This window comes from Ctenopharyngodon idella, chromosome 20 (assembly GCF_019924925.1).
Source record: "Ctenopharyngodon idella isolate HZGC_01 chromosome 20, HZGC01, whole genome shotgun sequence".
Lineage (NCBI taxonomy): Eukaryota > Metazoa > Chordata > Actinopteri > Cypriniformes > Xenocyprididae > Ctenopharyngodon > Ctenopharyngodon idella.
This window is the reverse complement of record NC_067239.1, coordinates 23,618,458-23,762,636: the sequence shown is the minus strand read 5'-3', so window position 1 is coordinate 23,762,636 and position 144,179 is coordinate 23,618,458. Positions and strand designations below refer to the sequence as shown.

General features: G+C 35.8%; 3 protein-coding genes across 6 annotated transcripts; 1 reads left to right on the top strand and 2 right to left on the bottom strand.

Annotated features, from left to right (window-relative positions):
* Positions 1-6,998: 6,998 nt before the first annotated feature.
* opn5 (opsin 5) lies at positions 6,999-23,068 on the bottom strand. 2 transcript variants are annotated; one of them, XM_051876338.1, is made up of 7 exons: positions 22,688-23,068; positions 20,082-20,236; positions 14,777-14,896; positions 12,546-12,716; positions 11,043-11,296; positions 10,656-10,882; positions 6,999-10,189 (listed from the first exon to the last, which is right to left on the bottom strand). In XM_051876338.1, exons 2-7 carry the CDS (start codon positions 20,203-20,205, stop codon positions 10,126-10,128), a joined length of 960 nt encoding a protein of 319 aa, XP_051732298.1. In that variant the 5' UTR covers positions 20,206-20,236; positions 22,688-23,068; the 3' UTR covers positions 6,999-10,125. The 2 variants fall into 2 exon arrangements, with proteins under 2 accessions (XP_051732298.1, XP_051732297.1); XM_051876337.1 differs by having other exon boundaries at positions 10,962-11,296; positions 22,688-23,063.
* A 13,216-nt stretch (positions 23,069-36,284) lies between these two features.
* On the bottom strand, positions 36,285-90,005 carry cd2ap (CD2-associated protein). Of its 3 annotated transcripts, none has more exons than XM_051874843.1 (19): positions 89,740-90,005; positions 75,522-75,682; positions 72,084-72,282; positions 70,165-70,265; positions 69,103-69,223; positions 67,811-67,980; positions 62,538-62,631; positions 61,926-62,020; positions 60,991-61,089; positions 60,720-60,773; positions 54,707-54,743; positions 51,930-51,992; positions 48,419-48,572; positions 47,392-47,498; positions 45,436-45,548; positions 44,621-44,707; positions 41,977-42,155; positions 41,422-41,485; positions 36,285-37,906 (listed from the first exon to the last, which is right to left on the bottom strand). In XM_051874843.1, the coding sequence occupies exons 1-19, from the start codon at positions 89,741-89,743 to the stop codon at positions 37,865-37,867; spliced, it is 1,944 nt and encodes a 647-aa protein (XP_051730803.1). In that variant the 5' UTR covers positions 89,744-90,005; the 3' UTR covers positions 36,285-37,864. The 3 variants fall into 3 exon arrangements, with proteins under 3 accessions (XP_051730803.1, XP_051730804.1, XP_051730805.1); XM_051874844.1 differs by lacking the exon at positions 60,991-61,089 and adding an exon at positions 60,881-60,947 and having other exon boundaries at positions 60,720-60,775; XM_051874845.1 differs by lacking the exons at positions 75,522-75,682; positions 89,740-90,005 and adding an exon at positions 75,068-75,170.
* A 5,430-nt stretch (positions 90,006-95,435) lies between these two features.
* Positions 95,436-118,966, top strand: tnfrsf21 (tumor necrosis factor receptor superfamily, member 21). Its single transcript, XM_051875487.1, has 6 exons — positions 95,436-95,832; positions 101,494-102,130; positions 102,721-103,233; positions 110,435-110,700; positions 116,339-116,552; positions 117,628-118,966. The coding sequence occupies exons 1-6, from the start codon at positions 95,752-95,754 to the stop codon at positions 117,855-117,857; spliced, it is 1,941 nt and encodes a 646-aa protein (XP_051731447.1). The 5' UTR covers positions 95,436-95,751; the 3' UTR covers positions 117,858-118,966.
* Positions 118,967-144,179: the final 25,213 nt, after the last annotated feature.

Here is a 144,179-nt window from a genome sequence, read left to right as displayed (position 1 = left end):
ATGTGAGTTATTTTATAATGTTTAATGTTTATTCAAAAGCGAAACTAAGTGAAAAACTATTACAGGAAATGGCTAATATATGAGCAAATAAATGCTACTCTGCCGCCACCTGCTGGTTAAAGTGGTAATTAATGTCTTTTTTATTTTTAAATAAGTGTTTTCTATCAAATGTTGGATTTCCTACATTTTGAAACGTTCGGTTTTAGAAATGTTGACAATCTCAAAAGGATGAACAAATAATGTTTGTGTTCATCACATTAAAAATAACATTTGAAGTGCTGGAAAAAAAAATGTGTGTGCGTGTCAAATTACAGACATGGCATTTCTTAAACGTCTCAATAGCTTCGTCTTTATTGCAATCAATAAAACTGGTTTATTGGCAAATTAGGTAAATGTGATAACTGCATTAAATATGAATACAACATTAAAAAGTCAACAGTACAGAATGAGTACAGAATGATCAGCTAACAGTTCACTGGAAATGGCCAAGCTGGCTTAACAACAACCAGGAAGTAACCGTGCATATAGTCAATTACTTTACCTACTCTATATAGGCCTGCTTACTGATTGAATTTCCTGAGCACCAAATCAGCATATTAGAATGATTTCTGAAGGATCATGTGACACTGACTGGAGTAGGCTAATGATGCTGAAAATTCAACTTTGCCATCACAGACATAATTACATTTTAAAATATATTTAAAAAGAAAACAGTTATTTTAAATTGTGGTAATATTTCACATTATTACTGTTCATGTACTGTTCATGTTTTTATGTATCTTTGATTAGGGTTGCAACAACTAATCGATAAAATCGATTATTATCGATTTAAAATAATCGACAACGAATTTGATAATCGATTAGTCATGTCTGCGCGCTGTGCTCGGGAAACCATCAGCCAGTCACGTAGCTTTACAGTAGGGAATAACTCATTTCTATGGACAAAACGCATATGGAAAATAGCGGAGGATACAGAGTGAGCTGCTGCGGGAAAGGTACGTGATCCAAGTTGTCCGAATAATGAGAATGCTTTATATATATATAAGCGTTTCAAACAAAAGCAAGCGTTTACAGCGTCTTTCCCTGTCGTGCTTTGACTGATGCGTGTGCTGTTTACTGCTTCTGACACGTGTTTTCCTCAGAGCATAACTTTACATATTATGGTTATATCATTATCTGTAAATGTTAAAAAGTATTCTACAAAAAACTCTTACTGACCACAAACTTTTGAACTGTAGTGTATATACATAGAAATTATTAAACATCTATGATATAATGAAATATTTGAAATTGATATTTGCATGTTGCTTACAAATATATTTCGTCATAAAACATGGCTGTTTTTGAAGGGCTGTCAATAGAGAAAGATTTTTTTTGGCAATAGTGTAGTTGGTTTAGCTAACCGTCCAAACTTTAACCTGTTGATTTTACTCTAGGCTAAATACCCAAAACTTGAATTCTTTGTCAATACTTTTCTTTGACATTACACTTCATCTAGAAGTGGTACATTCACAATGCCTGTTGATTTTCTACATTTTAAACAACTGCATTGCATTTGACAGACGCTGATAAGGATAAGATTAACAGTAGTCAGTACCAGTAGGAAACAATTTTCCTGGGGGTCCCATCAGAGCTGCTTTGTCTGCAGCTCCCCTGTATGATGTGGGTTTGATTGATAGGGTAAATCCAGGGATAAAGTATAACACGTGCTAAGAGACTTAAAAGTGCAGACTGACAGGTTGATCTTCTCTCTCCATCCCTGAGGGACTTGTCCACAGAGACATGTCTCCAAACCTTTCTTCTATGTTCATGGACTTTGTACAAGCCTTGCCTTAGGGAGGTGCATTTAGCGTTTATCTCTAAACTAGGATTTGGAAAGTTAAAGCTGCAGTCCGAAACTTTTTTTGGTTAAAAATTATCATCTGCAATAATTAAACTTATAATTTTGATGGTGGATTGTAATCCAGAAAGGTCCAAATGACAATCATCAGTGACAACTCGAGATTCACCCGTAGTCAAAAGCAAAAGACGTAGGAGTGGCTACAGGAAATGAAATCTACAGGTAGTGCTAATATAGTCACGCAATGCTGACGTTGTTAGCATTAACAATTTGAGAACAAAGTATAACAATAATAATAATTTGCACGATTTGACGTGATCCGAGCTAAGCGATCGTTAGATTTAATCATCATTGGCAGCATGATTTATTGTAATGCTTTTTTTCTAAGTTGGTCCGAACAAAAGTGGCAGACATGTTACTTGTTCAGATGACATTTTCCAGTGAAAATTCTTATTTTGGTCATACTTTCAAGACGGTGAATCTGTGATTCTGAAGTACAGTATCCACACTGGTGTTTTGGGCAAGCTACTCAAAAAAATTAGCTGGCAAAGCTACAAGCTATGTATTTTCAAAATGGAAAGATATACTTTGATCAACATTTATTTAAAAGAATTTTAGTAAATGAAATTTAGTAGCCTGTAAGTTTCGCTATACCTTGAATTCATTATTGCACTGTATATAAGCTGTTATGCAAAAAATTGAATGTCTATTATTTATGAACATGCCATTATTCTAAGATTGAATAGGAAATGATTGCAACTGTAAAAAGAGTTTTATGCTAAATTGCTAATTGTGATTCCCATCAGGTCGTGAGAACGGTCCATTTGATTGTCGCAGGGAGGTGGGAATGTGCTCGCGCGTGGGTAAGCAGCTGTGATCTCATCAGCTCAGCATGTCTATTGTGTTGAGCTGAATCTCCCGGTTCTGAACCCATTCTCTGCCCGCTCTGGAATCAAAAATTCACTGTGTGTGTGGAGTTTATCTCACGCACATCATATTGCTGCCCCTGCTGAGATCATACTGTTTATTTCAAGAGCAGGGTCCTACCAAGAATTCACAGATACAAAGAATTGAATGATGAATGTGTTGTTAGTTACACACAACTGAAAACATCAGTGCCCTAAAATGTAGCCTATGTATTACATTAGGCCTATAAGCTTCTTGATTATGTTTGCCATCACTTACATCATAGATTTCCAGATTTAAATTTTAAATTAACCAATGAGCTAATTTAAAAAAAAAAAATGTCTATTTTATATTATCTCAGTTGGCGAAGACCTTTTGAGTTCTTCTTAGCATTGCTTGAAATATGGCTTAATGTTGGTCAACCAGCTAACATTGGTAGTCAACCAGCCTAACTTCTAAGCAATTGACTAGAAATATTGACAATATTTCAGTCACGTGACTGGCGTAGAGACCTGGAGGGCAAAACATTCAAAGAACTGCAGCACAGGCTGTTAATTTTTCCGTTTCAAGATATAATCAGCTATAATCAGCTCTCAAAAGAAGAAAAACAAAAAAATATGTGAATGAAATGCAAGTTTTGGGCTCTTGTAAATCATATACAGCACCTGCTGCTGCTCACTAAAAACAGTGTGGCATTCTGAAACACTTAACGTGAAAAACACTTTATGGCATGGTTTCACAGACAGGGCTTAGATTAAGCCAGGATTAGACCTTAGTTGAGTTAGGACATTTAAGTAGCTTTAAACATACCTTAGAAAATAAACATTACTGGTGTGCATGTTGAGACAAAACAATGACACTGACATATTATAAGATATGTCAGTGCAAGTTGCTTTCAGTTAAAACAGCTCAAACATACATTTTAGTCTGGTACTATAGGCTTAAGCCTTGTCTGTGAAACTGGGGGAAAATGTCTTAAAGTAGGGTAGACTGGGTACAGTTGGAACAGAGGGACAGGTGAAATGTTAAATAACTTGCATCACACCTGATCCATGATCGATTTAGAGAAATGTGTGGTGTGGTCAGTGAGGCAAGGATGAAACACTCTGTATCAACTGTACCTGCTGTAGAAACCTGTTGTTTTGGGTGATGTCAGGGACTTTTGGGATGAACAACTGCATCTGACACCACAATGACTGAATAAGGCCGTTTAAACTTGGTATTAAGATGCATTTTGGTCGACCGGAGCACAAGTGGACAACACTAAATACAGGTGTAAACAGGGTCTAAAAAACTTTGAGCTTGTCCACTTTCGACCATTTCCAGAGGTAGTCGAAAATGTATTCGACTGGACTGCTTTCATAGTGTAGATGCTTATGTGGTCGAATGTGTTCGAACAGCACAAAAGACCCCCTACGTTGAATGTTCGCCTCCTTCTTCTTTGAACTTGAGCTTTGTTACAGCTATGTTTGATCGCTTAAATTCACTTTATTTTATTTCATTCTAATGAAACAGCTGCAAGTGCTGACTACTCATACAGGTCACTCTATCCGACGAATTAAAATTATGAGGTAACGCAGTGCTGTTTTACTTGCTCAAAACAATCATACTAAAAATGCATTTGAGTGTGTTGAAAGTTATGTTGAAAGTAATGTAAAAACCATAGACACTTGTTCAGTGGTTTGCCACTGGGGGGCAGTCTCATTGAATGCGCATGATTCATGAGTTCGCAGAGATTGCCCTCCAGCGGTGAACCATTGGAATTTTGAATCGTTTCAAAACAGTTATGATGTAACAAAGACTCGTTTAATAAAATCACATGAATTTGGCAGTTTGATACACGCTCCGAACCACTGATTAAAAACAAAAGATTCATAAAAGTTTCGAAGCTTCTCGAAGCAGTGTTTCGAAAGTGCCCATCACTAGGTTAAAATATCTGATTTCTCTGGATTTAAACATTGTTGGAAACATTTGGGATAATGTAAGTAAACAAGTCAGCAAAATATACAACATTGTTTTAGTGGTTTTTGGACATTTTTAAATCCAAAAATCTTACATATTGTGCCTTTAATATTAAATGTCCAGTGATTTACTGATGAACTGTGGGCTATTTGTAGTAGAGTAGGGTAGGCAATTTCAGACAGGCTAGCAAAAGCAAGCTAGCTTTGAAAGCATAAGATCACACAATCCCTTCAGAGCTCTCTACAAAGCCATGCCTCCTCCAAAACGCATGGGGTAAGTTTTCACAACCAGAGCAGATTCTGCAAAGCATCACAAGCAACAGTGTTAAATCTCAAAGCACATAACATTACAATAATAATGAACGTAAACAGCTTAGAGAGCTCTTATTGTACCACCGGACTGCTGCAGATTCATTTCAGCGTTGATAGTGTTGACATAGAAACGCAAAAATCCGAGTCTAAGGATATGAACAGCTCCAGATAGAGCGTCACGGGTTGCCATCTCAGAATTACGGTGGCTTGAAGGCAGCATAAGCTCGTTGTTTTGGTTCTGTCAGGACCACTATCGTCAAATATGATTGATAATTGCATAGAGTTTGTATTGGCGGTATGGTTCTGTTCTGGGCAAGAACTCCCTGCGCATCCATGCAGCCTAGCGTGGATAAGAGCAGGGAGAGCAGCAATAACCCTCCTAGGGTAAACAGAACAGAACCAACATATGCAGATATAATTAATGTCAATAATTTAATATGTACACATATTTCAAGAATTAGTCTGATTCAGGGGAGTCATAAGGCCAATCCTGACTGAAGAAAGGAGGAGCTGGGGATGGAGGAGGGTAATTAGCTCCTGAGAAATGCAACAGCTGCTGATAATACTGAGGAGCTTATATATGGATGCTGTGATAGGCTTCGTATTCCAATAGGTAGACGTGAGTCACCTGGGAGTCAGCTGATGCAAGCTTGACTGACGTGACCTGCCAGAACTGACGCTAACGCTGGATTTCAGGAGGAATTGTAAAAGGTGGCTGCTGTTTAAAAAAAAAAAACCTTGAGAAACCAGGATCAGCTGGGGGGCCAGTTCTCCTAACGAATGAGCATGGTGTGCTTATGATTCAGGCTGCATCACAAGTCAGAAATCAGATTGTGAATCGGTATAGCATTCAAATATTCCATCCAGTTCCTTTCGTTTGAAGATTGGATTAAAGATCAGATTCATCATGAATGGGTCCAGATGGGCACAGAATATGAACACAATGCACTTAGTGGTTTCCTTCATAATGGTTTCTGTGGAAAACTGCTTACCTGTACATAGTAGCCTATGCATCATCAATAAGGTGTATAGTGAATTTGGTCTTTTAATATCACTTACTACATTAGTACTTAGTACAAACCTGGTAGAAATGGGCATAACTGGCAGGCAATAAAAGAAAAGCCTCAATTGCTTCTGCCCTGTGGGTGGTCGTTCCTATAATGGTGTGACAGCACATGAAAACCTGGGTGAGACCTGGGCTGGGCGATATGACCAAAATCTTATATCACGATAATGATATATATCACGATATAGTTATTTTTGCTTTAAATAAGATTTTTATGATATCAAAATTTTCCATATCATTGAAATTTCATAATTATCATCAATTGATGAAAATTAATACTAGCCTAAAAAACTCTCAAGCTTACTGAAGACAAATAAACTGTGATAAGGAAAGAGCAAAGAAAACATACTACAATAGAACAAAGACAGACGAAATAGACCTACATGAAAAAACTTAAAGCACTAGAAAATGTATAAAGTAATCAAAGATATAAAAAACAATGCATAGTCTTTACTGTGTAAATTAAATATACATTTATTCTTATTAAAGTTACAAAAGCAAGCAGTGAGAGATTTTCTCTTTTTTGTTGTTTGATTAGCATTAATAATGACAGCAGGTAAATTTGACTGCACCGATCCATTAACTCGAGCTTGTCTTTCTCAACTGCACCTTCACTTAAGACATAAATAGCTCTGTTTACTTGCAAATACGTGGTCACTTTGGCATATAGGTATGTGTATTTACCCGTTCAAGCCCAATTAGGCATCAAAAAGTACTCCGTTCAGCCCTTAAGTGCTCACATGCATGAATTCATGCATTTCATCACTGTGAAGTGTGAATAGTGCAATATATTTACATACTACAATATATACGATATAGCAAAATCTCTAACGATAGACATTTTATCTCATGGTAACGATATATATCGTCATATCGCACAGCCCTAAGAATCAGTATGTAGAACACATCAGTCTTTTTCACTGTTTGCTTGCAACATCAACTACTTTATTCAGTGTTTTTTGATCATTGTTGTAAATGACATAATGACATTACATTTTTACACTGATACAGAGAATACACAAATTAATTCATACAGTAAATGCAGCCAATAATTACTACTTTGTAAACTGTTTAAATTTAATTTTATGGCAGTTGTAAACTTAAAGGATAGCTAAAAATTAAAATTCTGTAAACATTTACTCACCTTCATATCCTTGAAAACCTATATGAATTTCAGTCTTGAGGTTTAGAATGGCAAGAGGGTGAGTAAATAATGACATCATTTTAATTTTTGGTTATATTGGCTTTAAGTTATATATAAAAAATTATAGTGTCAACACACAATGAAAACATTCGATGAGCACGATATGCAAATTTCAAACCAATTTAATTTGGTAACATGTAATAGTCAATAAATGACATCCATTTAGGTTTTACAGTAAAATGCGAAATCAACGTAGTAACAGAGAAACATTCCAACCCATGGAAATGAAATATAAAAACCCTGTTTACCATATTACTAATGATCTTTAGAGTAAAAATATTTTCTGATGAGAAAATAATATAATATGGAAGGAAAACAAAATAATATGGAAGAGAACAAAATCTAAAAAAATGATTAGCATGTATTATCTACTACTATGATTTTTTTCAGTCTACATGGAATATTTGTCATAAGAAAGTTAACGGTTATTTTCTTAATTTCTTGCAGTATATACTTGGTTGTTTTATGTAATCAAAGTGCAGTTTTTAACTAATTTAACAAAGACATCTGCGACAAAAATGCTGATATCCTCAGAGTCTGAATCAATGCGTTTTATCAGCTGACTAATGCAATGGCATTTTGAAGCTGAATGCATCAGAACAATAATAACGAAGCCCTAAAAATAGTATGGAAAATATACTGTATGGACATATTGTGTCTTTAGCCGTCTCATTTCACATCAGTTCACATGGCAAGGCATTTTCTGGTTGTTTCTAGGTGCTTTCTGGGACCATTAGTGAAAAGAATTTTCTTAGGTTTGAGAAGTAAAGCAAAATGTTTTTTTTATAGTAGAATAGTGTATTCCTTCATTTAATGGTGATTTCAAGAATTAGTTTCTTTAAAAGCTATTTTGTTAAGTTTAATCAATCCTATTCATTGACAAGCCTGTCAGATATGATTAAGAATGATAGTGTACCCCTTTCTGCCTAAACAAAACATGATTGGCTTACCTTTGGTTTCATTACTTTTCACTTCAGGTTCAATGTGCTAATTATTCATACCATATTCTGTACATTATTACATCATTCATCAAGCTGATTAAAGCATGTGAAGCAAATGAAAAGGCATTCATTTCAAGTATAAATTTTGTTAGAAAAACAAATCATTTAAACAGACCGTGAGAGGTGTGCTTTTAAAGCTATCATTGGAAAACGAAGGGTCTTTTAGTGTATTGTCTGGTGAGAGACAAGGTTGTTATTCTGGCTCCTGTGTGCTGTAAACTGCATTATGACAAGGACAACAGAAGGCAGGCAGTCAGGCATCCAGTGCATTCTCCACTTCCTGCAACTGGGGCATTGATTTGCAGGGGACGTCACCTTTCTGTCACAACGGCATCAAAGCATCAGAGAAAAGACGTGGGCATTATATCAAACTGCTGAAAAAAGGGATAAACTGCTGAGGGAAGTCCAACGCCATGAGGATCAGCTACCGACAGAGTGCAAGAATTTTTTTATACCATTTGTCAGAGACTCAGGAGATCAGAATGGGGAATTTCTGGTCATTCATTCGAAACCTAACCCTGAACCCAAGGAGATGCATTTGGAACTTTATTCTAGCTTTTGTTGATGAGATCTAGAACACCACAACGCCATTCATTAACGCCAAAGCTGAAGATAAGTAAGATTCATTTAGCCTACTCACCCAATTGTGGTTTAAAGCATTTTTTTTCTGGGGAAAACAAAAAAGATATTTAGCTAAATGTTTTTAGCACTTTATTTTATTTTATTTTTTGGGGGGAAAATCCACTTTCATTATATCATCATTCTGCTAAATGTTTTGCCTTCCAAGAAAAAAAAAAAACTATAATTACTATAGTGATAATGTGTCTATTGTACATTCAGGTTGCCATTCAGGTAAAATTGTGATCTCCATCAAAATAAGTGTAAACTATTCAATATATTCAATAATATTTAGCTTTCATTGTGCTAGCATTGTTTAGAGTATTAACATGCTTCTTTCGAGAAAAAGAAAAAGAAAACAAAAAAACAGTAGCATTGTACAGTATATTTTCATTTTTGGTCATCGGAGAGCTTTTTTTTTTTTTTTTGATGTACTGTAAGCTAGTAGTCTCAGTTATTTAAAAAGAAACACCTAACATTTTATAAACCCAGCTTGCTTTAGCATTATTTCTTAGAACTTCCATTACTGTCCAACTTCCACAAAACATCTAATATTTTTGGAAAACTTGTATGCACACTATAATCAAGTTATCTTTACCAACTGCGCACTTTCTTCTTTAACCTTTAGGAGTTCAGGGAATGTCTGCAGGCTGATAACATGCAAAAGGCTACTATATTAAATACATAAAGGTAAAATGACATTAAACGTCAAATGAGTACAAAAAAAAAAGACTGTAGACTGAAACTTTGGGAGACACCTTCAATGTAATGTCTAATTTATAATCATTGCACATGGCCCAAAACTATCATGCTACGTATTTTATAATTATGTAAAAAAAATTCAATAGTCTCAATTAGTGCATCAGTGTCTATTCAATTTAATAAAAAAATAACAATGTAGATGCACTCATGTTGTGTATATTTATCTATATATCCTTGTTTATCTGTGACTGTGACCATGCTGTTTCAATTAGATGTGTTTACTTACTGTACAAAAACTAAATGAGAAACAATAGACTTACAATAGATTTACCACTTAATTCTTTTATACACAGAAAGATCAAATTAAAAGGAGTTGTGTTTGCAGGGTTTGTGAAGTTGACGGCAGTAGTATACAACAGCAAAGTTAGGTGGTGTGAATTGTTGATGTCTAAATTGCACAATAATAAATTGCCCGGTGTCCTATCACAGGCCCATTGTGAGTTCCTGTCATTTGCTCATATCTCAATTGGAACTTCATTGGCTGGTCTCTTTTTCAGGGTGGCAGAGATGGAGTAGAACCTGGGAAAAACAAGACAGCTGCATTCAATAGTCTTCAGTCAATCAGTTGTTTTCCTGCAGAGTATGCTAACCAGCTAAAACCTGACCCCCTTGAACAGAGCAAAACGCATGCGTCTCGATACACATTTTAAAAGCGGTTTTTAACTGTCTTAAAAATAGGTGTCTTACAACTCTAATGGAATGAGAGACAGCGAGATGCGGCACAGCAGCAAAAAAACATCCACCCACAGTGGGATACGCATTTGCATACTGCATTTGATCTATAATATGATGATATAGCGCAGAGGAAGAAATTATGAGCATTTATAGACAATGTACTCAAGTATATCATAAACTGAACACACTTCTTCCTAATATATATATATATATATATATATGTGTGTGTGTGTGTGTGTGTGTGTGAGAGAAAGAGAGATCAGAAGCCAGTTAATCCCTTATTCCTCCAGATTTTGAAGGGTGCACATACCTTGAAGTCTTGTAATGTTTCTTTTTACTCCAAGAAGCACAGTTCTTCTTACAGTCAATGACTTGATATATGATTGGATTGTACATGGCAGAGGACTTGGCCAGCAAAGTTGGCACAACAGAGACTGGGATAGGCACTGAATCAGGCTCTCCAAAAGCAGACACCACTGATACCACAGCATAAGGGATCCAAGCTATTAAAAACCCTGCGCAGATCAACATCGCCACCTGGAGAATGCAAACAGAACCACATGAAATATGACATGGCATTTCCACATAGCATTTCTGATTAATGAAACACACAAACCTTAGTCAACTTCATCTCCAGGTTGTGCTTGTTCTTATTCTGTGTGTCGAAATGAGACACTTCTTTGGCTGAGGATTTTACCTTGAAGATGATCATGACATAGGAGAAGACGATGATGCCAGTGGGGAGGATGAGGCAGAAGAAGAGCATGCACATAACAAAGCTCTGGCCAGACACAGAGGCCTGGGCCAGCCACCAGTCCAGCGTGCAGGAGGTGCCAAATGGCTCAGGTGCGTAGTTGCCCCAGCCTACCACTGGCATGGTGGCCCAGAAGGCAGCATAGATCCACGTGAAAACCAAAGCGAGAAAGGCATGACGCCGTTTGAACCATGTACCTGATGGCCAAGTAAATTCATGTTAGTCAGAACGACGGATAGAACCAGAGATAGACAGACAGACGGATAGATAGATAGACAGATAGATAGAATGGCAGACAGACAGATAGATAGAACGCTAGACAGACAGATAGAATGACAGAGAGAACGCCAGACAGATGGATAGATAGAACAACAGAGAACGACAGACAGAGAGAACGCCAGACAGATGGATAGATAGAACAACAGAGACAGAATGACAGACAGATAGAAGGACAGACAGACGGGTAGATAGAATGACAGAGAGAACGCCAGACAGACGGATAGATAGAACAACAGAGACAGAATGACAGAGAGAACGCCAGACAGACGGATAGACAGAACAGCAGAGACAGAATGACAGACAGATAGAAGGACGGACAGGCGGATAGATAGAGTGACAGAGAGAAAGCCAGACAGACGGATAGATAGAACAGAGATTGAACGACAGACAGATAGAACGACAGACAGATGGATAGATAGAATGACAGAAAGAACGCCAGACAGACGGATAGATAGAATGACAGAGAGAACGCCAGACAGACGGATAGATAGAATGACAGGGAGAACGCCAGACAGATGGATAGATAGAACAGCAGAGACAGAATGACAGATAGAAGGACAGACAGGCGGATAGATAGAATGACAGAGAGAACGCCAGACAGACGGATAGATAGAACAACAGAGATTGAACGACAGACAGATAGAACGACAGACAGACGGATAGATAGAATGACAGAGAGAACGCCAGACACACGGATAGATAGAATGACAGAGAGAATGCCAGACAGACGGATAGAACAACAGAGACAGAACGACAGACAGATGGATAGATAGAATGACAGAGAGAACGCCAGACAGACGGATAGCTAGAATGATAGACAGACAGATATATAGAACGACAGAAACAGAACAACAGACAGATAGAACGACACAGAACGACAGACGGACAGATAGAATGACAGAGAGAACGCCAGACAGACGGATAGATAGAACAACAGAGACAGAACGACAGACAGACAGATAGAATGACAGACAGATAGATAGAACAACAGAGACAGAATGACAGACAGAACGACAGACAGACGGACAGATAGAACGACAGAGAGAATGACAGACAGACGAATAGATAGAACAACAGAGACAGAACGACAGACAGACAGAGAGATAGATAGATAGATATACAGACAGATAGATATACAAACAGATAGATAGATAGATTTTTAATTACCATATCTTAAATGACAGATTTTCAAGTAGCGGTCTAAGCTGACAATCGTCATGGTAATGAGACTTCCGCATCCGAAGAAAAATCCAGCCCAGCCGTAGTAGCAGCAGCCCTGCCAGCCAAACAGCCAGCGATGGGCAAAACTAGACACTATGAAGAATGGCTTTCCAGTGACTGACGAAACAAATAAAAAGAACCGTGTGTCAAACAAGCCTTTAGATGAAAGAACATGTTTATTTTACAGTGATCTCTCAGATGGCATTCCCAGAAACGTTCTCAGAAATTCAAAAGTAATGTTCCATTAATAAAGGTTAAATAGAGAAAGAATAACCCAATGCTTTTTCTAGCATTCACATAACCAAGGAAAAAAACTGACATTTTGAATATTCTGAGATCATTCAGAAATACATTTTTTATAACATAATGAGAACGTTAGCAAAACATCATTACAACATATTGTTAGTAGGGCTTTTATATGGAGAAACAGGAAGCAAACCAAAACTGCCTGAGAATCGGCAGTATCCATTTTTGCTATGATCTTAATAAACTTTGCATGTTATTAATAACAGAGGGTCAACAAAATGTCAGATCTACTAGAGATTCTTGAAAGCCTGTCTGCTAACTGCATATGAAACACTATGAGAAGCCAGAGGTGGAAAGCATACTCTGACCCCAAGTCTGCGTAAATGTGACGCACTAAAGCAGTCTGCCATGTGCATGACTCCTGATAAAACAAAAGCCTCATTATTCTAAAATACAGCGACGCCATCCTGGCTAATAGGCGACAAGACAGGAAAGGCAAAAAGGCAGTCTCATCCAAAGGCATTTTTGAAGGAATGAAATCAATTTGAACTCCTGATGGTACACTGAAAAGTGAAAACAAAATATAATTCATATCCAAAATGCTATGGATATGCTGAACTTACTGTAAACAACTCAACTGGGTGATTCTGAAGCATTTAAAATGATAAATCATATTTGATAAATTCTCTTGTCCCTGTTGTTCGATGTTAAATTACTTTATTTCTGGCAGTAGTTTAAGAATTACACACTCCACATTTAATTAGCTGGAATGAACTTGAACATGAGCTACATAGAAGGTCATTTGTTCTGTAAATCTTAAAAAGTGAGCTATTTCCGAGCGTAGGCTATAAAGATGATGATGACTAAACAGATTTTTATCAAATCTATTTAAATAAAAACTGGACTGTTTGCAGCAGTTCATTCTTTAAGATATGTAATAATCATCAAGGGTCTCAACGGTCACTGCTCTTCTGAGGCAGCCACACTAAGCATCCACTAGGTGGGGCTAGAGTACAAGTGTGAATACAAATTTGTTGAAAGAGAGTAAATCTTTGTTGGAAATCTGAGTCACGAGCCCCAGTGAAATACCGCTATACCCAGGCAGGCCTAAAATATTACTGATAAATCCTTGTCTGGGGATGGGGATTATTGTATACCGTCCTGAGAATAATTTTCCCTGCACATATTTCAGCAATCATGTGTGTTTTCTATTAGCTGCTAAAAATTAAACTAGCGATGCCAAATTCGCGAATAATCGGCAACTACAAGCTACCAGAGTTGATTTGTGTTAAAACTAACAACTTTTTCTTGTTATATGAAGGTCACATTAAACTCCCAGTCATCATTTTGTTCTTTCTAAATGTCTTTTAATCATAAATGTTATTGTTTTAATTATTGTCGTTGCATTTTAAAAACTATGATCTAAACAGAGTAATCATAATTGATTTACTGTATATATTTATTGTGTGGAAATTTTATTTTACACAAATTTCAATACATGTACTTGATTGTGTTCATGTTATGTGAGTCACTAAATTAAGAAAAAGATCACGTCCAAAGGAAGTTGAAGGAAAAGATAGTCTTTACAGTAGTCAATCATGGCAGGAATTTGATCTTTTGTTTACTTTTTGTAACTTCAGGGCTTAAAATGGTGTATGATTTATACAAGTGCTTTTCAATACAGCAAATAAATCATCCAGTCATAAAGTGCTGAATAACCTTGATTTACTGCCACATTGTTGACTCCAAACATAATGCTATACACACTATATACTGAAAGCTGTATATTTTCAACACACAACCAAATAAAATCTTACATAACAACAGAGAGATCCTTTCAGATATATAATACATAATTTAAGTTTTTGAAAAAGCACATCTGACAGATTAAGACATCATTAGCAGCATTATATCAAGTCATCTAAACTCACCTGATATGCCAAAGTCGAATACAGCTAGATTCAGTGTCATGAATTCTGGTGGTTTTAACTTGCTCTTGCGTTTGGCGGTGGTGTATATGACATAACCATTTCCAGTGGCTGACAAGATACCTGTAAAAACATAAGACAACCTGTAATACTGCGTGTTTAATCAGATGCTGTTTTTACCGCCGAGGTGTTTGAGGGTTGTGTATTTATTGAAATACAAAGACAGCACATTAAGACTCCTGTTGTAACATAGAGAACTAATAAGAGTCAAAGGTTACTGGTTTTTCCATTTCTCAGGGAAAGGGTGAAAAAAGGTCACCATAATGAAAGAGCAGTATGACAATTACTATTTTCTTATTAGAGCCACGTACATTCAAACAACACAATGATTCCACTCATGTTATTCATTTTTCCTCCCTTTATGACCTGGATTATATGCTGCAAGTATGTGCCTTCTATATTTATTAAACCAGAAAGGGCTTTGAAAGTGCAATAAAATTGAATTCAATAAAACATGAATTACTCATAAATCTTATGTTCAATTCCTAATGTGCATGAACACATGAACATTAGATTACAAAAACAGAGAATATTGTGTGCTCCACATAATTTCACATTTTGGCCTGTGATGTCAGCTGACTGATGCACCATATCAGAGAAGACAGTTTATTTCATGTGACTATTCAATGAACTCTTTCACTTTCCTCATATGATCATGAATCAATGTGAATGGATCACGCACATTAATATTATTAACGGAAACATTGTTTCTACAGTTTGTGTTCTTAAACAGATAGTCTATCCATAAATGAAAACACTGTTGTTGCCCAAAAGTTATCCACCAAATGTGAACTAAAAACTGAACGGAACATACTGTAACTGACATTTGTTGATTTGTATGTGTTTCGGACTAAATGTCTATGAAACACCTTCTGACTGTTCCCTTAACATGAGTGGAGGAGAACAGACTGTGAAATACAGTGCGGAAGAACTATTGATTCAATCTTTTGATTGAAACACACATCTTTCAGGTCAAATGAGACACAATGTCACAATAAAAGAGAGATGCAAGAACTGTGGAATAAATAATATTGTGCTGAACAAAAAATAATTATAAAATTATATGTTTCAAAAGTGTACTGCACAAAATACAGACATGGAGTTGGCAAAACCTGAATTATTTAAAAAAATAAAACACTATGCAGATTGGACATAGCTAACATTCTCTTGGAGAGGTCATGTCAGTATTATAGACAATTAAAAACTGGCCAAAATGTAAAAAATGTTTATTCAGGTTTGGAGGGAAATTTATAAAAAGAGTAAAAACAAAATACCTAGACACAATAAGGTATTTGCAATTCATAAAGGCAAAATGCAAAAATTAGTTTAGCAAAAACGGTAACACTTTACAATAAAGTCACATTTGTTAACATTTGTTAACATGAACTAACAATGAGCAATACATTTGTTACAGTATTTATTAATCGTTGTTAATGTTAGTTAATAATAATAATCCAGCTGTTCATTGTTTGTTCATGTTAGTTCATAGTGCATTAACTAATGTTAACAAATACAACATTTGATTTTAATAATGTATTATTAAATGTTGAAATAAACATTAACTAAGATTAATAAATGCTGAAGTATTGTTAATTCTTAGTTCATGTTAACTAAAGTAGTTAACTAATGTTAACTAATGAAACCTTATTGTAAAGTGTTACCACAAAAACTATAAGGTTTTGAGTCAAAAGTCCAAAAGAATATGTTGCCTTTTACATTTTTTGCTGTTTTATGATTTTTTTTTGTTGTTTTTTCACACTATTTGTATTTTCCTGAAAACCCTATAACAATGTGCCTGCTTATAATATGTCAAAACGCTTTTAATTAACTAAAACTCTATTTTTTTCTGCTGCGATAATGGTGCAAATGTTTAATAGATTATTCTGGTAACCAATACTTATATATGTGACTACAGAGAAACTGACCTCAAAAACATTCAGGGGTACCAATATATATTAGTTCTAAAATGCACTAGATGACACCGCTCAACACGAACTCCCCTACATGACAGACAGAGGATGACATTTCAATGACACCATGAGTGGATTGAACATGTCATCCTCAGTGACAACAGCAAGGCAATACGGTATCTGTCGGGTTTTAACAAATAAAGGGGAAAGCAGGTTTTTACGCAAGTCATTTTTTGGTTCTTGCTTATAAATTGAACACGTTTAGCCTTCTGCATCATTAACATTTCATTTAGAAGGAATTAAATACATGAAGGCAAATGAAACATTCATAACCACGGCTGTTGCTAGAGGGGAGAAAGGTGGTAATGATTCTCAGGGCCCCCAGCTGTCAACCAAGGGGTCCCACAACAACAACCTCCACCAGGGCCCTGGACACCCTAGCTACGGCCTGTTCATAACACTTTGGTAACGTTCACACTGTCAGTCCAAATCAGAATAAAAGAAGCGTATTTGGCGTGCTGTCTGAGGACAGGGCTCCGAGCTCAGTATTTTGGCCCGAACCCAGATTACTCCCCCTGTATCCCTGGCTGTGATAAGAACCAGCCAAGAGTGAGGAGTTGGGGTGGCAGAGGGATGCTGAAAAACTGTCGAACATAGGTGAGTCGGCTGCGTATATATATATATATATATATATATATGCCTCCTCTCGTGCTGATTGGATAGATCATTTGAACGTGTTCCTCCCGAACTTTGCTAATAAAACATCATATCACAACTGTTCAGATCCGATTTGTGTGTCCCATGCCGCTCTTTCATTTTCCAGAATATCTGCATTGGTTTCTATAGCAATGACGTTGTGTTGGTAGGTATACGCCGAAAACAACAACCGCAACATGGAGGGGTTGGCAATGCAGATGTTATCTTATTTACAGCATGCATATGCGGTGCTTTTTTTCCGTGTCCATGTTAACAGGTTAGAGTGTTCACACTGCACACCAATGCAATCCGGGCATGCATTCCAGGAGCGGTGCGTATGCAGCAGTGCAGCGATCGTAAAGTTGACAGTGCATTCTTAAAAAAACATGGATTCACGAGTTCACACTTACAAATAATCAGATATATTTGGTGTGCTGTCCGAGGAGAGGGCTCCGAGCTCAGTATTTTGGCTTGAACCCAGAGTACTCCCTCCGTATTTCTGGTTAGGAAAGTAACCAGGCGAGAGTGAGGAGACGGGGTGGTGGAGGGATGCTGAAAGCTGTCGAGAAACATAGATGAGTCAACTGCATATACATATATATGTATATATATATATATATATATATATATAGGTGTCCACTCATGCTGATTGGGTAGACATGTTGATTGCTGATTGCTGGCTGCTGGTTGGAATGACATGATTATTAGTTAAATCATTTGAACATGTTCCTCCCAAACTTTAAAAAAACATGATTTGACACGAAAATGTAGTAATTTCACCATAAATGCATATAATTTAAACTCTACTGTTTCACAGTCAACACATGGCTTTTTGTCCAGGGTAAAACTACACCTTACCGTTTTGTCAACTGTAAGTTTTAAATTAAAATGTTTGTGATTTTAATAAGACAAGTATATGTTTAAATGTTTTGCCACTTGCTTGAGCAACATAATATAATATCTAGAAGTAATTAATTGAATAATAGGCTTAGGTTGTTTAAATGTAGTGCATTTAAACGTGAATACATCTATGAAATATTGTATAACTACTGTGTACAAACAGAAAAAATAATTTTCAGTAACAAATGTTGGATTTTAAATAAAAATAATGAACAAATGTTGTGTTTGTGGTATACAGTCGCGGATCAGTTGCGAACTGCAAACGCGTCATATGTAAAAGCACATGAGCCCATGATGCTTCTGCACCGCATACCGCATACACACTGCAAACAGAATATGTGTGAACTTGGCGTGAGGCAGCGGCAGAAACATAGGAGGCTTGTATGTGCGGCTTTATTCCGTGCTGTCGTCTCCACCGGTTTCAGAACATATCTCTGTTATTTTGTCATTTTCTGCTCGTCCAGCACTTTGCAACAACACAACCTTGTTTCTACAGCGACTTTCAGCATGTTTCCTATAACAACGTCTGATGTTTATGTTTTACGTGGCATGGAAAAATTCACATAAATCACTCGAAATGCAATCAGAGCAGTCAGATTGAAAGAGATTTCCAGAAATGCGAGATTTCTAGAATTTTAAACCACATGTGAATGTAGCTTGAAATGGACTTGTGCATTTTATGTGATTTTTTTGCCGTTCGCACTTGCTAAATCTGATCAGATTTCAATCGGATATGCAAAAATCGGATTTGGGCTGACAGCCTGAACGAGGCTCTAGTATCCTTAACTGAAAAAGCTCTATCATGTGCTTATATATTTTATATGTACATATAGGCTAATATTGTTAATCAATACAAAACATCCTCAAACACTAGACATATGCTTTGAATATTGATAGTCTCAGAGCATATTAACACACCACAAACAAGACAAAAAATATGATATGGTAATATATGGAGTTTTAAATAAAAAGCCATTTTTAAAATGCACCATATTATCAGTGAAATAAATATGTATGCTAGGTGTGGATTCTTCCAATACACTGGACTTGCTGGACAATGATGAGGCAATAATGAATATTTGAGAGCCAAAGGTGCAAAAACTTACAAGGTTCTCATTAAATTATGCAATAATGAGAAGAAAAAAAAGTCTGGGTTTCTCTGTGAATGGTCAAATGAAATCCATCAATTTATAAAGCAGAATCTTTTCTTTTTGGCAATAGTGCACACCTATTTATAAAAACAGGCTCATTATATCCATGTTCAATTATGTTACAGTCTTCGTGCATCATTCATAATCAACCATCAGGGTTTGGACCCATTGCTTTAAAGATTATTAAGTCAGTGTGTCTACTCCCAATACTGTTCATTAGCTATATGTAGGCCTTACCGACCAACGCAAAGTTAAAATTGGTTCTTATGCAAGACTGTTATATGTTCAGGCAAGATTAAGTCAATAAATCTGATTGCAAAATCTCATTCTCAGACATCACTGAGAGTCAGTCAATCTGGTAGCTAAAATATCATAAAAATGTCATTATCATATCTTGTTATTTGAAGACATTTTACAAAAAAGTGAAACTTCTTCAAATAAACAAGAAATAAGTACAATCATACCCTCTAAAAATCTGCTATAACCTAATATAAAAATTTGAATTCAAGTTCATCACTGATCATATCAATCACAATTCACATGATGCTTGCAAAAAACTCTTCCACATGAACGTCCGCATTGTACACTTACCAATGATAAGGATGTAGAACGCCGCCACTATGTCTGCCTCCTTGGACAGCTTAGAGGCAAAGGGATCCCCTCGAAGAAGGTAATGTGGGACGTAGCCCGAGGGGATGGAGGTGTCATTCTCCATTAGGGCCTTACTAAGGAGTGTGATTAATTTCCTGCAGAATAAAAAAAATAAAAAAATAAAAATTAAAAGCTTAAACAGAAAAGTCTTTGAACTCAGTTTGAGACATAAGCTCGAGGGCAGCCATCTCCAACAGCTTTACGGTTCAAAAACCTCCTGCCAATGTTCTGACTCTCCAAATTAATCTCTACAAACCCTGTCATCTCTTATCGGCTGCTGGACTTGAAGACACTCCCTTCATATCAGAAATCAATACATGTTCGATCAAAATAAACACATAAATGATTATCCTTCACAAATTGGATGCCTTTGAGACAGTGGTGAAATAATGGCATAGAAATAAGACATGAGTCAGACCTGCTAGCATGTCATTTTATCAGCAGGTCCTCAGCAGGAACTAGAGCAATTTCCAAGGGTTAACGACAGGTCCTCTAACGATCTGCAATTTAGCGCCACATCAGACACGTCTCACTACCATAGATGAGTTCTACATACATTTACAGAGATATTACTGGGCAATGTTGATGCTTGTCCAAATGATTACCTTTAACAATTTAGGGAAAGCTTCTCTTTCCATTTTTCAAGTCATTTAATTGGACATAGTTCTGGGATAAATAAGTGTTTACCTACATCCATCTGTCCTACTTACACATTTTCAATAAGTTGTCACTGTAAATCACATCAGAATGCTAACAGCAGGGGTTTTCTTTACAGACATTCATTCATCAGTTCCAATGATAGTTGTAGATGGATCAAATTAATGCATGGATCAAATTAAATTATAAAAATGAATCAAGTAACATCCAGCAAAAGATGTTATTTTACAGATACATTATTTGGTTTGGCATTTTGAGGTTTTACTGTTATTATATTTTATTTAACATTGTAAAAAATCTTAATTTTGGAAATAAACAAATCAAAGACAAGTGTCAGAACATTTACATTTTCTTCGTAAGGGAATTTTGAAGATGTAAAGTACATCTGGGTTCTGATGTAACCTCAGTTCCCTTTCATCATTGAAAAATCTGCTACGTCAAGATTTATACAATCGCTTTTGTAGAGAAGGCATTTCCCACCAGGCATTTTAGGAGATATTAAAGTAGAACAGATTACTAGTACAAGTGACATAACTCACAATAACTGCTTCCCAGTGCAGTAAACATACACTTGATTTTGTAGCCTTGTCACATATTATTGAGTCTGGTACTTGCCTCCAATATATAGATTGTTTTTCCAAAAGGGTGAAGCCACATCAAAAGAATGCTATTACTTGACAGAGTGGCAAATAATACCTATCAAAGCCTTCAAAACAAACCTTTATACAGCTGAAGACAATGAATCATTCATCTAAATCCAATTGAAAACGAGCTCAAAAGGAAACAGTAAAGAACTGAGTTTCCTATCAACACACTGTTAACGCTTTCACTTTAACGCTTCTAGTGGATTTATAGATAACAAACAGTAGGCTCAACTTAATGAGCATTCACTATACTCTCTGGTGACACACAGCTTTTGAAATCATCTCCCGGGAGATCAGAGATGATGCTGCATCCTGCCAATTCAGAATTGTGAAAATGTGTGAGTTACTAAACCATGAATCTCCTCCCCCAGATAGGTTTTATGAAATAATGACATTTCTTAAAACAGACTTAAGTTCTAAGAGATGATCACTTGATGCATGCAATGATCATTTCAAAGCTGTAGTTAGTTTTTGAGATCCATTCCTAAAAAAAAAAGAAAAAAAAAAGAGTCCAATGTGCAATGAGGAACCTCTTAGACCTCTTAACAAGAGAAGTGTGACTTGCTATAAAAGCAGTGAAGGATAACCATTCCTTTGTTGCGGGAATCAGAGTGTGTTGCTATAGTGCACATCTGACTGATGTAATGGCTAGTCTGCCAGCACGTCAAACGTTTAATGCTTCTGTCAAAGTTGAAATAGAGAACATTTCAAGAACATTGAGACATTGTTAATAGATGATGTTCATTAATTTAATAACAATGTATTTCTGCTAAATCTATTTCAAACAAATTGTAATGCAATGTACTGTACTGACATCTTTAATCAGAGTGTCTGGGGATCCATCTATTACCAAACCAAAGCTGTCAGTCATCCAATCAGTTTTGTGTAATTCTCCTTCAGTAATAAACATGCACTATTTATTGGCCAATTCAGCTGAAATTACAACGAAAACCCAATATTAAACATGGCATTGTACAGGAGACTAATAGGAGCTAATTTATTAATAATAATAATAATTAAAAAAAAATCAAATTATTAAATTATTAAAGTTTAAACAACAATGCTAAGGATTTATGTGCAACTTCTGACAATTTTTAGGCATTTTGTGTCACAACATTATTTAGTCCTCACACATACACGATTGTAAACTAATAAAATCAGTAAAACAGACGCAACATGTGCACGCAACACAATAACAATCGCGCTCATGATGCCACTAATGTTTACTGAAAAACAAACGCTTACCTTGCTATGACTCTTTAACCATCCCGAGGGATTTAAGCACTTTTCTCCAGTCTGGAAATTATCTTAAAATTGAGTTGGTAACTTCTCCATAATCCACGTTTGTAAACCACACTGTACTGCGCCGGTGATGTTTCCGTCTGTTATTAAACGCTTCAGTTGAGGGGCTGTCGGTCTGGCTTCTTCTGCGCTCTCTCTCTCTCTCTCTCTCTCTCTCTCTCTCTCTCTCTCCCTCCCTCCCTCTGATGATGAAGATGATGATTGTGTCTCAGCCCGGTCTTCCAGAGTACTGTTAAACTTAACTGGGAAAAGCAATGAGCGATAATTTACAAGAATACCCCTCAGTTTATTAAGATATAGAGTGACTGGTCAATGTGTGGCGGCTCAGAAATCCATACGGTTTTCTTCATTATTGGCTGTGTAGCATAAGATTCGGTAAAGCTCCGCCCTCTTTATGTGATAGATCTGTCAATCAAGCAGTCATGTGGTAATAACACACGTAGATAAAACATACTATGGATGGATTAAAACAATGATATTAGATTAAAATAGTGTAACTTCTTACTAATAATTAGAAAGTTTTTTTATCAAATGAAAAATATAGGCTAGTAAAAAAAGAAAACTTTAAATCAACTTTGAAAGTTTGAGTTAACTTATCATTGTAAATAAATCGTACTTGCTACAGTGTTTTGAGTGAAATTATTCTTTATATAATTTATAAAGAATATCTATAATTTATTTTAAGGAAACATCTAAAAAATAAATATAGCAAGCAATTTCTTCTCTTTTAGACTGTGATTTTGTCAACTATGAGAATACACACTTTAAAAAAAAACATCTGAATATCTTGCAGTTAGCTGCTAGTTAGAAACAGCTAAAAACCAACATGCTAAATACACTTACATTTTTAACAGAAAAAGCAACCATTTGTAACACATAATGTAGAGCACAAACTATAGAAAACAGTTGGTTGATAGCAACATATACCACAGTATATTTTAATGCTATAGCCACAACCTAAACAACAAGCTCCAATGGTAACCTGCAAACTCCAACAACAGAAACTCATCTAATCCCCAACACAACAGAATAATAACCCCTAACAAGTCTCCTAACATTTTCACTTTTCTCAAAATAGCCTAAATGAAACAATTCTGACATTTACTCTCCCAATTCAGTCTCATGGAAACATGTTGGCAACTGGAAATCCCCTGACCAATTTTAGGCCTGAACAGAAATGAAATTGCATTTTGATTTGAAGCAAGTGGTTTTAGTTAAACCAACAAAAAATAATTTTAATATAAATGAAAAATTCTTTAATTTTAATCAATCCTTAAAGTCATGACAAACCCATATGCACCTTTTTGAATAAACTAAATTCAGCAAAAAGGAAATGTCCCTTTTTCAGTAAGCTGTATTTTAAAGATAATTATGTAAAATCCAAATAAGCTTTACATAATTGGAAAGGGTTTAAACAATGTTTTCATGCTTGTTCAATGAACCATAAACAGTTATTGCACATGCACCTGTGGAACATTCCTTAAGACACTAACAGTTAACATGCAGTAGACAACTAAAGTCACAGTTCCAATAACACTAAAGAGACCTTTCTACTGACTCTGAAAAACACCAGAAAGATGCCCACAGTCCCTGATCACCTGCGTGAACATGCCATAGACCTGCTGCAGGGAGGCACGAGGACTGCAGATGTGAACAGAGCAATAAACTGCAATGTCCTTAATGTAAGATGCCTAAGACAGTGCTACAGGCAGTGATCGTCCTTGCAGTGCCAAATCACTTGTAACCGTATGTCCTTCAAGATGTGTGCGAGAACTTGCAAGTGCCATAGTGGAAGAGTGCACTGTAAAACTCAATAAGTTCAGAATACTCAAAATATTTAAAGGAACACTCCACTTTTTTTTGAAAATAGGCTCATTTTCCAACTCCCCTAGAGTTAAACAGTTGAGTTTTACCGTTTCGAATCCATCCAGCCGATCTCCGGGTCTGGCGGTACCACTTTTAGCATAGCTTAGCATAGTTCATTGAATCTGATTAGACCGTTAGCATCTCGCTCAAAAATGACCAAAGAGTTTCGATATTTTTCCTATGTGGTCTTAAAAGTTTTGCAGCCCATCCTCAACCTCACCACAGGCTTCACCGCAATGGTTAACCTACAAAACATAACAGAACCCCCTGTAAATCCCAACATAACACAACATTAAACACTAACTTATGTCTCCCTATGTATATCTTGTGCAAAAACACACAACATAACACTTAATTTCAACATTTATTTATACACTCTGATGCAAAGCATGCTGGGAATTAGAAATCTGCTGCAACTCAATAATATTAAGTACAGCTTACTACAATGAATTTTTGAGTTCACACAACTTTTTTCTATTAAGTACAATGAACTTTCATTATTATTTAAGTGAAACAAACTCATTTCATTTAATTAATTTCACTGTTTGGTTTTCTCACAGCAAGAATTGGCAAATCTGCTGCAGTTCATGAAGATGAGATGCACTGTAGTACTTAAAGCAGCTGGTGTCACACCAGATACTGACCGCTACTTTTGATATCGACCCCCGCTCTCCTCTCATTATTGCATTTCTGTTTGTCAAGTTTATGTCTCAGTTGTTGAATCTTTTTATGTTCATAGAAATATTTACATGTTAAGAAATTTGCTGGAAAAAAAGCAGTTGAGAGGACGTTTTTTGCTGAGTATCCCTTTAATCATATTCTGCATCACTGAAACTGATGTCCATCCAGCTGCTGAAGAAACGGAAACAACACTTGGCTGCACACTGTGAAATTATGCATATTTCTGCACATGCTCAGGGGATGCAGGTCACAGATGCAGTGTCCTGTCATTTACGCAAGCACTGGTCAGTTTCTGCCTTTCCTATTTTTATATAGACTTACAAATTCACACAACCTTTGCTCTTTTTCCATGTTCAGCCAATAAAAACATGTTTTTCCCTGTTGAAAAGGACTGAAATGTTTTTTTTCAAGGAGAGCTTTTCCGCAGAGTATTTTAAAAAATTAAAATCTAAAAATGCAAATTAATGTTAACGCATGCATATTTTATAATAAATAATTATATACATAAGAAAAAACTCCACATATCCTACTCAAATACCCAACCTATTCACCCTTCTCATGCACTTTCATACTCTTTTTCATACTCATACTCAAAAAATAAATAAATCAGTTAATGTAATTTCATATAGGATTAAGGTAATAATGGCTTCACATGCAGTTATGTAAGTTGATTCAATGGCTACAGGCTGAGGGGATTTAAGAGGATTTGGTAAACATCTCTAGCACTTAGTGTGTTTGTGTCAGTGTCTCACATGCATATGTAAATGGAAGCAATATATGTCATTATATAAGTTATTTTGCATTATAATTGGCTGATGGTTTTATAAGGAAGGCAGTATTACATGAATAGCAATGTAAAAGGATGAAAATTGAGAGAAGATCAGAAAAACAGGATGCATGCATGCATACATGCATTATCTGAGAAAGATGTTGATATTCCCCACTTCAGAGGTCTGATGATCGGATGAATGACTGTTTTGATGATCTGGATGAAAATTCCTTGTCGCAGCTGGAATGCAAAAATACATTTAGCAGCTTACTGAGATCTGTTCCCTTACTTGGATGGGCCAAAACTTAACTTTAGCTGTCAGCATGCACAACCATGTAAAGACACAATGTAGATGCTATAGTTTAAAGGAAGAAGATGATTGAATTCATTTTTACCTCGCATGCAAATTTAAAGTGCCCCTATTATGCCTTTTTTAAGGTTCCTAATATTGTTTTGGGAGTCTCCTACAAGAGCAAGGCCAAAAAACACTTTTGTTTGTCATAATATACATTTAATTTCACCTGAGTTTTCAATGTTTTGTAAACAACTCGTTTGAAGCAGTTCAGAGAATCAGTCTCTCTAAACCCCTCCTTTCCGTGAGCCTACACTGCTCTGATTGGTCAGATCGCCCAATCCTTTGTGAACTGAATGACAGCTATCAATTCGCAAGACATTTTGTATACAATGTATGGACAGAAAAGATAGCATCTATTTTACCGTATCAATTCGAGCCCGAGTCTGAAGTAGTCGATCAACCAGAAACTGATTCGCAATTATGACTGGAGTACGACGTTTCTATATGGTAAGTGTCACCTTAGTTTGCTTTATTTATAAGACATGATAGCAGGTCACTGTTATACTTTATGTGGGTGCACCTGTGGGAACTGTATCAGAATGCCAAGTGAAGCTGAAAACCTCTAACATAAGATAAATATTTAGGCCCGGTAAGCAGGAGAGACACAGACCAAGGGTGTACGTTACACAACATAACATACAAAATTAAGAATTTTGAACGATCGCTAGAAGATATAAACATCATAAATTATTAATCATACTTACAGGTTGAGATTCAGAGGAGCAAGCTGGTCCAAAGAAACTGGGCATTGATCCATATTTTAAGACCAAGCATTAAACTCCCCAAGGTTTGAGATGCAGTCGTCAGTAAAATGACGGGAACACAACAAAAGATTGTACTGCTGTGGTATTGTTGAAAAAATGAATTTTCCCTGGCGTCTGCGCGCAAAATAAGTGGGCGGGCAATATGCTAATGTTTCGTTGTGACGTCACGACGAAACGGCTTAGGATTCGTTTTACAAACTTTCAGTTTTAAAACTTTGCAGGATGTTTTCATTCACTTAGAGCAATGTTACACACCACATGAAAGGTAATTTTTCAAAAATCCATAATAGGGGCACTTTAAAGGTGCAATATGTAATATTTTCTGTCCGCCAGAGGCCTATTCAAAACAAAGGCGTAGCTTGATGATGCCAAGTTTGAGCGTGGAATCTTGGGACATGTGGTCCTCACCTCACAGCCGGTGGAAAACAATTGGGATAAGACTCGGCAAGAAATCATGTTAATGGATGGGATTATTAACGTTACTGTAGTATGAAGCAGAGCAGGACAGAGTGTTGTGGGAGCTGAACGAGGCCGCTGGAGCAATTGCGCAACACACGCTTCACGAGCAGTGGAACTTTTATTATGCCATAGTCGCCGGCACTGCTTCCGCTTTTCCGGGCAAGCATATGAGGTAACATAGCTCTGTTTATTATATTAGATACATTTGAGTGTGTTGAAAATGATGTTATAACATTACTCTGTGCGTTCGCTCGGCAGCCGCTATGAGACACTTGTTACATACTGCAGTGAACTAGATCGATTTTAGAATATCATATTAAATGCTGGATGGCTTGTGTTAATTAATGGCATGCAATTCATTTTAAAACGTATTGTATGATGGAGAAAATTCTGTATTATTGTTACTAAAAATAAAGCTGCATCTGATTATGCTATGTTAGCTACTTCACAAAATAGTGTTTTTCTCTGAGGCATGGTAAAACATGGTACTCACAAAAAATCAAGAAAATTAGATTTAAACAAAAAGACTAACTGTGTTGAGCTATATAACAATAATTAGTTTTCTGTCTACAAATATATCAAAACAGTTGTTCCCTTAAAGCGTCTTTGGTGTTTCCATGGTTTCTACAAAATAAAACCAGAAACCGAGGGTACCGTGGGTATGACGCAATTAACAGGCGAGTCCTCACACGTCCCGGGGCCTTGGTTAAAATTCCAATTTTCTCACGATTTACAAATAGTTATAAACATTTGGGATATTGTTAGTACTCAAGTGAACAAAATATATAACACTGGTCTAGTGGTTTTTGGATATTTTACTGCAAAATTCTTACATATTGCACCTTTAAAACTAAAGGTAACCAAAGAGGAACACACTGTACTGCATATGTGAGTTCAAATGCAAATATAGATATAAATATAGATCTCCCTTCCACCCTGTCCTTTATACAAATACATCAACTCAGACCTGGTCATCAAGTCAAACTTAGATGCTTGATATCTCACCTTTGAAATGTGTGAATTTACACAAACTCTACTTCCTGCTTGTGGTGCTAGCCACATCTGGTGTATTAAATTGAAAAGCTGAGATGACAGGAAATACAAAAACATCTACAGCTGATACCTGAACATCTGAAATCAGCATCTATCTATATAACTCTCACCATGTTCAATTGCATTTTTGTAGCATGAGCATTAAAGCATTCAATCTGCAATGAGAAATATTCACTGGAGCAAAACACGTGACAAGTAGCCCCAGCCTCTTTACTGTATTATTTAAAAGCATACATTCGCTTCACAATTCATGTTCATTTATCCAACCACATTGTATGTTAGTGAAATGTAATTTAAAGTTTGGTGCAACTGATTTAAAAATGTCAGAGCCAGAGGACAGAGTGTTTTGTGTGGAACAAGGTCCATTTGCACCTTTAATAGTAGCTTGTGTAGAAAGCCAAAAAAAGTGTTGGCAGCACATCAGAGAAATGCATTAGCAGATTCACACATATATTTACAGTATTTGGAAGTGTAGGCTTGAAAATCAGCAAAAACTTTGTTCTAACTCTCTCTATTCCTCTATTTTGTCAAAGAAAGGATAAAATGAAACGTGACTGTTGCTCTCTCTTTTCTTTCCCTCTGGTTCCCTTTCTTTGGGACATGTTTTCCTTGCTTCCTCTTTTCTTTGTCTCTTCTTATTGGGAGGCTTTGCTCTGCCTATCTACCTGAGCTCTGCCTTCCACATACATGCTGGGTACAATTAACTGTGTTTTATAACAATGTTATACACATTATTTGTAACCAATTCAAGTGTAACCATAACCGAATACTGTTATTAAAGCTTCTCAATTATTATAACCTATGTGCTAACCAGTTTTGTTCAGTATTAACATTAATGTGCTACCTATTGCAATACAATATCATCACACTTTAGCAATGCTCTCCCACATATTTTGCTATTGTAACTTTGCTTATGTCTGTCATTGGTATAATTAGCAGTGGGTGGTAATATACAAGAAAAGTACAGTTTTATACCATCTTGCTAATAATGTTTCTGTAGTCATTCGGCAATCCTGCATCCTGAACCACTGTAGTGAATCCACCCTTATAGAAGTATTTGTAGGATGTGATATGTTATGACACATGAAAAGACAGAATAATGACAGCCATACATGCAGGCTAAATTTATAGGATCTGAAGCGTTTCTCCACAAAAGGAGAGAAAGACAAGTTGCCGTCTAATATAACACCCAAGTCTTTAAATGTAGAGGATGAAGTAATAGTAGATCCTTCTAGATGCAAATCGTATTCTAAGAGATTCTGTGTACAGGTTTTGGTCCAATAAGTAATACCTCAGTCTTATTCGAATTTAATAGAAGAAAAGTACTAGTTATCCAATATTTTATATCTTTAACACACTCTGTCAACTTGGATAATTTAGAGATTTCATCTGGTCGTGATGAAATATGTAACTGAGTATCATTGGCATAACTGTGGAAACTAAAATGGAAACTCCATGTTTTCTAATAATATTACCAAGAAGCAGCATGTATGTTGAAAATAGCAGAGGGCCTAACACAGACCCTTGTGGCACTCCATAATTTACTGACGTTAATTTGGAGAATTCCCTGTTTAAATACTTTGAATGTGGTAATTTCGTTGCTTTCAATAGAGGATAAAAAAACTCTTGGAAATAAAAATATCTTAATTTGTGCCTGCCATACATGCAGGCTAAATTTATAGGATCTGTAGCATTTCTCCACAAAAGGAGAGAAAGACAAGTTGCTGTCTAATATAACACCCAGGTCTTTAAATGTAGAGGATGAAGTACATCCCTATAGATGCAAATTGTATTCTAAGAGATTCTGTGTACAGGTTTTTGGTCCTATAAGTAATACCTCAGTCTTATTTGAATTTAATAGATGAAAAGTACTAGACATCCAATATTTTATATCTTTAACACACTCTGTCAACTTGGATAATTTAGAGATTTCATCTGGTCATGATGAAATATATAACTAAGTATCATTGGCATAACTGTGGAAACTCCATGATTTCTAATAATATTACCAAGAAGCAGCATGTATATTGAAAATAGCAGAGGGCCTAACACAGACCCTTGCGGCACTCCATAATTTACTGATGTTAATTTGGATAAATTGGATCTGTTTAAATAGACAAAATGGTAACAGTCTGATTGGTATGATCTAAACCATCTTAATGCCTGTCCCTAAGTACCAGTGTAATTTTGTAGTCAATCTAAGAGTATGCCATGATCTATAATGTCGAACGCAACGCTAAGATCAAATAAAACTAGTATTAAGATGCAGCCTTGGTCAGAAGCTAGAAGTAAGTCATTTGTATTTTTAACAAGCGCCGTTTCTGTGCTATGATGGTGAATCTGGACTGAAATTTATTAATATCATTTGAGGAATATTTGAATTAGGTGTGTAATTTGCCAATTCATTTGGATCTAGTTGTGATTTCTTAATGAGAGGCTTAATAACTGCCAGCTTGAATGGTCTTGGGACATGAGAGATACACAGAGATATGATTTCATATGTAGGCCTGAAACTGTAAATGATAGGACTAATGCACTCAGCTGTATTAAGGATGATTAAGGATATTTACTAAGATAATCTATGTTATTTAACAATTTGCCTTCTGTAACTATTAAAAATTAGCCTATTTTTGAAGCCACAAGTGTCCGGAATGACTCACAAAAACACATTCTTTGCAATGACATCCAAAAGTCTGATATTAGCCTGACATTCTGGGAACTTTTTTTCCATTTAAACCTTGAAATAAATAGAAATCAAAAAAATTAAAGATGTTTATGTTTGTTTTCCCAACAAAGTAAAATTATAGTTTGACAGGAAAAAATAGTTATGTGAATTCTTTTGTACAGTCGGTCAGATGTTCTTTCTTTCATTAAATTAAAAGTACAGTAGGACAAACCAAATACTAAAACATTATAAAACATTTTCAATTAAACATTTCACTTAATTGTTATGCTGATAATATAATTTGTATTAGAAAAACTGCATTAAATTAGAAAAGTCTAGTGGTCTCAGACCTTGGACTCTGTTGAATAGCCTTATCTACCAATTTAAAATGCATGTAATAAGGAATCCTCACCAAAATAATTAACTGATATGGATGAAACAGTCCCTGAAATTTAAGTTTCATAAATGAGAAATATGACATAAACAACCAGCCAATGAATAAGACAACCGTACAACAATCTGGGTGAAAAACAACAACAAGGCATTTTAGATATTACATATTGTAACTACCTGGCATCTTGTTATAAAATATAAACTGGCTATTGCTATGCCACCAAATGTTCATTTTAAAAGTCATTACAAATAACTGATTATTGTTCAAATCACCAGGCATGATGGCCAGCTTTGCATCATCTTACCCTGGAAATAGGTCAGTATAAGTTGATGCTTTGATTATACTGCATCTGTATCCTATGTGCTTGCTTTAAAGGTAGCGTTTTTTTCACTATTTAAAGACGGGTGAATAGAGATGAAAAAAGAAATGCAGCACAATAGTTTTCAAGGTCAGCATCATAGTCCATCTGGCCATACATTTGAGAGTGGATGAAAAACCTGTGCTTGCCATTTCATTTTTAACCCTGTGTGAGGGGTTAAAAAGCATGACCTAGAGTATACAGTATATACCTCATGAAAAAGAACCAGTGTGATGCTCTGTTGTAAACAGAAATGCAGTCACTTTTCAGGCACAGACAAATAATTTCTTTCAAACCTTCAATTTTATTCATTGACATGAACAGGCAGCAGACCATTAGACTGCAAGCCACGTTGGATTTCATTACCAGGTTATATAAGGGCCATTTCTGATGTGGTTTCTCTTAGTGACTACTGTGGATTAAGGGCTTCCAAAAATTTTCTTTTGATCAGATCACTGCATTTTTATTTATGTATAAGAAATAGTCAGCCAGTCATTATCATCAATTGTGACTGAAGCACCTTGAAGGGTGCAGTCATTTTGCAATAACGACTACAGATGACTATGCATTATTCCTTTTATTTCATGGCTACTCACCAAATAAAAAAAATAAGTAGACATGAAATTGACAGACTGATTGCTCTCCACTGGAATCTGTTACCCCCGTGTTTCTTATACAAGGAAGTTCTAATATTATTTACGTATCAAACTGGTTAAGATTGTGTAATAAGAACATTATTTTGCATTACCACACACTGTAAACCCGAATAAGTTGGGCTAACTGAAAAAATTTGGGGTAATCTGCTAACATGTTAACAATAGCATGGTATAGCACTTACTAAACAAGTACAGCAACTTAAAACGTGTAACTTACCTGCTCTCAAACTAAGCCACATGCACCACTTGTCACCATGATGGTAACTCTCCAAAAACCCACATTAACAGAAACTCTTCTAAATTAGCATAACAAAACAGTAATCACTACTAAATCTCCCTTACCGTTAATCATGCACCCTTACCATTAACACTTAATTTTAGCATTTACTCTCACTTTCGAGTGCCAGGGGCAAAGTATGCTGGGAAATAGAAATCCCAGCCCAGTTTCAGTTAAACTTAAGTTAGTCTAAATTAAAAGAAATGAGTTCATACAACTCAAAACAATGAAACAGTTCCATTTACTTAAAATATGTCAGTGCTGTGAACTCAAAAGAAAAAGAAAGTTCTAAATACTCATAGCAGTTAATTTAACTTAACTAATTTGTTCAATTTAAGTTTGTCCTACTCAAACCAATTAAGTATTTTGAGTATTCGGGTTTACAGTGCACATCCTAGACAAAAAAAAATGAATAAAAAATAATAAAAAAATAATCCATCACTATGGATGTGGCCACAACCATAGAATTTAAAAAGGGTTGTACATTACCACACAAATTAATGGACACCATTCATAGTCACGAGTTTGGTTGAAAAAGGCTTTCTAGGAAAGAGCACAAAACAACTCTATGAGGACAACAAGACTCAAGTTCAGGAGCTGTCAGCTGACTTACTAAATGAAGCTACCCTTTTTCTAAATGTTGTGGGCGCATCATTGTGGCAAATTCATTTCTTTACGTCATTCTCAGGACCTGTTAAAAAGCTGGTTAGGCTACAATACCATGCATGCAGAAACCTCTTCTAGTGAGTTTCAGCTACATCCACTGTAGACAAATCTTTGTTTTATGGCATGCAGCCACTTTTCTGAAAATTGAGAACTCCTTCCCATAAAGGAAGATATATACATACACTATACTATTCAAAAGTTTGGGGTCAGTAAGATTTTTAAAAAGTTTTTGAAAGGCATTTATTTGATCAGTAAAAACAGTAATATTGTGAAATATGGTTACAATTTAAAATAACTTTTTTCTATTTAAATACATTTTAAAATGTAATTTATTCAAGGAAACTTTAATTTTCAGCATCATTACTCCAGTCTTCAGTGTCACATGATCCTTCAGAAATCATTCTAATATGCTGATTTGCAGCTTAAGAAACATTTATTATCATTACTATTAATGTTGAATATGATATTTCTGTGGAAACTTTAATACGTTTTCAGGATTCTTTGATGAATAGAACGTTCAAAAGAACAGCATTTATTTGCTGTTATTGAAAAATAGATTTTTTGTTAAATCATTTTTTTGTATTCTTTTGACAATTTAATGCATCCATGGTGAATAATAATAATAAAACACTTACTGACTCCAAACTTCTGGTAGTGTATATTCTTATATCAGATTATAATATCATATTATTCATTAATTATAATGTTAATTTCTACATATACTTATATTTTAATACTCAAGTTCTATCAATTAAGTTAATTTTCCCAATCAAATTACAGCAACTCATGGAGCTTCACTGATCCATTGCCAAGGGGCTACATCATAAATAATATTCAAAACGTTGTTTCTTTAAGATGACAAATTTTTTTGTTGCTAAAAGTACAAAGTATGAAGTACTCAGTCATATTAAAATTTTGTGCATTACTGAGGTGGCAGTAGTTTTATTACTTTTTTCATAGAGTAAGTGCAAAGCCTATAGTCTCATATTAGTGCAAGTACAAGGGTTTGAATGGTTGCAGCTGAGTTCAGAAAGGGGCATATTGTAGACCTGACAAAGACACGTGATCCTGACATCTGTCTTGCTTTGTTACGTAAGATCAGTGATGGATGGATGGATCTGTGGTGAAAACACAGACTGGTTTTCTGGTAGGACACAGGCATTGCTCGCTGTCATGGTGCTGCAGAGATGTAAACTGGCTCTGACCAGCTCAGCAGATGGAAACGTGCGTCTCTGACAGCATGGCTCTGTGTATGGATCTGTCTAAATCCACCTCTGCTGATTGGAGAGTTTTCAAGTTTCCTGCCCTTTGTAGGGCCCTTTGTTTTGAGTGTATAATTATGAAACATCTCAAAATGCTCATTCTCTGATCAAATTAACACTTGTCAATAAGAGAGCTAAAAGGCTGTAAATATGACCTCCAGACATTAAGAATGGATTTGTAGATCTACTAAAGGGAAAGATTAATTGGAATCGACTGAGATTTTGATAATCTTTCTTTTAGTCATATTGAAAGAATCCTGAAAAAGAATTTATCATGATTTCCACAAAAATATTAAGCAAATAATGTTTCTTGAGCATCAAATCAGCATAAAAGAATGATTTCTGAAGGATCGTGTGACACTGAAGACTGGAGTACTGATGTTGAAAATTCAGCTTTACCATCATGAATAAATGACATTTTACAATATATTCAATTAGAAAACAGTTATTTTAAATTGTAATATTTCATAATATTACTATTTTACTGTATTATTTTTAATCAAATAAATCAGCCTTGGTAAGCATAAGAGACTTCTTTTGAAATCTTTAAAGGGTTAGTTCACCCAAAAATGAAAATTCTGTAATTTATTACTCACGCTCATGCCGTTCTACACCCGTAAGACCTTCGTTAATCTTCGGATCGCAAATTGAGATATTTTTGTTTAAATCCGATGACACAGTGAGGCCTGCATAGGGAGCAATGACATTTCCTCTCTCAAGATCCATAAAGGTACTAAAAACATATTTAAATCAGTTCATGTGAGTACAGTGGTTCAATATTAACATTATAAAGCGACGAGAATATTTTTGGTGCGCCAAAAAAAAAACAACAAAGTAACAAATTATTTAGTGATGGCCGATTTCAAAACACTGCTTCAGGAAGCTTCGGAGCGTAATGAATCAGCGTGTCGAATCCGCAGTTCGGAGTGCCAAAGTCACGTGACCTAAAATATTCTCGTCGCTTTATAATATTAATATTGAACCACTGTACTCACATGAACTGATTTAAATATGTTTTTAGTACCTTTATGGATCTTGAGAGAGGAAATGTCATTGCTCCCTATGTAGGCCTCACGGAGCCAACGAATTTAAACAAAAATAACTTAATTTGTGTTCCGAAGATCAACAAAGGTCTTATGGGTGTAAAACGGCACGAGGGTGAGTAATTAATGACAGAATTTTCATTTTTGGGTGAACTAACCCTTTAAAAAAAAAAGAAAACTATTCAGATTATTCTGTGTGTGTTGGGGGGGGGGGGGGGGGGGGGAGTAAAACAAATATATAATATAAAAATCTCGAAATAATCACAACAATCTCTGTAAATAAACATGATATTTATTTAGTTTGGAAAAAAATCTCAGCTCATGCAATTCAGTAAATCATGTAAACAAGATCATTTTGATAGATGTTGTATGTGCACAACAGATCTTAAGAAATAAAATAATAAAATGGAATGTGTTCTACCCAATTTCAGACGACAGAGAAATGGAAACCAAAAAGATTTGCCGGTTTATTGCTTTAGGGATCAACCTTTCATCCTACTGCATCAACAACTCCTATACACACTCTCACACAGAGACAAACCAACAATCCCAGGTCAGGAATGCTTTTAAAAATGGATTTTCAGCTTAAGGGTTAAGAGGCCTGAGGAACACTTCAGTGTACCTGAGAGTGTTTCATTCACTGCATGTTTCTAGGATCAGAACCAATTGACTAAAAGATCCATTTTGGTCAGCAGTACTTACTTCTACAGCACAGCCATTGATAACAATGTGGTGAGAAAAGTACTAAAGATACTCCTCAAAGAGCCACTACTTCCCTCTGTACCAACCACCAGTCTATAACCTGAGGTGTTCATTGCTCAACATCCATATTTCCTCATACCAGATGTATAAACTAGCCAACCAGTAATGTAGAAACAGTAGTCAGAGAGGGTTATACCAAAAAAGCCAAATGGATCTTTTCAATTTCAGCGTGATTTTTGCAAGGGGGCGTAACTGCAGAACAAAACAACCGGTACTCTATGCTATTAAAATGAAGCCTAAATTGCAAAATGGATTTCTGCCATTCGTATGGTGAAATGGCACTGCTTGTTGAAGCCAATTTTACTTTTCCTATGGGGGCGTGAATATTTTAAACCAAAACACAGGTACATAATCCCAGTACATTTTCTTTATGATGTCACAATCATTAGACCATAAAAATATATCATGCTGTAGATCTAAGTATACACATATATATTTATATATATATATATATATATTTATATAGTATGAGAGCTCCCAGTATTAACACTTGTAAAAATCTTAACAGGCACAATAGTGTTACCCTGGATAGGAATGTTAGAGAAAAACAAACAGAAATGTTCTCCCTTTTGAAACAACAACAGAATACATCATCACTAAGGAAACAAGAGTATGCCATACATTTGATAATCATCTAATGAGGCTAATATAGACAGAATATTGCTGAGATCATAATAGTTTTCTTTAAAAACTAACCCATGTCATAAAAAAACATAATCCCCCAACATTTATACAGACTCAGTAGTATTAAATGCATAATCTGCTGCACTTCTCATTAAGTGCACAGAATGCATATCCAGCACAGTAGTAAAGTAAGGCCTCAATCATTTTTTGTTGGCAAAAAAAAAAAAAAAAAAAAAAAAAAAGAAAAAAAGAAAAAAAGAGAGGAAAACAAACATATACATATGTCATAATTACACTTTTCTAAACCTAGAAAAAACCTCATGTGCAAATATGTGAATCTTACAATTTGTGGAGTAAGTCAGTGAGTGTAATGATGACGTGAATGATATCCGTCCCTCCATCTGGAGGTCACGTTCCACTCTTGACGCGACAGCGGAGCCATCAGTCCAGTTCAAGGTGCCAGATTTCATGTTGATTGTACAATCTTCTTCAGTTTATCTATCTCCATCTGGAAATAAGCACACAAACACTTTTTTTAACATTGCGAAGTGTTGTTCGCACTATAAACCCGTTTTAACTCTTTCTTCACCAGTGTTTTTTTTTTTTTTTTTTTTTTTTTTAAAGGTTGCCAGCCAGCACCAGCATTTTGATAATTTTCACAAAACTTTCATGGCCACCAAAATACTTTTTTCAACCTTTTATTCTAGCTTTACGCATTCTTTTTCTTAATCAAACTTGAATGTGGGAAAGTTTCATTAAAAAATGCAAGATTTTGAACAAAAACCTTACAAAATTGTGTTTTTAGGGATTGACAACCGCATTTACTTACAGGTGTGAATCTTGAAATGTCCCATTCACACAGCAGCTTCTCGAATACAACTGTCTGTATGAATGTGCAAGGAGAGTCAAGCCCGTATTCTCTTACTAGAAACCATAGCAACAGTGACCAGAGTAATATCAAAGATGGTGACGTCCATAAAACTGTAAAGTCTCATCACTTTTGACAGGACAGAGTCCAATTGATCCTTCGCAAAGACCCGACACTGACAACACGTCGACAGACAAGACAGAGCAGGTTACTTGTGATATGAAACAAAGTCCCAGCTTTCAAATTGTGTAATTTTCTAAGAAATTCTAACAATAAAAAACGTTTTGTGGCTCTTTAATGTGTCGTGACAGATTGCTGTAGCGCCTCAGTTCAAGCGGCTCGTGAACCAATCATCTCTTCCTGCTAGTTCATTTATAGCATCAAATGAACATGAATTAACATGAGAAGGAATGTTGTTTCAAACGCGGAGAGACGTCAGTACACACAATTTTTTTAAGTTCAAGTCCACCGAGGTTAATCTTCTAACTCCTGACTGCTTTGTCAGACAAAATGGCAGATTCGGCGTTATGACTGGTTAGATCACCTGTCAATCAAACTGCGAGTTCATCCATCAGATCTTCATTAACTGACAGCAGCTTTAATGTGAACATGCTCTCGCCGGACACATTTAAAGGGTTAGTTCACCCAAAAATGAAAATAATGTCATTTATTACTCACCCTCATGTCATTCTTCACCCGTAAGGCCTTCATTTATCTTCGGAACACAAATTAAGATATTTTAATTAAATCCGGTGGCTCAGTGAGGCCTGCATTCAAAGCAATGACACTTCCTCTCTCAAGATCCATAAAGGTACTAAAAACATATTTGAACAAGAATACTCATTGTGTGCCAAAAAACAAAACAAAATAATGACTTTTCAACAATATAGTGATGGGCCGATTTCAAAACACTGCTTCAGAGCTTTACGAATCGAATCAGTGACTCGTGGTGCCAAAGTCACGTGATTTCAGCAGTTTAGCCGTTTGCTAGGAGATCCGAGTCACTGATTCGATTCGTAAAGCTCCGAAGCAGTGTTTTGAAATCAGCCCATCACTATATTGTTGAAAAGTCATTATTTTGTTTTTTTGGCACACAATAAATATTCTTGTCACTTTATAATATTAAGGTAGAACCACTGAACTCACATGAACTGTTTTAAATACGTTTTTAGTACCTTTATGGATCTTGAGAGAGGAAGTGTCATTGCTTTGAATGCAGGCCTCACTGAGCCACCGGATTTAATTAAAATATCTTAATTTGTGTTCCGAAGATGAATGAAGGCCTTACAGGTGTAGAACGACATGAGGGTGAGTAATAAATGACATTATTTTCATTTTTGGGTGAACTAACCCTTTAACCGTTGTACTCGTGTCTCACGTCCTTTGCAGTTTCTCGCGCACGACACGGCATTTGAGTCACGCATAGAAACAAAACTGATGGGAGCAGCTATGGTGAGGAATAGTGACTGGATCTAAAACCTTCAGATGACACACAGCTCATATCTCCCTCGCTGTAAGTTACCGAAAGTGAAACCACACACAAAATCCCTTAGCATAGTGGCTCTCTCACACTGTATGATGTGACAGACAACTATAGTTATCCAGTCCTGTTCCGTTCACACAGCGCAAATTTTCCGAGAATGCGGTTGTGAGTCCTGAAAATTTACTAGGTGTGAGTTTGGTTATAGAATGCGGATGTCACTCCCGTAAAATAACCATACTGTGTGTGAACGTAACCGTATTAAGGACTCAAATACAGGACTGACAACCGTATTCTGTTGCTGTGTGAATGTGGCTAAAGACTTCATCTGGATCGGATTCAGAACAATGATCAAAACGTAGATGAATTAGATAGAGTCCATCAACACCCCCAAAGCTTCACAATCCAATATCTCTTTGTGGGTTTGACATTTTATTAAGTAACATTAGGCAGTTTTGATCTATATGCTGTTAATATTTGATGATCGCGTTAGCTTACATGTGCATAAACAATGCTTCACTTGTTTCTTCTTCTTTTTCGCCTTTGTTTTGATCTGGAAATTTTGCACTGTTTCAGAAGATGCATAATAGTGCTGCCTACCATATAAAAGTGAAAGCACGGATTGCTAAAAAAAGTCCCTCAATGGTGGGGAAGCGCTGTGTAATAAATGACGGAAAATTCCGTCAATGGTGGGGGAAAGAGTTAAAGTTTCATAGCAAGGTGAACATGAATGTAACCAAGTCCAACACAAAAATATCTATTAAAAAATGGAATTTACCAGCAGAAACGAAGTACAGATTCCTTCTTTTGTTGAATAATATTGTTGACTGATGTGTAAAACAAAGTAGGCTTCATTTTAAAGTTGTTAGCTTGTTCAAAGACTGTTTCAGTGAAAGTATCTTGGATAAAGTGTCATAGCCTCTATAGTAGATAACTTTATCAGAACTTTTTATAATTTATAAAATGTCTAACACTGCATATTAAGCAAACAGATTGCTACAGAAGTAACATTTTACAAAGCCCCTCTTACAATGATCTCAAAGCTCACTGAATTGCAAATGTCAATTAAAAAACTAAATTTTCTAAAGAAAATGATAAAAGCTCACCCATTTCTGTGGTTACTTCCAAATTGAATTGAATTTGTTTTCAGTAGTTTTCAAATTTTTCAGTAATTTTCGTTTACCAAGCAAAGGAAAAAAAAAAAACCCAAAAAAATATGTCTGATTGCTTAAAAAAAAAGTAATCACACAAACTGTGTGGGATACATTAGGTGGTTTAGAAAATACCACTGATTATTGTCAAAAGCTATTTAATTTCAAGTATAAAAAACATGTTACAAGAGGTATATAACATTTTAGATCATCGCAATCACCTCTTGCCACAATCGATTCGATACCTTGTTCTTATTTGATGCCGTGCCTCTTGGTGGCTAGTAGAGGTGGAATTTAGACACAGTATTGATAGTTTTGTGGTCAGTAAGTGGGGGAAACACTCAGCATGAGATTCAGAGCTGGGTCAGACCCCTTGTGTTCACCCTGCTGAGTGCGGAAGCAAACTCAAGGTATCCCGCCTGCATATCACTGCCCTCAGAAACAGCAATCTGACATCCGTTCACATCAAACTAACAGACTCTGACAAGCCGAAAAGTGAAATTCTGATTCAAAGATCGACTTACCTGCAGGGCCACCCGTTTGAGCCGCTCATCATCCAGCTCTTTTCTGAGTTCGTTGAGCTCTCTCCTGCAAAGTTACGAAAGAGGTTACAGAATTATAAAAGACAGTAGAGGTTCTAAAGATTAAGGTCACAGGAGATTTCTATGTACTTTATCTACACTGAGATGGAATGATCTTCCCAACCCTATGCGTACAGATGAATCCCTGACAATATTCAAACAGCTGAAAAAACTCATCTCTTCTGTAAGCACTTATCTGCTTACTTCAAGAAAAATCTTCTTCTATGTTTTCACTATTTCTTATATCCCTGCCTGCTTGTACTGTTATGGACAATGTTAGATACTTATTATTACCTCCTTAAGATGAATCACTTTTTGTATTCCTCATTTGTAAGTTGCTTTGGGTAAAAACATCTGCTAAATGAATAAATGTAAACGTAGATGAAATTTTAAATGTGAATGAAGCGCTTTTGTGCATTATAGTCATAACTCGACCAGTAGAGAATACCAGAAAACAAGCAGCATGAAACAAAACTAATACGCAGCATTGCTACTTACGACTGTTGTGTCTTTAGTAACTCTACAGACAGCACTAGCTCCTTCATCTGAGCCTTCAGGTCCTCCAGTTCAGATCCTTTCTCCTCTTCCTTGTCAGGTTTTGGTTTGGGCTCAGGCGTGATATGGGTAGCTGAAATTGCTTTAGGTGCTGTAGATGGTAAGGGCGATAAGACGGACGTCTGCAAGAAAAACAAAAAGTGTATCAATATTATGGAATCGCAAAATAATCCAATTTTTTTTAATTTTTTTTTTTATGAATGCTCACAAGTGTTTAGTGGTGTACGCATTTTCCTTTTCAAACATTACAACTGTTACACCCTTATATTGAAATACCCTTATATTTTATCTGTTATAAACTTCTGAACTAGTTCCCTGACAGTCTGATGAACAAAGTTGATTTCACTTGATTTGAGAATTTTACACAATGGCAGGTGACCTTGAACCAACAAGCTGAGGTGTTTCCAGCTGAGAGGCTGACATCATATTCATAATTGCTGGAAGATTAATCACTCCACTTTAAATGTAATAAAATGCATTGCTAAAAATTAGATATTAACAAGCCACAAGAAAAAGGTCACACAGAAGGTGGTCTGAGTTCATTTGTCCAAAGTTTGATTAGCTTATAATGGGCATTCTGAACTTTTTCACATTCCCATTAATCAAAACATTTTTGATTTGTGTTAATATATTTAAAGTAGTGCTGTCAATCAATAATAAAAAAAACAAAACAACTAATTGGATATTTTTCTGTTATTAATCGTGATTAATCGCACATAACGTTAACGTTTTTAATATATTTTTATATTGTAATAATTTCACATTTAATATCCAAATTAATTTAGAAACAACAAAGTTGGTATATTTTAAATATTTGTTTAAATGGCATCTTTTTATGAATGAAGGCCAGTATCACCGGTACCAATCCTGTTACTGATGTCCATTCAACATTAAAGTATAATCAAAAGCTATCAATTTTAACATTTAGCTGTGCCTCTAATATATCAGGGCTCAATGCTAAAAATTGTTCTCTTTGTCTTTTGTTCTATGATTAACATTAATTATACAGACAGCAGGAGGTTTATTAGGCTGCTGTCACTTTAAGACCTGTCGCACATGACGCAGATCTGAAACGCATCCCATTTTCTCATAACTCTTTACATTCATTTGAGACTTTATTTAACTCACTTAAGACTGTGCTTATAAGGATACTTGACAAAGCGGGCATTTTGGCATATTTTTGTGTTTTTGTCTGTTCAAGCACTAAAGAGAACTCAGTGCGGTTCTGGCACGCTGTCTGAAGCGGCTTTCTGTGGGCACAAGTTGTGTGTGTGTCACACAGAGAGGAGATTCACAGATAGTGTGTCAGTATGGATTTGTTTTACGATCTCTTTATGAACTTTTTGAAACGTCAAAGTGGTAGTTGCATGGACTGTCAATGGAGGGACAGAAATCTCTTCATTAAAAAAAAAAATCGTAATTTGCATTCTGAAGATTAACGAAAGTCTTACGGGCTTGGAACGACATGAGGGTGAGTAAATGATTACAGAATTTTCATTTTTGGGTGAACTACCCCATTATTGTTCATATTATTATTTAGAATAATTATTAGAATTTGAAAAAAAATATCAAGTTTGTAATAACTAATTATAATAAAAAAGTGTCCACTTTCAAGTCTGAATATGTGAATGTAAATATATGTAAATATATAGCATCTCTCAACTGCTCGATTACTTGTATCATTGCAAAATGTAAATTATATTTAATCACCCAGCTATAATTTGCTAAATGAGAATATAAGGCACGAAGATAATAAGATATTATAAACATTAACAATGATTTACAGATAATCATTTGAAACAATGTGCTATAAAAATAAATATAACTTGACTATTTTAAAACCTGTTGTCTTCAGTATTTAATGTTTAAAAAAATCTGTCATGAAAAGTTTTTATTACAGCAACCATTTAAATGTTTAAATTTTAGAGTATAAATATAATTGTCATTAAAATTGTGATAAAAATGCCTTGTGTGCAAGTTTTTATTTGAGAGTTGATTATTAAATAAGTTTGAAAAATATGTTTTTGTCCAATGTTTTTTTTTTTTTTTTCACTCCAAAAGCTATCAGACACCCAATCACAACTCCAGTGATACCGTACAATCAATAGTTGTCTTTTTCCTATAAAGAGATTTTGACTGAGTGACCTTGTTCAAGTCCAAATATGAGAAACATTTGTGTGAAACCAGACAGAGTGTTTCAGTCTACTTTACATAAGCTTAATGTAAAGAACACTACATACTAAAATACAAAGTCCTCAGGGCTGAAACCTCACTGAAAATGAAAAGCCAGACATTCAGTCGAGATCGTATCAGAGTTGTTGTTTGCTCACAAACCCTTGAGAACTTAATTTCATGGAATTTATTCTCAAGGAGCCACAGATCTTTTGGTTAGCTATTTAATTATTCGATTCAGATATTACAGTAAGGCGCATAAGATTCTTGCATTAAAGGGATAGTTCACCCAAAAATGAAAATTCTGTCATTGTTTATTTGCCCTCATGTCATTCTAAACATGTATATAATTTACAGAATCTTCTTTTTTGTGTGAATTGTGTACTACTATATTTGAGGTAAAAACCTTATTTACCTTAAACGAATTCTGTGCGGACGGCACAGGGTCAACTTCATCCACTTCCTCGATTTTCTCAGCTTTCTCGCTAATCTCCTTGCTCGGCTGTAAGACATTACAGAGCATGTTAGAAAAACATGTGAAGAGCAAAGTGCAAATAGCACTATACTTGACACGCGTCCCATCTGGGGATTCATTGGTAAAGCCTTTTTTGATCCCGACTGGAGAACTGCATGATCCCTCCACTATGCCGCCCTTCACATCACAAAAACTGTTTTTTCTTTCTCACTCAAAATAGATGTATAAATCTAAAAACAAATGTTAGTGCTTATGGTAGCATAAAGAGACTTAGCAGATATTGGTTTGCTCAACCTGCAAGTCTATGGGTTAAGCCATGTCTGTGATTTCACCCATGACATTTTGGGAACTCAAAAAAATACTAACACAAACTAGCACAACAATTCTGTGAACCAAGACCTTGAAAATGTGTTTATTGAAAATTATAATAACTGTTATTATGGATGTTGATTGGTTGATATAGATAATTATTTTGTGTTTTTCTTCTATTAAAAATGGCATTTAATGAATTTTCTTAATGAAATAAAACATTACACCAATTTTCATTAAAATGTTATCTCCAAGTGGAAGCATAGCAATTAATGAATGTGCTAAATAAAATAATGTATTGATGAAATGTTGTAATTGAAAAAGTTTTGCTAAAAAAAAAAAAAAAAAAAAAACATTTTGTGTCATTATCCATGACCTTGCATTAGTGTATTAGAATTAAACAGAGATCAGAGCTCAAGCTAAGCAAAAGTACATCTTCTACTCACAGAGTGGCCTCTGTGACCAGGCGGTCTTCTCCCAGGCATCTTTGGTCGCTGTGCGGTAGGGTGGGATAACTTCTCCGAGGTAGAGGAGACATCATCAAAACTCATGAGATTAACTATGGGAATAAGACACACAAAATATTTAGAACAAAAACGGGAACAGTCTTGAGTCACAAAGTCAAACACGATCCATCTAAGCTGAATTATAATTTAGAAGTTATATATGAGCCAAAAAATGAGTTTGGAGTTACACGAGCCCATTTAAAAGTCATATGAGGTAATAAAGTGAGTTTACACCCTGTCTAGATCAAAACCCAACAGAGCAGGAAATTACAATCATGACAGATTAATGGGTATATAAATACTGTGTCGATGTTTGAAAAAATTCCAATCAATCATCTTTGTATAGCTGTCAGTTTGATATCTTAAAATCTGGCACTTAAAATTCATCTGATGGATTTTCATATGCCCACCATTACCTACTCAACAATCCCATCAGCCAGCCTCTGAATGGTATTTCAGAGATTGCTGACACAATCCACTTGTTCTTGTAAATACTGAAAAAGTAACGAGTTAACGATTTTCTCTTTCTGAAGGTGGCTAAAAAAAAAAAAAAAAAACAGACCCCTTCTGCATTGACATGAGCTTGCTCGTGACCTTTCTTGATGATGCGATTATACCAACTTTGGTGCGACTTTGGTCAGCCTCTCAGAATGAAGCAGCTTTTGTCCACAGTGAATCTACTCAACCATCATTTCTTTTTGAAGGAATCATCTTTCCTATTGTTTCCTTTTCATCATTTGCCTACTTTGAAGCAAAGTTTACAAGCAAAATATGGTGCCTTAAAGTTAAACGTCTTTCAGTGTGATACTGCATTTAAAAGATTTTTTTTTATCTGTCTTAATCACAGTATTAATAAGTTATGCCAAAAAACTAATTTAACACAGCCAGCCAGACTTAATTGAAACTTGTTATCAGAATAAGCTTGAGCTGAGAGATTAGTTGCACTAAACAGCCAATTTAAAAAATTTTGATTACTCTGAAGTGATTATAATAGTTTATCAAATGTCTCAAATATGTACCTCAAACTAAGACTCCTAAATTATATCATCAAAAAATAAGCAATTTAATGATATGAAGTATTCTTTTTACAGCCAATATCTTTAAACAGCAGAAAAGACTATCATCTTGAGCTAAGGAAATGATTCAGAGTTAATTCATTTGCGATTTTCACAAAGCAGAGACTAAGCATTCCAAGATTCAAAACAAGGTAAACCTTTAGAAGTCTTTGGCAAGTTATTTCTCAAGATATCCTTAAAAAATCCCCAAAACAACAATGTAAAGATGGCACCCAAGGCAACTGAACATATATAATAAACAAGTCTCTTCCTTTCACAAGTAATTTTTAACATTAAAAAATATATTTTTTTCATAACTAACATCTAACAAAGTTGACTGTGGTATTAAGCAGAAGATGGGGCGACAAATGGATTGAAGTAAGCCATGGAATCGTGGGGATGACTGAGGCTTAAGAACATGACAGAAGGGCTCTTCCCATGCTCCTCTGAGGCTGAGCCACCTGCTCTACAGATCTGGACCATTATCTTCTATGCAGGAGGAATAAACCTGCTCCTAGCAAGGGATCCATGGTGCTAATCCACAAACAGAGCTCTGATTCACCCACACCACAGCAACAAATTGTGCATAAAAGAACCAAAACCATTCCAAATACCAACATTACGGCCTCTATACCAATGGTTCTCAACTGAAGGGTCAGACTTCAAAGTTATAATAGGAAAATAAATGATAACCTTTCTCATATGATCTGTTGTTGCATGTATAAGCAGTGTGATGCGTGCCTATTTTTGCTGCTAAATAATTCTAACCTACTTCGTTTTTTTATAGTTTTCTTGCCATGTTATGATCACTGAAAACCAAAACCAGCAAAGAACATCTTACCCGCTTCTGAATTCTTCTCACCGCTGTCCACAACAGGGGTTTTTGGTTTGATGGGTACAGGTTCGGTCTCTGGTTTTGTTCGTATGAGGGGAACTTCACCATTGTGCCTGTGGGATTTATGAGGCATCACAGTCACACTCTAAATGCAAAATTATGCTGCCTTATAGACCTTATGTGCCAGAGAAACAAGCACGCAGCCATCTTTAAAATTTTGAACTTCCATTTTTGCGGTTGCTCTGTGTATTTCTATGGCATCACTGTCGAAGAGTAATTACCTGGTGAAGTGGATTGTAGAGTTAATGAAATTTATCATGAGCATTGTATTGTTTTAATTGGATGTCATAACAAATGTCAGTAGACGGGAAGATTTTAAAATGAGTGATTCGTTCATAAATTCTTAAGATCTTACCTTCGTGCTGTGGAAATACAAACGGAAGACAGAACACAACAAGTGCAGCACTTAAAAGGGACGGGGCTACATAAGGTCTATAAGAAACCAGTCTTTACAATAAGGACGTAAAGTATCACAAACACTGTATCTTTGGCAGAAAAAAAAAAAAAAAAAAAATCCCACAATGCATTGCAACAACCTCAGTATATTTCCTCCAATATGGAAAAGAGAGCAATATACTGATATACTGGAAAATACCGATTTTTAAATATAAATATATGCATGCATGTAAAACACATTTATAAATATAAACAATCATTATAAAATATTATAATATTATATAATATTTGGCTTTTAATTCTTCGGAATATACTTGGGAAAAATATACTTTAATATTTTATATACTACAAATATTACTATAATAATTTAAATATTTTTTAACACTTGGGAATGCATCTATCTATCAGTATACATCAGAAAAATCTATATCTAGACAGACAGATAGATATTACCTCCAAGTATTAAAAATTATTAACATGAAATATTGAATTAGAAATCAAATATTATAATTCTGCAACAAATTGATTTTGCTTCTAAAATCTAAAAATGCATTAAGATAAAGTTTGTGACACTAACACTTGCTTGGCGGCTGGTGATGGAGTGAGAGGCAAGTCAGGTCGTTTTGTGTGGATGGAAGGACGCAGCAGTCCCTTGTTTGGAGGCACAGGTTTTTTCGGAGGTACGATGGGGCCAGCAGGTTTGGCGGGTTTCTCTGGCAAGGGCTTGACAACTTTAGAGAGAGACAAAGGACAAAAATATGTTTTGAGACAATAAAGGTCTACCCTAACATTATTCTAATTTGGATTATTAATTAATGTATATCTCTTATAAGGTTCTGATAGCTAAGAGAGTTAAAGGGATAGATCACCCAAAAATGGAAATTCTGTCATTAAACGGGAGGTGTAATGCCATTTCATGCATTCTGACTTATTTACACTGTTAAAGAGTTGCATTCTCATGCTAAACATGGCCAAAGTTTCAAAACACGAGTTGGACATATGACGGAGTATTTCGGTGCCAAATACACTACTTCTGGTTTCGGACCGGGTTTTTATCTAGGTAATTATCTAGATGCAGGATATTGCTATAAGGTTAATACAACAATATTATTAGACCCCCAAATGGTTTTAGCATTTCACATAACATGTTTGAAATATGCCAATTGTATCTCTGTTGATTCTTGGCTCACTATCTCAAAAATCAGCAGAAACCCATGAGAACAGAAGCCAATTTTTTATGCGGTGGTATAATGCACATAACGTACTGCACTTGTCCAAATAAAATGGGGAACTTTCACGAGTGCGCACACTGACAGACATGTCTGAAATTAGGTCAAGGGAGATTTTGGCAGGATGTTTGCACCACATCGATCTGCTTCTATCTCTTCAAATCAATGCATTTTTTTATGTGATCACACTTTCCGACAATCAGCATTAAATTTGTGACACTTGCTCAAAATAAGAGAGACTTATCTAAAAAAACACCACAGAGTTTATCAGATATATATGAATGTCACTAGAGTGACATTCATATGAATGGAAAATAATTGGCAGGAAGTCCTTGAGGCAAACACAACAGCAGATCCTCAGACATCCTGTTGGCCAGAGTGCATGACAGTTTTCCGACAAATTCAACACTTATACAAAGTACTTCATTAACAGTATTCAAAGTGCACACACTAGATGACTTTGATGACGCCCACCTACCTTGAGCTATATTATTAACTTCGTAAATAAGGATAGTATCGATACAGATTTCCTGCATCAATTTTATTCCATTTCATAAACCAGGGTTCCTACACATTTTCCCTTTCAAAATTTCATACTTTTCCAGACTTAAATTTCCAAATCTCTCTGTAGATTTTTCAGACCATACTTAATCGTGCAGCTCTAATTTGAAAGAATGCATTATGAAAATATTAATTTTGAAAATTAACAACAGGACCCAGACTATGTAGTTCAACTGCTAATTAATAAACATTAATAATCAATACAACCAAAAGCTGCTCTGTTGATACCAGCTGAAGTAAACTTTAAATTGCATTTCATGTGTCCAACTGTTATAACAATTATTACATTGCTGTTCAAAAGTTTGGGCTCGGTAAGATTTTTTGATAACACTTTACAATAAGGTTTCATTAGTTAATGTTAGTTAACTACTTTAGTTAACATGAACTAAGAATTAACAATACTTCTACAGCGTTTATTAATCTTAGTTAATTTCAACATTTACCAATACATCACTAAAATCAAATGTTGTACTTGTTAATATTAGTTAATGCACTGTGAACTAACATGAACAAACAATGAACAGCTGGATTTTTTTTATTAACTAACATTAACAAAGATTAATAAATACTGTAACATGTATTGCTCATTGTTAGTTCATGTTAGTTAATACATTACCTAATGTTAACAAATGAACCTTATTGTAAAGTGATTTTTTAATGTTTCTGAAAGAAGGCTCTTAAAGGGATAGTTCACCCAAAAATGAAAATTCTGTCATTAATTACTCACCCTAATGTCGTCCAAACCCTTAAGACCTTCATTCATCTTCGGAACACAAATTAAGATATTTTTGATGAAATCTGAGAGCTGTATGACTCCTCAATAGACATCAATTTAACAACCACTTTCAAGGTCCAGAAAGGTACTAAAGACATCATTAAAATGGTCAATGTGACTGCAGTGGTTCAACCTTAATTTTATGAAGCAATGAGAATACTTTTTGTGTGCAAAAACAAAACAAAAATAATGACTTTATTCAACAATATCTTCTGTTCTGTGTCATTCAGCTTCACTGTTTACATCCAGCGCTTCCAGTTTCAGTCAGTCAGAACGGTGACTCATTATTGGCTGGCTCCTGCGTCTGCATCACACGCATGCGTCGTGCTGCTCACGTGATTAGCTTCGGCCAATACTGAGCCGGTGGGACAGAACCTGGAAGTGCTGGACGTAAATTGCATAGCAGAATGACACAGAACAGAAGATATTTTGCGCACAAAAAGTATTCTCGTTGCATCATAAAATTAAGGTTGAACCACTGCAGTCACGTCGACCATTTTAACAATGTCTTTAGTACCTTTCTGGACCTTGAAAGTGGTTGTTAAATTGAGTTGTCATACAGCTATCGGATTTCATCAAAAATATCTTAATTTGTGTTCCAAAGATGAATGAAGGTTTTACGGGTGTGAAACGACATGAGGGGGAGTAATTAATGACAGAAATTTAATTTTTGGGTGAACTAACCCTTCAAGACCCGCTCACACCAAGGACGATAACCATAACGATACTGATATAATTTTAAAAAATCATTCTAAATATAATAACTGTAACAACAACCACACAGAGAAACAATATCTTTGGAATCACTTTCAGAAGGATTTTTTCCAGCTGATGAATGATAAAAACATTGACAGCCAATCAGAATCCTGCAAAATGATATGCTGGTGTGGACAATAATATAGTTATTGTTATAGTTTATCTTTACAGTTATCATTCTTGGTGTGAGCGGGCTGTTATGCTCACCCAGAATGATAAATAGAAAGTTTAAAAGAACAACAATTCTTTGAAATAGGATTTTTTTTTTTTTTTTTTTTAGAAATGACATTAGAAATGTCTTTACTGTCACTTTTGATCATCATTAATCTATTTAATTCAAATCAATTACCAAATCAACAAAGATGTCTACATTGTGAGTGTTGTGATGTGAGCCTCTTGCAGTGCACATACAGCTTATGCTTTTAGCAACCTAGTTGCATTGTGACGCAGTGTTCATCGGCAGTGAAGTTTGGGTATAAAAGTGAAATGGCTGAATGCATGAAAGAAAGAAAGATTCTCTCCTCCAGTTACACAGACTATTAATAGGTGCTCAGCAAATGATCAAATGAATAAAAATAAATTAACAAATCAGAGCGTTACATTAAAACTGGAATTATTATAGTGGGTTGTTAATAGCTATTCATTGTTTCATAATAACCAACATGAATGCTCTTAAATAGCAATTTCATTCTTCAAAGCGTGTGTCACCACAGTCAGCAAGGTCAATGTGTGGTATAACAGGAACTGGGCAGTTAACCCTCTCTTACCTTTATCTTCAGGCCGTGGCTGCGGTTGCTTCTTGTCCACACTGGGGGCCTCAGGTTTCAGGACTGAGAAACGAAGCATATTGTCTGACTTAACTATATGTTTTAATGAACTACAATGCAGAGAGAGCGGCTCTAGACTTGGCAGATAAAAGAACAAAACAACTTCTGAGACAGATGCTTGAACAGAATAGGAAACATACAGTCAATGACTTGCATTTCCTGTGTGGGTTGGAAAGACAGACCAAATCTTTGCAACCCTCTGCAAGCTTTCTATAAAGCAATTGGGATGATGTGGTCTCCTTTGATGCATAACATCCGGTTTTTTGTTTGCATGTTTTGCAGAAAACAGGTGTGACTGACTGTGTCACAGCTGCATTATCAGACTTTATATCTGCATTGCCAGATCATATGATTTTGTCCCTTTCACTTGTCAGTTGTTGCATCAGTCTTAGGGGCTGTTTACACAAAACCATTTTTAATTAAAAACAGAAAACTTTTTATGTATTTTTATGCCATTTATTTACACGACAATTGCATTTTGGGGGCCTGAAAATGCAAACTTTTGAAAACTTTTGTATTCTGTTTTTAAAGATGATACCGCTATTGCGTCCAAACTGTGTATTAGTGAAAATGTTGCAGTCAAGCGCATTTGTATGACGTGTTTCTTTACAAATTGACATCGCCAACTACTGGCCTGGCATGAATAATACAGCGTTTTTGGACGTTTTCGCGGATCCGTGTGAACGGGGATTGTTTTGACAACGTTGTCATCTGTACGTGAAAAATGCAAAGGAAATCTTTTCAGTTTTTAGTACATCATTGTTGTATAAACATATCATTAGAACCTATTTACAGCTAGACAACTAATATGTCTTGATTGACTGGACTGCCATCAAATATACCATCTACTAACTACTAATGCGCCCTTACATTATTTAATCATTTTAATATCTTATAAACCTGAATATTTCAGTGGTGTATTGGATGTAAACATGATAAAATGTAAAAGTACAGTTATATATCTGCTTAATATAGATAACCAATATAATATTATAAACAAATGACAGTTTTCCAGAAAATGGGTTTATGAATTTATAGCTGCAACGAAGTTATATTAAAGCTTTATTATAAAATTAAATAAAAAAACTGTAATAAAATACAATAAAAATATTTTATTAAATTAAATCAAATCAAAACACAATCTAATTTAATAAAAAAATTAATTATTTTAAATTTAATTAATTTTTAAATTTTTAATACATTTTTGTAATTTCTTTGTAAATAATGTAATTTCAATGCCATAATTAAATACGCCAAATTATCTTGATTCACTTCTAATCTTCTGAGAATAGACCAGAATACTTCTCTGAAAACCACAGAGGAAGCAGCTCAAATCAATATGCCATCTTGCACCAGTTATTATTCACTCACATAAAGATGCAGACATATTGGCAAGTTCCCTTCAAGTACCACTGTCAAGACCCATCAAATCATGTCAGCTGCCTGCAGCTAACAATCGAACATCAACTAGCATATTTTGAATCTTCAAGGTCACTGACAGGCAAAAACAAGCGAAAGATGTTTGATGACAATGAGCTTTAAACTAGGGGTGAAACGGTTCGTGGTTCTCGCACTTGCACCGCGGTCCATCTCATATCTGACGACGCATACGCATCTATAATATGGTTTGTAGAAAATAAATAAAACAGACAGACAGAGTTAGGCTAATGTATGTTTCTGTCGATGGATACGCATTCTGGCTTCCCCTAAACTTTGTTCAGTGCGAGTGCAGTATGCCCTATATGACCAGTCATTTACGCCGTCATCACGTGGGTGTTGATAGCGCGTGAGCGCAGGTGAGATCTGAACTGCACACGTTTAAACTAAACTCATTTAAGCCTTGCCAATTTAAACATTCAAATGCAAGGCGCGAAAGAGAACTTACGCGCGCTGTGAGAAGATTTGTGTACTCATCCGAAGCGTTATTGAGGTCTTTTTCAAGTCTTGTGCTTGAACAGACAAATTCACACAAATGTATGTCAACATGCCCATTTGGCGAGTATCCTAGCAAGCATAGACCGTTATGTCTTAAGTGAACTTACACACTCGAGAAAGAACGCATGCGTTCAGTATCAGTGTACTGATCCGTGTATTACGTCTTAAAGAGACAGCAGCCCTTGCATTCCTGCTGTCTGAATGTGTTTTTAATGTTAATCAAACATCAAAAGACAAGGAAATCACTCATTGCTCATGACTAAATAGTAAATTAATAATTAATAATGATTGATCTTTAATTTAATATTTCATTTATACAGTGAAGATTACATGAATGTTATTTTACATTTTATTAGATACTTTATTCAATTTCTGTACATGAAAAACCTTAAAAGCTTTATTTATTTGTATCTTTGCTTTACTGCATTTATTTGTGCTGTTTGATTATTTGTTTCTTATTTTTATTTGACAGTAGTAACATACCGAACCGTACCAAAACCATGAGACTAAAACCGTGATACAAACCGAACCGTGAGTAATATGAACCGTTGCACCCCTACTTTAAACTGATCACAGGGCTTTTGTGGCTCTTATCATATATGATTGCGAGAGAGTCATTGAGCATTATCAGCAACCACAATGAGTATGATGGCACTTTAAGCTCTTTTTATACCTCAGAGGTCTCACAGCAGCTTGAAATGAAAAGAAAAGAGTGAAGGGATGTATCAAATTCATGCAATCAGTGAGATGTGAAATGGTATGTTGAAGAATGGATATCATACCTGTGGTTTTGGATGGTGGTGGGGGCTTCTTTGGCTTCTGTGGAGAAACAACAAAATAGAATGCATTATTGAAAATCTAGGATTTATAATCTGGTAATAAACGTTTAGGATTGTGAAAAAGGCAAACAAATTATATATTGAGACATAAAATGAATAATATTTAACATTGTGCATTGTTTCTAGGTTAAACAAGAAAATGTGTGACTTTGATAATGAGAACTGAAAGACAGTCTTTGATTTTGCTTCCATTGAAGCACAAGACACAATCTGGATCATTCTCAAATTATGCTGGAGAACATGGTTTTACACAAATGTAATAGTTCATGGAACTTGAGTGCTGCTGTCATTAAAGTCAGCATGAAATGTAGGGTTGGGAATCGTGAGAAATTTTCCGGTTCTGGTTCCGATTCCGGTTCTGCCTAACGATTCCGGTTCCGGTTCCATTAAAATAATTAAACAACTAATAAAAAAAATAGTAGAAAAGGAAAAAATGCCCAATACTTGACTCAAACAGTCCTTTTTGTGTTTATTATTCTTGTAAAATGAATTTAACAGAACAAATCTCAACAAATTCGCTAACACTTTACAATAAGGTTCATTAGTTAAAATAAGTTAACTACATTAACATGAACTAATAATGAACTGCATTTCTACAGCATTTATTAATGTTAATTTCAACATTTACTAATACATTATTAAAATCAAGAGTTGTATTTGTTAACATTAGTTAATGCACTGTGAAGTAACATGAACAAACTATGAACGGCTGTATTTTTATTAACTAACATTAACAAAGATTAACAAATACAGTAACAAATGTATTGCTCATGGTTTGTTCATAAATGAACCTTATTGTAAAGTGTTACCACAAATTAGATAAGATGCTTGAACACGCATGTAAGATTCAGACAGATGAAACAGAATATTTTTGTAAGTTGGATTCATAAAGACTTGTTCCTGAAAGAATGATTCAGTGATAGACACATTTTTAATTTGTTGCCACCTAGTGGCGTAACAATGCAATCGATACAGTCGTTATTTGAAGTACAGTTACTTTCAGAAGGTAGCCTAATTTATTATACATAAACACCAGCGTTTCTATCTGAATAATAAACTTTTGTATACTTCTGTTATAATTGGAATAGGCCTATTTGTCACACAGAAATAATGTGCGTTTGAAAATATTGTTTGTGAAGCTGTTTATATCTACACATGACAACTCTCTTTAGATCAACGCAGATTTGAATGTCGCGATTTTATTTTTGTCAAAGGTTTAATATACACGGGTGAATCGTGGTCATTTAGGAATTAGATCATGTGGGTGATATTTGAGATAATTGAGAACGCGATCTTTTAAAGATGAATCGTGCAGCTTTGGGCACCTCTCTCTCTCTTTCTCTGCATTGAAATCTGACGTATATGAGTAGCGCGAGGGATTTTCAGTGCATTCATTGCTATAATATTCATGATGTGAGATGTCTCTATTAAAGGATATGCTCCCCGCAATTCGCCCACCCATCGCACCAGAACCGTTTTTGGAACCGAAACAGAAATCTTGCACGGTTCCGGTTCTTTTCAAAAAACACTACCGGTTCCGGATGAGAACCGGTTCTCGGTTCCCAACCCTAATGAAATGACAATTCACTTTCATCTTTTTCCTCTGTAATAGACCTTATTGTGACCTCATCTTGCACCAGTTATAATCCACTCACATACCAATGAAGACATATTGGCATGTTCCCTTCAAGTACCACTGTCAAGGCCAAATCATGTCAGCTGATAATAAGCTAATAATCGAACGTCAACTAGCATATTTTTAATCTTGAAGGTCACTGACAGGCAAAAAGCGTGAAGACGACGCAAAAGAGAACTTAATTCAGCATTTGCGCACTATATGAGAGGCGCTTTTTGTGCGCACACTCTGGATGTGCCCAGCACAGAAAACAGCATGCGAGTGACAAATTGAGTTCTTTTTTGCATCTTCTTTTATTTGAATGGTTTAAAACCACATTAAAATGCGCACAGGAATCGATAAGAAGAATCGACATTTTAATTTTATAACAAGCATCCAATTCTTGACTTTAAGTATCCGATTCGATTCCCAACCCTAGTCAATTCACAGGTCAGACTAACATAACCCCTAGATTCTGCATAACTAAAACAAGATCCTGAAAAGCTCAACAATCCAGAATCAGCAGGAACTGAAACAGATGAAATGGCTGAGGCTGGAAATCCCCCAGCCTCCTCTTTGATGGAGGATCTGATGACTTTTGCAACATATCAGAGCCAATGAATGGGCTGCACTGATTACCAGAATAAATCACCTCATTTAGCACATGTATCACATCATGAGTGAGAATTCAAACAACAACACAGGCATAGATCAACACTTGCAACTGACATACATATGTATCATTTATGAGAATGTCAGTACATGCATAAACTCTTTCATCTACATGATTCTGAAATTCATTCACTTATGCATGACCAACTATGCATGAATGCCGATTAAGATGATCATAAAAGGGTTCTTCCACACTCTAAAGAATTATACGAGAAGCAAGTTCATAATTTAAACCCCTAGTACCATTTTAATTTAAGGCATTGATATATTTAAGGCATTTATTAAATTATATATAATTTTAGAAAGGGTGCATTATCTAAGGCAACTACTTTCGACCTGAACCTTTGTTCCACTCCCCTTACTGTAGTTAAAGTGCCCCTATTATGCTATTTTAAAGATTCCTAATTTTGTTTTGGATGTCTCATATATACATACATACATACATACATACATGCATATCTCATAATATACATTTCACATCACCTCATTTCTCAAAGAATCTGAAAAAAATTTAGTTTGAAGATTCAGTTTCTCTAAACCCCTCCTTTCTGTGAGCCTACTCTTATATGATTGGTCCAGTCTGTTGTGATTAGTCTACTGCTTACAGCGTGTGCCGGAAACAAAATGCCAATTACCATATCTGAATTTCTAATCTGCATGAAAGGTAATATCTGAAAAAGCATAATAGGGGCATTTTAAGTCACACTTATGTTTAATTAAAAAAAGAAATCTCACTACTCAAATTGGGGGAAAAAACTAAAGAAATTGAGCAAATAAAATAGATAGTACTTTATACTACCAAAACGTGTATTTTTAATTAAAAAGTGTTTTTAAACTTCTTAATGTTTATATATATTATGTTTATGAAATATACTGATAGTTGTTTCATTGCAATGTAGCCTATTTGACTGTTCAACTAAAAAAAAAAAAAACATTTTAAGAATTAATTCATTTCTCAGCCTGTGTTAGAAATAGCGAAGCAGGAATGATTACTATAATGGCACCTCTCTGTAAATCAACCTGTAGATGCAGCTTAAATGCCAATTTACTACAGGAATTACACTGATGTGAGATCTTAGAGTAATACATCTGATTAAATTACTGTCACAGGCAGCTCAAGCAATCTCAACAGCTCACGATTTAGAAAAAATTAGACTTACACTGTCTCTAAACAACCCTATCTACGAAGAAATCTGTTTGGGACCAAAGAAGGGCAAAACAATTTCCTCTCGCTTAACATCAGAGACATACCTTGAAAAAAGGGCCGAGGAGTTAATGTTCAGCCGCTCACGGCAAACAGAAAAAAAGTCAAATACTGCATATTTAAACTCTTTTCAAGAGCATTTCTGTTCAAATGCTAAAATTACAAAAAAAAACAAAAAAAACAACAACTATATATTCAAATGTTTACCATTTCATAAAAAAAAAAAAAAAAATCCATTTCCAGTTCAATGCCAAGGCTGATGTGTGTAAACCAGTCAATTTATGCAATATTATATATATATATATATATATATATATATATATATATATATATATAAAGTAAATATACCAAGTTCTATCATGAAACTCTAGAGTTGAGTCCCAATTCATAGGCTGCATCCTTCGAAAGCCAATTGCGTCACAGTGGCACGACCAAGGCTGTCCCAATTTGAAGGCTCCTTCAAATGTTTCCTCCAAATGGATCCTTCGCAGCCTTGCCTACCCCAGAATTTATTGCACGCCAGAAATGACAGAAAACAACACATTTAAAGCGGTTCAAATGTTGACTTGTATCTTACTAAGTTGGATTATATAAAGTTTCTCTTTATTATATACAGAAATGGACCATGGTGAACATATTTAGACAGTTTGTGAACCCTGTTTTGTTTTCAGACAGTTTAATATAACTTTCAAAAAAGTCCAGTACAAATATTACTGCCACTCATCAATGGCGGCTCTCACAGTTGCTAGGCGACAAGAACAATCCTCCGTAGACAGAACAATGCTCGGTCAGACCTTCACGGCCTTCCTTCGAAGGATGTAGCCTCTGAATTGGGACACAGCTTAGATGGCTAAAGGGGCCTTAACGAAACCTGCTGACAATTACATCTTTAACTACATGGCATATATATATATATATATATATATATATATATATATATATATATATATATATATATATATATATATATATATATATATATATATATATATATATATATATATATATATATATATATATATATATATATATACATATATATATATATATTATATTTATTAATGTAATATTATAATAATAATAGATTAAAATGCCCAATATTGTGGTATTACCACATCTTGGGTATTGTTTATTTAAATGTCTGTAAATTGTCAACAACAATTTACAGACATTGCCTTTGTGTAAATGCCCTCTGCCCCTTATTTCCTGATACAGAGATCACCGTCTTATCATCTGACAGGATGCTTATAGGATAAAGTATTGATCATGGGCTCCCTAGAGCCCGTTGAAGAAATGAACACTTTCACATCTTCATGAACTGCTTGCTGACCTCCGCAACCCATCACATGAGCTTCAGCTCATCACATTCTCACTGCAGCAGCACAAAGACAATCATTCAGGCCAATCAGGTTGAAAATAAAAACATTTAAAAAGAAAAGAAAGAAAGAAAAACACTTATGCCGGGAGCATATCAACCCATGACCCCATTCAGTGGAGGGATATGAGGCTTCACAGAATTTCTCCGGAAAATGGATGTGGCAGAGCATAACTTTTGCACGCACAAGGCCTCTGTTTGTTCTCTAGTGATGGTAGCTGGTGCTTTGATCAAACAATGTGCTCCTCACGATAAAAAGCGGGCCTGTTCCACAGTTTGCCAAAACGTGGTTAAATACGCACCCTCAGGGTAATCATGAAGACCCCAAAAGCAAGAATGAAGCAGTGTTTGTGAAACACATGGTGATAAGTGGCTGCAATTGATTTAAATGCTTCTTTCAAGCTCAAATCCCCAACAGTGAACCACAAAAAGTCAAGTGTTAATTTGATATCGTCTGATATTGTCTGGACTGCTGTTTATTTTGGTTCGTAGAATCTTTGATTAAAATATTTAATACAGGGTTTTCATTGAGAAGCAGGGCTAGGAGATTTAGCTAAAAAAAAAAAAAATAAATAATAAAAAATTATCAATATTTTTGACGACACCCTACCAGTCAGGAGTTGAGACACAATTGACCAAATTCATGTTTCTCATGATGTTAAAAACCTTTTCATCAATGCTAAAATGCTTGAAATATAATTTTGTAGAAGATTGTTCCTACATATAAATGTCTTAACAAAAACATTTTGGTGGCTACTTTGAAAAAAGTAATAAAAATAAATTGTTCACTAAACAATTCCCATACTGTCACTTCTGTTATAGTTTTTAATGACTTCATTATAGTAAACTCAAAGAACGAGAAGGTGTGTCCAACTTTTGAATGGTCGTGTCTATCTCGAAATATTTGTATTTATAAATAAACATCTGTCTTAATGCTCTCGAAAAAATTTATACATTGAAAGACTGCAAAACTGATATATTTTTTGTTTCATTTAAAATGTAATCCAAATAAAAAAATCCAAAAATCCAAATGTAATAAAAAGTGTAATCCAAAAAGCAATTTTCTGACAAAAGAATATGCATTGCTTACCTCCTCTGGTTCCTGTTTCGGAGATGCTTTAATTGAGCCTTTGGATGTTAGTGTCTGTATAAAGAAAAGAAAATAATCACTTTTAATTATAGTTTATTTAAAAAAAATATTTTACTTCTGTCGTAACTGTAAACTGGTAGTTTTGAGGTAACAACTTTCCTTTCTGCTTTCTTTAAATTGCACGTCTGCATTGGGTGGTTCAATTTCCTTTCCGGATAATGAAGACTCCTACGGAATACATCAATAACAGCATTAATGAATGTAAATTTACCTCTTTGTCTGTCTCAGGAAGCAGAGCTACAAAGTTGTCTGGGAAAACTCCCTCTTTGCCATTGATCTCTCCTCTCCACCAGCCTGGCTCTCCTGTGTCCTAAAACATCAAAACCATCAACCACTGAACATAAATTGCTTATTTCATAAAATACTACACAACAGTTTCAGAATAATACATCTTAAAAGCTTAAATAAACATCATTATGAATGAGAAATGTAGATATATCCCTTGCCACTAGATGGTGGTCATGTATAAAATATTTTCCAGCTTTGATCTGCTTCCTGCTCAAGGCAAACAATAGGTGGCTGTGTGAAAACGGCATCCATGTGTCTTAACTTGAATAAAGCAAACACATCCTCAAGTTTCTAACAGAACAGAAGTCATTAGTATGATATACAACAGCTACAGTCTCATATAAAATGTTTAAAGTGTCTGCAGATGGCATCAGACAAATGCACTGGGGAATACACTACAAAACGCTTTGTCTCTGATCACTGTAGAACGGTTTCAAGCCAGAATCCACATCTGAAAGCTCTGTAATAGCAAAAATTGCATTATAGCTCATACAGGTTTAGACTATTTTCATACCATTACCAACAGTAATTTTCATGCATAAGATATCAATATTCTTCATATTTACATGCAATTCTAACATGTACCATTGAATCTACCTCTCTGGCATAGTTTGCACAAATCTAACCTAAATCCCTGGCGTTTTTACACACCAGACTAAAATGCAGTACATGATATAGGCTAACTGGTCTTAATGAAGCGATCAGAATTAATTGGTTTGAACGCAAAAGTTTGAGCCCAAACTGGTTTACACTGCTCCATGATGGCTAAACACTAAAGCTAAATGTCTTATTCCTTTTTATCTTTTTTATTTAGAGATCTCTGTGGTTGAGAAGACATTTTCTTTGCCTGTTACATACCTTACTCAGTACATGGATGATGTCTCCCTCCTTTAAATCCAGCTCATCCTGGTTAGTTGCTTCATAGGGGAATGTGGCCTTGCAGTATTCTTTTACTGCAGAAAGACAAGCAAAACAGAATATACCCATTACATGGGTTACAATGATTTGTCTTTGGTACCTACAGCAGACTCTTTACTAAAAACTGGTGTTGTAAAAAGCTGTGGAGTGCCTGAAGTGCCACCTTGCCAAGTTATTTGCTCTGCTTTCATTGTACAGGCATCATTTAATGTCTAAAGCAATGGCAGCGCCTACAGAAACGTCACCCAAAGGGGTCTATAATATCTGGTGAAAGCAATCTTTTAGCATTCCTACTTCCTCTTGAGATCTGATGGTGTTTGCATAAGAAAATACACTTCGTAATTCATTACACATTAGTTAGGCACAGGCACTTTCAAAAACAGATAGGTATGCTAATCTATAATTTGGGCTTCTGATTACCAGGAAGAGGTCAATTAGTCATAACCACTGCAGTCGGATTCAGGCATTCATGTCTGGTCCATTTCCATAAATCTCCTATCATTATTTTGGTGTTCACAATACAGCTTTATATCAACCTTCCAATGAACTTACCTTTTCCTTTGCTCTCTGCTTCTTTTTCTCCTTTAGGGGGTTCAGGAGTGCTCAAAGGAGTGTGTTTTGTGGCAGATGGTAATGATGGAATTGGCTAAAATGAAGCAGAACCACAAATGGATTTACTGACACGGCAGCCACACAAACACATGCAGTTGCACACTGGAAGGTACAGACTGAGACAGATCAGCCATGCCTGGATGAAAGGAATGCTGGGTAAACACTGTTGCCTGTTACATCTGTACAGAGTAAATGGTAGAGCATGCCAAATTTAGTCTCGAATTTTGCACCTGTGCAAGGATACAAAACCAACTGTATTTTTTTAGTAAGCAAATAGTGAGTAAGAAACCTACAGGTATTTAGTAAATCCTCTGACCCTTACATCACATGATGATGTGTAATAAATGACATCTGAGCTCTTGATAAAGATGTAGTAGAAAATTTAACTAATCTGAATGATATAATGGGATGCAAAATGTGATAAAAAGGGAGAGAGGAAGTATTGGTTAAATGCATTAATACTGCAAACAGACCTAAATGACTTAAAAATAACATGGAAGGTAATTTGTGGTGCATTTAACAACTTCAATATGATGTTCACTACCATTCAAAAGTTTGGAATCAGTAAGATTTTCAAGAAATTAATATTAGTATTCAGCAATGATGCAATAAACTGATCAAAAGTGACAGAAATCTTTTGTAACATTATAAATGTCTTAACTATTACAAATAAATGTTGTTCTTTTGAACTTTCTATTCATTAAAGAATCCAGAAAAAAAAAAAAAAATCACTATTTACTCAAAAATATTACGCAGTAAAACTGTTTTCAACATTGATAATAAAAAGAAAATGTTTCTTGAGCAGCAAATCAGCATATCAGAATGATTTCTGCAGGATCATGTGACACTGAAGACTGGAGTAATGGCTGCTGAAAATTTGCATCACAGGAGTAAATTACATTTTAAAATATATTAAAATAGAAAACAGGTACTTTACATTGCAATATTTTACAATATTGCAGTTTTATTGTATTTTTTTAATCTAATAAATGCAGCCTGGGTGAGCATAAGAGACTACTTTCAAAAATATTTGAAAACCCCAAACTTCTGAATAGTATTACCACAACTTGAAAATTCAGTGAGAAATGTAACTAATCAGGTGCTATGTCATTATTGGTTAATATTATTTATATTAGGGTTTCAACACTTTTTAATGCAAAGGACCCTTAAATATAAAGGCACCTACATATATTCATTTACACAGATCCACTTATAATGTGTGCGGAAAATAAAAAGCATGATATTACGAAGAAAACATACTGTATACACAACACATACACAAAAAAAATAAAAAATAAAAATAATTTAAAAAATAATTAATTTTTAAATAATTAAAAAAAAAAAAAAACTACTAAAACATTATCTGGAAAATACTCTGTATCTTTTTTTTCCTACAAAACATTTTTATAATCAATCAATTCAGATTTATATCTATAGCACTTTTTAAAATAAATATCAAATCAGTACAATCAGTGAGCAAGACAAGCACAGCAAAATTTTGCCACAAATTGTATTCCAGAGTACAGGTAAAATTATTATGTTCTGATAAGTTTTTATTATTATTATTTATATTTTTTTTATTTTCATGAGAATAACATTTACTAATGAATCAAGCACAATAAGTATTCAGGGGCATTTATAATGGACATAAATAGGGTTCATCTTGATTTGAAGTTGTCTTTAAAGGGGTCATGATAGGAGAAATCAAATTTTCCTTGGTACAAAGTTCTCTTATGTGTCAAAAGACCATTAAAACAATCTGCAAGTTTCACATCCTCCTTATTATAAAGAGAGCATTTATTTAAAGTCTTATATGTCTATGTGGTGTTTTATCTAAAACACCACTATGTCCAACTGCCTTGCGCATCCGGTTGGTGAGGTCTGAAAACGCGTTCTGATGACGGAAGTGATGTATCGCGCTTATACTTGAATGAGTGCTAGACATCACTTCCGTTGTCAGAGCAGGTTCAGACCTCACCAACCAGATGCGCAAGGCAGTTGGACATAGTGGTGTTTTAGAGGTAAAAAAATTGTATAAATACTGTTCGGTTTCTCGCACAAACCAATCGTTTCATGTCTTAGGACATAAATGTGTCGTTACGAGCCGCAGGGTTTAATTTGGATTTGTCTGTGCATGTTTTTTTGACTCTTATAGATGGAGTTACCATTGACAAGCATTATACGACTGACAGACCGCAACAGTTGGAGTTAAAAATCATCATTTGTGTTCTACTGAAGAAACAAAGTCACCTACATCTTGGATGCCCTGGGGGTAAGCAGATAAACATCAAATTTTCATTTTTGGGTGAACTATCCCTTTAACTACGTCAGCATTGTGTGACTATGTGTATTTAGCGTGTATTAGCGTTACCTATAGATTTCAATTTCTGTAGCCACTCCGCAGTTCGAAGTCTTTTGCTTTTGACTACGGGTAAATCTCCAGTTGTCACTGATGATTGTCATTTGGACCTTTCTGGATTACAATCCGCAGTCAAAATGATACGTTTAATTATTTCAGCTGCTGTGAGAAAAGGCTATAAATGATCTGCCGCCTGAAGCATCCTCCACCATAGCCTACTAGCTGGGACTTCTTCCCTATGTAAAAAGACGTGACGTAATGTAATGACGTAAAGACAAATGGCTGCATGCTCGAATTTCCCGCGGAAACCCACCAGTACCATCCAGATAAGAAAACATTATTACAGGCTTACCGTTGTGAATCGGGCTAAAGTGAGAAGATAGTTTTGAACACTGGGTGGTTATGTACTTGCTCAAAATTTGATTTGAATAATTTTTAACCAAAAAAAGTTACGAAGTGCAGCTTTAACCAAGTTCCAAAAATGGCTTGTTTGGATATTGTGGGATCTGTAATGTCAAACGGCAAATATACTGCAAACTGAGTAAACAATTTCATAATGCTTTGTCTTTTTCATGGATAATGTTTTCAAAACACTTGCTCACATGCAACAGCGAGCGGGTGTTGATACTTTTCCTATGCAATGATGCTGTTTACTGACTTAAAAGAGCCTTAAAAGATCCGCTCCTTAAAAACAGAGTCAGAATGAAGTTTGAAAAGCATTTCTCCGCATATATATTTGTTTTTTGTGCAAAAAACTTGGGCCTCAAGGAACATTTTAAAATAAAACAAAAAATTTATTTCATGACCCCTTTAAGCTTGATACTGAAGTTGCTTCTAGACATGTAGGTTAAACAGTTCACACTAAAATGAAAAATAAGTCATCATTTACATACCCTGGTGATGTTCTAATGCAGTATGACATTTTTTTGTTTTTCGAACCACAAAAGGAGAATTTTTAAGAAATGTCTTGCTCACACTCATCCATATAATGGCAGTGAATAGTGACCACCAGCATCAAGGTTTTAAAAAAAACTCCTGACCTGGTCATTCATCTTCTGTGCACGGCTGTATTAGTGCCACATTTTATTAATGTGGGTTTCTTACAACTTGTGTGCTTTTTCTGGGTGAGTCGGAGTGAACTGCGCCACTAATAGTCTGACAAATGCCCACATCATGTAGCCGTGCACAGAAGACCAACGGCCAAGGATTTTCATTAAATAATAATTAAAGTAATAATTAAATTTCTTTGTTTTTTTTCTTACCAAACCCTATCACATACCCCCAGAATATATGACATGTCGCACGCGACCATTCTGTAAGCGTTTTTTTTTTTTTTTTTTTTTTTTTTTTAAAGCTTGATGCTGGTCGCTGTTCACTGCCATTATATGGACGAGTGTAAGCGGGATATTGTTTTTAAATTTCTCCTTTTGTGGTCCAAAAAAGAAAGAAGAACATAAGCCAATAAAACCACTCCAGGGTGAGTAAATGATGATTTAATTTTCATTTTAGGGTGAACTATACCTTTAACAAAATGCACTTTTCACTTCTAGAAACTAAAATGTGCATTGCATTCCAGCTATTTGCGGATGTAACAAAAGGCCAGACAGTTTGAGCTGTGCAGAGCACAAATGATAATAAGAGAACTAGTCCATGCCAGAATGCTTAAAAAAAATCAGCCACTCTAAATAATGAAGTCCAAAAATAGAGGCTTATTGCCTAAAAAGGAAGGTCTCACCATGAGACTGTGTCTATATGTAAGGTCTTGAGCAATCACTGGCAAAACTTGTAAAGCAGTTAGACATGTAATTATCCTTCAACGCTCCATTGCTCATGGCTATGGGAATGAGCAAAAAAATTTTAATACATGCCAAAACAATGATATGATTTTATATGGCACTATTTTGTGCTAAATTGCTTTGCGGTGGAGTTGCTTCTTCATCAATACTGCCATATCTTGCACACACTCACACTTAAAGTGAAAATGAAGTCAGTCAAGTTAACATTATTTAGTAAATGGATTTACATTTAAAAAAAAATAAAATTATACAACTGCTTCGCTTCCCAATATATATTCAGACACAAAGACACACTGCCTCAAGATTTCCATAGTTATACTTGGATATACAATATTTTGCCAAAATGACTGTCAGAAATTAAAATGAACCACAACCATTATAAACACAAGTCATTCCACAACATACAGATATCAAAGCTAATGCAAACCGCAAAATACATTTCTTACTGCGACTTCACATTTAACAATCCATACGTTGGATAATCTCCAAATGTTATCCCTAATCCCATCATCTTTTCTGCCATAATCTTTTCTAAACCTTTTGCATTCCATGCAATAAAGTTTTTAATCAACTTTTCCTTCACTGCTAGAGTCCTGACTTGTTTTAGTTTGTCTATTTTTTTTTTATCAGCCCAGAATCTCCATGCAAATAGCCCTCTACTGGCTGTCTATTTGGTGATAGATATTATGAGTTTATCTATTACTAGTAATGATTGCAGCAACTAAGCAGAAAAATCAAAGACCAGAATCAAAACTATAATAATCTTCACAAAGTGAATACTGTGAAAGATGGCGGCACAATCAAATGCTGTAACAAAATGTTTTTTTTTTCTTTTAAATGGTCACATTTATCGTCTTTGTTATATCATTTTTGATTAGAGTGGAAATCCGTTTACTAAATAATGTTAACTTCACTGACTGCTTCATTTCCACTTTATTTATTTTGATCGTGACAATCGCAAATCACTAAAAGTTTTCTTTGCTGCAGTTATTGGGATCGGAAATGGTCCTGCAGTTTACAGGAAGGAAAGACATTGTCAGGCGCAGAACAACACTTACTTTTTCTTTCTTTTCCTCATTTACAGGCGGTCCTCTTTGGGAGACTCTCAGTTTTACAGAGCCCTCTTTGAATATGTCGCCAAAGCCGATGCCCATAATCTTCTTCGGCTGGGCCATGACCCCGTTGCCTGGGTGAGGGGATGTGGGGCTAGACACTCCATCTGTGTTATCTGTGAACACACACCTCTGTATGAGTGCTGCCATAACAAGATTTACAAAGTTCTGATGTCAAAAATGGCATTAAAAATTCCCTTTTCACTTGCAAAGTAAACATTGCTAAAATAACTGATAAAAAATGACATCGGAACTAAAAATCTTGACATCTGCCCTAGCTATTCTGTGATCATGAGAGTTCATGCCAGAAGTAGCGATGCCTCATTTATGAATGGAGTCTGATCTTTTCAGTGAACTGATCTGTTCAAGATTGTAAAACTAATCTGAATCATTTGTTTAGTCAGACTGTTCGGTCTATTGCTCATAAAAAGTACCCAGTTTATATCGGTAATCCCCCTATTATCAGTTTCAGAATGCAACCAAAAAGAGGGCATTTACACTAAACTACTAAATTTGGTAAAAAAAATTTTATACTTTTTCAAAAAGTCTTTTCAAGGGTGCAGTTGTTCAATCAAAAATATAGTAAAAGCTAATATTGTTAAATATTATAGCAATTTAAAATAACTGTTTTCGATTGATTTTTTAATATATTTTAAAATGTAATTTATTCCTGTGATGCAAAGCTGAATTTTCAGCAGCGATTACTCCAGTCTTTAGGGTCACATGATCCTTCAGAAATCATTCTAATTGATTTGGTGCTCAAGAAACATTAAATCATTTATTTCTTATTATCAATATTGTAGAAACAATGATAGATTTTTTTTCAGGATTTAATGAATATAAAGCTCAAAAGAACAGCATTTGTTTGAAATATAAATATTATGTAACATTATAAAATGTCTTTACTGTCACTTAATTGATAATTTTGCTGAATAAAAGTATTTCTTTTTCAAAAAAAAAAAAAAAAAATCTCACTAACCCTAAAACTTTTGAACAGTAGTGCACACTAAAATTTCACAAAATTTTAGATGGCTTCAGTTGGCCTCAAAACAAACAAAAAAAATCATGAACAAAAAGTTTTGCCGTCTGCAAATGCCTTGACTAGGTCTAACACCTGAAAACACAGCGCACACACCCTTAAAAGTACAAAAAAAAAAAACCCAAAGGTTTCTGTTGAGTGTTTTCTTGTATGGACATGCCCTCCCTAAGAATGCATCACAGGATTAGCTGAGCGGTACCTGGCTCGTCTGTAACTTCACTGGTCTCCGTGTCTTCAGTTGAGTCAACTTCTTTGACAAAATTGGAAGGAAAGAGTCCAGACTTCCCATTCATGCTTCCGCTCCACCAGCCCTCTTCAACCTAAAAATCACTCACAGTCAGCACTAACACAGGAATTGTCAAATGCTCGATTTCAAAAGAGTTTCAGCTGGATTCACTGTAGGACCCAGATTTTACATTGGACATCAAGTGACAAACCAACAAAACAACAAAATTGTTTAAAGCATGATTTGTTCAATTCCTACATTGAAATTCATTATCACCCTGCAGAGTCTGCAAAATCCCAAAAATGTATAAAATTATTACATAAAGTCTCTTTGTCTCTAAAGTCAACTGTGATGGTTTCATACTCAGCAGCCAATAATTCACCACAAAAAAAAAAAAAAAAAAAGATCCTTGCCACAAATATGCCCACATTAAATGTAGTCTGGCTTAGTCTTGCATAGTTTTTTTTTTTTTTTATTATTTTTTTTTTTTTAAAAATGAGGGGGGTGTCAAGCAACCTGTCCTTGTTGGTATTTGTCTATTAACCTAGCAAGCTTCTACCAAGTTACAGACAAATTTGTGCCACAACACTAAAGATTTTGATATTTCACATGAAATACATGAAATAAGTAAAGCATTGTTTTATTTGCCTTTAATACTGTTTTTTTCTACTTCTAAGTCTGCAAGCCTATCAGAATAGATATAATAATCAGAATAGATCTGACTTTCCCAACCCCCTGATTGAGATCCACTGATATGAATGCATAAAACAATGTTTGGAGAGAAACTTTTATTAAAACTACAAATATTCTACATTTTATTAGTAGCCCATGACAAAAAGCTGAGCAAATGGGAAAGAGAAATTACAAGGAAATGATTCTCATTTTGCGAGAAATGAAAATTAAGGAACATTTTCACTATCATCATATCTCACACCGCATGTGCGTGTGAGAATTTCTATAAAAAGTGAATATATTCAACGCAAATGTCAAAACATTCAGTTATGAGATTAAATACAAAAGACAGAAGCTGCTGACCTCCTCAATGATGTCAATGATATCTCCAATCTTCAGTTCCAGCTCGTCTTCATTCTGAGGCACATATTCAAACAGGACTTTGCACTGACGCTTCTTGGGCTCTGTAATGAAAACACAACAAGTCACTCTGGATCTGGCCTGACATGCTCAGCCAATAACGGCAGCATATAAGGGATACATTTCCCCTGGCTACCTGAAGAGGGCTCAGTGAGTGACGACTAACGCAATCAGGAAGAGTCTTTATTGAACGTGAATGCACACATACACTTTCACACACAAACACCACACCCTCTCCTTGAGATTATTCATGTGTGAGGGATAGAAGAACAGTGTAATGTTGTTTAACAACATAACGATTGTTCAGCTGACGAAACCTCTTTCAGAAAAAAAAAGTCAGTAAACAAAAACTTCATAAAACAGTTTTGAAAGTTTTGAGTTGTGAAAATTACATGATCTAAGAACTTTATACAGTGCTTGCCATTGTAAAGACTAAGTCTATCCCTCACAGCTTTGTTTCCATCCATTAAATTCAATATGCCGTCTAACCTGACTAAAGTCAATTGGTGTTCTATATTACAAGTCAAATTAAGAAATATTAACTGTCACTAGCTGAGAAAGGTGCAATTATTCAACAATTACACTATTATTCAAAAGTTTAGAGTCAGTAAGATTTTTTTAAAGAAATTAATACATTTATTCAGCAAGGATGTAAAGACATCTATGATGAAAAGATTGTTGTTGTTTTTTCAAATAAATGCAGTTCTTTTCAACTTTCTATTCGTCAAAGAATCTTGAAAAAAATTATTAGGCAGTACAACTGTTTTCAACATTGATAATCATAATAAGAAATTTTTCTTAAGCAGCAAATCAGCATATTAGAATGATTTCTGAAGGATCATGTGACACTGAAGACTGGAGTAATGATGCTGAAATGAAAATGCTGAATGAAAGTATTAATTTCTTACTGACCCCAAACTTTTGAACAATAGTGTACTTTGGATTATTATATAAATACCATAGTATGTGAATATAGTCATCATTCAGTATCATGGTATATCAAAATACCATGGTATTACCATCTAATTCTATTAATGTACCACACTTACACGACAGTACCCTTTAGAAGAGGGCCCATGTGAACACTATCTCTATGGTTAGCTTGAAATGAAAGCTGCATTGGGCAGAAACTAAACAAAATATCCAATAAGGGCACAACCTGCACAGAGGAAGAGAGTAAATGCAACTACATTCCTCTGTTATAACTGTTTTAGATGATTTGTTCAGCAGAGACCTTGAATGTAGGATGGCATCACAATTGCTGTGTTCTGTGATAATGTTCCTATGCAGCTGGAGAGGATCAAGTGGACTTCCTCTAAAATCTGAGACAGTCATACACTCAAGTCTCAGACAGAGGAAATGAAAACAGGCTACATGAGCCAACAGGAAAGCTACTGCTGCCCACTACTGGCCAAAGCTGTCATCTGCTAAACTCTTTTTGTGCTAAACTCTGATTCCAGCTAAACATATAGTAATGACAGAATTTACCATATGCTATACTGCGATAAACTATATAAAAATCTATCAGCTCACTGTGACAATTTAATGATAAAAAAGCTAAACAATGACACACCAATAACTAATTAACATTAAAAATGCTGTAAGTGTGGCCTTCCTCCATAGACATGTCAGTCAACTCGATGTCAGCAAACTCAAATACGTGCAAAATGATTTACAGGTAGAGCGCGTTTCTGTTAGGCTACATTTTATGAATGGCTAAAAAGCGTGGGCCTCTTTTTTCTGTTTACATAGTCTAGAGCGGTCACAGAGACAGGTAGTATGAATATTTTATGTGTGGTATTCCTAAACAAAATAGTTTACAGCACCTTCAAGTGAAATTTGAAATAAAAACAGAAACACACTCTTTTTTGAGGCACGGGGTTGAGAATGGGGTTGTAATCCGAGTCCTCCAGTCGGGATGCCGTAGGTACTGATCCTCTGCGCCAGGCTTGCTACATTCTTTGATGCTCGCCGCTGTAATGGAGTCTCATCCTTTACCTCCTTCACTTCTTTAGCCTCCCTTGGCTCCTCTTTGGACTTTGGCTCATCTTTTTTCACCTCCTTGATATATATATATAAAAAAATAAAAAATAAAAAAAAGAATTACATATAATATCTTTCATTTGATTTCATCTGTTACAACAGTCCTAGTTACACTTGGCCACATAAATATGTCTCCGCAAAGCGAATATAAATCCAATCTTCAATTCCCACGCTATATGCAAATTTAACAGAGTTCAGGACAAGTCACTGAAAGCAACAGATATGCACTATATTTTATTTATCATCAGCTAATAAAGAGAGAGCGGAATCAGCACTGGTAAAATCATTTAGTATCACTACTTTTAATGAAGATGAATGTTAGTTCAGCATCTGCGACTTACTTTCAGTTTCATTTGCGGCAGTTGGGCTTGCTGAAAGAGATACTTTATCACCTGCGGCAATGAGTGTTTCAGTAGCACCATCATATATCTGGCTATAACATCTTATACAGCCTATAACGCTCTCTCACACATTTCGTAATATTTACATAAGTGATTCCAACAACCAGATGCATTTACACTTGTCCAGTTTCGCTTGGAATGAGTCTCAGACTGGATTGGATTTAATCACACAAAGGGCATTTACACCTGGTCTTTTCACAAACAGATAGCCATCCATCCGATCAGAGAAAATGCATGAAGAGACCAGGTCTAAACAGGCCCATTGATTTGTCTCTGTATTTTACACATATTTGCCAGTCATAGCAGTGCAAATATATCTACCATGGTATAAATGGTTTAGCAAAATCCATTTGAATGAATGAAAGAAAGAATTAATCTATACAACAAGAAAAGCAGCACATCTAATTTCTGTTAATTTTACCATGAATGCCTAAATTCTGTTAGGTTAAAATTCGCTACTTTAACACAAGTCACACCTAAGTCATGTATAACAGAAACCACCAACTAGCACCTACACATAAATTTTTTCAAACACATGTAAATTCACCAACAGCAAAGCCTGCCTCACACATTCAGAAAAAGGTGGGGAGAGAGACAAAAGAGAAACAAAGGAGTGATAAGATCTCCAATGACTACAGACTAAGTTTTCAACTCATCTAGTTGAAACTTGCTCTGTGTTTTCTCAAAGAATGTTATTTCTGCAAGATTGTTCTAAAAACTTAATACTATAATACTAAAAATACTTAATACTATGAACAACAACAAAAATGCCTGGCCTGTGTTACTTCAGTACCAAAACACCTGGTAGAGCCAGTGTATTATGCCTATATAAGATTCAATTCAACAATTTGAATTGAATTGAGAATGCCTTTTAAATTAAATTCTTGAATTTTAATTAAGGTAGTAATTAAAATGTAATAGTTTTTGTGCCCCCAATCTTATCAGAGTCATTGAATATTGAGTATCTACCAATACCAAGTCCCGATCCGATACTTGTATTTCCTAGTAGTTTGTGCACACATTAAGTAAAATCAATTAGGGATATGCAGAGAGTTTCTCAGGGAAAGGAGCTCAAATGTAAAAAATGGGCAAAGATTCTCTCTCTCATTTAGAAATGCAACGATATATCGACCAATAATCGGTATCGGCTGATAAAAAACAATTTTCACACTATCGGCCGATAGTTTAAAAACATGATAGTCAGGGCCGATATATCCTGTCAATAAAAAGAGGGCAGGAAAATGCACTGCATTTGGGCTTTGTGTAAAGAAAATGCCAAGAAACCAGATGATATTCAATATTAATAGTAATTATATTAAATAATAACATACAGAAAGTTAAGAATTAATAATTTAATCTTCAGAATTTAGTTAATGTGTGTTAATATTAATTTGAGTAATGTGTTTGTTTATAACTGATACCAGTTACTCTGAAATAAGTTGATGAAATGGAGAGAATTAAGTTTGATTGACATGACATTCTTTGAAGTACCCTGGAGTACTATTTAATACTACGGTAATCATTCAGTACTACGTAATATCTCAAAGTACCATAGCATTATCATAGTACAGTCACAGTAGTATCACTGAAACTCTCCAGCGGCCTTTTTAGCTGGGTTCAGATGGACACCGTTTGGGTTTGAGAGACAGACATGTGGAGCAGCACTCTTTGTTTCCTGGAGGCTCCGGTGCAGAATGGAGAATGCCACAGGCTGCATCCGCTCCAAACTTCCTGTCTGAGATGCTGACAAAGAAATTCCTTTTTCTCACTCCCTCTCCTCAATAACTAATTTGAGGTCTGCTTTCCCAACCTTTTTAAAGATCTTGATTTTCTTATAATAAAAAAAAAACTAAATACATTTTAATAAATAAATAAAATAATAAAGTACTACTACAGAGATTATTTTACTGATGTCTAGGTTTATTTCAATGGAATTTATGATGCATGCACATAAGAGCACATATTCTACTGTAACACCCACATGCAGACAAGACACTCCTATCTTAGATTGTTAAAAACTATATCAACCATGTCTGGATCAGTACATAAAATTCCAGCTGAATAAAAAAATAATAAAAAAAATAAAATCTTTACTCAAAATACAAATGTTTTAAAAGCAAAATACCAGCAAAATAAATTTGATGACACAATGAAATAGTGCTGTTTGTGTAAAAAACTAATTCTCTTCAGGTTGTTTTTCCTGTAAGTGCCCTTTAAATCCTGTGCTATCTGTGATCTGTCTGGTGATTCAGCAAAACGAGCAATCAAATCAAGTGCCATGTTATGAGAAACCGAGTAAACTGAAAACCAACTTAAGACAAAACATTACCAGTAACACGTCTTCCAGACACAACAAGATCTTATGTAGATACGATCTGACAGAAACTAAAATAAGCTCCTACCTGCTCACTTTCCATGGTCCTCTCCTAAAACCACCTGAGTGCCGACTATCAAATCTTTCCGGGATCAAAGTTCAGTTAAGGGAGTGAAAGATTACCTCACACCCTCCTAAAGGATCTCCTCAAGGAAACAAAAGCAATAATTTCCTGCCTTTGACAAGATTTGCCATTACATCCGACTTTAATGTGGGTTTCCTCAAGCTGCCTCAGCAACAACTCAAAACACTAATTAAGAGGTACACAAATTGAAGTTGAGATTGTAAATGCAATGACACATGGTTAGATTTCAAATGGATTTCAAAACTTGTAATGTCATACCTGAAAATAAATATTTCCTTCCTATTAACTTTTATTTTTGGCCTTGTGCTAACCACAAAAAACCCCCATTATTTCCTCACATCACCTCACTTAAAACCAATATACTATACATTACATTAAAAAATCATTTTAAAATTACCTTTACAAAGTTATCTGGGAAAAGGCCTCGTTTCCCATTGAGGTCTCCTTCCATCCATCCATCCTCATCGATTCGTCGTACATTTCTGATCACGTCTCCAAGCCTGAGGGTCAACTCATCTTCGTGGAGGGCTTCATACTCATACTCCACCACCACCTCAACTGCAAAGAAAGGAACACACTTCAGTCAGAGTGAAACTAATGCTGTGATCAAGCATCTGTGACATGCTGGCGGAGAAGCACAGATACATAAATGTACTTAACAAGCATGTACAGACCACAACAACAAAGGCCTTTTCACACCAAACACAAACTGATGAAGCAAAACAAATGAAGATGATCATGGTTTATCTGACCAACAAATGATTTACTTGCATTTTATGACACATCTACTGAAACTGATATTGTACATTTACAATTTCAAATGTATTGATTGTCCTTAAAGGAAAAGTTCACCCAAAAATGAAAATTCTGTCATAAATTTACCCCCATGTGACTTGGCAGCTTCTGTCAAACACATAAGTTGAATTTATCAAGAGTATCATGGCCAGAGGCCACTATAAAACAGACCAAAAAAAGCACCATAAAGGTATCATACAAGAAGTCTAAAAGTTATCTGAACTACTATGACAGGGAGTAAACGATGAAAGGTGGGTAACGAAGCCATACAAGTTAAGACGCCAAATAGGCTAATTAAGTAGCTAGTACCAATCACAATATTTCAAATATATTTCATCTATTTTTCCAATAAAGGCCATGTCTGAGAGTGCCTTTTTGGGTGCATGTATATTCATCAAAGAATCCTGAAAAAAAAAAAAAAAAAAAATTCTCAAAAATATGAAGCAGAACAACTGTTTTCAACATTGATAATAATCATAAATGTTTCTTGAGCAGCAAATCAGCATATTAGAATGATTTCTGAAGGATCATGTGACACTGAAGACTCAAGTAATGATGCTGAAAATTTAACTTTGCCATTAATTATGTTATAATTATGGAATAAATGATGTTAAAACATTCAAATAGAAAAAAGTTAAATTAAATTGAAATATTTAACAATATTAATGCCTTTACTATAATTTTTAATAAATAAATGCAGCATTAAAATACACAACAGCATAAGAGACTTTCAAAAACGGTGGGGGGTTGGTGGGGGTGGGCTTGAAAATATTTTTCTCTACAAAAGGGGGGCCTGGCAGAAAAGGTTTGGGAACCACTAAGTTAACATATGATGTTTTTCTTGATATTTTGTGATTTTTTTTTTTTAATTAATTTTTTTTTTTGCATTTAGGGTCAAGAATATGCCTGCAAAGTGTCGACACTGCGAAATGTGTGTACAACATTTCTATTACGACTATAATGTTTGCTGGTTAAAGCTGCTGTCTGTAATGTTTTTGTGTTCAAAATTTACAAAAATGATATAATGAGAATGTGCAACATAAATCCATTTTCCTAACCGTGTTTTTGTCTTATCCTGAATCATTATGGTACACTTATAATAAGTGTTTATATTCTGACCGGTCTGGTGGAACCACTGCGGAGTAGCACAGTACCTGCGTAACTCGTCATAGACATAATAAACAGAGAGAAGTAGCTCCGCCTATAATGTTCTTCAGCAAGACGCATGCAGTTCTGTTTATTAACCGCTATAGAGTGCCAAAAGTTACGGACTGCAGATTTTAGATATTCAGCATAAATATTCAGTTTATAAAAATTATGTTCTCAAGTTATTTTTTGTAATGTGTGTAAAATATTAATGTTAAAGATTGTATTGTTTGTTTTTTGTAGTGTGATTTCTGATTAATTGTATTGAATCCAATTGAATCCAACTTTTCTGCCCCACCATAAAAATCGTTAAAAAAAGATTTTTTAACATAACACAGGGGTTAAAGCGCTATCTAAAGTTCAATATGAACTTGACTAGCCCAATATTCAAAGAGTTTCCTAATATAGCTGGTTCTGACCTTTAAAGAGTGAATAAACATTCCGCACCAAGACCAGCAAAGAACCGTGTGGAAATCTAGACCTTGCCGTTTACAGCCACCATTGTTTGACCTCTCTTTTGAACAAAAACTTCAAAACGACTAGGCCAAGGGCCAGCAGAGCACAGCATATAAACAATGTTTTGCTCAAATATACTAGGTATGTTCATGAGGACAATGAAACAACAATTTAACAGCAAGGAGAGCAGTTTCAACTCTTTTTCAAGATCTTTGGAATGACTGTATCCAAGCAAAGTGCTGTGGTGTCCATTAAGTCTAGCACAAACAAAATGACAATGTCAGAGCAATGCGCTTTTCTCCACCACCTAATCATTACCACGGACACCCGACACAAACATCTCCCAGCCATTTCCAGAGTCTTTGGAAAGTGGACAGAGTTAGACAATGCATTAGGAAAATTGCTAAATCTGACTGTGAGAGTTGCATGAGTCTAAGAAGAATGTGATCAGCAGCATACACACACAGTACCTCTGTTGACAGAGGTTATTTACACAGCGATGCCAGAGATAGCAGAGACTTCTCATGGAAAACACAGGGAAAAGGGTCAGCGTGTCGCACAGGATCTCACCCCTACCTCAGCTGGTTATGTCTGTGCACAGTATTTCTACAAACAGGTATGTTACGGTTGTAATCATCAAATGAATTTCCCTGTACAGCCCACATATTCTGAGGAATTCTGTTGAGAGAGGCAAAATAAACCGGTTCAGGCCAACATGATGAGGAAGAATCTGTGAAATATGCCCCATTCATACTGATTTTATCGGAGTAAAGTTGGTCACTAGTAGCTGCTGGATGTGTATTAAGACTTGTTTTTATTTGAGTTTTGACAAGGAAGCAGTTTTCTTGCTGCTAAAACATGGCAGGTATACAGATTGCAACAGGGAATAATGTATCATATTAGGGCTGTCACAATATTAGATTTTCATTACACATTACTTTGACCAGAAGAATTCACAATAAAGATATTATCATGATGTCTAGAAATTTAAAAAATAATAACAAACATTGCTATTAGTCAATTTAATCTTTACATTTGTTTATTTTGTGTTTTCTCTTTTTTCATTTTATGCTAGGTGGCAACCAGCCTTATGGAGCAATACAGCCATCTGCTGTTGAAGTGCCAACCAGTTACTGGCGCTGGATTATATATGATATTGTCAATACCTGTGTACTGTGACACTCCTACATCATATCATAATTTTCTATAGTTTTTCCACCGTTGAGTCCCCATGGTTTAGGTAGGTGTTTAGGGACATGCAGCTAAATTACTATTTTACTAGTGTTGTCAAAAGTACCGACTTTAATACCAAGTCGGTTACTGAAATTTTAAGAATGTAATGCTTTAAGCGCTGTTGAGCAGATTCGTAAACACCTCTGATTGGCTACTGTGTTCACGCGCTCATCAGATATGTCTGTGATTGGCTACAATGATCAACGCTTTAAAATCATGTTGTAAATAGACATCAAGCGCTTACACAGATACACAGAGCGTTTGAACGCAGACATCTATCAGCAGACCAGTCCTTTCAAATTCAAACACTTCCGTGTGCTTTCAAAAGCTCCCGTGTGTTGATCATTGTAGCCAATCACAGACATAAACGTGTGAACACAATGGCCAATCAGAGCGGTTTAAAAAAAATACGCTCAACAGCGCTCAAAGCATTCCATTTTTCAAATTTCGACTTGGTATTGAAGTCAGTACTTTTGACAACACTAGTAAAATAGTAATTTAGCTGCATGTACCTAAAACACCTATCTAAGCCATGGGGACTCAACGGTGGAAAAACAATGTAAACCTTTCACAATAAATCTGGTAACAGCCCTGTGGAACTCATCTATTCTCTCTAGGGTTGGGAATCGAAAATCGATTTCAATTCTGGAATCAGATAATTAAGATCAGCAATCGAATTAAAATTTCAATTCCTCTTATCGATTCCTTTGTGTTAGAACAAAACGTCAAAGTATCGTCAAGTTATGTTTATCACAGGCTTTATTTTACTCATAAATTAAAAAACCCCATTATAAAACCCTATAGGAAAATCTCAAAGGAACCAGTGACGAATTAGAATACCGGGTTCTGATGTCATATCTGCACCACTCTATTAAATGATATGCTCCCATTCCCAGTGTGTTGCCCACACTTCGCACCAGAACCATTTTCGCATGGTTCCAGTATTTTTCAAAAATATATTTCAGTATTTTTCTCGGTTCTCAACCCTAATCATTAGTGCTGGGACAATACATCGATACATCGCAAATCAAGAAATGATTTGCTATTCTCTCTCGAATCGATTCTGAGCTTAGTTTTCAACAGCAGTTGGCACTGCATGCTTTAGAAACAGCCATACTCCACATTCCATCTAATTCCTTACACACACCACTTGAACCTTCTTTAAAATAATCATTCACAAAGTTCGAAAAGGTTGAAGCAAACTACAGGGGTGTTTGCAGTGGGCTGTTTACATTAATCTTGCGTCATAAAAGCATTCTGAGGTGCAAATACATTGTCAGACTCAGCCGAATGCACAAGCGTTCTTCTTTGTGAGCATTTGAGCATGCGGTTAAAAAAATAGCCTAGAGCGCCATCTGCTGTTAAAAACTAAGCTCAGAATCGATTTGCGATGCATTTGGAAAATATCAGAAATGATCCACGAATCGCGATGCATCGATAGTATTGTCACAGCCTTACTAATCATGATGTATTTATCATGATGACATTTTAATTTCAAAACATTAATTTTTACATTTAAAAAATTCAATCCCAGCACACATGCTAGTAACATTTCCAGTATAGAGAAAGTCCTGTATGAATTAATAAAATCCCAATATGTTTGAACAGTTTTCCACATTTTTACAGGATCTCTGTGAAAAAAGCTATATAGAAAATAAAAACGCTCAAAAATGGCATTAAATATTTGAAATCAACCCAAACAAACCCACCCCTCTCTTCATTGCTCCGCCTCCAAAACTCACCCTCCAATCCTAACCACCCCGCTCCGAGTCGGTCTCGAACCCCAGCCCGATCACTGCTGGCATGTGAGGCGAGTGCACTGAAAATTATGCCAAACACCGCATTCTCTAGCAGTCGTCAGTGTGCAGTGGTTTGCCTGCACAACTCTCACTATCTGGCCACTGTTACACACGCAATGCGAGATTGGACGTCTGTTTATCACAGCTGACACGCCACAAAATGCTTCACAAAAAATAAAGCGCAGATGATGAATGAACGACAAGGAAGCACAAAAACCGAACGTACAGTACACAAGAGTAAATACAAACAAGTGTTCGTTGTTAGTCGCCAACAGCACAGCAGCTCCAAACAATCGATGACACTCAAAACCATTTTCACTCACATGTGAAGCGGAATCAAAGCAGCCTCCGCATCTCTTTTCAGGCCTTCCCGCTTAGCTCTCTCCAGCGCTGGAAAGCTTTTCTAATATTAACGCTGGTCCTAAAGATCTTGCCCAGTCATAACCTTTCATTCCAGTGATATTCTTTTGAGCTGTTTTGTATTGTGTCTCATCATCTCTCTTTCTGCGTTTTTTTTTTTTTTTTTTCCTCAAATCTCCTGATTGCTTGTTCTGTCTCCAAAACCGTCATACGCCCCCCTAATGCTGATTGGTTAGAAGTTTGTTGTTGGTGTCGGCCCGACTAACTTCCAAACAGTGTTGTTGAAAAAAACAAAAACATACCCCACCTTTAACTTCACCTGCATTTTATGCAGCTACACTTGAATAGACCATCTCATAAGAGACAGGTCACACAAGGTCAAGCATCTTACAAGTGAAGTTTAAACAATAGATAACCAAGCACACAACCCAAGCCTTTTTGAGCAAATGCCAAACCAAATGCGACCACTATCTGTTTTTAGCACTTTGTAAAGGCCAGCTGCCTCATAGTCATTGTCTCTTCCTCTTCTTGTTGGTGTATTTTGAAGACGACAAAGTTACATATAATGTCAAACCACCATAAATTGTGGTTAGGTGGTTCTGCTTCTAATTTAGTCTTGAGCCTGTTTCCAAACCAAAAAAAAGGTAAAAAAAAAAAAAAAAAAAAAGAAGAACTTCCAAATTAACTCACTCTAAAGGCTTCATTAGTGTGTCACTAGGCACACAGAAAATGCATCCTTTATTTTGTATGCTGCACTTTTATCGTAAAGAACACAGATCAGTGCAAATACAACAGAACTGCAGATGCTACCTGAGGTCAACTGAAAGCGTCTAGAAAAACAGCATGGTTGCTTTGTGTAGTAGCTCATGTATCCTATGTTGTGAGGACAGTTTGCTGACTTAAGACTCTCTGTTTTTGCATGCCGAAGCATCCTGATCTAGAGCAGAGCTTTGCAGAAATTGTCATAATGACAAGGTTGGCCGACTTGGCACGAGCGTCAGGAGCAAGGCGCAAATCCAGAATACACGACTCTGCTTTCATTCGCTCTTATTCCCTCTGCAGCCATTCAGAAAGGAAAACAGATTAGGTAATTTACTTCTCTGCTTTCTTATTGCCAAAATGTTTTAAAGCTTTACTTAAAACACTATTCACAGTTGCCAGTTTGTGAATAACTGCATGAATAAGCCGGGTCAGTGAAATTATACAAAAGACTAAAGAAAGACAGTAGAAAATAACTTAGGACCAAGAAATGAGGCTTTAATAATTACTACTCAAGTTTTATCCAACAAGCTATACAATCTTTGAAATTATCTCTCAAACTAATTTTTATAGATGGAGCTGAAGTAAGTGGTACCTTGTTTGGTCTAAACTTTGGGAACAGTTACAGAATCATACACTAGATGGGTTAAAGAGCGGAAAAACACAAGCACTATAAAGCTTTCACTGTACACTTCTTGCCATCTTAAAGTAAATGTTCACCTATTAATGGAAATTATGTCATTATTATCATCTGTAATAAAGAATCTTCAAGTATTTGAGTTCCATGAAAAACAACTGCATGCATAGAGGTTTGGAATGACAGAAAATAATGACAAAAGTTTTATTTCTGGGTGAACTTCCCTTTAAATTACAGTCAGATGTGTAAAGAAAGCAAATTATGATGACTTTGCCATTAAAAAAAAACATCTATAGGTAAGGAGAAAGCATGTTTGAAGGTACACTATGTTTAAAAGTTTTTGGTCAGTAATTAAATAATTATAATTTTTATTCAGAAAGGATGCATTAAACTGATTCAAAGTGACAGTAAAGACTTGTTACAATAAATCCATTTCAAATAAATGCTGTCCTTTTTAACTTTCTATTCATCAAAGAATTGCAAAAAAATGATCATGGTTTCCACAAATATATTAAGCAAAACAACTGTTTTCAACATTGATAATAAGAAGAAATGTTTCCTAAGCATCAAATCAACATATCAGAATGATTTCTGAAGGATCATATGACTCTGAAGAGAAGCATCACAAAAATGAACTGAAACTCAAGAGTATAGGCTATTTGCCTCAAAGACATGAGAAATATGTCTATAGAAAGCAACGAACCAATCCAAATCGAAAGAAATACTCTCTGCTTATGTAATCCATATGAAAGGTGCATTTCTCTCTATAAGCATGTTCACTATACTCCGGAGATGGCGAGGCAGCATTATCAACTTCATCTTCGCAGCTGACAGTGACTCAGAAAACAATAATAATTATTAATAATTAAAATGACTCCTTGCTATTTTTTGACACGTTCATAATCATTACTTTTGCCTGCGCTTTGCAGCAAGCTTTATGCGTGCACTTGAGTGTGGAATAGGCTATATAGGGGGCATAGGGGCAGGCAATATAACCAAAATTTTATTTCATGTATGAGAAATTTTATTTCACGATAACAATTATATATATATATATATATATTATATATATATATATATATTATATATTATATATATAGCTATTTTTATTTTATTTTTGTTTTTAAAAATAAGAACAAAGAAGCAAATTACAAACAGTAGGACAAATACAATAGAGCAAAGACACAAATTAAACTTTACATTTTTAAGCTGCAGTAGGTTTAACATGTAAGAAATACTATAGAAATTGAATAATTAAGTGTATAACTAAAACAGTCTGAAGAAAAAACTTGCTCTTCAGACCTTTTACAACAAGTGTCAGTTGCTTGTAACATCAGGAGATAACATGAAGATATTATTAAAGAGAAATGGTCTCTTTCCTGCTCGTGTCCCACATCCTTCTCAAAGAGCAGAGCGGTAGGCTATGTGACGCATCTTTGTGTGAAAATAAAAAACTAATGTTTTTTAAAATAATATCTAACTTTCTTATTATTTAGGTTACCATTACTTACTGATATTTATTTCATAGTTTTACAGGCTGTAGTGTGTCGTTTCACTGACGGAATAGCTAAAATAAACACGCATGTCTCTTACAAAATGGATGTTTGAGCATTTGTTTATTTATTCTTTTATATTTCAAAATGTATTTCATTGAGTTATACATACTTACACTCAAACATACACTCCAAATGTTTATATGCATGATTACCATCATATTTAATGTTTTTAAAGTAGTTAAATAAATTAGTAAAATAGTTCCAACAGATTTTCCTGTGGTACTGAAATTGGTACCAAGAACCGGAAATTTGTTATGGTATCGGTACCGACTACTGGACTTTTGGTACCGTGACAACACTAATATATATATATATATATATATATATATATATATATATATATATATATATATATACACATAATTATATATATATACATAATATATATATATATATATATATTTTTTTTTTTTTTTAAAGGCTCATTATGGTTTAGTATTTCCCCCAGTATATATTTAAGTAAATAAATTAATATAAACATGCAATCAGTCAACTAATGGCTTAAATGAACGACTAATAGTAGACTAGATAAACCTTTAGTCGGGGACAGCCCTAAAACACAGTCACTTATGGCTTACATGAACGTAAACAATTGAGAAAGAAAACGGATGTGTATCATTATATTGGATCTGTGCATTCGGTCTTAAAGTGACAACAGCCTAATATTTCTGCTGCAGTCTGTCATTTATGTTAATCAAACAACAAAATACAAAGAAAAAATAACTTTTGTAGCTGTAACAAAGATTAATTATATTTAATTTTTTACAGTGAAGACTATGCAGCGTTATTTTACATTTGACTGTTCAATTTCTGTACCTGAATACTGTTAGACTTACCTGCTTACACTGCTTATTTCAATTGTATCTTTGTTCTATTGTATTTATCTATGTATAATTTGTTTATCAGCCTATTTTCTATGCAGATTCACTTCCCTACAAAATCACCCCAATCATTCTAGAATCATTCATTCTTTCCAAATAGAGCTATTCCAGTAATTTTTTTTTTTTTCCACATAGCAATATATATTCCAGAAAACCAAATATCGCAATGTCAGTTTTTTCCAATATCATTCCGCCCTAGTAACTTCATTACTTATCTATACAATGGAAAATGTTGACTACAACACTTAAAAGTCAGTCTCTGCCTTAGGCTGGAGTGTAATGCTGTTTTTGAGTTTGACATTTGAAACATTTGTTAAAAATCTTGCAATGTACAACCGCTTACCTGACCTATGTAAAATAATTAATTAATTAAATAAATAATTAAAACAAAACTGGGGTTGGTTACTTAACATTCATGTCAGTACAAATAGGCGGCTCCTAGCCCAGATTTTCCGCCTATAGTCAAAAGTCTGATTATGCAAGACTAATTAGTGATAGAACAATGACTTCACAGCTCTAAATGTAAATTCCTACTGAAAACGTCCTTGATACTGAACATAAATGAAATGTGTACAAAGTGGTTATTTAAAAAAAAAAAAAAAAAAAAATGTGCTAACAACCTCAAACATCCACAGACAAAATTTTCAGAGCATATGTTCACTGTAGAAGTGTAAGCCAGAAGAGTTGTTTGTGACATGAACCAGAGTGAGAGGTCAGACGTTAAATGGGTCAGTGGTTTAATAAAATAAAATTACTACACTAAACAAAAACACACATACAATCAATATGTGTCTGGAGCTTGAAAGAAATAGAGCACCTAATATGGGACATTTCATTTCAATTCAACCTCATAGTGCCCTTAAGCAGTTTGAACTAGTCTAATCAAGAACCTGGCTGACACACACACACACACACACACACACACACACACACACACAGTGAATAAACTAGTTCTCATTTAAAGATATGAAAATTTATATGGGAAGCAGAATTTAGACCAACCAGAAGGGAATTTCCTGCAGCACTTCAAGAAAGAGTTTTTTTTTGTTTTTTTCCAACACGCAAACATGAAAAGGTTTGATAGGTCTTTTGACTAGTGTGGAATATGATGACAACAACCATCAAGACCTTAAACAAGTTATTTTATTTATCTATTTATTTATTTTTTGAAAGGACAATTATTTCGACATTTGCAAGCTAGCCTGCTACTCCTCAAAGTCATACATGAAGCTGCTAACTTTTTGATTTCTCCAAACAAAAACTTTTGTTTGGTTCAGAAAGAAAACACAAGGGAATCAAAGTCTGAGACCACATATGAGATTCTCAAGCAAGTCAGTCAAACTGTAATATCTAAGATTATTATACATTCTTCAGATGTCAACCAAAGTCCTTTCTATAAAATCACTTGGCACAATAACTAGTAGTGCAGTAGTCAGCATGTAGGGAGAGGCTCTGGAGATTCTTCACATATTTTCAGCTTTAGGCTTTTGCATGATGTCAAGAGCAGTGGTTCAGGAGAGAGTTTAATTAAAACTGGTTCTACTTCATTTTCTAAAAATAATATTTTAATGCATTGGTTATTATTAACAGTTCTTCACCATCTGCATTCTTCCACTGATGTGGAAAAACATCATCTTGAAGCACTCTGATAGTGTTTCCATCGCCACTACTGAATATACAGTGGCACGGCAAAATAAATGAATGCTTGTAGAACTAAATGTGATGTCATCAGTTCAAATCCAACTAATCATTCACTCACTGAATTGATCATAACGGTTCTTCACTGAACTGCAACAGTAAAATTTTTGTAAAAGTCCACCTGTGGTGAAAATCAGGTTTTTATTGTTTATATGTCTATGTGGTGTATTTAATATATTTTAAGACAAACCATGTGCAAATTCATGTCAGCACCATTGCGGAGTAATTTCTCCTTAAAACTGCAGTAAAAAAAAAAGAAAAAGAAAAAGACAGTCTCAAACCCAGGGTGACATCACAAACTACCTTGTAACCAATCACGTCAACATGTAATTTGCATATTCATTGATCCGTGTATATTAAATGAGGCAAGGGTGTAGAGTTACATTCAAGCTATTTTAAGGCATGAAGTTTTTTTTTTTTTTTTTTTTCACAGGAAAAAACACTTAAATATGTCATTTTGGTGATCAAAGAATAGTTTTAAGGGATACAATTATTGACTACAGGGGGACTTTAAGAAATGAATACTTCTATTCAGCTAGGAAGCATTAAATGGTAAAACTTTATTTTAAGGTGATGTAGTTACACATTACTACATGTACTTTCTACAGTAATAACAGTAAATTATGCATAATTACAAGTAACTGACCCTAAACCAAACCCTAACATTAACCGTAACTCTGTAGTAAGTACAAGTAGTTATTTAATATTACTCAGAACTTATTTGAGTAAGTACAATGTAACTACGTCACCTTAAAATAAAGTGTAAGCCTATTAAAATCATCAAAAGTGACAGTAAACACTTCTACATTGTTACAAAAAAAATCAATTTCAAATAAATGCTGTTCTTTTTAACTTTTTATTGAAAGAAAAAAATACATCTTACAAATACATAAAATTGATTTTAAGTTAGTTGTAGACAAATAGATAGTTATTAGTTAGTTAGTTAAAACTGTAACAATATTTTGCTATTTAACTGTTTTACTGTATTTTTTGATCAAATAAATGCAATCTTGGTGATCAAAAGAGACTTTTTTTCAAAAACATTAAAAAAAAAAAAAAAAATCTTACCAACCCCTAACTTTTGAATGGTAGTGTAATTAGGACCAATTGTTCTTCATAGACTAAAAGATTAGTTGATGGAATTGTTAAGTAATCAGAAGAACTGTTAAGTAGAATCTGAATCTGGACAAGAATAGCTCAATTCTATACAATTCACATTGCTATATGAGGACGGCAAAAAGAATGTAGTTGATCTAAATATTACAATCCATTACATTAAGAAATATGCAAACTACACAGACTATAAATGCACTACTAATCAACTAAAAAAAGCCACCCTTTAGCTGTTAAACGAAATAACAAGACCTGTAGAACAATATTCCCACATGAGAGGAAGAACAGATCAGTGTTAAAGGGTTAGTTCACCCAAAAATGACTGGCTATGGAGGCCTCACTGAGCCATCGGATTTCAACAAAAATACCTTAATTTGTGTTCCGAAGATTAACGAAGGTCTTACGGGTGTGGAACGGCATGAGGGTGAGTAATAAATGACAGCATTTTCATTTTTTGGGTGAACTAACCCTTTAAAGAACTCATTTGAAACCAGATATCAGTAAGAAACATCCACCTATTTTCATTTCGCCTGCACTCTCTGCAGTCAAGACCTGACATGACCAAGCGATGTCCACTTGCACCTGTGTAAAGTACACTTATTACTCTAACACACTTCCATACTTCCTGACGAGCTCAGTTTCCAATCCTGCGCTTACATAACTTTGTGACAACATGATGAATTACTGGCGGGGGTGGGGGGGGAGCACTCAAGGCCACGAAAGCAACCTGCCTGCCAGCCAGATGAACCCGGCAGCCCAAGCCACACATTTACTATAACCTACAAGCTGGGAAAACAAATGACCATTATGCCCAATGTAACATCTAAAACCCCAAACATTTTCCTTAGAACTTCTTCCTGTAAACGTCAGCGCTTCTGTACACACTAAACACTAACTGAAAATGTAAAAGGACATGTCCAAACACCTCTTCCACTGCAGTGTGTTTCTTAAGTAGGTTGTGTTTGAGATCAAAAACTCTGTCCTGGAGTGTAATACCAGGAGCTGACTTCACATAAAACCCATAATTCAGACTATAAAATGGGTGACAAAGAAAGATCTAAGACAGTTTTGACAAGCAGCCATATTTACCAGTCATAAAAATTTACTTTTGAATGTGCAAGTCACTTCTGGCTACTAACAATACAAGCATGAGCCAAAGGCTTGATCACGTGACAGAGAACATAGCCAATAAAACAAACACACCATGGACTCCCTCACTAAATAGTACAATAAAAGTAACTGCTAATGAGAATACAGTGAGTTCAATTGGTGTCAACAACCTGAAATAGAGAGGAGTAAATATGGAAATGAACCTCACTCAAAAGAGGATTTGTAGACAGCTCATAACATTTGCACTTTATTCAAACCAGCAGAGTTGTGTAGAACAGGTACTAACCTAACGTTTTCCACTATAACATTTGTTTACCTGATACCTACCTAACTTCTAGGGGATGCTTCTTATTAAAGCCGCAGTCAACATAGTCAACTGGAATCAGTAAGTTTTTGTTAGCATATAGCTGATTCTTATTAGTCACACAAGTGGTTTTGGACTTGATAATGACTGGTTATTGTTGTTATTATTAATAATACTAGTACCTCGATTTATGGCACAGGGGGTCATGTGATGTAAACATGACGGCGCCCTTAAGGGGGCGACCCGCTCTGTATTAAATATAATAGCTTCTTCTCAAAAAACAGATATGGTCTTAATTTTTCATCTTACATGAGTGTATGTCATTGAAATGGATCTGTCAAAAGTGCAGTTTATTTATTTAAATATATTTTTTTACCAATAAAAAAAAAAATTACAAAGTACACCTTTAAGGGGGCTTCTTTGGAACGAAGCCACCGCAACTGGTACAAACTGCTTTAAAACCAATCAAACAACGTCAGTGCCACTTACATCCGAAAGGTAAACAATAATACTGTAGTGGAAGGGCAGGGAGTCATTAATCTTGACGCAAAACGAATGGAATTTACTGGTTTGGACAAGCCTAGCCAGTTTGCGACACTGGCGCCTCAAATATTCATCTGATCACAAGTTTTTTTTTCCCCTTTATTCAACTTGGATACAGTTTCTTCTTTTAAAATGACGCTTAAGTGACTCGCTCGCGCTGTTCCCTAGGAAGCTGAAACGTGGAGTGACACTGTAACTGATCTATAATAAGCGAATTGAACTCACCCATACTGTCCTTCGATACGAGACCGTCTTGATCTGATGTGTACAATCTGCCGTCCTGGTAGCTGATGTTAGCTAGCAGGATGAATGCTAGCAGTAAATCCTACTTGTGCGTGGAATCGTGTTGGTGAAGTGCTTGTTAGCGAGTTTATTTGCGCTATTAATCCATTCAACTTGGTTTAAATGTCGGCCTGTTGTTAAACTATGAGGTATGATTCTTAAGAGTACTGTGCAGGAAGTTATCCCGAAGTCTCCACCTTTCTTAGATTTGCTGCGCGATATTTCATCGGGAGGATCCCGCGAGAAGTCAGAGTTCCTCGCTGGAATACAAGAGGCTGAAGTGTGACATTTTAATGTAAATTGAGTATTCAAGCCCAAATGTTCAAATCCACACAAATCTTGCAGTGATTTAACTATACATAATTTAACCACTATAACTTTATTATTATATTATATATAGGCCTGTATAGGTTACTCGCGATGATGTAGAGCAAACATTGTGGAAAATAGTATTTTATTGTATATGAAAAAGAATTTCACATGAAGTATATTAGTAATGAAAAAACATATTTTTAGTTTGTGTCTTAAATAATTTAATACAAAAAGCATATGCTGCATTTACATTGGGGGCGGGGAATATCGGTCATTTGCAGGCACTTTCTTATGATATTTTTGTCAACAGAGTATGTAGGCGGTGAAGTGAAATCTCGACTTCGCTCAACCGAATGTCTCTCTGTGGCTGAATTATTTGCATTAAATTTGGCTATTAAGCTGCTAACTGTAAACTGAAATTGCCTCAATCAAAGCCAATTTCCATAAGCATGTACTTCCCTGTGTTTTTATGGCTGGTTTGAAATGATACCTTCTCTGCCTGTGTCCATACTTACAGAACATCCACAACAATTAAATTTACTGTGAAAGATCAGTTGCCTCACAATAAGACTAAATCTCTATTGAAGGGAAAGATTCATGGTAATATGGACCACATTGTGCTGTGGCACTGTTAGCACTAAATTTATTGTTGTTATAGTAAAAACATATGCAATAATAAAAGAAAATAATGAAGAAGAAAAAACAATAATAAAGAAAAATGGTCAGATTATGTTTTCATGTTCAGACTGGATATTTATGAGAAAACTAACCAAAAAGTTAAGAAACAAAACAAAAACAATTTTGTGTTGGGCTTTTAGAGGCTTGCAATCTGTCATCAAGAACTTTTATATGACATTTCAGAAAATTATGAATTTCTGTGAACTGTATTATTCTGCTACCATTGCTTCACACTAAATCTTGGTTAATGACAAGAAAAGCAGTTATGACAGTTATAAAGACAATTAAAGTACTACGAATAATATAAGAGTTATGGAAAAATATCTTGCACTTAAAAACATCTGTGTTCAGAAATGGCCAAAAGATGGCGTCAACCCACAATTTACATCCATCTAAAAAATAAACATCCATCTATGGGGTCATAAGGTCCAATGGTTTCCACTAGAAATGGAGCTTCAGAATGAAGTCATGCTTTCCATGTCTTTCCTAATCCCTAGATTTAAACATCATTGAAACTTCATGGGTTGTTCCAAAGCAAAAAATTGTAGATTTATAAGCGTCTATTTTATCCCCTCATAAACACAGTTCAAAAGTACTATCAGCATTCCAAGACTGTTCAAGGGCAAATGGTCCTTAATATAGCCTATTGCTCTATGTTTCTGTTATTTTGTTATTTTACCTTATTTATATAGACATGTGAAGTATAGGTAGAATTTATTTGAATATATTATTGTAGTTTTTGTCTCTCCCTGCTGGGCACTCTAAACAATTGCATAGACTTGCACAAACAAAAGTTGCCTCCTTTTATACCAACACTATCCTAAGTAAACATTCACTTTAAACTGCCTTAGTACCAACTGAGAAAACCTAATCCTAGTCTTAGACCTCCCTTAAATTCATCATCAGTTGTAGAAATTGCTTTTTATGTGAGATCAAATAAGGTTCATGGAATTCCCCTTATGTCCTCAAAACTGCATTTTTTTTTTCTTTGCCAGCAGAGGGCAGAATATGAACAATCTACAAAACTAAGACAGGGTGGAAAGACACTGTATTTTATTTTACTTTTCTTTAATTTACTTTCTGTTCTCCATATGACTTTAAATGTCTTTTTTCCCCACATGAAATCAAATGGTGGTAAGTGTCAGAATATAAAGCAAACTCTTTATTGATCGTCATTTATTGCTGAATATACAAGCAGATCAGAGTACAAAAATGATTTGTACACCAGGCAGGTCATAATTATTATAATGTTATTTTCATGATTATCTCAGATTGACAACATAAGATTTTTTTTTTTATGCCAAAAAATGTATACATTTGCATACGAGTGGAAAACCTGAAGGTACATGAGACCCTTTTTATGCCACAATATATATTCAACTTAATCATTTTTGTATTCTGATATAAACAATACAAATTGGGGTTTGTTTTATTATATAATATAATATAATACCGGTCAAAAGTTTGGAAACATTACTATTTTTAATGTTTTTGAATGAAGTCTCTTATGCTCATTAAGGCTGCATTTATTTCATAATAAATACAGAAAAAACAATAATATTGTGAAATATTATTACAATTTAAAATTATGGTTTTCTATTTTAATATACTTTAAAATATAATTTATTTCTGTGATGAAAAGCTGAATTTTCAGCATCATTAATCCAGTCTTCAGTGTCACATGATCCTTCAGCAATCATTCTAATATGCTGATTTGATACTCAGTTATTATCAATGTTAAAAACAGTTGTGTTGCTTAATATTTTTTTTGGAACCTGTGATACTTTTTTCAGGATTCATTGATGAATAAAAGGTTAAAAAGAACAGCATTTATTCAAAATATAAATATTTTCTAACAATATAAATCTTTACTATCACTTTTTATCAATTTAACACATCTGTGCTGAATAAAAGTATTAATTTCTTTCAAAAAAAAAGAAAGAAAAAAAATTACTGACCCCAAACTTTTGAACGGTAGTGTATATTGTTACAAAAGATTTCTATTTTAAATAAATGCTGATATTTTTTTAACTTTTAATTCATCAAAGAATCTTGAAAAAGTATCACAGGTTATAAAATAATATTAAGCAGCACAACTGTTTCCAACATTGATAATAAATCAGCATATTACAATGATTTCTGAAGGATCATGTGACACTGAAGACTGGAGTAATGATGCTGACAATTCAGCTTTGCATCACAGAAATAAATTATATTTTAAAGTATATTAAAATAGAAAACCATAATTTTAAATTGTAATAATATTTCACAATATTATTGTTTTTTCTGTATTTATTATGAAATAAATGCAGCCTTAATGAGCATAAGAGACTTCGTTCAAAAACATTAAAAATAGTAATGTTTCCAAACTTTTGACTGGTAAATGTAAACATTTGGTTACTTCAGACATATTTGTGCATTCTTGAACTACAGATGCTCTCTTTACATCCCTTTACATTCTGCAGCATAAGCTGAGTAACAAACAGTCTCATGTCAGCACACATAAATAATTATGTGTTTATAAAATAGTAAAACTGAAAAGCTTTAAGTCCACAGTGCTGGTGGAATATTGTTTGTTTAAAGCACTTGGTGGTGTGTTGCACAAATAGCCATATTGTTGTACATTTCAGCATGGATGCACAAATGTTAGGCAGACCGAGGCTTTTCTCTTACCCTATCATCTGAGTCAACCCACTTAGAGTGATTTCCTGGGGCAGAAACTGTGTGGCACGTGAGAGCATTTCCCCGTTTCATCCTTTTAGCTCTCAGCTGCACGTGTAGGCCTGTACCAGATGGTGTGCTCTTCATCTGCCAGTGGCCTCTGAGCTCTGTCTGTCTGAGACACACTGGAAATGATGATCTCCTGTTCTTGTGCCAGTGACACAGAAGAGCATTCTGTTGCATGTATCTGAGGCCTGACAATGACTGTTTGGATGTGGTACTTTCTTTCAAACAGTAATGCAAATGAGACTGGACAGTGTCCATGGGCATACATAACATCCATAGTACATGTATACGTATGTATAGTTTAGTTATATTTCAACTTGTAATTTATTATGATTGTTTTATTGATTTTTTAAAATTATTATTAACTATTGTGTTTTTAAATTGATTGTATATGTGTGTAATTGTGTTATATGTAGTAGTATAGTATCATATATGTAGTAATATATATATATATATATATATATATATATATATATATATATATACAGTCAAACCAAAAATTATTCAGACATTTTTTAATATTTTTGATATATTTTTACTAGTGGGTGCAGGACACTATAGTTCATTTATGTAAGTGAGGATAGCAAAATAAAGGAAACTGTGACATATTATACCCAAAAATTCTTCATACAGTGGACTACCAGTAAAATTTATAAACATTTGGAACCAAATATTATTCAGACACTTTGGCCTGACCATGTTTTGCTTAAGTGTTATCTGACATAATTAAGATTAATATTTTCTGACACAGCTTAACTCTGAGATCTTGTCATATTTTATTACCATTTTTTTTAACTGTCGTGGATAAACTGTATTAATGAATGAAATGTTGAAGGTGTCTGAATATTTTTTGGTTTGACTATATATATATATATAAATAATAATTATAAATATTAAGCAACGCAACTGTTTTCAATATTGATAACAATAAGAAATGTTTCTTGTGTATATATATATATATATATATATATATATATACACACACACACACAATATAATATATATATTGAATATATATATAATATTGAAAACAGTTGTGTTGCTTAATATTGATAATTATTTAATATTAATTTATTTATATATACAATTATATTTATATATTCAAATATTATTAATTTATATATATATACAAGAAACATTTCTTAATGTTATCAATATTGAAAACAGTTATGCTGCTTAATATTTTTATTTAGCATGACCTTATAAAGTGATCAAAAGTGACAGTCGAGACATTTATAATGTTACAAAAGATTTGTATTTCAAATAAATGCTGTTCTCTTGAACTTTTTATTAATCAAGGAATCTTAAAATATTTCAGTTTCCACAAAATATGATAAGCAGTTTCATTAATTGTTTTCAAAACACATAATAATAAGGAGGACTGTTATTAATAACTGAGCACCAAATCAGCATAAAGTAAGAAATGGCTGCAAAAAATTCAGATTTGCAACACATGAATAAAATACATTTTAAAATATATTCAAATGAAAAAAACATTTATTTTAAAGTGTAATAATATTTCACACTATAACTGTTTTTACTGTATTTTTGATCAAATAAATGTAGCTTTGGTGAGCATAAGGGACTTCTTACAAAACATTTAAAAAAAAATAAAAAAAAATTCCAAACTGTTGACCGATAGTATATAGTCACTTTGTCCAGTTTACTGTAATGATTTGCCACAATGTGTGTCAAAATGATAATAATTAGCCATCATTGTGTGTGCGCACACAGTACACAGGTGTAACACCTTTAGTCATAATATTTTTTAGTCTAACGCCCTGTAGGGTACACTACTGTACACTTTACACTACAACACCCCCAGTATCTTCCCGGAAACCGTCTCGGATCAGCCCTGTGATACGGCGTGCGGCTCTGCCAAGCAGCCAGTGGCTAGTTTCGGTTGTGACGTGTGTCGCCAGTACCCGCCCATCATCCGCAGCCCGTCTTTGCGGCACAGGCGAATCCGTAACCTGGACAAACAGCAGCCAGACTTCAGTCCACAGATCCATCCATCATCGCTATGGGAATTATAGCGTTCTTCTTCCAAAACGAAGCGCTTATCCCCTACTACTTGAAACCCGTACACTCCGGGCAACAGACTATAAAAAGGCGTCAGTGGACGAAATTTGTGCACTGAGGGAATAACCCAGCAAAGGGACAATACCTCACAACAATGTGGGTGTCCTGTTGATGCGGAGATGCTGATGCTCCACCTATGAAGCCGAAAAGTAACAGATGTGGACCTGGGCATATTTAAACAAGAGTGATTCCATTGGAACAATGCCTGGGAAAATGTCTATGACTTGGTCGCTGATGGTAAGTCAGGGATACATTTGTTTTCGCATTATGCTTCTCTTGTCCTCTCGAATATTCTGGCTTTTGTTAGATTTAAAGGGACAGTAGATGTACTTGGTGTCGCACTTAGTGTATACTAGTGAGGATGGAGCCTAAAACAAAAGATGAAAACAGAATAATAAATCAGTTATTTTCCTTTTAGAAATGTTAATCGTTTCTGTGGCGCACCTAGGTTTAAGACACAGTTTAAGATGGATAAATAGAGTCTGGATGGCAAAGATTGTCATTGTAGCCTATTGTTTGAGGGACAGTTTTCTTTTTTTAACCTACATTAGTCAGTATTTAAAAATAAAATTGCTTAAAAAACAATTCTATCAAATGTGGAATTTTAAAGGTTAAATTAGGGACACTACTTGACCTATTTTAGGAGATGTTAAAATGGCAAGTATGCATTTTGTGCTTGAGTATACATCATTTTAAGAGCATTTAGATTTTTGTTTTTATAATGACTTAATTTACTTATATATCATTTTACACACGTTTGCTTTACTTAATATCCCTACCTAGTTATCATTTCAAATAGAGTCACTTAATATCCCTTTGTTTTGTTGATATTGGCTTAATATTATTTATTATTTTAAAGAGTTCTACATGATTTAACATCCCTATAGTAATGATTTTGGTGTCATTTGTTTAATATTGTATATTTTATATTTTATTGTATACCAGTTATCATTTTAAACACATTTGCTTGACTTGTGTCATTGTTTCATAGACAATGGCTTTATTGTTTTGAAGATACCCCAACATGACTTAATATGCCTAATGTATTGTAAACATTTACATGACTTAATATCCCCATGCAGTATGAAGTCAGTTGAGGTTAATTTGGTATATCACATCAGACTGGCTCATCCATTAGCAAGTCTTTATCAGGGGACCATTAAATCCCTTAATGCAGCTCAGTTTTCAAAAATTGGATTTAGTTGTTTGATACCAATGTGGGCCGATATAAATTATTAGCCTCACAACGCCGGAAGGATTAGCAGTTTTCTCTGTCAGTTTGAATCACCCATGCGCCCTTGAAAATTTGTTTATTGGCATTGACGCACATGATGCAATGTGTTTGGCAGGTGTCCTGACATTTGCAGGAATATTCCTCGCTCATTCATGCCTCCTGCAGACTCATTGGCTGTTGTCGATTATGAAATGGGCACGAATGCCTCCAGACAGGGAGTGTTTGTTTCTGCTCTGCAGTCTTCAGTTATGATGTGTCGGAGGTGTAACAGGTGCCCTTTTTGTCTAGCAGAGTCTGGCACATGGAGTCCCTATATCACAAATGTCCCTGTGTCTGTTCTTGTAGATTTACACCCTATGTTATCTTGTGAATCAACAAACGTTCACAAATCCTATCCCTGAAGTCCATCCATAGCCAAATTCACTGGTCCACATGGTGATCACAGATTACACTTTTACATTTAGTCTCCCCACGTATCTTTAGTATTTAGTTCATCATTGATTACTCAGTAATTATAAATAATTGTAAAGTTATGTAAAGTCTACACACACAGATTGCAAGCTCATGAAATCAGTGAAACTGCCAAGTCCATTTACTCACAGGTTACTCAGGAAACCCCATGAGTCATTCAGAATCATCCTAGATAGCTCATAGAGTCAACAATCAAGCATTGCAAGCTGTAAACTACTGCTTTTAAGCTTGTAAAGCTGGACATATGAAATTATATTCAGAAAAATCTTTTTTTTTTTTTTTTTTTTGAATTTATTGAACTTTTAGACAAAATCTAAAAATAAAAAAATATTTCCATGTATGTAATTTATGTTTTGTATCATATTTAATATATCAGGCTTTTATGCCTCATATAGTATGATATAATGAAAATATGGAGTCACACCTGAGGAGGAAAAAACACCTCAGTATTATTCAGACATCCAAACTGAGCAAAATTATGTAATAATTTGCTGCAGTTTCTTATATTTATATGGTCAAAAGTGAGATGAAATTCTGATCGCTTGTAATGTAAATCAGTGAGGTTTTGTTATAACTGTATAACAGACTACTAACAGAAAAATATCAGTTGTCATTCTATATCTCCCAATAATATGTCATATTAAGATGTCATATATATGATATTTAAATGCTTAGAGCTCAAGTTTTTATTGTGGGGGCAAAATATATAATGGAAAAAATCATGAAAGATTAAAAAGACATGCATTATTATGACAATTACACTAAAAGGAAAAAAAGTATGAACAATTAATCAAAGGGCAGGAGGCATGTATTAGATTGTGTATATTACAACAGGTTTTTATGCATAGTTTAATTCAGAGGCCTTAGAATTTCACATATCAAATATGATACAGTAGGCCTTATGGTTAATATCAGTTTTCTGATAAGCAAAAGAGAAGACTAAGTCTTACTCTTAAGTGAGTTTAAAAAGCCTTTATGGGCAATAATATGTATGATTTAGCACTTATTCTTTTGTATATGAGTGCCTCATATTTATATGAGAGATATTCTGGTGTCTTTTAAAGTGGCACTTTGACAGTCACAGCTCTAAAAGGATTCGTTTTGAATTGGTGCCAGTACTCCATATTTTTCCAGAGTTGAGACATTACGCAGACATGGACCGAGAATGTGAATACGCTCTCACGTAATAAGTCATTAGTCATCTATATATAAGCTTTCATAAAATGCCCAAGAATGTATATTAGGTTTCATACAAGTGCCCTTTTAATGCAGACACTGTTTTTGGCAGGGATGAGAAGGTGGAGTTACTGTCTTACTGTTTTGTACATCATGTCTTGTGGTTATCGAAAGCAAGAGTGCGTGAAAAAGTGTTCCTCTTATCTTATGTTGAACGTTCCTCTTTCCAGAGCCCATTGAAAGAAAACTTGTGAACTTGTGTGGCAACAGGGTACTCATTCTTTGCCTTAGTAGCACACTCAGCGAACAGACATTGTCCTGTCATCAGTGAAGTTGTCCCCCTCGCTGGCCTACTTCAGACCCTCGTCTGTTAGCTCACTGCTGGCCCTCTTCTAGAGCTAAGGCCGCTGGGAAAGCACAGCTTTGTCTAATCGCTATTCATGTTCAGTCTGTCCTCCTGAAACAATCCCCATCACCTCACGAAGAGCAACACGTGTATCCGAGCCCAAGCGGTCTGGCATCGTCCTGCGGTTCCCAGCGATGTCAGTATGTGTTGGCTGGAGAATATTAATGTCATGTTTGTTTTGATTCAGCCCTCCCCGTATTAGCAAGGAAATTAGTCTTCTGCACTTTTATACTTCTTCTGTGCGGTCTGTTGTTGAGGAACTGTAATAAAACTCCAGGGGATTCATGATCAGCAGTTAATAGAACTTTGTGTTTAGAAACTGATGATGCAGCGAGGCCCTTGTGTGCTGGATATTCACGCTTTCCAGCATCATATTTTTTGGTGACGACTTTTGTACTGAGCCCAAGATGCCTGTCGTGGCCAAAGCCCTATTTAGGTGCGGAATTAAAATGTGGGCTAGCATCATAAAGAATATTAGGTGCAGTTCACATGCTGTGCAGTCAGCTTTGCTGGATGTGCCGGATGAAAGAGGGGGACCGTTATGATCGGAATTTGGCTTTCAATGGGGCACGCTCAAGCTGAAGTAACTTAAGAGCGGCTGTGTTTACAGGCTTCTTGTCATTAAAAGTTATTTTGAAGGTCACCGGGCTGCGAGAGTGCTGTCAACACATTCCAGGGTTCAGTGTTGTTAAAGTGTTTTTGCATGGATGATTTGTTGCAGACTGTGTAAATGTTATGCAGACTTTACAATGTCAGTGTTTTAGAGAGGAAATATGACTTGCTTGCATTTCTGCTAACATAGCAGACTGAGGATAACATGCATGTTGATCCAGTACCACTGCATTTTGATGTCACAATATAAAGTTCTTGAGGTTATCTGGACATTATATTATGACATCAATAAGATTTTTCAAAATGCTCATTACCTATAAGGTATAGTTAATTGTTAGGGTGATTTTTCCCTTTTTTTCGATACAATAAGTCAATCAGATCTTTCTTATAAGCCCGATGGACAATTGTTTTTTGCAAACTGTTGTTTATATCCTGGCTCTCCAAAGATTTATAATGGTAGTGAACAGGGGGCATGTTTTGAAGCCAAAATAAATGCATCCATCCATCATAAAAAATAATCCATACGGCTCCAGGGGGTTAATAAAGGCCTTCTGAAACGAAGCAATGGATTTTTGTAAGAAATATCCATATATAAAACTTTATAAAGTGAAGTAACTAGCTTCCAGTAGACGGACATACGCATTGATTTGCGGTGGAAGAGTGAACTCTGACCCAACGCATGACAAACACAGAAGCGCAGAGAATAGAGAGAAACAAAACACTGGTCACGAATTAGAATTCTAAAATGAGAAATGTTGGAGGATGTCAATATAAGAGAAGAGGAGCTTCAGTTTGTTTCCCTGCCCTATTTGTTTAAATCTCGAGAAGCGTCTAAGCTTACGATACTCCAACATCCTGCGTCATACATCGTGTGAAGGGTTAATCATTTGGCGCAAGTCGACTTGCGCAGTATGTGTACGGTTTTCTAGCAGAAGCTAGTTATTTTAGATTACAAAGTTTTAAATATGGATATTTTTCTTACAAAAACCCATCGCCTCGCTTCAGAAGGCCTTTATTAACTCCCTGGAGCCGTATGGATTATATTTATGGTGAATGATGCATTTTTTGGGCTTCAAAACAGGCCCCCCGTTCACTACCATTATAAATCTTTGGAGAGCAAGGATATTTTTAAATATATCTCCAATTGTGTTCATCTGAAAGAAGAAAGTCATATACACCTAGGATGGCTTGAGTGTGAGTAAATCATGGGATAATTTTCATTTTTGGGTGAACTATCCCTTTAAGGCGTGATGACATTGAAAAAAGGAGAACAAATACATTCCCTTTTAATGAAGCATTTCGAAAATCTTCCCCTATCACAAGTGAATTGAAAGGAGTTTATCACTGGACCAAAGAAAAATGCATGAAGCCGAAAGTATACTTCGGCCATTGCATGAATTGAATGGGTCTTTACAAATGGTGTAGCCAAATATAGAGTCTTATTTATTTATTTACTTACTTACTTATTTACTTAGTGCCTTATTTCATTAGGACCATATGAGGTACAGTGGAGATGATGAACAATTTTAAATATTGTTTTCTTTGTGTCATTTCAAAGAAAACAGTTTGCACACTCTTCACTTTTAGTGATGCTACCAAACTACGCAATCAGATCTGCCTCCATCCAATCAACAACTGATGGACAGAACCAAGTTTCCGCTCTACATTTTTTCCGATAATCCGTTTCACTCAGACTTCGCTAGCTTCCGTTTCATCACAACTTTAAATGACTGTTAGATCATTTTCTTAAAGGGTTAGTTCACCCAAATATGAAAAATATGTCATTAATTACTCACCCTCATGTCGTTCCACACCCCGTAAGACTCTTGTTCATCTTCGAAACACAAATTATTTATCATTATTCTGTATTGTCAACTCTTTTTATAATACAAACCGATGACACAGTGGTCATTCAGGCTAATTAGACATTATTGTGTGTTTTGATTGTTTGTATTGTCATTGCATAACAGTCTTCTTCTTGTTCTTTCATTGTTGTTAGCTTCTGCTGGTCGGTGACGTCTTAACCCACACACTGACCCCCAGCCCGACCACAGAGAAGCCTTTGTCTCCTCGACACTACCACCACATCGACCCCGCCACTGGTAACAAGCTGGTGTGCGACAAGTGTCCGGCGGGCACCTACGTATCCTCCCACTGCACAGAGGCCAGCGTACGGGAATGCAGCCCCTGCCCAGACGGCACCTTCACCCGGGGTGAGAACGGTGTTCAGCAGTGTCACCGCTGTCAGAGACGCTGTCAAGCCCCTTTTGTCGAGAAAACTCCCTGCACGTCTACCACCGATCGGTTGTGCATGTGTCCGCCAGGTAGCTTCTCCCAGGGTGGAAAGTGTCAGCGCCACTCATTATGTCCAGTGGGGTGGGGTGTCCGAAAGCGAGGAAGTGAAACAGAGGATGTGCGCTGCCGGCAATGTCCGCATGGCACCTTCTCAGACGTGGCATCAGATGCTCTGAGGTGCAAAGCACACACAGATTGCCCGTCTTTGGGCTTAATGCTGCTGATTAAAGGCACCGAGGAGAAAGATAGTGTGTGTGGCCCAACTCCAGCGAGTTCAGCCTATGTCCTACTTGGAGAGGCTTCCGTTTCCACGGTTTCCAGCACTGAGTCAGCATATAGAGGTGAGAGTGAAAAAGCTCAATGTAGAGCTATTCCTTACTGATTAGAGTGTGTCTAGATAGATAGATAGAAAGATAGATAGTGGTTTGTTGTACAAGTGCTTTAATGCACTGGTTCTGTTGTTACTAACAGCTTCCTCTGTTCAACATGATTGCTCAACCACTTCATTAACCTCCCTAAATTGGTGTTTAAATACAGCAGTGGTTGTATGCGATATATGGTGTCCACCTCAGCAAGGTTTCTTTAGATGACTCTTTTTAGACCTGTATGTACTGAAACAGTAGTAGTATTGACCCCCCTAATTTGTCTTTTATTTTCATAAGAGAGCAATTTCTGATTTCTCAGTTGGCGTTGACTTTAGTTTTTTGGGTCAGATCTGAGCAGTTAAGATGAGAAATCCATGTGAGATTATGTTGGCTGAGCAGCACAGCTCCACTTTGCTATATACACATGCCAGCTTGATGCTGGATTAAAGTTTTAGATTCTCTCCCTTCTGTTTTGTTGTCTAGGTTAAGCTCATCTTTACATCTGTATTTAATTCTCTCTCTCTCTCTGTTTTCGTCTGCTATTAAATGACCTACTCTGCACACAGCAAGTACTGCTGTTTTACCAGCTGCAGAGATTCAGGATGTAGCCGAGCCGATCCTCAGTAGCACAGAGGCGGCCCTCAGCTTTGAAGACATTCCCACAACCACAGCTTCCTCCAAGACTAGTGATGAGGATGGAGGACTCTTAATCGCTGCAACTCAGGACCTTGCTAAATCACAACATAAGATCTCCTTATCACAAGACCCCCAACAGGCTGTGGAGACTCTGTCTGAGGGCAAGGCCCAAGGTTTGGGTTATCGGCCTATCCGCAGGGGTTCGCCAAGGCCTAGCACGCACAAGCACTTTGACATCAATGAGCACCTGCCTTGGATGATAGTCCTGCTGCTTCTGCTGGTGCTGATAGTGATCGTGGTATGCAGCGTAAAGCGCAGTTCACGGGTGCTGAAGAAGGGTCCGAGACAGGATCCCAGCAGCATTATGGAGAAAGCCATCCACAAGAAGCCTAGGTCTCCAGCACAGACCAAGGAGAGGTGGATCTACTACTCAAATGGACAGGGTGAGTTAAAACCGCACAGTGCAAAGGTCTGTTCACACCAAGTCTGGTGTGACTAAACAACACAAAAGCATAAGTTAAAGGGACATGGTGATGGGAGGAAAAATTATATTTCAATACTTTTATGTTGGAAATATTTTTTCTTCAATCTCATTTTTTTTTCCATCACCATGTCCTTTTAGGGCCTCTGTCTGATAAGTCTGATTTCCTTTTTTATATATATAATTTTTACTTCTTTTGTTGTTGTAATTTTGATACTTTTTTTATGTAATTTCTCATTTTTCTCATTTATCACCATTTTGGTCAAAATGTATGATCAAAAATGTCATGAAAATACCTGATTAAATTGGCCAGTCCAAACAATTAAAAAATCAACTTCAACTCCAATTTAAAAAAAAAAAAAATTGTATTGCCAAAGTACATTATTTCAGACTAGTTGTGAATAAGTTCGTAGAGATTTTGTATTCAAATCTAAAAATATCCACATAGTGTGAATAGCACTTTAACTGTACACTAAAATTATTTAATCAAATGTGAAATGTGTATTTTTTCTATGTTAAAATACTTTCTCCTATCCCAGGTAATCTATAAGTAAATCATTCATAGGTTGATTTTCCCAGAAAAGTGTAAACACTGTGGTGGTTTCCAAACATTGTTCTGTTTGTTTGAGAATCCTGACCAGCCAAGCATAGCAACAAAGATTCAACCAATGGCATGATTTTGAGGCATTGCTGCCTGATTGGCTGATCAATGGCAGTTAGGGGGAGTGTCCTCAAACTTGTGCAGGCTTTACACACTTCATCTTTAACTAGAACTAGTTTGTTAAATGCTATTTATAGATTTCTGAAATAGTGTAAATGGCTTTATGCTTTGGCAGATGCCAGACACTCACACTTTGCAATATGAAAAGTGGCACAATGAAATTCCAATGCACTAGAGCATCTGTGGATCTATCAACACAACAGTGCTGTTTATCCCATTTATTCTGCTTTAGAAAACACAATATTGTATTGGGAACTTCAACAGTTACACAAACAACGCCAATGTCAAGATCACCTCTCTCGTTTTCTGTCAGTCACACGATCATATAGAACCTGATCTCCTTCTGTTTCTCGTTCTGCTCCTTGGATAGCCTTTGCTTTACTTCTCTGGGGTTTCTCTTTTATTATTCATTTCACACTCTGTGCCCCATAACCTGGTTGTTACTATGCATCAGAGGCTGCTAGGTTAGTCAGGACTGTTGTGATGAGCAGCGGTTTATATTGGCCTCAGATATCCGTCTGTGTGTGTATGACTGTTCTTCAACCGCAAACAGTTGGAACCAGATTATTCCAGTTCTTTGTGGTTTAGCGCTATGAGTTTATCAGTGGTCTTGCCCTTGTGGGAGATGAGAAGAGGGACTAACTTATGTGTCATGGGAGGTGTCTGAATTCAGGGTATATTCTGCTGGGGACTCATGGTTGAGCAAACCCCTAACCATAAGTATTGGGTATGTAACTCATACTGTACGTAACTCGTTCCACACATTTGTGCTACAGACGTGATTGGTACCTTAAAGGGATAGTTCACCCTTAAATGAAAATGTTGTCATCACTTACTCTGCCTCAAGTTGTTCCAAAACTGTATGAGTTTCTTTCTTCTGCTGTACACACACAAAAGATATTTTAAAGAATGTTGGTAATCAAACAGTTGACGGTAGCCATTGTCTTCCAAAGTGGGGAAAAAATACCATTGAAAGCAATGGCTACAGTCAACTGTCTGGTTACCAGCATTCTTTAAAATATCTTCTTTTTTGTTCAACAGAAGAAAAAAACTCTTACAGGTTTGGAACAACATGAGGGTGAGTCAATTTTTGGGTGAACTATCCCTTTAAATTGTGTGATTTGCTGAGGAGAGGTGTGCTATTACTTTTTAAAGCATTCACACTTACAATTTATGATCAAATGAACAATACAATGAGTAAAAAAAAAAATTTTAGACTCAAATTAAAAAAAATATAGGGAATGGAATATCATATAAATTTAGGCCAGTAAGAGAAAAAATGTCCATTGTCTATTTTCAATAGTGTAGTGATGTATAATGCACAGCTCACAGAGAAATCACTTTCAAACCAAGCAATTTTTTGTTGGTCAAAACAGAGAATTCACCTGACCTACTAAACCTGATGCAAAATGTGAATGGGGAAATCTTTTGCCATCGTGCGAAATTCCCAATTATGTGGATTCCTATTGAAATGTTTGAATTTCGCCCATAAAAATTTGCCAAACAATGATAAATGTGTCCACACCTTAACACCCTAACAACAGAATTTTTTTTCTTGGACTCCAAACAATTACTATTATTTAGCAAAATAAAACACTATTTTCGTTTAAGTGGATTAAAGGTGCAATATGTAAGAATTTTGCAGTAAAATATCCAAAAACCACTAGGCCAGTGTTATATTTTGTTCACATTGAGTACTTACAACATCCCAAATGTTTGCAACTATTTGTAAATCGTGAGAAAATTGCATTTTTAACGAAGGCTCCGGGACGTGTGAGGAGTCACCTGTCAATTGCGTCATACCCACGTTACCCTCGGTTTCCGGTTTTATTTTGTAGAAACCATGGAAACACCAAAGACGCTTTAATACATTACATGTTTTAATAGACAAGGGAACAACTGTTTTGATATATTTATAGACAGACAACTAATTATTGTTATCTAGCTCAACACGTTTAGTCTTATTGTTTAAATCTAATTTTCTTGATTTTTTGCGAGTACCATGCTTTTCCATGGCTCAGAGAAAAACACTATTTTGTGAAGTAGCTAACATAACATAATCAGATGCAGCTTCATTTTTAGTAACAGTAATACAGCATTTTCTCCATCATACAATACGTTTTAAAATGAATTGCATGCCATTTATCAACACAAACCATCCAGCATTTAATATGATATTGTAAAATCGATCTAGCTTACTGCAGTGTGCAACAGTGTCTCACGGCAGCCACCGAGCGAACGCACAGAGTAACGTTATAACATTTTCAACACACTCAGATGTATCTAATATGATAAACAGAGCTGCGTTACCTCATACTCATGACCGGAAAAGCGGAAGCGGCACCGGCGACTGTGTCATAATAAAAATTCTGCTGCTCGTGAGGCGTGTGTTGCGCAATTGCTTCAGCGGCCTCGATTAGTTTCCACAACACTCGGTCCTGCTCTGCTTCATACTACAATAATGTTAATAATCGCATCCATGAACATGATTTCTTCCCGAGTCCTATCCCAATTCTTTTCCACCGGCTGTTGAGGTGGAGACCACATGTCCCAAGATTCCGCGCTCAAACTTGGCGTCATCAAGCTACGCCTTTGTTTTTAATAGGCCTCTAGTGACCTCTAGCGGACAGAAAATATTACATATTGCACCTTTAAGAATACTTTTATGATATTCAAAAAGTTAATTGGCCTTGAAAATATTGGATATCAAGAAAAGGGAAAAACAATGAAATGCTCACGAGTATAAAATGTAAAAAAAAAAAAAAGTTAAACACTTCCACCAGGTACAAAAAACAAAACAAAACATTTGCGCTATTTTTACTGTGGTGTTTTTCTCCCTTGCACTCCTAAACGTGAACAATTTCATTGTTTATTGACTTCTGCAAGGCAAAGAATTTATTACACTCTGAACTGAGTTAAACTGAGATAGTAGAGCCTCCTCGAATCATGTTAGAAAGCACAGGTAACCTTTACACAGCCGGTTGCCTCTACAAACACAACACAAAACATTTCCCTAATGCATTCAAGGTGTGTAATTGGGCGGCCTGAAGTGCATGTGTGTCCGTTTACTACATTAGTGAAATAATGGCCATAAAGGGCCGCATGGGAAACATATATAAAGATGAAGGAGTGATCGTACAAATAATGAATTCTTTCATTGGAGGTATAACAAAGCACGCATAGTGGAGATCAAAGACGTAGAACCACCCGCATGTACGCCCCATATAACAACCTCTGCAATAGGTGTTATCTATAAAAGCCCACTGCCCAGAATCAGGGTGGGCTGGGGGTTTTATAAGAGACGATTAGGAACTTCATGGGTGAGCTCAACTCTGCCAGCATTTTGTGTAAGAGTCAGGGAAACTCGGCGGAAGCTAGGATCCCCTTGCAAGTGAGCCTCCCCTGGTCTTCATCATTGTTTTGATGGGGAAGTGGTAATTACTGCGGCTGGTATCGTGTATGAGGTGTCAGGGATTTATGGGATGGCTGCGTTGCCGTGAGACATTCCGGCAAAGCCACCACGGTGACTCGCTACAAGGGGGAAGTCCTGACTCCCTTTGAGGATTCCTTTGTTTCCCAGCCAACCTAGACCTGTTGCAGCCGGTTTGCCACCTCATTTGATTACTTATATGAAGACGTTAAGGCTTTGTTCTATTGTAAATGGCTGTGGCTGATAAGCTATTGTCTGTGCACATGCAAATGATCCATAACGTGTTTCCACACTTTCACATAATGCCTTTTGTATTTACAGCTGTTATGATGCACAATAGGTGGACGATCACAAGTGGTCAGCCGTTTACACCTGGTAGTGACATGTGTCTCAAATACGTCTCCTGTAAGCAAAAAAGGGTGATTTTGTGACTACATGCATCATTCACTGCCAGTGTTACTGCATGTAGTTTTTTTCAAATATCATTGCATGCAGATAGACAAATAACATTGAATTAAATGTGAAATTCTGAAGGAGAACGACCAAAATAATAGTTTTGTTTTATTTACTTAGAAAAGCTTTGAAAAATCATTTTTTTTAACTGTTTGTAGCTGCTGACTGAAGCACATACAAGCCTTGAAATCTTTGTAAACGCGCTGTACATTCAGATAGTGGAGGCCGTGGCACGTGTTTTCCCAGCATTCCATAAAAGTTGCCTGCGGGACTAGGGCAACCAAGTCCATCACGCAGTACAGTCATATAGACATGGGAAAGCATCACGCAACCTATCGACTTTGGCCTAGACTCACACAGAGCCTGTCCGTCCTTTAGCACTCTGTCATGCCGTAGCGACCTCTGGAAACGACAGGCGAGAGGATGGGCAGCCCGCAGGCCTTGGCATTTTTAGATCCGCAGTACAGTCTGTGGCACGCTAACCCCCAGAGAGCTCCAGTGAATTTGCTACAGATGGATCCCAAATAAGACAGATCTGGCTTACAGATAGATGCGTTAATACCTTCCAGCAGCAGTTGTCCCCCACAGTCATCCTGTTACGCTGAACTCAGTCACGTTCAGTAGAGACAAATTCAACATGGATTACATTGATCTGTGTTGTTTTATGTTGGGTTCTCTTCACGGAAGTTTACATGGTTTATAATTTGCTCTTTGACAATAGAGTTTTTCAGAAAATGTAGAATACGGTTATTGATAAATTTGATATATTGATATATTTTGGTGTTATTATTTTGTCTTATTTGGCATTTTTCATACTTTATGGTTTTTTTCATGTAACAGGCTTTTGGGTGTTTTTTTCACTTTTTTCACTGATTTTACATAATTATTATTAAGCGGGGTGATACAATGTGATACAACTAGATTTGTACATTTTCTGAAGAAAACCAGAGTGCTTGCTTGTCATGAAAATCTCCTTAGCTTAGAACGTATTGTATTCTGATCCGTAGCATTGTTAGTTTAATATCATTGATATTGCTCATGTTCCTTCTTCATTGTGAATCAGTGGGATTTTCCCACAAAATGTGAGGGACATTTTTTTTTTTTTTTTTTTTGACAAATCAAATATTTTATCACTTAAATATATTGATGATACATCATTCATGTCTATAGCACAAATAGTGCTGGATGTGTTACAGTACATGCTGATGTTTAATACTTCAGAGAACATTCAGATTCCTAACCCTAAGTATAAGCAATAGCTAACACCACTAATAAGTATCAAGTGAAAATATGCCTCATATATGCATATAGTGTAAGTTAAAACATTTAGATTGCGCTCGCAGTTCTCTGGGGTTCACTTTTAGAAGGATCCCCTAGGACGCTACTGTTTGTCACACTACACCAAGTATATAAACACAGGCATCCATCTAGGTCAATTCTATGACCTTATCCATGGGACAGCATGTCCCACAGAAGCCTGTAACTCTAGAGTGCTGCCCTTCTGCGCTGTATGATGCCATTCGCTCACTGTGTCTGTCTCTGTGTCTGTCTACTCTACACTATAGTGTGCCAACAGCACATCATGCTAACTGTATTACATTTCCAAGACACATGAATGATTTTAGATACATACAGCCGATACAAAATTCAGTGCAAACACTACTGTTCAAAAGTTTGGAGTTGGTTTTTGAACAAATGTCTCTTATTGTTAACTAAGGCTGTATTTATTTGTTTAAAAATACAGTAATATTCTGAATTATTATTACACTAAACTCTTTTATATTTAATTTTATTTTATTTTAAAAAGTTTAGTCCTGTGATGCAAAGCTGAATTTTCAGCATCATTACTCCAGTCTTTAGTGTCACATGATCCTTCAGAAATCATTCTAATATGCTGATTTGCTGCATTTCTTATTTTTATCATTGTTGAAAACAGTTGTGCTGTTTTTTGTGGAAACCATGATCAGGGTTGCCAGGTTTTCACAACAAAACCCACCCAATTGCTACCGAAAACTAGACCAATCGCATTCCAATGCCTCGGTAAAAATCGTGTTCCGGGGGGTAAAATCTGTGTTTTTGGTGGGGTTCCTCTGGTAAAATCATGTTATTTGGGGTCGCTTCAACCCACGGACATGAAAAACAACCCGCAGCAACAAAGTTAAAGTAGCCCAATTCCACTAAAAACCGCAGACTTGGCAACACTGACCATGATATTTTTTTTTTCAGGATTCGTTGATAAATAGAAAGTAAAAAAAAACAAACAAATTTATTTAAAACAGAAATCTTTTGTAACATTGCAAAAATGTCATTACTGTCATTTCCTTTTATCAATTTAATGCAACCTTGCTGAATAAAAGTATTATTTTCTTCACGCATACATACTGCCCCCATACTTTTGAACTGTACTGTATATCAATATATGGCATGCTGCACTGTAATATATCAGTACAGCTTGTCAAAGGTAATATCTTGGTAATGTTGTACTGTACTGGTCTACAGGGTTCAAACTACAGTTTACAGTAGATAAACAAATGATTGACCTTTTCTCTCATTCTTTAGGTGTTGACATCTTGAAGCTGGTGGCAGCACAGATTGGCAGTCAGTGGATTGACCTGTACAAGTCTCTGGCCAGTGCTACCGAGCGAGAGGTGGCCGCCTTTTCCAACGGCTACTCGGCAGATCACGAGAGGGCATACGCTGCTCTGCAGCACTGGACCATACGTGACAGCGACGCCAACCTGGCTAAGCTGATCAATGCCCTTCACCGCCAACGCCGCATTGACGTGGTGGACAAGATACGCAGTGTCATGGAAGACAATCCTCAGGTGAGCAACTTTAGGGTTTCTGTTGACAATGAAGGGTGATTTTTCAGTTACAGACATCATTGTAGACATGAACTTTTTGCAGTCAGCCATGATTACAGGATGAAGTGAGCCATTTTCAGCTGGTCATGTGACCTCAACTTGGCGGCACCCATGAAGCAACACGCTTCACGTAGAATAAAACAGCTTTTATTAGGCTACTGATACAACTGGACTCATTTTCTTATGTAAGATAAGATTAATTATTTTATTAATATTTGTATTGTTTTATTGAATATTTTTATATAAAATATATTATTATAGAAATATATATTTTTTCATGTAATAAATGTTTATTAAATGGTTTACATTTTATAGTAGAAATGTTTGTATATTAGAACATCTGTCTTATCATGGTCAAACCGCAAGCTGCTGTATTTGTCAGGCCACAATAATGGATCAAGTTGTCATGTGTATATATTTTTACATAACACACACACCCAGGTCTAATAACACTCTATTTGGATAATACGTGTGCAGAAGGGTAAACAAACCACATGAGTGCCTCATGACTCCTGGCTGCATCCAATTGAGCTGCATTACTAATGACAAAGGCCTGACAGGCTACCGGAGATGGAGGATCAGTCATCAACTTTCATTTTAGAGTTTCAAGCCTTTCCTGTGTGCAGATTTGATAAAAGCCACTTTATTTACTTTGTCCTTGTCTCAAGGTCACTGTAGATGGTGAAGTTAAGGCTTTTGGACAAATTTTGATGCCACTGATATAACCAGGATAAACTGAGATAAAACTCTCAAAGCCTGTCAACGCCACCTCATAATCACCTAATTGCCAGTGCGGGTGTTGACTTTCACTGAACTTACGTCTGTAAAGGTAGAGCAAAATCATCTCTCTGCAGAGAACATCCTGTTCACGGTTTTAAAGCAGTTCTCCATTCATTCACGCCACTCATCCTCATGTTTTTTTCAATGAGTTTAAAGGAGTAGTTCACCCTTAAATTAGAATTTAAAATTATCTTTGAATCATTTAATATTATAAAACTATGAAAATTTGTATTTTGAGGAATAATTTGAGAAAAGTCTCAGTATTTTTTTTGTTATTGTTGTTGTTCATATAATTGAAGTCAATGGTAACCAAAACAGTTTGGTTACTAACATTCTTCAAAATATCTTCTTTTATGTTCCACAAAAGAAAGAAAGTCACACAGGTTTGAAAAAAACATGAGGGTGAGTAAATGCTGATGGGGCTTTTATTTTTGGGGTGGACTATTTCTTTAAGAGATGTGAACTTCGGAACATGAAAGAAAAAAAGTGAAAGTAACATGACGTCTGTCTCATACTCGTAATTTGTGCTCTGCATTTCACCCATCCAAGTGTACACATACACCCGGAGCAGTGGGCAGACATTTTTTGCTGCGGCGCCTGGGGAGCGATTGGGGGGTTAGGTGCCTTGCTCAAGAGCACCTCAGTTGTGGGCAATGAGTGGAAGAGAGCGCCCCACCTACATTTCCTGCCGGTACTGAGACTCAAACCTGCGACCTTCGGGTTACAAGTCCGACTCTCTAACCATTAGGCCACAACTTTCCCCAACGTGAGAATTACATGGGCCTGGTGAGGGCATTTTCTGTTTCTCTGAGAAAAAACATTATGCTTACAAGATCTGATATTGAATTAGCAATGCTGAATGAAAATGGTAAAGCAATGGGGGTAAAACTTCATTATTAGAAAGAGCTGCATTAATCAAAGCCACATGTTTCCAGATCAAATCACTTGTGTCCCATACTCCAGTGCCACAGCACGCATAACCTCCCGTCAGGTTGAATGAATTGCACATGGTAAGAAAGAGGCAGACGTTAGTATCAGATTAAATGTGTTGAGGAAATTTAATCAAATGTTTAGTCTCTTGTACTTTTTAATTTCATATTCATTCTGATTTTCTCTGGGATTCTTGTGTTAATAGTTTTTTTACTGCCAAGAAATTGAGAGACATGTGTTTTTATGAGTTACAAAGGATACAAAGTCATACCACTTGGACTCAACATGCAAGTAAACCTTTAGATAAGGGCCCTCAGAGGATAAACACACCCAGTGCTCCACTTGTCGTGGACGCCAGCCAAACAGAACTTTTAGACGCCGTCTGAAAGCCGTCACCAGCACTGTCTGTCCTGTGCTACTATTTTTATACAGGTTTTCCAAGCCATAAAGAAGGAACAAAAAATTATTTAACAAAAAATATTTCGAAATGATTTTTTAAATGTATAATGTTAAAAGTTCCACTACCCAGCTTTCTATAGTCAGATGAGGACCATGCGCTTTGTGCTGTAGGTGGTCTTGTTGAGTCTGGAGCAGTGTTAGCTGCGGCTAATAAGATCAGTGTGGGAATGACACACTTTCCACATCTGTGGCTTGTGTCCTGGTGGGTGATGGCACAGCATTCTTGGCGGCTCCCATGTTGTGGTTTCAGACATTTGCCAAACGCTTTTGGATGTGAATAGAGAAGGTATTTGGGTATACGCCCATCCTTCTTCCTGCGACACGCAACTTGTCTGAACAGTAGATTGTGTGGTTAGAATAATGCATTTGTTGGTTTCGTTGACACTAGACCTTAGATATGGAAACTGAGCAGCTTCTGGTTTGTGTCAGTTCTAATACAAACAAAATGGGTTCTGCAATAAGATAATGCTGATATGTGTACTGTTTAAAAGTTTGGGATCAGTAATATTTCCTTAAATAGAATTATACATTTCATCCAACAAGGATGGATTAAATTGATCAAATACTGTATGACTTTTACATCATTACAAAATCTGTTTCAAATAAATGCTGTTCTTTTGAACTTTCTATTCATCAAAGAATCCTGAAAAAAGTATCCATTTTATTTTTTATTTTTATATATTTTTTTTTACTATTTTACAAGTATACATCATGATAATGCTTGTTGATTTTCGCATTACAGTAATGAGAATTTTGTAAGGAAAATTAAATTAATTGTTGAAAAGAAATCTTAAAGGGATAGTTCACCCAAAAATGAAATTTATCCCATGATTTACTCACCCTCAAGCCATCCTAGGTGTGTATGACAATCTTCTTTCAGACGAACACAATCGGAGATATATTTAAAAAATATCCTTAGTCCTCCAAAGTTTATAATGATTGTGAATGGCGGTCCTGATTTTGAAGCCCAACAAATGCATCCATCCATCATAAAAATAATCCATATGACTCCAGTGGGTTAATAAAGGCTTTCTGAAGAGTAGCAATGGGTTAAATATCCATATTTAAAACTTTATAAACTAAAATAACTAGCTTCCAGTAGACGGCCGTACGCATACTGCGCAAGTTGACTTGCACCACGAGTAATCCCGACGTGATGTGGGAGTATCGTAAGCTTAGACGCCACTCGCGGTTTAAACAAATACGGCTGTGCAACAAACTCAAGCTCCTCTTTTCTTATATCAAAATCCTCTGACATTTCTCTTTAAAATTTCTCATTTTAGACTTCTAATTTATGACCGATGTTTTGTTTTGCTCTATCCTCTGTGCTTCTGTGTACATCATGGTGTCATGTGTCGGGTCAGAGGTTACTCTTCTGCCGCAAATCGATGTGTACGGCCGTCTGCCTGGAAGCTAGTTATTATAGTTAATAAAGTTTTAAATATGGATATTTTTCTTTAAAAAAAAACAAAACATTGCTTTGCTTCAGACGGCCTTTATTTAACCCCCTGGAGCCGTACGGATTATTTTTATGATGAATGGATGCACTTTTTTGGGGCTTCAAAAGCACTACTATTATAAAGCTTGGAAGAGCCAGGATGTTTTTAAATATAACTCTGATTGTGTCCATCTGAAAGAAGATAGTCATACACAGCTAGGATGGCTTGAGGGTGGGTAAATCATGGGATAATTTTCATTTTGAACAATCCCTTTTTTTACTTTTATGGGGGCATGAAGCTTTTGCAGTTAGATATAGATGGGCAAACATTTGCCAGCAATGCACATAAGAGAGACACATCTCTAATTGCCAGTCATTCCACTTTCCCTTGTAAAAAGTGGCTATTTTTGTATCTTGCATGTGCTGCGGCACACTTACTTCCTTCCTTTCAACATGAATACATGACTTCAGGGACAGGGTGGAGCAGTCTTATCTGTCAGCTTAGTTCTTACTGTTTCAAGAAATATTTCACCCACTTTTAAAATTCAGCCAATTATTTATTCACCCTCATGTTGTTCCAAGATAAAAGTATCAAAAAAAGTGGTCCATACAACTTATGTGCCATAGTACAAGATTTCTCAAAGAAGAAAAATTCATCACTGTGATTCGTCACAATCACATTTATGTATTGTATTTAACTAATTTACCAGAAAAACTCTCAACTATTTGATATTCTTTTGCAATAGCATGAACAATATCAGACAGGGAAATGTCAGTGGTCTGTAATGCTGCATTACTCATACATTAACTTGCTTGACCCATTGTGTTGCCATTGTACTGGTTTATTAGTAGTGTCTTAGAGTTCAGAGCTGTTTTCCTCTATGTGGGGTGACTAATGAATGACTAAATGTGATCTCTCAGCGTGCCGCTCGAGTAATGGTCTGCTTTTCTACGTGCCATTGATTATTCACTGCTGATTCCAAGGGAAACTTTCCCGGAAATGGAGTGGTTTCCATCTGTCTTATAATTTGGATCTGCTACTTCTGAAGTTTGAATACCTGCCCAGTCTATTATATGCTTCCCAGAATAGCTTGTCAGGATTTCCCAACCTGGAAATCACCACAGCTTTCTTAGGGGTCTATTTGATTATGATTTCAGCTGCTACATTACAATCAAATGATTTTATAGATAAACCTGTTTTAAATGAAAGATTTAGGAAATTTTAGAATTTCTATGAAATATTAAACAGAAAGATATTGCATTTTTAGTAATGTTATTGTAATGCATTGAATTTATTATTATATTATATATTTTTATTTTATTATGTATCATTAATGATTTTTTTTACCATGAATATAGACTTTGATGCAGATAGATGGATGGATGGATGTACTGAGCATTTTTGTGGATAAGCTCAATATTCATAATTTGCTACAATGGTGTCCACATTGGTCAACTAAAGAACAATACTAGACTGTGGTAATAAAATCCGGATTGTACCGACTTGCTGTGAACTCATTCTAAGAAATGCACCATTAATGTTCTGAGACATTGGCATAACAAGTACGATTTGTATACAAGGGGTTTTGTGAATGTAACACAGGCCATGTGCTCTGTGGGCAGTGAATTTCTGTCTGTACTGGATCTTTTTCATCTGTCCTTCCCTGACGCAAAGGGCAGCAGGGACAGGACTCATGTGGGTGGTCCAGGGCTGCAAAGGCCGAACCCTTTGTGCTGACCCGGCCATGGGCACATAGTGATACACTTGTAGTGCCCACACATTAATACAGTCATCGCTGTCTATCAGCAAAACCCCTCATTCTTCTAAATCCATTACTCACATAATAGTTGTTCCAAGAAATCTTTGTTTGTCCTGACAGGATACACTTGTGGGTACAGCATGGAAAAGAATCTCTAAACAAATATGTGTGTGCCAGAATGATTTTCTCATCACTGTCATTAACATGTACTCTGACACCTCTTTTGCCGTAGGTTGACCTGAACAAGCTAATGACGGCTGTGAATGTAAGCCATTGTCTGAGCCCCAGCCATAAGCCTTTAGAGTCGCCCGGTGTGTTGGTGGAGCAGTCCCCCATGGAGCGCACCAAGGGGTTCTTTACTGACGAATCGGAGCCGCTGCTGCGCTGTGACTCCACTTCCAGCAAGGACTCTGCCCTCAGCCGGACAGGCTCTTTTATAACCAAAGGTAAGCGCACATGGATAAACAGGAAAACAGCTAGAAAAACACACTAATAATAGTAATAAAATCTATAATAATACATAAAAATGTATATTAATATAATATGAAGTATTATTTCTCATAATTTAACAGTTTAAATTAAAATATAATACAATTGAAATAAAATGTCATTTAGTATTTAAGTTCCCAGAATTCCTCAAAGATATAAATAGTTTTCCTCAAATACTTCAGTGTTTGATGATCTTTACTGTGATGAAAAGTAATTTCTTATAGTTTGTACACTGCCCGGCAAAAAAAAAAAAAAAAAAAAAAAGTCGCTAATAATCACTGCAATAATGATCCAAACATATGTGCCTATTTAAATCCAAACAGCAACTTTTTTTTTTTGCCGGGCAGTGTATATATGGTCTCCTCCTGGAAGCTTTATGTTTCTGCATCATATGTTCAAAAAATGTTTCAAATATGCAAACAATTTAAATTATACTATTTTTTTTTTTTATTGATAGGCTATGACACTTCTATTATATATTAAATGTTTTGCAATTTTATTTTATATTAGTATATATTTTGAAATTAATAATAAATAATAAATTAATTAATTGAATATTATTTAAATAATATATATAATCAAAAAGATCTAAAACAAATACGATAATATATATACATAATTTATTGTTTTTTTTTTTTTTTAGATATTTCCTTATGATAATGATTTTATAGATTTATATAGATATTATTTTCTCTCTCTTTCTCTCTCTCTCTCTTTTTTTCCTTTTCTTTTCTTTTTTTTTCTTCTTGTAGTTTACCTATTTAAATTAGTGTTAGTAATTAAGTGTCCTAAATTCAGGAAAAGGTTTAACAGGTTAAACAGGTTTCCCCAAACATGTTTGCGACTAATGTAGTGAAAGGTACTGTAGTAATTTCTTATAGTATATATTGCCCCCTTGTGGATGCTTTATGTTCAACCATATATTGCATTAAATATTTTGCACTTTTCTTTTAGTAATCGGTCATAAAGAATATAATAAGTCCTAAAGTATTTGTTCTGTTAATGGCAACTCTCCATTCTTCTGTCCCTCAGAGAAAAAGGACACTGTGCTGCGACAGGTGCGTCTGGACCCCTGTGACCTGCAGCCCATCTTCGATGATATGCTGCACATTCTCAACCCTGAGGAGCTCCATGTCATTGAGGAGATCCCAATGGCGGAGGACAAGCTGGACCGCTTGTTTGAGATTGCCGGGGTGAAGAGTCAAGAAGCAAGCCAGACGCTACTTGACTCAGTCTATAGTCATCTGCCTGACCTCCTTTAGACCTTCACAACATCTTACTATTGTCAGCTACAGAAGCAAAGTGACGAACACACAAATGTGCACTCACTCCATTCCATTGTGACCTTCAGTCATGTGCACGCAATTTTAAAACCTCTGGAATGCTCAGACGGGAGTTCATCTGCACATCAAAAGCCGCTCCTTGCGCTAGCATTCATGTAGCGTGGATGAAGCGTTCTCTGGATACAGCTGGTGTCAATGCTATAAGCTCTCTAAAATACAGCATATTCTTGCACACACCTCAGCATGATGTCTAACTCAAAAGCTATGTGATGTAAATTATAAACCAGTTTTGTAAATTGTTAAATCAACCATTTAGTCCTTTGACTTTATTATTATTATTTTTTTTATTGCTACTTTTCTAATTAACACATCCTAATCAGCAAGGTATTTTTGTTCCTTTTTTGTTTTGTTTTGTTTTAATGTTCACAAGTATTACCACTGTAGCTTGTTTAGATAATTTGTTGTAATTTTATTTGTGTTTTATGTGATTTCAAGGGCATTGAAAATCATTCCTTCTGGTTATGATACAAATCATGACCGTGGATAATGTGCATTCACTATACAACTCTTAAAATAAACTCCCTTCCCATGTGCTTTTCCAATAAAAGAGGACAAAAACAAGTATGATTGCTAAGTAATTTCACGCAGGCTAGAGTACCACCAAAAAAATCAGTTTCACACCATTTAGATGTAGCATTTTAGTATCCATACTGCAGATGATGATGTGATACAGAGAGAATGTCTCTGTTAAACTCTGTTAAATCAAGTCACTCTGGTGCTAGATGTAAACTATGGGATAGAGGTTGATTTTATCCTAATAACAGGGTGTTTATGGTCATTTGACCGCTGAACTTAAAAAAATAAAATGAAGGTTAAGACAAAATAGCAGTTCGTTAATCTCCTGGATCTTAGGAAGAGTGTCGGATGAGCTGTTTGGAAACAAACGAGGAAAAAAAATCATGGAGCGGAAAGCTAATATGTATTCTGATGGCTGTTTTAAAGTGTAACACATGTAACCAAGACATTTATTATTATTGTTAATTATCATGTAACCTGAGAAATCAACAGATTAAAGTTTTTTGTCATAATTTGTGGTTGTTTTCATGTGGTGTTCTTATTAATAGTTCATTGTTCATTTTCGCTCTGTCCATGCACTCAGTTTTGAGTGACATAAAAATGGCAACATATCAGTTCACAATCATTTAGTGGCTCATGACCTAGTAAGATATAATCTTGAAGTTTGTGAAGATGTGAACTTTGATGTAAGCCTAAGCATTCTCCCCCAGAGCAATTTTCAGGAATTTGTATGGGGATCCCATATCAACGGGAAGGAGGAAATCTGTCAGGTTTATAATGATGACTGACAGGTGCGGTGCATGTTGCTAATATATGATACACATGGAAGTGTCTTTCCTCATTCTTAGTTATTTTGGTTTTAAAAGACAATTTGCATAATTTCCACTTGCTTTTCTCAGGTTATGTTCGGGGGGGAATTCCAGGGGCCAAATATCATGTTATTTGGGTTCGCTTCAACCCGCAGACATGAAAAACAACCCGCGGCAACAGTGTAAAAGTAGCCCAATGACTTGGCAACACTGCTCCAGAGGTAAACAATCCAGACCAGGGGCCTTACCCTTATTCGTTGACTGTTTACACTTCGTGAATAGCATAGGAGACTGACATGGAAAAGAAGAAATTGTTCAAAATCATTATTTTGGTTTGTTTTTGCACACAAAAAGTATTCTTGTTGCTTCATAACATTAAGGTTGAACCTAGTCACATGGACTATTTTAACAATGTCTTTACAACCTTTCTGGGCCCTGAAAGTGGTAATAACGTTACAGCCTATCGGAGGTCAGAAAGCTCTTGGATTTCATCAAAAATATCTTAATTTGTGTTCCGAAGATAAACGAAGGTCTTACGGGTTTTGAACGACATGACAGAATTTTCATTTTTGGGTGAACTATCCCTTTAATGGCTGCTCTGTCCTGCTCTATCACCTGCACTATCCTTAATGGCTGTTATTGGGGCAGACGTGGCCTAATGGTTAGAGATTCAGACTGTTAATCCAAATGTTGAGGGTTTGATTCTCAATACCGGCAGGAAATGACTGAGGTGCCGTTGAGCAAGGCACCTAACCCCTAATCGCTCCCTGGGTACCACAGCAAAAATGGCTGCCCGCTGCTCCGGGTGTATGTTTCCACGGTTTGCAGTGTGTGAGTGTGTTCACTACTCACTACTCCTAATGTGTGTGCAGTAACTTGGATGGGTAAAATGCAGAGGATGGATTTCCATACTTGACCTTCACATATCACTTTCCCTTTTTTTCATTTTCACTATTGAGGACAGAGCCTCGTTGTGCGCTTAATTTCGCTTAATTTACTTGGCCGTTGTTTATTAAAATAGTAGTTTCCTCTCGAAAAGCATTTAGTTGTTTCCCATGAGATTTGTCAAATTGAAACGTAGCTGTTTAACAAAGTCTTCGTTTTGCAAAAGGGTTGTATTCCAGGAGGAGACATTACAAGCTACAGCAGAGTGATCTGAGATCAATATGGGTAAGATTTCAATATGTTTTACACATTAAATAAGGTATTTAGAAATGATATAATCTAAAATATATAATCTAAAATATAATCTAACCTAGAGAATGACTTGTGGCATGCAGAGTAAAACGTATAGTCCCTACAGTTCTCATTCTTCACTCTCCAGATATCATACAAGTCTTTATCCTCGATAAGATCATTTAATGACTGTGAAGCCTGATCCGCATGTATGGTAGACAGAGATCTATCAATTAAGGGATTAACAACTGCATTAGCATCCATACCAACGAACGATCAAATTGTAGTCAACAAAACTAAGGAGGAATTTTGGTAAGGGATGGGAAAAAGTTTTATATCATATTTATTAGGGGAATAAACTGAGAAAAAACTTTTTTTTTATAATTAATTCCATGATCTGAAGGCATATGTAAACCACCCCTTTTCATCACCTCCCATTTTCTCTATTAAGAACAGGAATCTTCTGTTCTGAAGTATAATGACTCCTCTTGAAGCACTGTGAGATCAGAAAGCTATCAGTTTATAATGTCTATTCTGACACCGAGAAACGTGGGATACTTGCATAAGAGCTATGTCAGCTCGCTTACAATGTAAGACATTTTGTCCTTTTTATGGGAGAGTTCAAACGATTGACATTCCACAATCATGTTAAAATCCCTGAGACATGTCACTGTATAGATAAAAGTGAGGAAACGTTTAACTTTTAAAAAGAAAAATCAATTCAGTCAGCCAGGAACTGAATCACTTTTCTTTCTTGTTATCTTTTTAAACATGATCAATATAATAAGAGGTTTGATATTACACTTTTAGTTGGCAGTTTATAACAATCAAAAGAAGCCCATGTTTTGCTCTGAATGCTTTACCCTTTAAGGACTAGTTCATTTCATCAACAAAATACAAAACATCAAGTATAAATCAGGAAAAATGTAAGCTTAAAAAGTACCTTAGTATCAGATTCTCCGAATGTTCCCTTCTATAAAAAAAGAGAAAGAATGAAAGAAAAAGAATGCAGTCGGTGCAGGAAATGAATCACTTGACTGGTTTCTTTTTTCTTCTTGTTTTACAATTGCAGTCATCCACTTTACAATAAAGTCTCATTTGTTGACATTAGTTAATATATTAATATGAACTAGCAATATATTTTTTATAGCATTTATTAATCTTTGTTCATGTTAGTGAAAATGCTAGTTCAATATTAACAAATGTTAACAAACACAACTTTTAATTTTAAAAATATATTAATACATTTATAAATGTTGAGATTAGCATTATCTAATATTGATAAATGTTGTAAAGTGTTGTTCATTGTTAGTTCATGTTGGCCTGATTTCACAGACAGGGTTTAGATTAAGCCAGGATTAGGCACTAGATCAGTTAGGACATTTAAGTAGGGGTGAATTCAGATTGGGAATTCCCCATTCATCTCAATGGCAAAAAGTGTCCCAATCAACCTGAATTCATCCTAGCTTTTTTTAAACATGCCTTAGAAATGTCTGTAACCAAACAGATCTCGCCCCCCGTTTACTACCATATAGGAAAAATAAATACTATGGTAGTCAATGGGAGGCGAGATCTGTTTGGTTACTGACATTCTTCCAAATATGTTCCTGTGTGTTCAGCAGAAGAAAGAAATTCATACAGGTTTGGAACTACTTGAGGGTGATTAAATGATGACAGAATTTTCATTTTTATGTGAACTATCCATTTAATAGCAGAAAGATTACTTGGAAGTGTATTATTCCACTCAGTCATGTTGTTTAGCATTAAAAATCTAAAATATACTTTGTCTATCATATGCATATTTAAGCTCAACTCACTGTAACTTAAACTAGTCTTCATTATTGTGATGAGTTTTGAAAAGGTGTACTCATTAAGAAATGCATGAGAGCTATTGGATAAAAACTGTAAGGGGGAATGTTGTGTAGGTGGATCATAGCATAAGGAAACAAAAACTCAGGTCTTCAGACATTTAACTTCAGTTCAGGTATCATTATCATTGTTTATTTTTCCAAGAGGCAAGGCAAGGTAAGAATGCTAAATATTTTTCTTCTTTAAAATATCAAAATATATCTGCATATCTATTATGCAATATGATTTTAGCCCATAAGGCTACTTTTCCTTTATATCTCTTGCAGTGAATGTCTGTTAACAGTAGTGTCTTTAGATTATAATAGAATATAATTTTTACAAAACACTACTTATACATTTTTTACTTACTCATGTTTATGATCACATCACTTCTTTTGCATCAGTATTCATTATGCCTGTATTTTGTACATACGACACTTATTATACTCCGATATGTCATATATGACAGAATTTTCTGTTTTATAGAAAAATCCAGGATGTCTGGATGAATAAAAGAAAATCCACATTCTGAAGAAATATGCTAGAGTGATTGCAATTTACCTTGAGTGTGAAACATGGCCAAAGGTAAACTAAAACATCCTTTTGTTAGTATATTTTAAGCATAATCGATATTTGATATGTTTTATTACATTTTTAATTGGCAGTTTATAACAATCAAAAGAAGCCAATGTTTTACTCTGATTCATTTCGCAAACAAAATACAAAAACATTTTATACTGTAAAAATGTTTCACAATTAATATGATCAGCACTAATGACTTTCAGGGTACAACGGGGCTAAAAGCACAGCTTTTTAAATGTGCTTTTTATAACTACTCCCATAGACTGCAGAAAAAATAGGTATCTTTTTACTGAACATTGATGAAGCAACACATTTTGTAGTTTGTTTTGTTTAAGAATCATATAAATATATGGGGTGGCGAGTTGGACAAAAGGCCCAGGTATTAATATAAATGCTAACGTTATATGCTTTGGGTATGTAAGTTAATACTTGTTTAATAAACAATTACCTTGTAAAAACTACATAATTCAGTATACTATTATCAGTAACTGCCTACTTTTAGGCAGTTCAGGTTGAAGCTAGGATTTATGGCTCATGTCATTATGGCTGCTCAAGTCTGCCACCTACAGGCTGTACCAGTTTGGAGGGTTTTTTGAGAGTATGCTCACTGCAGAGCCAGTGGGTGGTTTCCTCTGCCTGGACATCATAGGTGGAGCTAGACATTCCAACCACACCCTAACCCTATAACCCTATTGCCAAACATAACTCTTCCCATTAGGTCCACAGAGGTGGAACTCCACCTCATTTGGCTAACAGTTTACAACGAGGATATTTCATGATGACATTTTGTTTATTTTGATACACATTTTATATGTCGACATGATAAATGGTAAAGCTTTTTTGAAAATTAGATTTTTTTTTGGCCTATTATAGTTTACATTTTCATCAACAAAAAATAAGGATGCACCGATACCAAGCTCATGTACTTGTAAAAATACCCCCGATACCAAAGACCGATACCTCACGTGACGTAACTGACAGAATTTTCCGTGCACAGAGACACCGGCGGCGGCAGCAGCAGAAACAATGTCAGCCTCAGAGGTGTGGAAATACTTCAAAATTAATGAAGACAACCCACACATTGCTTTCAATCACAATTCGTTATCGCTTAGTGAAGGCGGGATAGGCGGAATCGCGCTGAATGACACAGACCATGAAGCCTCTCTCTCGCACGCGCTCTCTCTCTCTTTCTTGCGCGCGATTCCAGTTCTCTCAGACAGCACGCGATCAGTTCTCCTCGCGCCTGAATGGTCAAATATACAAATAGTTGTCAAAATGTCCATCGTGTGAAGTATATCACGTAAATACTGTCGGTTATGGCTTAAGTGTACGTAAACATTTGGGTGAAAACAGGATATGTGTCTTTATCCATGGATTCGGTCTTAAAGGGACCGTAGCCTATATTTGTCATCAATGTTAATAAAACAACAAAAGATGTTAAATAAATGTATACATGGTAAATAAACCTACTGTATTTGAAAAACAAGTTTATTTAATTTGTATCTCTATAGTATTTGTTGTATTTTTTGTAATTTGTTTGTAAATTTCTTTTTATATAACAACAATTATATGTATTGGTAATTATGCCCTTTGAAGGTTATTGGACACTGTGAAATTTTTGTTCTTTAAGTTTGTGACAAGCACATAAAAATTATTACTTTTTTCATTAGAGTAATAATAAAGAAGCTGTCCTACATTCATTAGTCTCACTGTGTTGTGCTTGGAAAACTGCAACATCACCAAAAAAAAAAAAAAAAAAAAAGAGAGAGAGAGAGAGAGAGAGAAATTAATAAACGTATAGGCATCGGTATCGGCGAGTACTAGAAAAAAAAAGTATTGGTACTCGTACTCGGTCCTTAAAAAAATGGTATCGGTGCATCCCTAACTATAAATGTTACAATTTTCATCAGGAGTAAAAATTAGAAATATGTGAAAAAATGAATTAAATGAGACTGATTGGTTTGCCTGACAATGAGTACAATTTAAGAAAATGTATAATTTCTTATTTTCTCAATGACAGGGAAAATATTAAAATGTTTAGGAGTCATCATAGCTATCCTGCTGAATGTGGAAACTCTTGATTTTTCAGGAATAAGTATGGATTTACAGGTAGGGAAAGGTTATTTTATAAATTTTATCACACAACAAAGAAAAACACAATATATGAAATAGGATGATAATTATTCATATCTTTTAAAATGATATGTAATCAAGATTATTTGTAAGACTTTTATTACAATAAGATATACAGTATGCAACAAATCACTGTTGGGTAATGTCTAAATAAATGCATGAATACCTTTGGAATTAGTGACATTCTTTCACTGTGAGAAAACATAAGAAACTTCACTGAAAGACTGCAATGAAAACATTTTTCTTTTTACATCATTCCAGTTAGATGAGCCAGTGCATCATATCAAAAAAAGAAGTGCAGGTCTGATTCACAGTTTTGTCCTCTACTCAATACAATGTCCTAATAATAGTTTGATGTTATTTGTATAACAATGAAGATAAATTATTTTACTTAATATGCCATTTGTTTTGAGGGAGTGGCTTGTCATTGTTTTGCTTTAAGAGTAAAGGCCTATTGCACAAATGGTTATTAAAATCACATTATGTTTCCATATGTATAGATCCAGTTGAATACATTATGGTTGTGGAAATGAATGTATCCGAAACTGTGATCAACAAAATCAGATCTTCTGTGACTCCTGTTACACTTCCAGTTCAAGTGGACAACAGTACTGAAATTACATCTTTGAACATTTCAACAGGTGAGCCTGTTAAAACCATCATCATTCATCAGCTAAAGATCTTTCTGATGTCTATAAAGTTACAATTAACCTACAATTAGTGATACTACTAAAGTTATAAAAATGAACATACATACTGATATGTACTCTGTTAATTATTGCACTTCCCTGCTTTCCAGTGTGTTCTCTGAATGAAACACAGTATCAGTGTAAATGTGAGGGTCAGTTTGTTTGGCCGAATGACACGTGTCACTCATACGAGGTCTGTCATGACGTCACTGATGGGTCATGTACATGTATCAATGCCCTTCCAACTGATGGACAGTTCTGCCAAGGTGAAAAAATATTTTCCTATTTTTAATAGCTGTATGTACTTTAAATCTATTAAGATTGATTATATTATTGGATTTCTGTTTGCTAAGAACACTGCATAACTTAATGAGTTAACATAATTTGCATTTTATTTAACTGTAGGGTGCGTTCAGGCGAAATGTATTTGGAGACGTTTTAAACATCAAAAAATGTAATTGTACCGCTTGTTCTGCTCAGACTTTTTCTGTTTGTTCTTGCAGCACCACTTTCTGAGTTTGAGTATGAGACTGAAATTGATGTAAGTGTCTTTGACTTGTTCCTGGTGAACTACTTACGGAATCTCATCAGAAATATCAGCCTGCCTTTGACTCTGAGCAACAGCATAAAGATCAAAGATATCGACATGACAACTGGTGAGAGCAGAATATTTCATTTTTGCTAAAGAAATATGAAACTTAAAGGGATAGTTCACCCAAAAATGAAAATTCATCATTTACTCACCCTCAAATTGTTCCAAACCTGTATGAATTACTTTTTTCTGCTGAACACAAAATAATATCGGTAACCAAACAGTTGATGGGCCCTGTTGACTTCTATAGTATGGAGAAAAAAAAAAACATTCTTCAAAATATCTTCTTCTTTTTGTGTGTGTGTGTTCAGCGGAAGAAAGAAATTCATACATGTTTGGATCAACTTAAGGGTGAGTAAATAATGACAGAATTTTCATTTTTGGGTGAACTATCCCTTTAAATACACGGCTCTCTGAAATACTTGAGTCTGGTTTGTTAATCAGAGTATTGAGTAGCTGTTGTACCAATGCTGCTACCATATACATATCTATAGGTCAGGCGCGTTTCCTCCGAGGAGGCAAGGGAGGCAGTGCCTCCTCAAAAAAACTGGATGAGAAAATATTCGACACAAAACAACGCAAATGTTACAAAAATTGACATTAAAAAGTGTAAAAGTCAAAGCAGAAGTCATCATAGTTGGGTAAAATTCTATAGCGGTGAATGAGAGAATACATTAAATATATTTTTTTGTGTTTCCATTTGCTCAAACAGCAAAAGAAAAACTCCACAATAGTGTTTTCACAACTTTCAAAAAGAGAGAAAATAAAATAGAGAGCGATTGATAACGGCAGTCAGAAGAGAGAAAGATGTAATTTTTACTGTCACTCCCATAGCCACTGTATTAGAAACATAATTAGAATTATTTTTGCAATTTGATGCAAAGGTAATATAATACTAAGTGTTATAAATGTACATACGTTTTTTAAAAAAATGAAAATATAAAAAACTTTGCAGGATTTACGATATGACCGCATCGTAAATCCTGCGACCGTAAAAACGCGTCATCGCAGTCTGTGAAAAGGGTCTATAGAGTACCTCAGGGATGACGTGTTTTTGTATGCAAAACCCGGAAGCGAGTTAGCATTTTAGGACTTCCGGTTCCATCGCCCTAAAGTCTATGGGTTTTTTGAATTTGTTTTTGCTAAATCGCCTGAAATAAGGTTTGTGGTTAACAAAGCCTCTAAATATTTTCACGTTTTGATCTATGACATAAAAAACACCAGTTATAACCCGCTTGTGATTTTTTAAACCTTTATTGTGTCTTAAAAATGGCGGTTGCTAACAAATTGCTAAAAGGGACTACTTCCTTTGGCGGGGACTTTAGACATCATCATGACAAACAGGACATTTGGACAGCATTTGTCATGAAAAAGTGGATAAGTATTCATACACAGCGCAGATCATAATCAGCGAGCATGTTTTTAAATAAAGTTGTTTTTTAAATAAAGTGTGAGGAAGCTTGGTGGTGGTGACGTTGATCCGCGACCATGGTGTGCTGTAGTCCGTTTATAGCCTACTGTTAGCTTTTTATATCTGGCGACTTTAATTAGGCTTCAAAATGTATAAGTGTTGTGTTAACTTGTAAAGATTATCTTGATAGACAAAACGTATAAGAGTCGTAACCCTTTGTTAAACACAGAGCTTATTTTTTGCGATTTTCCAAAAGTCTATGGGAAAAACGCATAGGCTTTCGATCGAGGGAACCCGTGCGCCGCTAACTTCCAGGTTGGCCTACAAAAACATGTCATCCCTGAGGTACTCTATTGAGAATGAATGGGGAAAAGTCATGTGAGAGGAGGCAGTGCCTCCATCGCGCTATGATTGGATATGATCGGTTACGATTGGACATGATTGGTTCGTGCGATAAATCCCGCCTCTTGTTTTCGTACGCGTTCTCGTCGAATCGGCCTGAATGAAGACAGTGATGGCGTTAATGGGAAGACTAATTAAAAAGTAAGTAATCAACTGTCACTTAGATATCACTGCTTTATTTCATGTCAAAACCAAACTCGAAATGGCCTGAAAACATGATGACTGTGGGAGCAATCAGCGTGGTGAAATTAAAAGTACATTTGTGTCTGAGTGAGTAACCACTGCTGAAGGACTGCTGAAAATTAATTGACTATTAAAAAAAAAGCTGAATATTAGTTTATAAATAATATATACACAACATGACTTCTGACTTTAATAAAAATAGTCTGGGAGAACTAGTGAGAAGAGAATAGTATCATATCCTAAAATAATGTATCAGTTAATAGTGTCATATTATTGCAGTTTTCTACGTTGTAATGAAATATTTTATTAGGAAGTTGGAAGATTTAAGACAAAATCCAAGTTGGATAATAAAGTAGGTTATGTCAATCTCAAATCAACATTTCATGATTTGTAAATACATAATTTAGTCTAGTAGATGGGGTATAGTAATGTTAGCCAGTCATTATTAGACCCATTCATACGTGATACAGGATCCTGATCAACCTAATTATTTTTTAATAAGTCAAATATTAGGTTTAACCATAATGTATATGTGTACTGTCATACCTTATCACTGTGTTACAGTGTGTGGGTTGAATGAAACAGTATATGAGTGCAAGTGTGAGGAGCATCATGTTTGGCCCAATGACACTTGCAGGGCCTATCACGTGTGTGATGCCATTGTGGGAGGCACTTGTGGATGTATTCAAGCTCTCCCTTCAGAGGGTTCGCTTTGCCAGAGAGGTGAGACATTGAATTTGCATTATCACGGTTTTGTGATGGTGTTGACAATGTAATTGTTAGAATAGTCTCATATATTCAGGTCTTTTCTAAATACTATGAAACATTTGAAATATTGAACAATTTTTCTGAAATGTATTTCCTTTCCAGATATAGATGAATGTCTGTTCAGTCCATCTGTATGTGGTCCAAATTCCACCTGCACAAATCAGTTGGGAAGTTATGGTTGCTTGTGTTCGGATGGATTCACTGTAACAAACTCCAGTCTCACCATCAGCATCAACAACACATGTACAGGTATATTCTATAATCAGATATTTGTATTAACCTTCAGAGTTTTGCTCATGCCTGTTATTCAGGCAAACAAAGCATAAGGGTAAAAAGATTTTTGAACACTGAACATCACATTTTTTCACTTCCTGTAATAAAGATGTGAATGAATGTCTTAAGACATCAGAGTTCTGTGGTCCAAACTCTCGTTGCACCAACTCAATTGGGAGTTACAACTGTTCCTGCTTGAGTGGGTTTACTGTAACAAACAGGAATCAGCCAATCAGCACCAGTAACCCATGCATTGGTAAGCATGTAGAAAATATATAACACAAAATACATTTATAAGTGGGTTCTAGCTTCACGTATGCATACTCTGATCTTCAATAATAAGAATATTACATAGATTTTCAAAAACATTTTGTTATAACTGCTGAATTTCTGAAATCATTTTCTATTTGTCCTACATGATTCAAAGCTTGCTTGCTTGATGGATGATATCAGACTGGACCTTTTGATCTTGTCTTGTTTTTATCATTTGTATTATTTTAGATATCAATGAATGTCTCAACTCACTGTCAGTGTGTGGGCCGAATGCTAATTGTTACAATTATATTGGAAACTATTCATGCTCTTGTTGGGAAGGATATAATGTTACAAAGATGAATGAAACTATCAATAGCAGTAACCATGCGCAGTAATCATGTTTTAAGACGTTGTTAAACATCTTTTTTTTTTTTTCTAATTAGAAAATGATTTTAAATATTGAGATATTGTTCTGAAATGTTTTTCTCTTTTCAGATATAAATGAATGTTTTTTCAGTCCACCTGTATGCGGTCCAAATGCAAACTGCACAAATGAAACAGGAAGATTCAATTGCTCATGTTTGGATGGATTCACTGCAACAATCTCAAGTCTCCCTGTCAGCATCCATAACCCATGTACAGGTACATTCTATATATTCAGATTTGTATTATTTCCCTAGATAATAAGATAAGATAAATTAGAAGTTTTTTTGTGTAGAGAATCTTAATGCTGTTTTCAAAGAACACTGCATAAGATCTGACTTGTACGGAAGCTTGTTTCTGCCACGGATTCACAAGTAATGCCTGCCCATTCAGTCTGAATGGTTAATGGTAAAACAAACTTGGCTTGCTGTCCTCAAAGGAGGCTCAAACTTGAGGCTCGGCTTGAGTTCCGAGTTAAACCCCCCGCTATAACAGTACTGCGTAGAGGGTGAATAAGAGAAATAGAGGAGGAGATGGGGAGGAGGAGGGATGCTGGAAGAATTGTCGCTAGGATGATGCAGTGACTGCTGCTTATACACGCTCGTAATGATGATTGACAGGACTGAATGTTTAGGCTCCTCCCGCACCTACGTTTGGAACTACATATAAAAAAATTTAAAGGATAATTGCGACATTTTATCTCTAAATTCTGACTTTTTTCTCAGACTTGCGAGTTTATATCTTGCAATTCTGACTTTATAACACACAATTGCGAGTTGCCAGGCCACGTGTTCCATGAGAGCTATTCAAAGATGGCAGCAAACCCACACACACACCAGAGAGTGACCAAGCCTGTACATGGAACCAGATGCTCACCATTTAGTGTGATTGGGGTTTAGAGCATGCTGCTTCAGAAATGAGACAAGCAGACTTTGGACGAAGTGTATGTAATTAAGCGTCTACATTCTGCACTTCTAGGCGGACCCTCCATCACCAAACTGGGTCTTGTCACATGTGTTGATGGCATAAGTATTCACACTCTACATGACTGCTATCCTACGACTGGCCGTACACCATTAAAGCTGCAATACGTAAATTTTTTTATAAAATATTTAAAAACCACTAGGCCAGTGTTATATATTTTGTTCAGTTGAGTACTTACAATATCCCAAATGTTTCCAACTATTTGTAAATCGTGAGAAAATCAGGATACGGGACGTATGAGGGAGTCGCCTGTCACTTGCGTCATATCCACGTTACCCTCGGTTTCCAATTTTATTTTGTAGAAACCATGGAAACACCAAAGACGCTTTAATATACTAAATGTTTTATTAGACAAGGGAACATCTGTTTTGATACATTTATAGACAGAAAACTAATTATTGTTATATAGCTCAACACGTTTAGTCTTATTGTTTACATCTAATTTTCTTCATTTTTTGCGAGTACCATGCTTTACCATGCCTCAGAGAAAAACACTATTTTGTTAAGTAGCTCACATAGCATAATCAGATGCAGCTTTATTTTTAGTAACAGTAATACAGAATTTTTCTCCATTATACAATACGTTTTAAAATGAATTGCATGCCATTTATCAACACAAGCCATCCAGCATTTAATATGATATTCTAAAATCAATCTAGCTTACTGCAGTGTGCAACAAGTGTGTCACACAAGCTGCCGAGCGAACGCACAGAGTAACGTTATAACATCATTTTCAACACACTCAAATGTATCTAATATGATAAACAGCGCTGTGTTACCTCATACTCATGACCGGAAAAGCGGAATTGGCGCCGGAGACTGTGGCATAATAAAAAAATCCACTGCTCACTGTTGCGTTCGTCTCTCATTAACAATCACTCCAGCGGCCTTGTTCAGCTCCCACAACACTCTGTCCTGCTCTGCTTCATACTACAGTACCGTTAATAATCGCATCCATGAACATGATTTCTGCACGAGTCCTACCCCGATTCTTTTCCACCGGCTCTGAGGTGAAGACAACATGTCCCAAGATTCCGCGCTCAAACTTGGCGTCATCAAGCTACGCCTTTGTTTTGAATAGGCGACCTCTAGTGGATGAAAAACTACATAGTGTACCTTTAAACTGAGCCCAGGATCAGTTCCATTTTCTCTCAAAACTCCATTTTCTTTCCTCTACCACTCATGGCAAAAGTTAAAAATGTTAAAAATTACAGACGGAGTGGTATGCGGGCATCGTCTTGGTGCCTAAAAAGCCAGACAACCCACACATTTGCGTCAATCTAACAAAGCTTAACGAAACATTGCAAAGGAAGAAATTCATTCTTCCTTCTGCTAAACAGATCCTCAGATTGTTAGCAGGAGCTGTTTTTAGCAAGCTGGACGCAATCATGGGGTTTTGAAAAATCCCTTTAGCCGAGCAGTCTGCCAAGCTGACACCCTTTATCACACTGTTTGGACGGTACTTCTTCAATCATTTGCCCTTCGGTATTGCATCAGCGGCTGAGCACTTCCAAAATCGTATGGAAACTGAAGTCACTGAGGGCCTGGATGGAGTAGTCTGTGACATGGATGATGTGCTTGTGTGGGGTTGTTCTCAAGAGGAGCATGATATGCACCTTCACGCAGTGCTCCAAAAGATGGAAAATGGTGAGTCAACTCAATTATTGTGCTTCGTCCCAGCGTGTAGTCAAGTTTCTCTGTCACAACATCTCAGACAAAGGAGTGTAGCCGGATCCAGGTAAGAAAGCAGCGGCCCAAGCAAACAAACATTAGTGAGCTCAGGAGTTTTCTTGGCATGGTCAACTAGCTGGAAAAAATTCATTCCACATCTGGCAGAAAAAGATAAACCCCTAAGAGATCTTCTGTCCAAGAAAAATTGTTGGTTTTGAGCTGAAGCACAAGTCAAAGCTTTTAAGAACTTGAAGGAAGACTTGTCATCTGCACCAGTGCTGACCTTGTACAATACAAACAAGCCAATTCAAAGTATCGTCATATGGACTGGGAGCAGTTCTGCTGCAAAAAGAGGGTGATGATTGGAGACCTGTTGCCTACACGTCACAGTCTCTTACTCCTGTTGAGCAAAGATACGCGCAGGTAGAAAAGGAGGCCCTGGGGCTGACCCGGGCATGTGAGAGATTTTGTGAGAGACAAAGAAAACAGGAATTATAAGTTCAAGGAAAGCACTAACATTTATGTGGACAACATTGTGGAGCATCTCACAGCAAGCCAATCTTACCTGGACAACCTGAGAGAACATTTCAAATCAGACAGTGTGTGTTCAACTGTCATGAAAATGTGTCAAGACGGGTGGCCTGAGTCTAGTTGTTGTACAGGGACTCAGAAGCTTTAGTGGTCTGAACAAGCTTATCTATCAGTCCATGACGGCATTCTCCAAAAAGTTACAAGACTCGTTATTCCCTCTGCTTTGCGCAATGATGTCCTCGCCAAACTGCATAAAGAGCATCCAGGAGTAGTTAAATGCAGAGAATGTGCACGTCTTGACATTCCAGAGACATTAGTGAGTGATAATGGACCACAGTTCTCATCCAGTACTTTCTCGGGTTTTTGCAGATACTTATGGATTCAAACATGTCACCGCAGTAGCTCAAAGCATCTACGCAGCAACGGAGAGGCTGAGCGGGCTGTACAGACTGTGAAAAACCTCCTCAAAAAAGCACCAGATCCTTACCTTGCCCTACTGTTGTACAGGTCAACTCCACTTCACAATGGGTACAGCCTAGCCCAGTTGCTCATGGGACGCCGTCTTCATACTACGCTGCCAACCATTTCAAGGTTTCTGGACCCTTCATTACCTGATAGCATAGTGTTTGCAAGAGAGAGAAAAGAAGTGCAGATATGAGTTATTTCAACAAACGTCATCGAGTGCATGACCTGAAAAATGATGTCAACTCAAAATGGCCACCCTCAACCTCTGAATCAGCCAAAAGCGAGCCTGCAAGGGTGAAGACACAGCAGCACCTCACCAATAATTTAATGTTATTTAAAAAAAATTATAATAATTTAAAAAGACACTGAAACATTTTAATATTTAATATTTATATTTAATATTTATTTATTTTTAAAAATAGCTTTGCATTGTGCAAAATTATCACAAATTAGTATTGATGGTGTGGAATCAATTTCAATTGATATATGTCTCCTCACTTACAATTGGAGCAATGATGTGTCATGAGTTCCATCAATGGCTCCAACAACTCCAGGGAAGCCCACTATCAACATAAAGTTTTGCCGCATGGTTTGATGGTCAGTTGGAAAGTCAATCAACTGCCATAGAGTTTTGGCCAAATGTGATGTCCAGCCATATGAAAATTAACATCTTCAACCTTAATTCAAATATTTTTAAAAATATGTTAAAAAAGATATAAGCATTTGGTGTAGCTGTGCTTGGAGTCAATTGTTTCATGAGTGATAATGAAATTAAATTTCAAATTATTTCAAATTATTTTTGGCCAGGCTATCATACAAAGACATTATGAATACATGCAAAAACAAGAGGACCAATGAAATATTAAAAACTGATTATGTTGTAGTCAATGTGTGCTTTTTTCTGAGCTTTTTTGTTTTTCTGAAACCTGTAGCTGTAGTTTTCCTTTTTTTTGCCAAAAATTTTGTCAGATAAATACCTTTGTTTAGTTTAGTGTTTTATTCTTCCCTTATATTTTAAAACATGTAAATAATATAAACATAAAAACAAAAATATTTTACTCATATTTTGATGGTTTAAGCAAAATTGTAGGTTCATTAAAAAAAACAAAAAAAAACATTGCACATCAAATTTGTCCACTATGTTTGGTGTGGAAAGTTTAGCAATAGTACTATTTAAGATCCTGCTTACTGTGGACTGATGGGCTCAATACATTTATTTAAAGTATACTTTAAAGTTATTTATTATTAGGTCAGATACAAAAAGAATTGTCAATCAAGTTTATATTGTTTTATCAACTCCATGTCATCATATAACTCTAATACATCATATCTTAACTGGAAAGTGTATGTCTCCTCTTCTTTGCTGCCATCTTGTTACTCCTAACTAGGTCAGGAGACCTTTCCAGCTCTCCTAAATCATTTAGGAGCTAAGACCTAGGAACTTAGACACTTAGGAACCTTTATGAATACTTATTCTTAAGTCTAGGAATAAGAGAAAAATTACATCATTCTTAGAATTTTGACACATTTAAGACTAAAATTTTACTCTGAGCGGCTTTATACATACGGCCCCAGATCTGGGAGACCAGCTGTGAAACCTAAAAGATTTTTAGTCATTCTACTGCAGTTTTACAGCGGTCAGGCAGTTTACCTCAAAAAAGATAAATGCTACTGTAATTTTGAAAAATATATAAATAACAATGTGTTTTTCATAACTTTCAGGATAAGTTTAAAGGGGACCTATTATACCCCTTTTTACATGATGTAAATTAAGGCTCAAGTGTCCTCAGAATGTGTCTGTGAAGTTTCAGCTCAAGATGCCTCACAAATCATTTATTATACCACGTTGTAAATACCCATTTTTGATTGCTAGCAAAAACATGCTGTTTTCGTGCATGTGTCTTTAAATGCAAATGAGCTGCTGCTCCCCACCCCAATCCAGAATAGCGCTTCCAGCTCCCGCATGCATCGGATACTCTGCCAAATACTAACAAGAAATCTGCTTGGTTTTGATTATCATCTATATTGCGATCACGCTCAGGGACATTGCAGTTCTTTTTCATCATTAAAGTTTATTAACTGCATGCATTTAAAAGCTATATCAGTTTAAACTTCTAATTCATCGTTTTCTGAGCGAACACATCAAGCCGACGGTCGGCCATCGGGGAGTTTGTGTTCGCCGGTCGCCTAAGTTTTCTCAGTGTGTTCTGCACCGTTGGCTGCAATTGGTTCTCGTCGGGTATTTTTCGGCCGATTCAACATGTTGAATCGCTCGTCAGTCCGTCGGGCCATCTGATCATTCTGATTGGCTGTTCAGCTACTGCCACCTGCTGGTACGGAAAGGCATTTCATCTTAAGCAGGCGCAGAACGGACGTGCTACTTGGTCGTCGGCTGTCGAGCATCTGTTTGGTGTGTCACAGCAACTTTAGACCCAGACGCTGCTTTCGTCGCCACTAGTTCGTTGGCGTCGGTTTGGTGTGTTCCTGCCTTAAAGCTCACGCACAGAAAGCTGGCTGTTTAGACGGCACGTCTCGTTAGTATTAAACTAACGCCTCTTTCACGTTTTATTGTGCTTATACTGTCAAATACACACAAAGTTATGTCAAAAACACTCAAAGTTCACATAAACACAGTCGGTTATGTCTGTGAACGTAAACAGCAGGGACATACATTGCACGTGTATATTAGATCTGTGGCGCATTCCCAAAACGAATCCACTGCACCTTTAGCGGCTTAGATGTCGGGAGTAAATGAAGACTGTTATGTTCACTCTTACATCCAACAACAAAACATCTCAATTGCCTACCAGACATTCTTGTTGCTACAGCTGCTACGGTGTCGAGACTCAAGACAGTTACAACTGACTTTTTACAACTAGCTCAGGGCAGGGTCTATGCTAATACCGTAATACCGCTAATAATCCATCAGCAGTCGCGAGTGGGGCCTATACAAACTGACAACACGTGACGTCCCCTTTAAAGTGAACAGTTTTCGGGTAATGAGATCGTCGGTACAAAAGATGTGGTGTCTAGTAAGAGTAAGATTTCAATGTTATGTTTTTCATTGTTAAAATGTAGATGTGGGATAATCTATAGAGTGAAACTACAGTAGTCAACATTTGAAGTGGATCAAAAAAGTTCATTAAAGTTGTCCTAAGAACTAAGTTCTCCTAAGAAGAAGGTTTTAGGACAACTTTGATGAAAGGTTTTGATCCACTTTAAATGTTGACTACTGCACATAATTAAGTTTTACATGATTTGAACCCTGAATACTTTTTTCGCCCCTGAGGGGGCGTTGTTGATATTTGAACAAACTCTGAGTTTCAGAGTAGGTTTAGAGTTGAAAAAATCCATATAAATCCAACCTGGTTTAGATCAGGTTCAACGGGCTCACAACTCTAAACATTCTCTGTCAACTCAGGTTTAATCCAGAGCTTGCGTTTAACTAGATTGAAGTGTGACACTTTCGGCAAACAGCCAGTCACACTGAACATGGAGAGCATCAGTTTGATTCACTTCTCGCAAGAGAGCTGCGCAATTCACTTCTCTGCTGAAGAGATCATCATGAAAAAAATATCATGAAATTAACTGCTTGTTCTGCTAAAGTTTTTCTGTTTGTTCTTGCAGCACCACTTTCTGAGTTTGAGTATGAGACTGAAATTGATTTAAGTTTCTTGGACTTGTTCCTGGTGAACAACTTACGGAATCTCATCAGAAATCTCAGCCTGCCTTTGACTCTGAGCAACAGCATAAATATCACAGATATCGACTTGACTACTGGTGAGAGCAGAATGATTAATTCATGTCAGGTGAAAATAAAACATTTGCCAAAGAAATATTAAACTTAATTAAACGGCTGTCGGGATTACTCTAATTTGATTGGTTAATTGCAGCATTGAGCCGCTGTTGTCCATAGCAACTGTCATACCTTACCATTGTGTTACAGTGTGTGGGTTAAATGAAACGGTATATGAGTGCAAGTGTGAGGAGCATCATTTCTGGCCCAATGAGACCTGCAGGGCCTATCAGGTGTGTGATGGCAGTGTGGGAGGCACTTGTGGATGTATTCAAGCTCTCCCTTCAGAGGGTCTGCTTTGCCAGAGAGGTGATTCACTGAATTTGCATTATCACGTTTTTGATATGGTTGACGTTGTAGTTGTTAGAATAGTGTCATATATTCAGGTCTTTTCTAAATACTGTAAAATGTTTGAAATATTGAACTGCTTTTCTGAAATGTATTTCCTTTCCAGATATAGATGAATGTCTGTTCAGTCCATCTGTATGTGGTCCAAATTCCACTTGCACAAATGAAATGGGAAGTTACAATTGCTCGTGTTTGGATGGATTCACTGCAACAAACTCAAATCTTCCCATCAGCATCAACAACACATGTACAGGTATATTCTATAATCAGATATTTGTATAACCTTGAGAGTTTTGCTTATGCCAGGTATTGTAAATTAAGGCACATAAGCATTAGGATATTTTTTATGACACTGACCATCACATTTTTACGCAAACTGTTTTTCATATCTTCCTGTAATATAGATGTGAATGAATGTCTTAAGACAGCAGAGTTCTGTGGTCCAAACTCTTGTTGCACAACTCATTTGGGAGTTACAGCTGTTCCTGCTTGAGTGTTTTTACTGTAACAAATGTGAATCAACCAGTCAGCACCAGTAACTGGGGTTGTGCTGGTAAACATGACAACCCCTCCACTGAGTATAGCACTGGCAGCGATACGTCAAAAGACTTTTTTTATGTGAATGCTGTTTTACGGGAATTTTATGACACGCGTGAAGCACAAAGCTTTGTTTATAAAAGAAATAACAGGTTAGCAATTAAATGTTACATCGCAGCCATGGAAAGGATTCATGGTGAGAGAGGTAGTAGGCCTAGGCCTACGTGAGCCCATAAATTTAAGCTTTGTCGGCTTTGATTTCTGTTTTGCAATCTGGTCACCCTATTATCAGCGAATTTAACAATATTCCACTATAATTCCACTGGACATGGAATCTCTTATTTCTTTTCTCAAATCTTCACTCATGTCTCACCCATTTTTGCAGGGGATTATAAAAGTTTCTTCCTTTGGGTCACTTTTAATTGTATTCGCATTCTTTACTGTGGTAAAGTAGAAAAAACACTGTAGGACAGATAGGCTACCTTTTTGCTTGCACATCAAATTCTATTTTGCACAGTTGGTGCTTGTTATTAGACTTGGTAAAGCGCGTCATGTTTATTTGTATAGCTCCTTTCACATACGCTGGTGATTTTAGTTTCGCTTAACATTAAAAAATTTAAAGGGAACCCCTGGTGTTAAGACTTGTATGGCTTAATAATTTTCAGTCGATGAGCCACAAGAGAAGCGATGTAAGTCTTCATTGCTTTACTAGCGATAAGAGGAGAAAAGAATGGGAATTTGTGCAGAATGTGGACGAGTAAAACTTCCTAACGATCCGCGTCTTTGTTCTCTTCACTTTAGCCCTGATGACTTTGAGGCTTTTTATCTATGTTTTGGTGCACCGGTAATCTAGTAACACATACAGGTCTTAATATCAGCATGGTTCCTTTTAAAACCTGATCAGCTTTTTCAATTTGAGCCAGAGCGCAAAATTAGTGAGGATGAAAAACATCGAAGCTGTGCAATGTCTCTGTGGCTATTCGAACTACTGTTGTATGATTGACATGTTAAAATCGTCTGATCACCTGAATGCATACACACAGTTAAACATGCTAAGAAGATGCTACTGTTTATGCGATCACAGATATCTCGTGCGTCACAGCACATACGCGCTTTGAGGCAGTCTGTCTCAATCTAGATGTGTTATAGGCTTACCTTCGTCTGTCTCCACGACAGGCGCGGCATTTGGTTAAAGCTTATATCCATCGGCAACTGTAAGCTCTTTTAGCTGTGGTCTACTAAAAGCCTCAAAGTCATCAGGGCTAAAGTGAAGAGAACAAAGACGTGGATCTTTAGGAAGTTTTATTCGTCCACATTCTGCACAACTTCCCATTCTTTTCTCCTCTTATCGCTAGTAAAGCAGTAGAGACTTACATCGCTTCTCTTGTGGGTCATCGACTGAAAATTACAACCAAAAGCTGCACAATGTGGCATCGTATATTATATTCCGAGTTGTGTTGCGGTTAAAAAATAGCAATAGGACAGTGTCAGTAGCTCAGTGAGTGCAACCATTTGACGTCATCGACATACTAGAGCGCACTGTGCACCTAAACAAAATGGTGCCGCCCATTGTCCAAATCGGTCCAAATATGTCATGGATTTTTTTTAAATAACGTAAATCTTTCATGGGTTTTCTACTACATATTTCAGTAAGAAACATCATTTACATTATATTAAGCCATACAAGTCTTATCACCAGGGGTTCCCTTTAACATAGCCTAAATGTCTTGTCCCTTTGGAAGATAAAATTTGCTCTTCAGACCTTTTACAACAAGTGTCAGTTGCCTGAAACATCCGGAGAAATAATGAGGATATTAGAAAGAGGTCTCTTTCCTGCTCGTGTCCCACATCCCTCTCAAAGCGCAGAGCGGTAGGCTATATGACGCATCTTTGTGTGAAAATACAAAACAAATGTTTTTAAAATAATATTTAACTTTCTTATAGTATTTGTTCCGATTATGTACTGATATTTATTTCAGTGGTTTGCAGGCTGTAGCCTACTATAAGTGTGTTTTTCAGGGAAGTGCTAAAATAAACACGTTCGATACGAAAAGGATGTTTGAGCCTTGCTTATTTTTTATGTTTCAAAATGTATTTAATTGTGTGTGTGTGTGTGTGTGTGTGTGTATATATATATATATAAATATTCATTCATTCATCGGTTCATTATATTCAATCTATATTCACTATATTCAATCGGTTCACTCCCAGAACAAATACCAGTTAATAACATTATTTTTTACCTTTTTTTTTTTTATTTTTTTTTTTTAAGGCATGTAGCCTACTTTATTATAATAATAATACATACAGAATGTTCTTTATTCAAAAACAAAGAGTCTTACAGAGCTCTTACTTGTACTTGACTGCTGCAGATTCATTTTGCCATTGATAGTGTTGCCATAGAAACACATAAATCCGAGGACATGAAAAGCTCAAAGTAGAACGTCACCTGTTGCCATCTTGTAATTACGGTTATGAAATGGCGTGAACGCAGCAAAAGCTCATCGTTTTGGTTCAGGAGGAACTGTAAAAGGTGGCTGCTGTTTGTTTGCGGTGCTCAGTGACTGTCTACAACTCTGCATAGCCTTACAGAATGTGCTGATGACGTGTGATGTCTGCGTGAGCAGGGTGCGCAGAGGTTTGGAAATACATAGGTTGACAGGCAGGTTGGACATCCTATCATTGCATTCGGACCAAATGAAATGATTGGATGAACATTTTTTGGTCCTGAGACTTCCACAGAAGATATATTTACATTTTTAATATTTAAACCACTTCTATTATTGATTGCTATCAGGATGTGAAGAGAGTTTCAACCAGTATAACAAAGTGTTTATGAAAAACATTGCCTACCCTACATTTAATGTGTAACTGGTGGTTTTACAAGATTTTATAGGCGGAAAAGAGTATGCAGAATTTTCAAAACAATCATGCAAGTTTTCTCCATTTTATTCTTTAGCACCATCAGCAATAACACCATCAACAACAACACCGCAAACACCATCAACACCACAAACACCATCAACAAGAACAACGACAACAACGGGTATGTCCAGTAAAATAAATTCTGATATATAACACAACTGTATGTAATGATGGTGAAGATTTGTATTAGTAATGAGAACTGTTGCTGAAACCTGTTAATTCAGTGCAGACTGAAGCCCTTTTTACAGATATTAAGTCAGTGACCATACATCTATATTACATCTACACTGTCATTTCAGTTTATTTTACATTTATGGCTTCTTGGAGTGAATAGATTCAACACTTAAATATATACAATGAATTTATTGCTATAGAGTTAATAGATATTTAATTTAACTGAAATCTGTATGATGCCTGAAGGAGAAATATTTTTGGAGATGTTTTTAACATAAGAATATAATTGTACCGCTTGTTCTGCTCAAAGTTTTTCTGTTTGTTCTTGCAGCACCACTTTCTGAGTTTGAGTTTGAGACTGAAATTGATCTGAGTTTCTTGGACTTGTTCCTGGTGAACTACTTACGGAATCTCATCAGAAATCTCAGCCTGCCTTTGACTCTGATCAACAGCATAAATATCAAAGATATTGACATGACTACTGGTGAGAGCAGAATGATTAATTCATGTCAGGTGAAAATAAAACATTTGCCAAAGAAATATTAAACTTAATTAAACGGCTGTCGGGATTACTCTAATTTGATTGGTCAATCACATCATTGAGCCGCTGTTGTCCATAGCAACTGTCATACCTTACCATTGTGTTACAGTGTGTGGGTTAAATGAAACGGTATATGAGTGCAAGTGTGAGGAGCATCATTTCTGGCCCAATGACACCTGCAGGGCCTATCAGGTGTGTGATGGCAGTGTGGGAGGCACTTGTGGATGTATTCAAGCTCTCCCTTCAGAGGGTCCGCTTTGCCAGAGAGGTGATTCACTGAATTTGCATTATCACGTTTTTGATATGGTTGATGCTCTAATTGTTAGAATAGTTTCATATATTCAGGTCTTTTCTAAATACTACAAAACGTGAAATATTGAACTGAATATTGAACAGTACATAATCGTAACCTAATATTATTTAGGTTACGATTATGTACTGATATTTATTTCAGTGTTTTGCAGGCTGTACTATAGTGTGTTGTTTCAGGGAAGTGCTAAAATAAACATGCACGTTCGATACGAAAAGGATGTTGGAGCCTTGCTTATTTTTTATATTTCAAAATATTTTTGATATATATATATATATATATATATATATATATAATATATTAGTGCCCTCCACAAATATTGCCACCCTTAGTCAACATGAGCAAAGGTGGCTGTGAAAATAAATCTGCATTTTTTATCTTTTTGATCTTTCATTCAAAAAATTCATAAAATTCTAACCTTTCATCGAAGTAAAACAATTGAAAGTGGGGGGAAACTCACATTATGAAATAAATGTTTTTCTCCAATACATGTTGGCCACAATCATTGGCACCCCTAGAAATGCTTTTGAGTAAAATATCTCTATTTACATTTTTTAGCACACCAGGGTGACTAGGAGCATGAAATGATCCAGCCATGACTTCCTGTTCCACAGGAGTACAAATATGTGTAAACACAAAGGCTAAATTCCCTTAATCATTCATCACAATGAGTAAAACCAAAGAATATAGTTCTGATGCGCAGCAAAAGATTGTTGAGCTTCACAAAATAGAAAATGGCTATAAGAAAAAAGCTAACGCATTGAAAATCCCCATTTCCACCATCAGGGCAATAATTAAGAAGTTCCAATTAACTAAAGATGTTACAAATCTGCCTGGAAGATGACGTGTGTCTATAGCATCCTAATGCGCGGTGAGGAGGAGAGTTTGAGTGGCCAAAGACTCTCCAAGGATCACAGCTGGAGAATTGCAGAAATTAGTTGAGTCTTGGGGTCAAAAAGCCTAAAAAAAAATTACCAAACGGCACCAAAAGTTGTTTGGGAGGGTTTCAAGAAAAATCCTCCTCACTCATCAAAAAACAATCTCCAGCATATTCAGTTGCCAGACAAGACTGGAACTTCAAACGGGACCAGCTTCTATGGTCAGATTAAACTTAAAAAAGAGCTTTTTGGCAGCAAACCCACCAAATGGGTTTGGTGCACACGGATAAAAAGTACCCCATGCCCACAGTTAAATATGCTGCTGGATCTTTAATGTTGTGGGCCTATTTGTTTTGCTGGAGGTCCTGGACATCTTGTTCAGATACATGGTATCATGGACTCTGTCAAATACTAACAGATAAAAATCAAAACCTGACCGCTTCTGCTAGAAATCTTATAATGGGTCGTGGCTGGATCTTCCATCAGGACAATGATCCAAAACAAACATCAAAATCAACACAAAAATGTGTCACTGAGCACAAAATGAAGCTTCTGTCATGGCTGTCCCAGTTCCCTGACCTGAACCCTAAAGAAAATGAGTGGAGTGAACTGAAGAGAAGAAGCACCAACATGGAGCTGGGAATCTGAAGGATCTGGAGAGATTCTGTAAGAAGGAATGGTCTCTGATCTCTTGTCAGGTGTTCTCCAAACTCATCAGGCATTATAGGTGAAGACTCAGAGCTGTTATCTTGGCAAAAGGACATTGCGGTAATTGGGTGGCAATAATTGTGGCCAACATGAACTAGAGAAAAATATTTATTTCATAATGAGCTTTTCCCCCCATTTTCAATTGTTTTACTTAAATGAATAGTTAGAATTTTGTGAATTTTTTTTTTAATGAAAGATCAAAACGACAAGCAATGCAGATTTATTTCCACAGCCGCCTTTGCTCATATTTACCAAGGGTGCCAATATTAGTGGAGGGCACTGTACATATATACATAGGGTGAATTCAGGTTGA

Coding starts and splice junctions, on each gene's coding strand:
- opn5 (XM_051876337.1), bottom strand. CDS start 20,205: ATGGAGAATGACACCTCCATCCCCTCGGGCTACGTCCCACATTACCTT. Junction 14,897..20,081: donor GTTCTACATCCTTATCATTG/GTAAGTGTACAA, acceptor ATGTTTTTACAG/GTATCTTGTCAGCCACTGGA. Junction 10,190..10,655: donor AAACATTACAAGACTTCAAG/GTATGTGCACCC, acceptor TGTTTTTCCCAG/GTTCTACTCCATCTCTGCCA.
- cd2ap (XM_051874843.1), bottom strand. Junction 54,744..60,719: donor CGAAACAGGAACCAGAGGAG/GTAAGCAATGCA, acceptor GTTTCTCCACAG/AAGCCAAAGAAGCCCCCACC. Junction 51,993..54,706: donor ACCACCATCCAAAACCACAG/GTATGATATCCA, acceptor TTCGTTTCTCAG/TCCTGAAACCTGAGGCCCCC.
- tnfrsf21 (XM_051875487.1), top strand. CDS start 95,752: ATGTGGACCTGGGCATATTTAAACAAGAGTGATTCCATTGGAACAATG. Junction 95,833..101,493: donor CTATGACTTGGTCGCTGATG/GTAAGTCAGGGA, acceptor CATTGTTGTTAG/CTTCTGCTGGTCGGTGACGT. Junction 110,701..116,338: donor TCATGGAAGACAATCCTCAG/GTGAGCAACTTT, acceptor CTTTTGCCGTAG/GTTGACCTGAACAAGCTAAT.